This window comes from Thermobia domestica, chromosome 10 (assembly GCF_964235325.1).
Source record: "Thermobia domestica chromosome 10, izTheDome1.hap1.1, whole genome shotgun sequence".
In the NCBI taxonomy this organism is placed as follows: domain Eukaryota; kingdom Metazoa; phylum Arthropoda; class Insecta; order Zygentoma; family Lepismatidae; genus Thermobia; species Thermobia domestica.
Genome location: NC_137463.1, coordinates 27,020,502 through 27,164,680, shown reverse-complemented (window position 1 = coordinate 27,164,680; position 144,179 = coordinate 27,020,502). Strand labels below are relative to the sequence as shown.

General features: G+C 36.1%; 12 non-coding genes across 12 annotated transcripts; all 12 read left to right on the top strand.

Annotated features, from left to right (window-relative positions):
- Positions 1-38,376: 38,376 nt before the first annotated feature.
- TRNAR-ACG (transfer RNA arginine (anticodon ACG)) lies at positions 38,377-38,447 on the top strand. Its single transcript has one exon. It is a non-coding gene; the product is annotated as a tRNA-Arg (tRNA).
- A 4,773-nt stretch (positions 38,448-43,220) lies between these two features.
- On the top strand, positions 43,221-43,292 carry TRNAG-UCC (transfer RNA glycine (anticodon UCC)). The gene has a single exon. It is a non-coding gene; the product is annotated as a tRNA-Gly (tRNA).
- A 2,003-nt stretch (positions 43,293-45,295) lies between these two features.
- On the top strand, positions 45,296-45,368 carry TRNAR-ACG (transfer RNA arginine (anticodon ACG)). The gene has a single exon. It is a non-coding gene; the product is annotated as a tRNA-Arg (tRNA).
- A 15,770-nt stretch (positions 45,369-61,138) lies between these two features.
- TRNAG-UCC (transfer RNA glycine (anticodon UCC)) lies at positions 61,139-61,210 on the top strand. Its single transcript has one exon. It is a non-coding gene; the product is annotated as a tRNA-Gly (tRNA).
- Positions 61,211-73,324: 12,114 nt separating this feature from the next.
- TRNAR-ACG (transfer RNA arginine (anticodon ACG)) lies at positions 73,325-73,397 on the top strand. The gene has a single exon. It is a non-coding gene; the product is annotated as a tRNA-Arg (tRNA).
- Positions 73,398-75,119: 1,722 nt separating this feature from the next.
- TRNAG-UCC (transfer RNA glycine (anticodon UCC)) lies at positions 75,120-75,191 on the top strand. Its single transcript has one exon. It is a non-coding gene; the product is annotated as a tRNA-Gly (tRNA).
- Positions 75,192-120,065: 44,874 nt separating this feature from the next.
- Positions 120,066-120,137, top strand: TRNAG-UCC (transfer RNA glycine (anticodon UCC)). Its single transcript has one exon. It is a non-coding gene; the product is annotated as a tRNA-Gly (tRNA).
- A 2,006-nt stretch (positions 120,138-122,143) lies between these two features.
- On the top strand, positions 122,144-122,216 carry TRNAR-ACG (transfer RNA arginine (anticodon ACG)). The gene has a single exon. It is a non-coding gene; the product is annotated as a tRNA-Arg (tRNA).
- Positions 122,217-123,948: 1,732 nt separating this feature from the next.
- Positions 123,949-124,020, top strand: TRNAG-UCC (transfer RNA glycine (anticodon UCC)). The gene has a single exon. It is a non-coding gene; the product is annotated as a tRNA-Gly (tRNA).
- A 2,003-nt stretch (positions 124,021-126,023) lies between these two features.
- TRNAR-ACG (transfer RNA arginine (anticodon ACG)) lies at positions 126,024-126,096 on the top strand. Its single transcript has one exon. It is a non-coding gene; the product is annotated as a tRNA-Arg (tRNA).
- Positions 126,097-127,828: 1,732 nt separating this feature from the next.
- Positions 127,829-127,900, top strand: TRNAG-UCC (transfer RNA glycine (anticodon UCC)). Its single transcript has one exon. It is a non-coding gene; the product is annotated as a tRNA-Gly (tRNA).
- A 10,908-nt stretch (positions 127,901-138,808) lies between these two features.
- On the top strand, positions 138,809-138,881 carry TRNAR-ACG (transfer RNA arginine (anticodon ACG)). The gene has a single exon. It is a non-coding gene; the product is annotated as a tRNA-Arg (tRNA).
- Positions 138,882-144,179: the final 5,298 nt, after the last annotated feature.

Below are 144,179 nucleotides of genomic sequence, written 5' to 3'. Positions count from 1 at the left end.
TTCGCACCCTGAAAACAAGGGTACCATAATTAACGATATACAGTAAGGGGTTAATATGAATAAACTGTGTTCTGATGAGCAGGCCTACTGTACTACTAGAAAATAGTTTGTTGATGGTATGTAATATTGGAGTTCTTTCAGATCAGTTTGCATATCCTACGCTTCTCTATATTCTGTATTTTTAATTTTACATAACAACATTGTTATTATTATATAATTAGTTTAGCAGAATAATAATAAGCTGCCATTTCTTCTAATGCCTTGGGATGGGCACGAGCTGAGATAAAACGCGACTCGAATTCAAGTCGAGTTTCGAGTCGAATCAAAGGTAATTTTCTCGAATCGAGTTCCGAGACGAGTCAGTTTTTGACGTCGAATTTCGAGTCGAGCCGTTTGATAAATGGCTCGCTCGTTCCGCTCGTTTTAGAAAGACTTCCAGCATTTATACACAGCATACAGTAGGTTGGAAGGTCATTTCTATACCAACTTCATGAATTAAAGGGAACTTGTATTCCTCGAAAGGCATTTGTTTTGTCCTTCAAGGTCAATAGAAGAATGAAAACGCTGATACTAGGAGTATTTTAACACGCGACTCACTACAACGATATAACAGAATGGTGCCTCCGGCTGTTAATAAAAGGCTTAACTAGCTGGAACTCGCTAGTATAGTATCAACGTTCTATGCCAAAACAAATGTGCTGTGTAAGAAATGCTAGGGGTTGTTCTGTCCATGCGAGCCGACTACGTGGGTGCTCCCTGGCTCTAGCACTCACACTAATAATCTTGTTTGGGCGCTGCAGGCAAGGTTTTTAGGTTCATAGAAACATAATAAAATAAATATTTCTCACTTGTCACTATCAAAAAATAAACAATTAAAACATCGAGATGGAAGTTAAAATTTCTAACCTCTAAAGCATAATTGTTTGTTTCAAGTTTGTGCAAAGGCAACCAAGGAACACACTAAGTTAGACACTTTATACTTTATGTCCACAACAAAATCCTTGCAATTTCTTTCTGCAATAACATTAAAAGTATTTTCTTTTATGATGATTTTTTTCATTTTAATTTGTATGAATGTAGTATTTTCTTTTAGTAACGTATTGATAATATCACTGCTTCTTGCACTCATTGTGCATCATGTAAGTTGTTGAAAATATACACTTAATATCACGATTATATATGTTAGGAATATGCATTACAGTAATTAAACTTGATCACGGGTTTAAACCTGTTTCTTTACGTTTAAGTCAGCCGTGTTACCGACTGAGCTAGGACAGCCCCAACTTATCCTTATATTACCGGTATATTTTACTTTATCACAGCACAGCCCTTTATGACAGCGTTCATAAAAGATTTTAACTGGAAAGAAATCAATGAAAAAAATATCGAGACTCCCCTGAAAACATATAACACATCCCGCCATTGATATGCACCCACATACATTTTGGAAAGTCGGCGCCGTTGGTTCTATCTGTTGTGTTTGAAGTCAGTGTTTCTTTCAGAAACTATGTTCCCTGGGGCACATTTCGTATTCCGGGGAGCTCCTCTGTGGCTAAGCGGTTAGCGTTCGCGCCTTTGGCGTGGGAGACCCAGGTCCGATTCCCGGCGGGAGCTCATGTGGTTTGGATTCCATGTTAATCAGTAGGTCCACGTCTCATATAGCCTCGCTGCTGAACGGGACGTTAAACTCAAACACCACCACCACCACTCGTATTCCGGGGGACACTGTTGATATTATTCTATTTATTATTATTATATTATACACGTATTATTTTGGTCTCTTCCGAGGGTACTCTCACAGCTCCGGGCGAGCAGTGCCCCCTAAAAACACTTCTGGAAGAAACACTGTTTGAAATATACCTAATCTAATATAAATAAAATAAAAAGTTTGTTTATGTGTCTGTCTGTCTGTTTGTATGTATCTAGGGATGCGCACGAGACAAGATTTGTGGCTGGCTGGTCTCGAAAGTGTGCTGTAAAAGTGATGTCTCGACTCGAAAAATGTATATTTCACTATTGGAAGAGCCGTGTCTCGACTCGCATTTGGTCAGGAAAATCCTGTCTCCACTCGTCTCGTGCGCATCCCTTTATGTATCTGTGTGCTGCCTGGAGACCAGACGAGAGGACTGAGAGTTACCAAATTTTGATCTTGGGTACCTTGGTCCAGGCCCCAGATCAAGATGAAGCGTTCTTTTTTTTAAAAAAAATCGAACCAGGGGGTTTCAGGAGACATATACAGGGACATGTAAAAGTAGTAGAAAATGACCGATATTAGTGTCGAATTCATAGTTTTGGCGGTCTCTGAGATCAATGGTGAAACTCCGATTGCATTAACTTCCAAATTCACCCCATTTGGTTGCGGGCCGGGGTATCGGAGGGGATACCCTCACATGTAAAAATAATCCAAAATGACCGATATTAATGTCAAATCCATAGTTTTCGCACTCGCTGAAATCAACACTCGCTGATACTACTACAGGCGTTGACTTCCAAATACAGCCACAATGTTTTTTTTCAGATAGTTATTAATAAATGTAAGAAATAAATTATTAATAATAAATGGGAATAGATAGGAATACATTTTGAAACAAAGAAACGAAATTGTAAACATACATAACCATATCTGACTTTGCATAATCTATCCTAAACAACAATCACTAATCTAACAAGAACAAAGTAGACTTTGGTAAATTAACTTCGGTGTCATTTTTCGCGAGGTAGTATTGCACATTTAAAATATGAATATTTAGGGATGCGCACGAATCGACATGTCTATAATTTCGACTGGAATTCGAGTCGAGACACACTTTGTAAAATTCTAGACGTGTCGAGACAAACGTATTTCTCGACTCTAATTTTCGAGTCGAGACACGAGTCGAGTCGAGACTGTTCATAAAAATCTCGACTCGACTCGAATGTCTCGAAAATCTTTCTATAATTTTTAATATTATTTTGAAGAAAGTATTCACTCAGAAACAGCCTTAAAATCAATTCCAGCATTTATTACTTTAGAAAGGTACAGAACGTATAAACTTAATAGTTAAACTTTCGAAATCAAGATTTAATTTTCAGCTCAATTCAGTTAATTAAAACTAATAATTAATGTCGTGATATTTGATTTTAATAATAATAATAATAATAATAATAATAATAATAATAATAATAATAATAATAATAATAATAATAATAATGCTCTGGGGAACATTCACGTGAGCATCCATGTGTCTAGTGGAGCTCGAGCAAGGCACAATGACGGCCGAGGCGTATCGCACACTGCTTGCAGACTACGTACATCCCTTCATGACAACCATGTTTCCCAACGGAAGTGGCATTTTTCAACAAGAAAATGCACCATGTCACAAGGACAGGAGTGTGATGAAGTGGTTCGAGAAATGTTCAACAATGTTCCATATCTGTTGACGGTGTGCGAATTACAAGGGGGATGAGGGAAATCCCCATTGGTAATACTGGATGTTGCTATAACCAAAGATTTCCCTCTATGTCAAAGAACTATGTGCTTTGTAATTAAAATGCTATGAGTAGTTCTATATGTAGTGTGTATGAAATAAATTATTAAGAAATGCAACCTATGTGGCTTTCCGATTCCAAAAATGGCTTTGGTTCGAATAACATCATAAAACAATAAAAAGAAATTAAATTTTATTGTAAAACCAGCATCCTTTCAAACTCAGACAGAAAAAGGCTGACACGTTTGTGTCTTTGTTCGGAACGAGAAAACTCATGAAACAATGGTTAGCCACTGACGAAACTGGCATTAAGAGAACTTGTATTTCTATAAAGGATTTTTATACATACATATAACCACCAGCCCTCGGAATGAAATCTTCTGAAACACTGATCTTGATGCATGGTTTAACATTTTACTTGAATCTGGAACACTATCACAAAATATTTAAACTTGAATCGATTGGAAAATGGAAATGAAAGCTGTTTGTAAGAATCATTTAAAAAAAACTTTAGGTATTCCTTGTTTTTAGGATAGTTTTCATTTGAAATAATAAACGCTGGTATACTTTCGAAGGTAATAATTTATTCCGAATTAATAAATGTTTAAACACTTTCAAAAACTGTGTTTACATTTTTGAGACATGAGACGAGACGAGGCATTTCAAGAGACGTCTCGTCTCGTCTTGGAAACCTAGCCGCCGAACCAGGATATGATCAAGGTAGGGACTAAAGCATAGTTGTCAACTTTATCCAGTGTAAATAAAATAGGATTGAAACCCATTTTATCCAGTGTATACCAGAGCGTCAAGGGAAGGGCGATAATTATTTCATAAGTTCACACACGGCACGATCAAGCGCTGAATCTATTGAAATCTTACTACGTAATAATTATCGAGTGTCTGCACTTTTTCTATTAAAATTCATGGTATATTCTATCATAATATAAATTGTCACTCATGTACTGTATGCTAATGTAACTCATGATAAAAGTGTTTGTTTTAAAACAAAATGAAACGGTTGAGGTGGACTCTGGCGAGTAGAAGACATGCAATTTATTAAATCGCCTCACAACCTACGTGGTCACACACTTAGGTTACACTCTTCATCTTTTTTCCGTGTTATCTAAAGTATCAACTAATCTTAAATTCGCATTGCCAATTCGGATTTTCTAACAATTAATCTGTTGCAACTTAGTTTGGATGCAAAATCCTGACTTAATTAGCATTTAAGAACTTTACAGTGTGCATTAAAATGATGACAAATATAGTGAAATCTCAGTTTCAAATTTCATGTCTACCTTGAATCTAAATACCTTTGCCGTCATTTCCTTCAATGTTGAAAGGAGCCGAAACTTCCAATAGATCTCAATTTTCTGCTTATATAATCTTTAATTCCCACTATTTGCTCATAAAATTTTAAAGAAAAAATCAAATGAATTCTTTAAGTTTTACATCCCACGTTTATGGCGGTTAGGCTAAAGGAGACGGTGATGATGAGAGATGAGTGAAATGGTGGAATGAAGAAAGTGGGAGGAAACGGGAGAACCCCGAGAAAACACACGAGCACGGTGTTTGTCCACCACAAAGTCCACATAGCGCGAGCTGGGATCGAACATGGAACCCCAAGCACCGGAGGTGAACGCTCTACCACTGAGCCACCGCGCTTCCAAAATTTTAAAGAAATATTAGTTACTAACAAGTAACACTTCCGATGTGTAACACTTCGAATTTGATAAAATTTGGCAGGTAGATATTACACATGAAATAAACGAATACGTGTCCCCTATTTTCTGCGGAAAAACAGTTTTAGGGGGCAAAAGCCCCCACGCAAAATTTTGAAATTTGACGGCCCGCAAGGCAAAAAAATTGAACGGAAGTAAACAAAATTTTACACACATATTGCAGACAAAATTAGGGAATACGTACTTCGTATTTTCCTTAAAAAAACGGTTAGGTGGGGCACGGAACCCTCCAAAACTTTCATCACGAAATATTGAAATTGCTAGTAACAGTATGTCAGATGTGTGTAAAGGACATGAAGAATTGCAACGAAACTTTGTGTAAGAACAATACGCAAAAAAATAAAGGAATACGGTTTTTTATATTCTGCGGAAAAACGGTTTTAGGGGGCAAAGCCCCTCCAAATTTTTTTAATTGAGGCCCAAAAGGCCAGAGGAAGTTAACCGAAGTCAATGAAATTGTGCACAGATATTGTAGATATAAAATGAGGGAATACGGGTTCTTTATTTTCTTGAAAAAAAAAGAAAACCGTTTAGGTGGGACACAGCCCCCTCCAAAACTTTGATAATGAAATATCAAAAGTGCAAATAAAAGTGTCAGAAGTGCTTGAAGGACTTGAAAAATTGGAACAACACATTGTGTAGGGACAGTATTATGGAAAAAGTATAGGAATACGGGTTTTCTATTTTCTGCGGAAAAAAGGTTTTAGGGGCAAAAGCTCCCACCCAAAATTTTGAAACTTGAGGCCGAATGGCCAGAGGATGTGAACTGAAGTGAATGAAATTGTGCATAGATACTGTAGACATAAAATTAGGGAATGCGTGTTTCTTATTGTCCTGAAAAAAAAAACAGTTTAGGTGATACACAGACCCCTCCAAAACTTTGATCGTAAAATATCAAAAGTGCTAATAACAGTATGTCGCAAGTGCTTGAAGGACATGAGGAATTGGAACAACTTATTGAGTAGGGACAATACGCAAAAAAAGAAACGAATACGGTTTCTTATTCTGCGGAAAAATGGTTTTCAGGGGGCAAAAGCCACACCCAAAATTTTTAAATTTGAGGTCCAAAAGGCAAGAACTGCACCGAATTGAATTACATTGTGCACAGATATTGTAGACGTAAGATGAGATAATTGGGTTTCGTATTATCCTGGAAAAAAGCGGTTGAGTGAGGCACGGACCTTACAAACCGTTGATTACTAAATATCAAAATTGCAAATAAGCATATGTCGGACGTTCCTAAAGAATATTTCGAATTACAACGAAACTTCTTATATTCCAAAACAATAAATGAACCGTGTTTTATTTTTGCAGGAAAACACTGTTGGGACCTAGGCCCCATCCGAAAAAAAGTAAATATTTCCTTAATAGCGCAGGAAGGAGTGGACCGAAGCAAATGAAATTGTGTGTAGGTTTTATATACACCCTATGTGAAATAAGCCCTTTCGTGTTTCTCAAGTTTCCCTATCCATTGCTTCAAATTTGGCAGATCAAGAGCAAACTGCAAATAAATCGACACGTATTTTTGTTTATGCGCAAAAACATTATAAGGGTTAAAAGTGCCTCCTGAAATACTATAAAAAACGCTATACTGTTTGTGCTTGTAGTTGATCTGAAAAATTTAAAGAAATCGGATGGAGACACGACACATGTGAAACACGAAGGACCATAGTTCACACACTCAATATCTACATACAATTTCATTCGCTTTGGTCCACCCCTCTCGCCTCTCAAAGCCTCGGTCCACTCAACAGTTTTTTGTTTCAGGAAGAATACGAAACATATATTCCCTCATCTTACCTCTGCAATACTTGTGCACATATCATCCATTCATTTCGGTCCATTTCTTCTTGTCTTTCTTGTGTCAACTTTCAATTTTTTTAGTGGGAGCTTTTGACCCCTAAAACCATTTATCCACAGAAAATAAAAAAATGCGTATTCGTTTATTTTTTCCTATTGTTCATACAAAATGTTTCGTTCAAATTTTTCATGTCCTTTACAAATATCTGACATACTGTTACTAGCACTTTTGATATTTCGTGATCAAAGGTCTGGAGGGATCCGTGCCCCACCTAACCGTTTCTTACAGAAAGATACGAAACTCGTATTCCCTCAGTTTATATCTGCAATATGTGTGCAAAATTTCATTCACTTTGGTTCACTTCTTCTTACCTTTCGAGAGTCAACTTTAAAAATTTTGGGGTGGGCTCTTTAGCCACCTAAAACCGTTTTTCCGCAGAAAATAAAGACAACAGTACTCGTTTATTTTTAGCGTTTTGTCCATACACAAAGTTATGTTGCAATTCTTCATGTCCTTCACCCACATCTGACATACTGTTACTAGCACATTCGATATTTCGTGATCAAAGGTTCGGTGCCCCAAACAACCCTTTTTTCCAGGGATACACTTAACCCGTATTCCCTCATTTTATGCCTACAAAATCTGTGCACAACTTCATTCACTTTGGTTCATTCTTTTTGCCTTTCGGGTGTCAACTTTCAACATTTTTGATGGGGAACTTTGCCCCCTAAAACCGATTTTCCGCAGAAAATAATAAACAGTATATGTTTATTTTTTGCGTATTGTCCATACACAAAGTTATGTTGAAATTCTTCATGTCCTTAACACACATCTGAAACATTGTTAATGGCACTTTTGATTTTTCGTGATCAAAGGTTTGGATGGTTCGGTGCCCCACCCAACAGTTTTCTGAAGGAAAATACGAAACACGTATAATCATTTCACGCCTATAATGTCTGTGCAAAATTACATTCACTTTGGTTCACTTCCTCTTAGCATTCAGCATCAACTTTCAAAATTTTTGGTGAATTTTTTTGCAACCTAAAAACCGTTTCTTCGCAGAAAATAAAATAACTATGCGTTTATATTTGGCGTTTTGTCCATACACAATATTATGCTGCAATTCCTCATGTCCTTTACTCACACATCTGACATGCTGTTACTAGTACTTTCGATATTTCGTGATCAAAGGTTTGGAGGGGTCGGTGCACCAAACAACCCTTTTTTTAGGAATATAATAAACCCGTATTCCCTCATTTTATGTCTACAATATCTGAGCACAACTTCTTCACTTTGGTTCATTTTTTCCTGCCTTTCGGGCGTCAACACTCAAAATTTTGGGTAGGGGCTTTTGCCCTCAATACCCGTCTTTTTTCAGGAAATAAAACACAGTATATGTTTATTTTTTGCGTATTGTCCATACACAAAGTTTCGTTGCAAGTCTTCATGTGCTTTATACACATCTTACATACTGTTACTAGCACTTTCGACATTTCGTGATAAAAGGTTTGGAGGGGTCTTTGCCCTACCCAACCCTTTTTTGCAGGAGTATACGGAACCCGCTTTTTGTCATTTTAATCTACAATATCTGTGCACAATTTAATTCACTTTGGCTCACTTGTTTTTGCCTTTCGCGTGTCAAATTTCAAAATTTTGTGTTGGGGATTTTGCCCCCTAAAATGTTTTTTCTGCAGAACATAAAAAGCCCGTATTCGTTTGTTTTTTCGTATTGTCCATACGTAAATTTTCGCTGCAATTCTTTATGTTCTTTACACACATCTGACATACTGTTACCAACACTTTTGATGTTTCGTGATCAAATGTTTGGAGGGACCCATGCCCCACCCAACCGTTTTTTTTTAAATAAAATACGAAACCCGTATTCCTTCATTTTACGTCTGCAATATCTGTGCACAATTGCACTCATTTCGTTTCAATTGTTCTTTCCTTTCGGGTGTCAACTTTTTAAATTTTGATTTGGGCTTTTATATTAAACCTTTGCAATATATATATATATATATATATATATATATATATATATATATATATATATATATATATTTGTAGATTCTTTTTTGGGGGCGAATGAGAGAAATGGTTTCCTCTGATATATGTTTCTTGCCATTCATCTTGTTTGAACTGCTTAAGTAAAAACATTTTGTAACTTTTGATGTCATCCAACTCCGTCACGGTAATAAAATTGTCATTCTTAACAATTTGTTTCATTCTCTTATTTGCAGTTTGCCACACTGATATATTTGTTACAAAATTGAAGTTTAGTCCAACGCCTTTCGAATTCGCAACCAACCGAAGCGCCGAGCTTTTTGGGTTGCCTGCTATTGCAGGAAAAGTAGAATTGCAGGTGGTAATGCACTTTTGGAGTCGTGTATACAATTATATACAACAATTACACTAATTGTAGAAGTTCATGGTAATATGAAATACGAATATACATTGTTCATGTGTATTGCAATTTGGTTACAATAGAATTAATAATTTTCTTTCGATTTTCTCGCGGCACACCGGTTGGGAAACGCTGTTTTAAATCTATTTCAAAGTGACAATCTCTCTACTCTAACTACCCAGCATCCCTCTTTCACTTGATATCCCTGGACTAAACCTCATTAAGATTATGACGGTCATGTTTAGCATCCATCTTTTTCCGCCTACATGACATTATAATGGGAGTTGAGTTGATGTTAGTTTAGCGTCCCTTTCAGCAGCGAGGCTATATGAGACGTGGACCTACTGATTAACGTGGAATCCGAACCACATGAGCTCCCGCCGGGAATACATTATAATGGGAGAAATGAAACACTCTATTTATTTTCACTGTACAAAGAATAGTTATTTACAGACTGGTGAACAAGATTAATTCAAGAGCATAGTCAGAATAAAATGAGTTTCCACCGAGATTTTTTTGGTTTTGTTAATTCATCTACAATGCTTGTGAAACATATGACTGGGAAATTTTACTCGTTCTAATGGTTCTGAGGTTCACCAGTTCATTTAAAATGGGTACGTGGATTAACCCGAGGAAGTAACAAAGGCTGAAACAGAGACTCAAAGACAAAGTCTCTGACTTATTTTGTGCCCCTGAGGATCGCCCTCGCTCTCGCTATACCTCTTTTAGTTAAATAAGGATGAGGACGAAAAAACATTTTGAGTGCTTGTGAATCTGAGAACGAGATTTTTTGTGAGTAGGAGATAACAATATGTTCTGAGTGTGAGGGCGAGTAAAGGTGAGTTTCCCAATTCATTTTGAAGGTGAGTAAACGTGGGAACGACAATATATTCTGAGTGCGAGGGAGAGTAAGAATGACCTTAGCAATTCTTTTTGAGGTCGAGTGAATATGGGGACCACAATATGTTCTGAGGATGAGTAAGTGCGGGGACGATAATATGTTCTGAGTGCGAGAGCGCGTAAGGATGAGTTTAACAATTCATTTTGGAGGCGAGTGAATGTGCGGACTACAATATGTTCTGAGTGCGAGGGCGCGTAAGGATGAGTTTAACAATTCATTTTGAGGATGAGTGAATGTGAGGATACAATATGTTCTGAGTGCAAGGGCGAGTAAAGTTGAGATTACCATTAATTTTGAGGGCTAGTGAGGTTGAGGTCGAGAATCCAAAAATGAAATGAAATCTCTCAGTCCCACGCTTATGCCGGTTAGGCTAAAGGATACGGTGAATAAAATGGTGGAATGAAGAAAGGGGGAGAACCCCGAGGAAACTCACACACACGGTGTTTGTCCACCACAAAAGTCATTTGGTGGAGGCTGGGATGGAACCCAGAACCCCCAGCACCACAGATGAACGCTCTACCACTGAGCCACCGCGGCCGTTTGAGAATCCACTTTGAAGACGATGGCCAGTGAGAGGTAGGAAAAATGATCACCTCTGGGCTGGAAGGTGGTGCTGGCTATAGCTTCGTGAGTGCTGAAGTCAAGAAAGTGTGGAATCTATAGTATGTCCAGAGAAAGAGAATTGGCTTTTATTTTACTTTCGTTTGTGATAAACGAAAGCTTTAGGTAGTTTCTCACGTAAGAAGGCCAAATAGTAAGCGATGGTGTTGTAATGGTTAGCATAGTTGCCTTCCAAGCAGTTGATCCGGGTTCGATTCCCGACCATCGCAATTTTTTCTCCATACTCAACGAGGGAAAGTAAACTATACCATGAATTATTACAAATTAATTATGGAGGAAGATTCTGAAATGCAAAAATTCTGAATTTTTATTTTTATTTTGTACTTCACTACCGAAATCGAATCACAGTAGAGAAGTATCTTCCTAATTTAATTAAAATTGGTTTATTTAAAGTCCATCAGCTCTGTCTACATACTTTTACGTATAGAAAAAACATAATTGATCAGTAGGCTATGGTGGTGTAATGGTTAGAATAATTATCTTCCACACAATTGATCCCGGTTCAACTCCCAGCTATTTATTTTTCCTTCATTTCACACCCAAGTAAATATAAATAAACTAAACGAAGAATTTTTAAAAACTAAATTCTAATGGAAAGATTTATTGGACAATTCTCAATACTTTACTTTTTCTTTATAGTTTATGTATTAAAATTAATATCTAATTACAGTGTTAATATCTTATCACAGTATTTTGTTAATTTAATTAAGATTTGGTTTATTTAAGATTCAGCATTTTTACTTTCCTTTTACATATGCAAGAAATCTAATTCTACAGTAGAAGACCCGGAATCGATCCGCGGCGGGAGCTCATGTGGTTCAGATTCCATGTTAAGCTGTAGGTTCATGTTTCATATGGCTTCGGTACTGAAAGAGACAGTAAACTCCAATCCAATCAGTCTCATATATCTTCGGTGCTGAAAGAAACAATAAACTCCAATCGAACCAATTTCATATGGCTTCGGTACTGAAAGGGACAATAAATCCAATCTAACAATTCAACCTAAGTTCACTCTTTGTATATCATTGCAACTACATTTCGTTGTTTCCGAACAGCCGCGGTTGAATAGAGGTAGAGCGTTTGCTTCTGATACATGGCGTCTTCTTGTTCGATTGCAGCCCCTGCCAAGTGGGCTTTGTGTTAGACAAATCCTGAGTGCATGGTTTCCTTGACATTCTTCCGTTTTCTTCCACTTCCTTAATTCCACGATTATCATTCACTTCATTTCACCGCCTCTCTTAGACTTGCTGCATAAACGTAAGACGTTTTAAAAAAAAAAAAAAAAGTTGCTTGTCAGATTTTCGTAAGCGAAAGTCAGCATGTATGTATTTCTTTAAGATTATTCCGTAGTAAGCGTTATTTTTAGTACCTTATAAAGTTTAAGTACTGAAATTGGCTTATTCCTGTTATTTGAGCTCTGGCTTTTACTGATCCCAAATTTCTTTCCTTCCTTTTTTGGCTGTTTCTGTTTGTCGTTGTTCGCTTCATGAGTTCGGAAGTCACATGTGAGCGTGCGGTTGAGTGGGCTCGAGTTCCAAGTGATGTTGTGAGCGTGATGTGAAGTTCATGATATAAGTGTGAGGTCGAGTGAGCGTGATATCAGGTTCATAATGTGAGCGTGATGTCAAGTTCATGATGTGAGCGTGATATCAGGTTCATGATGTGAGCGTGAGGTCGGAATGTTGTGAGCGTGAGATCGAGTGAGCGTAATGTCGAGATGATACTGTGAGCGTAAGGTCGAGTGAGCGTGATGTCAAGTTGGCGATGTGAATGTGAAGTCGAGTGAGCGGAGGTCGAAATGATAAGTGAGGTTAGTCAAAGGTGGGGACCTTTCCTAAGGACATGATAGCTCAGTGGTAAGCGCTCACCTAGTGTTCAGAGGGTGCTGGTGTGATGGGTCTCTTGTTAAATTCCAGGCCGAGTAATTTGTGGTGGACAACATAATGTCCATTGGTTTTCTCGAAGTTCTCTCATTTCCTCCCACATTTCAATTCCACAAATTATTCCATAGTCATTCATTTTCATTAATCATTTTCAGCTTAAAGCGCGTAACCTTGAGACGTAAAACTACAAATTTTATTTAATTAAAAACAGTAAGAATACAATGCCTTAGATTAAAAACAAACCACTTGGCGTAAGAGCCCTTTGCGGGCCCGAGCCGCTCCAACGTAATCCGTTAGCGACCGGCTGAGCTACGTCCAGCCTAGCGACGAACATGTGGTCAGCGCGCTACGTCGGGCCCTGTCGTTAACACGAGCTATCTAGACGTAGTGGCCCACACGTCCCTTTTCCACGTGACTCCTCAGTTTGCCTCACGACCCTGGGCGGACGCCGAAAATTGGGAAGCACCGGCCGGGAATCGAACCCAGAACTACACAGACGTGAATTTAACGCTTTAACCACTAGACTATGGATCCTCACAATACCCTCAGATGTAGACACGAACACAGACAAAGGATATACGTGTCCTTTGTGGACACGAATATCCTACTTCAATAGTAAACGTGGAATCTTAAGGCTTTGCCAGGGTTACAGGGGCTCACACGTGGTTTGAAAAGTCCCTAGTTCCGTTTCAAATAATAGACTCTGATAGAGGGCTTTCCTGTTTGCTCCACTTCATATCCTTACCATTCAGTTTCACTTTTCATTTAGGTTTAGTCTACTTGAAACATCCGACGAATAAAATAAATAAAAGTTTCATTTTATTGCAGGAATTCACTGTTACATAAAACATACTTTATTCCCTCACTGTTATATACATTTCTGTATAATATCTATATCTTCAATTTATTTTACTAAACGTGTCCTTTTCAAAATATGATTTTTATCTTCCGGCTGATAGAAGTTACGTCGTAGATGTTATAATAGCCGTAACATTTTCGTCTTATTAATTTTCGAAGCCACGACCCACCTTTGAATTATTGTCAAACTAAATCATCTCGAATACTTTAAGCTACTTGTCTGCGCCTTGTTAACAAGTTCAAATCTCCTGTTTGACCTCATTTTGTTGAGCTTATTTTGTATACCTAAGTTTTTTTTTTTTTCCTTCTTCGATGACTTCTGATTCCCAGCAGGCATTTCTCTTTACTTACTTGTCTACATATGAATGCCTTCGAGTGTTAGTATATATACATATACATGTAAGGCTGTGTGCTCATGCCTGCATTTTCACCCGTCACTTATTATTATTTTATTTTCGGCTTTCCCTTTCGTATGTGGAAATCAGCGTGGCCAGTACTTAAAAACAAATTATTACAAATTCCCCTTTTTTCCCTTTCTTTCTTTCTTTCTTTTTTTAAAGTAAGCTTCTTTTAGAAGGGACGAAATGGTATTCAAATTTCAAAATATTTAGGCGCTTTATGCCTCATTGAATGTTTTCTTGTACACAGTTAAAGAAAGTTCAAGATTAAACCTTTATTCCAATTGGGACTAAATTTCAAGTTAAGGTTTTGGTGCATGTGCGTTCAAATTTTTCAAGACTTTTCCACTGAATCTGCGGATACTTGACAACGGGAATCTATATGAAACGGAAATCAACTTCGAAAAATCGAAAGTCATGAGAATAACCCGTGGAAACGCGCCTTTATGGGTCAGAGCAGAACAATGAGAACTTGAAGAGGTCGATAATTTCAAGTATCTGGGAAGTATTTTTGACGAGATACGCTTACTGGAGAAAAGAGATCAAGTCAAGAACTGCTATAGTCAAAGAGGCATTCAATACAAAAAAATCACTCTTAACTAACAGGCTCAATATTGGACGAAGGAAGAAGTTGTCAAGTGCTTTATATGGAGCATTGGAATCTATGGTTCAGAGACTTGGACATTACGGAAGTTAGGAAAGAAATATTTAGAGAACTTTGAAATGTGATGCTTGAGGAAAATGGAGAAGATGGAGAACAGTAACAAACGAAAGTGTTTAAAACGGATAGGAGAGAAGAGGACGCTTTTAACCAGCATCCTTCGTAAGAAGGTCAATTGGATTGGACTAATCTTCGAAGAAATTGTCTTCCTCATACCAGAGGGAAGGAAGGAAGGAAGGAAAGCGAGGAATAGGAAGAAGAATACAACTTATGAATTATTTGAAAAATAGAAAATATTGAGATTTAAAGAGGAAACTGAGGATCGAGAAATATTTCCAGACCCAAATCTAAAACAAAAAGTCCTAGGACCTGCCACCAGACAGAATACTTAATAATAATAATAATAATAATAATAATAATAATAATAATAATAATAATAATAATAATAATAATAATAATAATAATAATAAAGCACGAAGCACACTCCATTAACAGGCTGCAAGCATATTTAGCTTTTAGCATTAATATTTGTGTAACTGCAAGCTAATTAGTGGGCACTAGACCCTATATGTATATCGACGGCTGCAGGGAACAATATGTTTTTTTTTTTTTTTAATGTATATAAATGAATTAAGCATAGCCCCTACAGTTTCTTTCCGATGCACCTTCACCAGCGAGGTACGAAAATAGGACTATAAGAGCAAGCACATCTCAAGACCCAAAACGTCACTTTCGGACTGCGCAGTTCTAAGGAAAACTTCGGGGCCACATTATCTCTGTAGTAGTGGTGGTAGCCATAACCGAGCGTTGAACGGTAGATTGTGGGACGTAATTCATCGTGGATTTGAGTCGCACCGAAGAGCATAGGAATATTTTTTTTAATGTACTCGGCGTTTCGGTATCGTGTCTCTCTCGTTCGTTGAATTGGAGTTTTGCGTCTCTTCCAGCATCAATGATGTGAGAGATGGATCCACGTTGAAATTTTTCAAGGCGCTGGAGAGTTAGAAGGACTCGTGCTCTTGTTGCTTAACCCTTAAACGCATGACATGAATTGTACCTTAGTTTCCATAACATGGGTCTTTATGATGGGTCCATGGGTCCATAACATGGTCCATAAGATTAGTCTGTTCAGAGTATATATTTCTAAAAAAATCCAATTCAAAGTACAAGACTAGTAGTAATAATACTACTACAAATATAATAACATTTTAGTAAAACAAATACTAATTTGTTATAGCAAAGAACTAATCTAATACTACTATAAAGATTAGTATTAGTATTATATACTAATACTAATATATAATAGTAATCTAATACTAAAATATACCGCGGGTCAGAAATGACCCATGTTATGTATACTACGTATAGAAATATATATAATAAAATGTAAAAAATAAATACAAAACCAAAAACTTAAATACATTATTTTTATGTAGTAAACAAACCAATAGAAGATGTCACGGAGAAAAGCTACTGTGCAACAAATATTGCAAACAAAAATCTATACATAAATTACTGCTGGGTCATTTTTGACCCATGTTCTGCGTTCTAGGGTTAAACAAGATGAAAAAATAGAAGAAAACAGTCCCAGAATAAGTTGTCGTAAAATTTTGCAACGCCTGGCTTCAATACTAGAGCTTTCATATCTCTCATTTCTGAACTTTAAAACTTAATATACATTTTTATCCAATAAACGGGCCAAGGAAAAATATATTGTTTATAAAGGGGTCCTCGCAGATTTTTTTAAAAAGGGGATAAAAGAACGACATACAAGTGCAATCGACAATACACACACACCATGTACGGTATTTCATGTTAAACAACAAATATTTACGAAAGTTCATAGCTTTATTAACTACAGTAGATATTCTATTCTATTTAATATAAATGCATTAAATACTGTAGTGTATGAATAAGCAAAACTGTGCTGACATGCACTTCGGGGAACTAAACCCCTTCGAAAGTAAAGACGAGGCAAATTTCCTCTTTGCTTTACCCTGTAGATGACTATGCTTCCGTCCTTCGACGCCACTGCTTGGTAAGGTTCTTGCTTTTTCTTTCTTTCTTTTTCTTTCTTTTTGAAAGAGCTAAACTGCCTACAAATAATCTGGATACTATATTTCTAGAATAGCCCACCTCAAGTATACAACAAGGACGTACCGAAACATCCAACGAATATTTTAGTTTCCGGAAGAGATATTCTTTGTTTTGGTTGGCTGGAGTGAATTTTAGTCCCTTTCAGAACCGAGACTGTATAAGACGTGGACTCACAACTTAACGTGGGATTTGAACCACAGGAATTCTAATCTGGAGTCGAATCCGAGTCTCCCGCGCCAAAGACTCATACGCTGATCATATAGCCACGAGGCAGATCTCCTGGAAATGAAAGTTTTCGCTTAACGGTCCACGATTATGCCATTTAGACCAGCGTTTCCCAACCTTTTTCAACTTGCGGCACACTACGGGTGTTACTTGGATTCTTGCGGCACACTTATAGATATTATTATTTGTAAATATAAAACACAGTGGTACTTTTTCTGTGATTATTGATCTCCTTCTCACAGAGAAGAAAGCTCGAACACTGTTTTTCCCCCGTGGTAAATCATTATGCTTATTTTTCATTCTAATTTAAAAATAGAAAACAATTGCAATGAAATATTGGACTCAAGTTTTTAGAAATAAGCTTTCTTTTTAAAAACAGTATCCAACCTTTTACTAAGAAGGAAGATCACTAAATAACGAACGAACAAACAAATCTATTTTACTTTTAAAACACAAATGTAGGTAATTTGTCGAAAGGATTGAATGATATTTTAAATTTTCAAGTTGCAAAATAGTCTGCAACAAGAAAGAAGCAATAATGGTCATAACAATGACAACAAATACTTTTTTCAACATTAGAAATGTACAGAACAGTAACACGGTATGAAACTTAAAATTGTAGATTCATAGTAGAGGTTCATAGTAATGTGAAATACAAATATACATTTTCCCTACGTTTTACAATTTGATTGCTATAAAATTAATAATTTTGTTTCGATTCCTCGCGGCACACCAGCGGCCCATTCACGGCACACCAGTTGGGAAACGCTGCTTTAGACTAAGGGGAAAAATGAAATGAAATCTTTAAGTTTTACGTCCCACGATTATGCCGGTTAGGCTAAAGGAGACGGTGATGATGAGTGATGAATGAAATGGTGGAATGAAGAAAGTGGGAGGAAACGGGAGAACCCCGAGAAAACCCACGCACACGGTGTTTGTCCACCACAAAGTTCACTTGGCGGGGGCTGGGATCGAACCCGGGACTAGACTAAGGGAGTCGACGATTAAAGCAAGTGAATAATGATGGAAGAATTGGTGGAAACAGAAAGTGGGAGGAAATGGGAGTATCCGAGAAAACCCACGGACACGATGTTGTTCACCACGAACTTATTTGGCCGGGGACCGAACCAGAGACAGGAACCCCACATATCAAAGGTAAGCGCTCTATCACTAGAGCCACCGTGCATACCACAAAAGAATATTTAGTTTGCGGAACACATATCCTTTGATTTTGTTAGTTGGAGTAAATTTTAGCGTCCCTTTCAGAACCGAGGCTCTGTAGGATGTGGACTTACAGTTTAACGTTGGATGTGAACCAGAGGAATTCCCATTAGGAATCGAACCTAGGTCTCCCACGCCAAAGACGCGTACGTAAACCATATAGCCATAAAGCAGATCTTCTTGGTTGGGTTCTGAAGGTACTGGTAGCTATCAGATGGTTAAAATTATAACAGCTATTTTTCTATTTCTTTCTTAATTACATTATTTCTTCTTTTTTTAGACTACCATTTCTCTCTCTCTCTTTTTTTAATAAGTTGAATTTGACAGCTATGATTTCCTAACTACGTCAATTTATTAAAAGAAATATTCCGTTATACATGTAGAGACAGACCTTCAGGAGAAAACATAAAATCCTGCCTGCTTACTTACCCATCTAGCTTCTTCTACCGCTAATAACAAAAAAGCGAAAACGAAAGTCGATGAATTTTTTTGAAAAAATAAAAAAGATCGAAGGAAAGAAAGAAGAAAACATAATGCGGAAGATATTTACTTTCTGTGCTACGTACTACATATATATATGGTCACAGCTTCCCCCTTCTGTGAAATTACGTAACAACAACGTTGAAAGTGTGTAGTCAGTCAGTTGAGCTGGAATTATATACAGTCAAATGCAGCCATCAAACAACAAACCTATACTAATAACGACAAAAGGAAGCATTCAATTGCATTTTTCTTTACTTCTTTTTTTTTTCTTTCTTTAAGTGTTATGTGTCACAAGAAAATCAGTAGTTTTGTTTTAATTAGAAGTTTTGTTGTGGTTAATATTGACCGACAAAAAAGTGCCTACGTGTTCACAGTTAAATTGATAGGAAACATACAATAAATATTCCTCTTTTTTTCTTCAATGTTTGTTCTATTGCAAAATAGTGAAAAGAAATATGCTAAAGGCAAATTGATCACAAGAAGGAGAAATTAATGTGATGTATTGAGTAAAAATTTTGTTGCAAAGCCGGTCGTTTTTGGGTGACAAGGAAAATGAAAGATTTCGAAATAGTTTTTTTGTTTGTTTGTTTTTTTGTTTCGAGAGAAGAAATGGGAAGTGACGAACACCATAATATTTGGGCGTGCTTTTGTACACATGTATGTGTGTCTTTACACACAAAGGAAGAGGAAAGGCCAATAGATTCAAGTACAACAAACAGTGTGGCCAGATTCTTAATATTTTTTGTATTACAATCAAATAATTGAAAATGAAAAAAAAAAAAAAAAACGAAACGAAATCTTTTAAGTTTTATGTCCCTCGGTTATGCCTTCTAGGCTAAAGGAGACGGTGATGATGAGAAATGAATAGAAGCCGTTCAGCAGCGAGACTATAAAACGTGGACCTACTTATTAACGTGGAGTCCGAACCACACAGTGTTTCTTCCAGACATGTCTTTGGGGAGCAGTCCTTCCCCGGAGCTCTGAGAGTGGCACCCGGAGGAGACCAAAATAACACCACTATAATATAATCATTAGAGCAACCCACGTTATGCTTTTAAAATTAGTTTCTTCTGGACTCTTAGACAACCACAACCATGTTGAAGGTACCAACCATACGTGTAAATTGCTGTTATGCTTTTGGGTTGCCCTAATAATCATATATAGAATAGTACCATGTGAGAATATTGTATGACCCTCCGAATACTAAATGTGCCCCCCGGTATATTTTTTTCTGAAACACTGGCACCATATGAGCTTCCGCCGTGAATCGAACCTAGTCCCACGCTAAGGGCGCGTACGCAAAGCTCAATGAATAAACTGGTTGGAAACGGGAGAACTCCGAGAAACCCACAAACAGGGTGTTTGTCCACCCCATTTGGCGCGAGCTGGGATCGAACCAGGGACCCCGCGCACAGAGGCGAATCAAACAATTGAGAAACCATTGACATTAAGAGTACCTAACTTTGGCCTACAAAGCAACAAATACTGTCGAGAGAACCTAATGTGGTGACTACAGTTTATTTAACTAAATGAAGTCTAATAGACTACAAAAGTCTTCGTGGGTTTTAACGACAGCGAATTCCGTTTTTAGTTTTGTTTTCAATACATTTTAGACTTACAAATATAGTTACTATATGACAGTTTTTTCCCCCTAAAGACGTCATTTTTAAATTTCATGTAAAGTATATTACTCATCATATCTCTTGATAGCATACCAAGAAAATATATTGTATGCAACTAAACTTTCATTACAGTAGGGAAGTACTAGGTTTCTTTTGTTTACGCTTACAGATGAATATATAAGCGCCGATTGTATGGGTGCTTCGGGACTGAAACCTCCATTGGAGGTTCTTAATGGCTGCTGAGTTGCGTTTTAACCAATTTCAAAATTACACTTTTATGCCGTGAATTAAAAAAAAAAAAAAAAAAACTATAGTGGATATGAAACCAGGTTAAATTTCAGACAGAGATGCATACAGGGCCGGATTTAGGGAGGTGCACGCGCACCCCCCCCCCGCCTCGTTGTAAATATACACTATCTAAAATGGGAGGCCAGCAGCAACACTTTCAGAAACTTTCTGCCATCATGTTTCCGTTTGGGCTTAAAAGAAAGCAAAGCTTTGCAAAAGCAATAGTTTAAGTCGACTTTCTAAAGCTTGGAAGAAAAGGATTCACCAAGTAAAACAATGAAACATTTGTCAAGTAGGGAAGAACACAGAAGCCAGGAAGAAAGAAGAACATTTTTTTTCCTGTATAACGCTTGCTTCCCTTTTTAAAATGCTTTCCTCCATCCTATGCATCAGTATTATCAGGGGTAAAGAATATTTCACATGTAACTTTGAAGAGTTTCAGTGTGACTGATTATTTTGATAGATATTGATGCAACCCCCCTCCCCCCCAACAATCCTGGATCCGGCCCTGAATGCATATGTCTTGAGTAGTCATTTATCAGTATCTATTTTAGACTCTTCAGGTTTACAGCATATCAAGGACGGAGCGAAATAACTTTATAACGATAATAATAATCCGCATTCAGAAGAGAATGTAAGTTTGCTATAATTATTTCTTTAACGAACTTGGAGTTTGATGTTGTCATTTTGTTTTTTTTAATGTAAAATGCGTTTACATAAATTATAAGACAGTTGAATTATTTTCTATTTTCACTCAAATTATGCTGAAACGTTCTAAAGGTTTGATTGTTATCATTATTACTTTAATAATTTTCTAACTCCTTACTTTGGTCAATATTGTTGAACACATCTGAATTTACAAACGAAAATTTAATGTTTAGGAATTTTGTTGAATATAAAGTTTAGAAAATTATGCTAATATATATATATATATATATATATATATATATATATATATATATATATATATATATATATATATATATATATATATATATATACAAGGGCGGATCTAAGGGGGGGCTAAGGGGCTATAGCCTTCCCCTTGACGCTCAGGTTTACACTAGATAAAATGGGCTTCAATTCTGCTTTACACTGGATAAAACGGCAAATTATGGTTTAGCCCCTCCCTTGATCATATCCTGGATCCGACACTGAATATATATATAAGTTCTGCAATTCAAAAGTAATTTTACGGTTCATTTTACTTCAGCAGCTCTTGATAGTCTTTCTCGCCTCTCAAGAAGAATTTGGGAACCACTGCCCTATTGGATCTACTTTTTTTTTATAAAAAAAAAGAGAATATTATTAATGATAAAAAAAAAGATCAAAAGATTACCATCTTGGCCAATAATTAGTTTTTGGATCAGGGACCACAAAATTTTTGAACGGCCCCTATATCGAGATTTCGTATTTTTTTTACGGAATAAGGACATCATACTGAGTTAAGTGATAGTTTGGGTTTGGCTACGTACTAAAGTACTACTTCAAATTAAGGGATAAAAACCGATCTAGCTCACGCCGATCTGAACTCATACTATTTGTGGTTCTCTAGATATAAGTAAATATAAGGCCTACAAGAAATTTTTTGCCTGAAATAGAATGGATCTTTTGATCCAAAAAGACTGAAGTCAGTGCCGACGCGACGCCTGAGCACCCATTGAGAAACTTAAAAGTCGGCGCCTGTATATATATATATATATATATATATATATATATATATATATATATATATATATATATATATATATATATATATATATATATATAATGAAGTCGGAGCCCGGACCGTTTTCAGGGCACGTAAAGGAGGACATGTCCGGGTAAAAGATGACATCTAGTAACCCTTTTTCCAAATAATGCCATGTATAAATATGGAGAGTTCAATGAAACATCTCTTTATCCATCCGTTCGTCTACTGACAAAAATGGTAATGGTAAGAGACAGCGAGATTAGTATATATATAGTGGCGGATTTAGGATATGCTCAAGGGAGGGGCTAAACCATAGTTTGCAGCTTTATCCAGTGTAAAGCAGGATTGAAGAGCCCATTTTATTCAGTGTATATCTGAGTGTCAAGGGGGGGGGCTATAGCTCCTATAGCCCCCCTTGGATCCACGCCTATATATATATATATACACCTCGAATATATATATTGGATTCAGCGTTCCGAGAACATATTTCATCTTTCCTTTAACCAGTTCAATATTGACTCCTGTAGAGGAAAATCAGTAAGAGACAGCGTCTTATGCAGTAATGTGCCGTACGTCAACGCGTGATTCTACTGTAATCCTTACGTAGTATACGCCATACCTTTTCCCGTGTAAAGTATGCAGACAAGTAAACTATAAATATTTTCTTGTATGAAACAACAACAAAAAATCAACTGAAAAATGATACAAATTGAGAATATGTGTGCATAAGCTCGAAAATTTTAGGGCGAAATACATTATTCTACAGAAGGAAAGAAATTTAAAAATGCAATTTTATTGTTCTTGTTACACGGAATTGAAGTAATATAAGGCATCTGGTTATACAATAACGATAATAGTATCTGCTATAATCTACCACAAGACAATTGAACAGATCACATCAACAGCATATTAGATGAGCTTACCAAACATTCTGTAAGTGATAGTAAAGGAATGAAAAATCCTAACTCGTTGCGGCACTCGTCTATCCTTGCCTCTCTCAGGATCAAACTTTTCCCGGCCTATTACGAAAGTTATTACGTTATGCAAGTTTTTCTAGTAAAATGTAAAGCTACTAATTTAATAAGAGTTCTTAAGCCATCAAGAAACTGTTTCATACGTCTCCTAAAAAGTAATATTATATAGTAGTAATTACATAATGGACCCTGAATGGGTGTTGGAAGATATTTCAGAATTCAGATAAACACAACGAAAAAAATAACGTTAATCAGAAATAGTAAATTACGTTGCCAAAAATCACCGGACACCCGGTACTGTTGGTGCGAAAAGCACCACACGTATAACTAATAGGATGCCGGTCCTCCTTTTGCTTGAATTACAGCGTTTATCTTTCGAGGAATGCTAGCCACTAAGCCCTGGTACAATGTTTGCGTAATTGTGCTCCATTCCTCCTGTACCACAATGAACAGTGCACGTTTGGTTGTTGTTCGAGTGGATCTGACACGCAACCGACGTTCCAATTCATCTCAAAGATGTTCTGTAGGGTTTGGTTCGGGGCTTAGCGCCGGTCATGCAAGCAATTCCACGGGATTATTGTCAGATCACGACTTAATGGTGCGTGCTGTATGAACAGGAGCATTATCTTGTTGATATATAAAGAGGCCTGTCCCAAACTGTTTCCATAGTGACGGCAGCATCTTATTGTCTAAAATATCTTCACACACACTAGAAATCATCCACCCGTCAATTAAAACTAACGGGCACAATTCAAACCAGGAAAAACAGCCCCAAACCATGACAATACCACCACCAAATTTCATTGTTGACACAATACAATTCGGTAAATACCGTCCACCAGGCAAGCGCTAGGTCCATACACGCCGATAGGAGTGCCAAAGCATGTATTAGAGCACTCCACACTACATTCTTCCACTGCTCTAAAGTTCAATTACGGTGCTCTCTGCACCATTACCAAAGTCCCCGCGCATTGGTACGTGTGATTAGGCGTTTCCTGGTGACAGCACGACCATGAAAACCAAGTGCTATCACCTCTCGGCGGACAGTCCTATCACTGGTCTCTGTACCTGACCTGAAACGGAAATCCTCTGCAACCTCTGACAAAGATGTCTGCCGGTTGTTTCGCACAATGCGCTTCAGGGTTCTCCACTCTCGATCATTTAGTTTCTTGGGCATACCAGAGCGAGACCTCGGTTCAGTAGTTCAATGGCGTTTCTACTTGACTATCACATTGCTGTGGAGCCAGGGCACGTTTAGCTGGTGAGAAATCTCTCTGACCATATGTCCAAATTTACTGGCACCTTCAATCATGCCCCTTTCAAATGCATTCAACTCGTTCCGTTGACTCATTGAGACAGGCAACACACGCTTTTCATGCTCCGGCATTTCTGCCTTCATTTATATAGCATCGGTGAGTTGTACTAATGTTATTCTGGGATCGTTGCTTGACAAAAAGGGGTGTCCGGAGTTTTGACAACATGGTGTATGTTACCGGAACATTTATAATTCTTGTGGACGATGTAATGCATAAAATGTCATTACGCTACGTTTGTTCCAATTTTACAGTTTAAAAGAAGTGTCCTTTGTACTGGCCTTTTTAAAAGTAATGCAAGATTTTATCTAAGAATGAAGTATCAGACATTAACATTAACAATAACACTTTCCAGAAGTATCAGCAATCATTTGGCAGTTTGCTACAGACTGATAAGGATTTCTAATATCCAATATGTTGAAAAATAAAAAGTAACATTCTTTCCATGTATTGTATCATTGCAGAATGCAGACATCTGGTCGACTTGACACTATAGACAGTGCTGCTACAGTATTTTTATATTACGACTGTTTCTGCGGGGGTCATACGCATATTAACACGTTATAATGAATCTTTCGCATCACTTTTAGGGAGAAAGAACTTCTAATCTCAATTTCTACCATTACGTAAAACTGTTTTTTTCCTCTTTCCCATCTACTAGTATTTTTATATTATGACGTTTTTGATATGACCTTCTTTCAACCACAAAATCTCAATTTATTTTCCTTTTTTTTTTTTTTTTTTTTTTTTTTTTTTTTTTTTTTTTTTACAATCGTGAGTTGCGAATGATAGAGGCACAATCATATCATTTCCATTTCATAGTTTCTCTGCGTTAGAGGCGACTGCTCCTGGTGTTCGGATATGTTGTTGCATTGCGCAGATAGCCTATTGGTTTCTACACTAGCTAAGGGATGGCGTGCATGCTTGCTTCGAAGCAGCCGAATAGTTTAACCGACCAATCAGGGATGAGCTAGGAGTCAGCGGTAGGAAGTTTGGCGCGTGATCGCTTTGTATCTGATGCAATGACCGAATGTGTAACAAGCATGTCATTGCCTCGCCAATAAAATCCATTTATAGCTACGAAATTAGTTACCATCAAGATGTAATAACAGTATGAAGTTGTTGAATTGGTTTGGTGATGTGGAAGGAGAAAGAGCTGTGGACAAAGATATATATATATAAAAAATATTAGTATATATTGCACTGCTGTCATGAATTCACTATATCACATGTTCTGCATAGTTAGTCACAAGTCGGCCATGTTCGTTTGAAGATAAAATTACTACGAAAGTTTATTCAAAATTGTCCTCAATGCGTAAAAATAATCTGGAATCTACAATAGCATATTATAAGTAATACTTTTTCCATTCTTAAGTTTTGGCCTCCTGGAAGTAACATCCACAACATGGATACGCTCTATTGCATCATGTTGCTGCTTGTATAAGCTTTGTATCACTTCCTCGTGGATTCTTCGTAATTAGAATGATGATTATTGTTTGGAGAATTCCAGGATATTATATTCACCCATGAAATTATTCTCTGTTTTACGGGAAATCTTTCAAGTGTTTCATTAAAGTTAGTGTAATCACTAATATCAGTAACAATAAGTCGTCCTTCAATTGCAAGACATAATTATTTTGTCGTGTATTAGCATTTGTGCAAATTCATTCTTAAGAGGCTTAGTTATTTGTAAAAGTTAATAAGTTAATTTGCCTTAAAATTCTAGTGCATGCATCTCATTTGTTACATGTTGCCTGGTACAAATGTATACTTCTGTTTACAGAAACCTAAAATAAAGTCCTAAAAAGTGAGTCTAGATCTGTCACTGTTCCCTCAGATCTATACAGAAGGAATTGGATTTTCCCTCTGTTCTTTATATAGACACTAGCAGCAAGAAGTATTTATGCCAAGGGTATCCGAGCGCAGTGAGGCACTGAATCTTTGTAAAAATAAATAAATATCGAGGGTTCGAAGCTCGGTCTCAGATGATTTTTAAAATTTTTTAAACATGAAGGTATGATGAAATAATTAAAAGTGTAATATGTGTTAAACATGTACCTACGTATGATACATTTCAAATTTAATGCTTTGATGTTGAAATTGGTGTTTATTTCCTATATTACATTTTTTACTTTTAGTTCCGAAACAAATACTTATATTACTTCTTGGTTTAAAATCTCTAGAATAATCAGTGACACTTGGATGAGTGTGAAATTGGACTCAAATAAATGCAGATAAGCATGTAATTAGAAATTTATACGACAAACTAATTTTATATCTGATAAAATATATTTCTATTGCAAATATATTGGATAACCAATTAATCATACAATACTGACAAATTTATATGTATGTTAGATCAAGTACACTCACTGCAATGAAGGTCACGAATATAGATATCCATTACTTATTGCAAAACGAAGAGTTGTGCTTCCGGTTTTACAAAGAATTTCCATATCCTTGTCATTTCGTAAATAATCGTTCAATATGATTTTTTTAAAGTATTTGGTAATTTGCTAATGAAAAGGAGTACGAAATTTCTGCAAGTAAGAAACAATAGATCTCTGCTGTGGCGTAACATGAGAATGCAAAGTTTGAGACAACTGTTAAGAATATAAACTGATCATCCGACATTCAGTCAGTAATTATCAGCTGTCTTTTCGAAAAGATTGACTGCAAGAAAAAAAGAATCCCTGACCTTTTACATTGAGATTTTCAACTTTCACTCACACTCTCTTAAAAAGAGGTAGAAGAAATAAAGAACTAAAAAAAAAAAGGGAATTGAAATGGGACATATATATTATTAAACCATTCTAGTAAACAACCTTATAAAATCGAAATGTTACTTGTCTGGGCTGGTTATGTGTTAACAAACGGGACAATTAAATTCACTTTTTCGTAAGTTGTAAATATTGTATGATACACGAGCCAGGCAAGCCCGTTTTGAAACAGCTTGTTTCGGAGCAGAGTGAGAACTAATAGTGGAAACTATTGTAAATGTGTTCTTTTGCTATTGTAAATGCAATTATCATAATCATATTCACACAAAGAGTTATCACGACACATTTAATAAATGCCAACTCTGGAGAAATTGGCTGTAAGAATGACTCTGATTCTTGCATCCAGTGTTATAATGTAGAGCCGGATAATCATACAAACATTATTGTACCTTCACACATATTTTACTACAATTATAATTATATCCATTATAGTAAGGTTCGAGATGTAGATATGGAGAAGGATGAAAAAATCAGCTGGAAAGAGAAAATAAGGAATAAAGAAGTTCTAAGAAGAGTGAATGAAGAAAGAAGAGTACTGAGCTTGATAACAATAATTTATTTATTTATTTAGAGAGACGAATACTACAGTTAGAGATACTCATTTATAGTATTCACAAAAACAGAAAAACATATAACAGTAGAATAAACAGACAAGTGATAATTTTAGTGACTGGTTAATCATCGATTCTGGTAATTAAAGAATTTACTACATTTTAAATGTAGTGAAGGACATTCTGAATATATCAATATTTAAATCAACCACACAAAATTTGTTGTAGAGGTCACACATGCTCCAAATAGGTGAGGTTTTCATTATATTGGTTTTTAATGTTCCATAGTGAAATAAGCCAGCTTTTGGAAATCTTCTGCTGTTGGAAATTTAAATTTCAGAAGTAACTGCGAGATTTGGATTTTGTTGTTTAAAATTTTATATAGAATGAATAGTAACCAAACTTTTCTCCGTTTATCGACGGGTACAATGTTTAATTGTTTAATTAAAAACTGATATGTTTCAAATTTAGGATATATGCCTGTTTTCTTGAAAACTAAGTACCTTGCGAACTTTGATTGTATCGAATCTATTTTGCAACTAGATATTTTGCTCATGGTTCCAGATTTCGGCAGCGCATTCTATGAGTTCTCATAGTTTCGATTTAACGATTTCGTTATATATGCTTTTAATGTGTCTTGAAAAGAAATTGGTTAGGACATTGTCTAAGGACGAATTGTCTTACTGTAGGTACTTTGGAACGATTAGTTTCTGGAAGGAGAAAGAAGGGAAGAAGAAAGTTTCAACTCCTGGACGATATGAAACTCAAAAATTCTGATGCCTTAAGAAACAATAAGGCTGAGAATAGAAATGAATGGGAAAAGATTGTTCTGCTGTAAGGACCTGTCATTATGGCAGAACACTGACGATCATAGTAAGGTTATAGTCATGTTCATAATAAAATGCGTAGGATTTGTTGTCTTGATCACGTTACATAGTAACGCTCTTTCTTTGGGTAAAGGAATTAGAATATTTATGCGTTATATTGATATTTTGGGAAAATATACATACGGATATAGTAAAGAATTTTTCCGATTCACAAATTTTGGTTGAACCGATATATGGTACGTATTGGAAATGGCAAATTACTTAAAGATTATTATTTCTATCAGTAGTAGTAGTAGGAGAAGAAGAAGTAGAAAATTAGAAACAATTCTACAATTGCTAGGAAACAATAAAGTTTGTTCTTGATCAGTTACATTTTTGACCCATACTAAGGTGTGCCAAAATTCACTTATGTATTCATCAATTGTTTGCTAAACACGTTACGTTCCCATACAACATGAATCAAGGTTGATACGGCTGACGTCACATTGTAGACGTGTTCTAGTAAGCACAATTATAATTTTTAACTTAGCAAGCAATGGTTTATAATGTTCATGCTTGAGCACACCACAAATTAATTTAATAGCATTTTTGAAGTAATAGCATAGGATTACTGTGATTGCTGTTATCCAAAAATATTAACCCATACGCTAGTATTCTTTTAAAAAATGCAAATACAATTTGTAATTCTTTCGTAATGTGACTTTTAAACATCGTAATAAAGATATTGTCCTTGATAATTTGTTACATACATATTTTATATGAGGTTCCCAAGACAATTTATTATGTAGCATAACACCAACAAATCTTGTATTATTTGCATCTTTGTTAGGGCAATCTTTTAGAGCCTCCTCTTTACTTAGGCGTTCATTTATCCAAATTCTCCTTCGAGATGCTTGAACCGTTCTTAAACAAAATTGACTTGGTAATTCGAGAGCGCGTGCTAAGTGTCGTAAAGAGTTTCATGTCCGATCGGACACACCATTGAGGAATGATCACCAAAAAAAACGAGATATCCATAGACTTAAAATTGGAAAAGCATTTGAAGCGCAAATTCTCATGGTAAACAATGGAAAATATAATTTTCGGCAATAGAAATAGAGCGAAGCCCTTTCGTTTTGTTCTGCGAACACAATTTTTCAAAGCAATTTTGCTTTTCGATGATATGCCCAATTCAACTATTTGCATGTCGTGTTCTTTCACGAAAACAATTGATGCACTAACATCACAGGAACACAGAAATTGTTGTAATCGCAACCAAAATATTTATTTACTAAAGGAAAGAAGGGAAATCTATTTATTTATCATTTTAGTTGGGAATTTGATTTTTCACGTTCCGAAGTAGTTTCTCAATGTTCCGTGATACTCTGAATGTTCCAATGCTCATGATATTTTTTAAGGTGGACATCAGTTATCCATGAAATATTTTCAATTCAGTTTTAGGTTATGTAAGAACTATATTTTCAACAAGCATGTTATAAAATAGAGGATCTGCCCATACAACAAAATCGTGAAGCCATACGACACAGCTTCGCCACACCTACTCTGCGCCACTAAGATCGCAATGTTTCGAGCCAACAATCATGGCGGAAACGACAGTAGCCAATCGGACGTGCCGGCTCAGACGATGCTCGATTTTTTTTTTGGCTTCATTGAGTTCATATGATGAGGTTACGTATGGGCAGATCCTCTATTTTATAACATCCTTGATTTTCAATAAGGGGTCAGGCACACGATTCTCAATGTAAACAATGGAAAATAGAATTTTCTGCATTAGAAATAGGGTGAAGCCCTTTTTGTTTTGTTCTGCGAACACAATTTTTCAGAGCCAAAATTCAGGGCCGTGTGAAAGGGTTCAGTGGGCCAGGACTGGCCCGGATTCCGGCTGTTGCACGTGGTTGGAGCTGTACAAGTTATTTATGTTATATGCTGCTGCAGTACTTTAGCTTCAAACTATAATTGTGGATCCTGTTAATACATAGTAAAAGATTTAGGTGCAAAAGTGAATTTTGTATTAGAAAATGTAGATAATACTTTATTACTTGTAATAAATTTTATACCGATGAGCAAGACCAACTTTTAGGGCAAAGGCCATAAAAAGCTTTCTTGCATTAAAAAACATTAAAATTAACCAACAGACAATTACCACAACGGGGAATAGCCACGGAGCCAGTAAAAGACATCTTATGTTGGATATAAGGACTGTTTCTCTAACAATCATTTCTGAAGTACGTTCTGAATATTGGACAGAAGAAAATATAGTTTTAAAAAAATAACTTAGCATGGTAGTCTCCCCCGCAGAACTCTCTAGGTGACATACACACAGCCACCGAGTGACGTAACTCCACAGACTGCCGACGCTGCTATCCAGTCGACGAACCTACCAAGCAGCTATAATCTACGAGCAGCAGGAGCGACTCATTCACTTTGAATTCGACAACAAAGAAGCAAATAGCGGGCTCCCAATGTGACGGAAGAAGAAGGAGAAGCATGTGCTTCACTGCTTGGTATAACTATCTCTCTTCTGAAAGAAAAGTGGACGAATATTGTAAACAATCTTTATATTGTAATATATTTGGAATTTGTATAAATAAGTATTGGGTCTCACACGGGAGGGTCCTACAAGTTGTCACTAAAATCTGATTGCCACATAACACATCTGATAGAACATAATGAGAAATGAATATTAGCAAAATTTAAGATGCTATGGACCAGAAGGACAGGAGCTAGGGGGCTTCAAAATTTGAATATCCAAAGTATTATATCATGGAATTATGTACGTTTAAAGTAAATATCTCGAAAACCGTTAAAGCAATGAAAACAAAAATTGTGCAAACAATATAATGAGAACAAATTGCCCTATCGAAAACCATAAAGAGCGTTGCCATAGGTGAAATAGTGTTGCCAACTCAGCATAAAATATTTTATTTGAAATAGCACCGTATACAAATGTCCACAGATTTAAAATGCACTATTATCACTAAACATAAGAGTGAAGTGTAGTGGTACAGTGTTATATACTATTGGAGCTACATGTGCTGAAAATGTACAATAGTGAAGTCTGATATGTGGCAGCAAAGGGTAATAAAGGAATGCACTAGAAACAAGTGAGGATTTTGCATTTTACTTCTGTAGCCCCGATGAATAAGCAGACAACTCGAGAAAACAAAATGATACACGAGAGGAAAGAAACACATGTTTTCTATTTCTGCAAACTGGTTCTCGATTATCTTATCAGTATTTGCTGGGATTCTTTTACTTCCTCTCCTACATACCATACGATTATATTTGTCCACTGTAATATTACCATATTCACATTGGAAATATCATTATTTTATTACTAGCTCATTTCGTTTTTAGTCGGCCAGAATAGCCGTGTGGTCTAGAAGGCTAGACAACCGACATATTAGGCATCGCGGGTTCCAATCCCACCTCGGACATGTTTTTGTTGTACTTTTCACCTTGCATTTCATTGTAATCTTCCTCTTTCATAGTGATTCGGATCCCACTTTACACTCCTATGTAGATTCGAAGCTGACACAGGACGTAAAAATGGCATCACTCAATTTCGTTTTTCAAATGCATCAGTATTTTGTGACACTGCTGACATTTTGCTATGTTATACTATCTGTGTTATGCATTTAAACTACATTCATAGTATGAGACCCAGATTCCTTTATTACCCTTTGCTGCCACATATCAGACTTCTTTATTGTACATTTTCAGCACATGTAGCTCCAATAGTGTACAACATTGTACCACTACACTTCACTCTTATGTTTAGTGATAATAGTGCATTTTAAATCTGAGCACATTTGTATATGGTGCTATTTCAAATAAAATATTTTATGTTGAGTTGGCAACACTGCGTCACCTATGGCAACGCTGTTTATGGTTTTCGATAGGACATTTTGTTCTCATTATATTGTGCAATTTTTGTTTTGATTATTTTAATGGTTTTCAAGATATTTACTTTAAACGTACATAATTCCATTATATAATATTCTGGTCCATAGCATCTTAAATTTTGCCAATGTTCATTTCTCATGATGCTCTATCAGATGTGCTATGTGGCAATCAGATTTTGGCGACAACTTGTGGGAACCTCCCGTGTCAGTCAAATAAATATTGTGCTTTTTAATTCAATGATTTTGACTCATCCAGTTAGTATATTGTTATATGGCATTAGTTATTAGCTTTCGTTGCAGGCGGTTTACCTGTGTTTCTGAGCAAGTTACGAGGAAGCGCATTCCTATTGTTTGCTACCTTGCCCGACAACGGGTGAAATTTTTACTTGTTATGAGGGTTTGTTGGTCTCCGAAAAATTTAACTTCGGATGTTACTTTATGATCCTTTTAATTAAATAAACCGGCGCCCACAGTAGGATGTGGTTCTGAATTGACGGTGAATTTAAAAGCATTCAGTTGGTAAACGGGGGTGAAAAGTTGATTGCAAAATTTAACTTGAACAGACTAATAAACAGAAGGTAGTTTATATAAACAATAATAATTGAGTGTAACAGGTAGTAAATTAAACCACAATAATAAGCAATCACAAATAAATAACAGAAAAGAAACAACTTTTTTTTTCGTACTCCCAAAACGTAATCCTCTTTTCTTCGCAAATGAAAGTAATTTAGAACATAATAGGATAACGTAAATGAAAAATAATAAGGTAAATGCAAGTATAGAAAAAAATATGTAATATAGTTTTGTCGTAATTCTCAAGTAAGGGCAGCTGTATATTCTACATATTCCTTCAATTAAAAAAAGTCGTAAGTGGATGAAATTGTAGCCGCTCTATCAACTACAATTAGTATATAATTATAATTATACAATTATGATTATACTCTATCCAGGTTGCACGTGGAATATCTGACATCCAGTAATGTAGTTATCTAGTTTGCAGCTCGAGTTTCTTTCACCGCTTAGTTTGTTTCCTAAACTAAATTTAATTAGTTGGTTTCATTTTATGCATAGAGATTTAATTTTGAAACCGGAAAAAGTAAATGTAAAAACTACCAATTCTAATAGAGGGATAATGTTGGGGATGGTACAGTTTTTTTTTAACATACTCAAACCTTTTCAAAAACAGTTTCTCGCTATCTGTCTATCTGCCTTGCTTTATGGGAATCACAATTGAGACCGGAAGTAGTAATAGATTTCTACCATTGTTGGTATCAACAAAATAAGCGCTGAGATGGGGTCTTTCTTGGGACCTCGAATCTACAATTTAATAAAAGAAAATGGTTTCTCGCTATCTATTGCTGTTCATGCTCTGTTAGAATCAATATTGAAACCGGAAGTGGTAGTTGATTTATATCACTTCCGGTTTTACGAGAGAGAGAGAGAGAGCAGCAAAGAGAGAACCTACTTTCCATGCTATCTGTTACCGTTCTTGCTCTATAGTTATTATTATTGAAACCGGAATTTCATTTCACTGAGGTAAATACATTTTCTCACAGGGTGACAATTTATGAGCTAAAGAAGGATATTTGTCCTTGTCCCCATGTTGCTATTGACAAAATTTTACATCTGTAATTTTCTTAATTTTTACTAGTAGTCAAAAATTACATTTACTTGTTATGGTAATAATAATGCTAGAGGGCAGAAAAAGTTTATGAAATGTCATCTTTCTTCTACTATAACGGACATTATGACTTTGATTTGGTATGTTGTATTCTTTTAATTTCACAATTACTAATTTAATAGTTATTTTTAAAACAATGTTTAGGCCATTTTCCCATGTTTCCAAGACATTTTTTATCTCACATATCTATATTTTTAGGGAATAAACTTCGCCCCCTACTTATTACGCATTTCAGCATTATAAAGAAAAATTTATGACATACCAAGGCGTTACCTAGAAAATGGGTGATTTTACATTAAAAACTTGCTAGAGAGACTTAAAAATGAAATAAAATACAGAAGGACCCGATAACTCAAAGTTGAAGGGAATAGATAAAAAATTGAGTTATCGAGTTTTTCGAGTTATCAAGGTGGCCACAACAAAAATTTGAGATACCAAAGTTCCACGTTCATCATGAAAAATTACTATATAACAACTTCTATAACTCGAAAGTATATTCATTCAACCTCTATAGCTCGAAGTTTTATTCATTCAACCTCTATAACTCGAAGTTTTATTCATTCAACCTCTATAACTCGCAGTTTTATTCATTCAATCTTTATAACTCGAAGTTTTATTCATTCAATCTCTATAACTCGAAGTTTTATTCATTCAACCTCTATAACTCGAAGTTGTGAAAGTTCCTTAAATTAAATAAGATGACTAGTTAAAATAAAATACAAGACATGAGTAAGACACAATTACAGTACACATTAGCGACAATGTCAGGACCAGCAACAATGACAATTACATAAAAGGATACGGCTATTGCTTTGAGCTATCGATGTCACATCAAAAGAAATTCGACTTATAGAAGTAAACTTTGATTCGTAGAGATTCGCAGATACAAAAGTTCGAATTACCGGTTTCTGAATATGATTATGAAACCCTTAAAATTCGATTTATTGAGGTTATAATTTTTAAACATTTAACTTACGAAGGTTGTTTTAAGATTGAGTGTTATGGAGAGTTCAAAGGAATGTAAAAAAATTCGAGTTACTATATTGTCCACTGTAAACTGTTAACATGAGAATTTCAGCACTTTTTCTGACACAGAATAATCTTCAGTTGCGGTCTTGTGCTGTATCCGGTAAGGATACCATAAATTTTAGGTTATTTTATTTTAAAGTATAAGAACTACTTGAAAATTTTAAATGTCCCTTGTTTTACACGGTATTTTAGATGTAATACAAAGAAACTATAAATCTTAGCTTTCGACACTGGAAATGAACATTGCATTTTCGGAAAAGAAGCAAAAGTCCTACCCTTTTCTCAAGATATCATACACTGAGAAAAAAAATTGTAGTTGGCGTACTTAAAAAGATAGGTTACATGCGTAATTCCTGTAGTTTTTAGACTTAACGTACAGCAGACGTATAACTGGAAACGCATGTTTTATAATACTTTCTGTATGTGTTCCATCTATACGTACTTTCCGTATGAAACAATGTAGGCGGTCAGGATCTCACATACAAATGGACGTATATAACATATAGCTGACGAAGGTAACATAAGTATATGCACGTGATATACGGAAAACTGTTAGATGTCAGACACCCTGCAATGGCATGATGTACCATCTAAGGACAGTGCCTATATAGCATAGGGATAACGTATGCTCCGTACTGATTTCTATAGTAAGCAAGAGGATACCATATATTTGAACAATATGCCGCTGTTCGGGGAACGGATTTTTCTCTGTGTAACTTGCTTTTCTCCCCAAATAAGACATTTGCAAGTAGTTAATACTTATGAGCTAATAAAAACAGTTGTTAAAGGTTTCCATAAACAAGTATCTTTATTAGTGAAAATGTGTTACTGTTCTTTACATACGTTCAAATCATCAAGATTATTTTATCTTTTCATAGCCGTTGCACGAGTGCAATGAAATAGCACATATTCAACGTCCGAAGTTGGGAATTATCTGAATACAATCAATAATGTAGGCATAGAAATCTTTCTAGCTTCTAACTCAATTAGCTTCCAGTATTTTATGATAGCAACACTGAAAGTACCATGTACGTCACCAAAAAATAAAGTGAAATTCAATTTGTACTTTTAAGGTTCATAACTCTGCCTTGTAAGCTAAAGGGAACAGATGGTTAATTAGAATGAATGATTATGAAATAATTGGAGCAATGAGAATATGGGAGGAAACGGGAGAACTTCAAGAGAAAATCTATGAACATGATGTCCCGTACCAAACCAGGGACCTCACACAATCGGTGAACGTTCTAGCACCGCCTATATTCCTACCGAAAATTGAATCAAGAACCACTAAAATAAATGCACTAATAATTCAATCAGTATAATGGAGTCAACATCGTCATCCTCGAGTTCTCTCGTGTTTATATAATTAGCATACGAACCTTCGGAGGAGGAGGTTCGGGTTTTGATTCGCAAGATCTTCTATAGTCTATTTCAAAACATAATGTCTGTGCTACCTTGCTTTCTTCTGAAGGGAGCCATACTGCCGTTGGGGATATAATTGTCAGATATTAGTACAACAGTTCTTCAACTAAGGGTCACTCTTCGAATTTTCATATTTTATTCAATGTTAAGATAATGTCGACAAGTAAGCTTTACGAATGTCTCTACTGGTGCTGAGGACGTCATGTTTTGAATTGAACTTTACCTGACAATTTGAATATCTTTACGATTGCCTCATGATAACAGGTTAACATAAAAAAAACACTGCAAATTTAATGAAAGTGGATCACAGTATAGGGGTGCCCAAAAGTAGGTATACAATCCCGTACTGATCGGCTCATGGTATTTTATAACATTTGCTAGTTATGATCCATACAAGTAATGACTTAGTTTCTTCCTTATCTGTTCTTAATTTATTTTCGCTTATACCTTAAACTCGGAACAAACCAAAGCAAATAAATGCATTATCTTAATAAATTAAAATGTCATACTTGATCGATGTTGATCTGTACACCTACTTTTGGGCCACCCTGCATACCTAATCAACCAACCAACGACCCAGTGGCGTAACAGATAACTCATCTGATCACGGATCAGAAGAATCCAGGTTTGAATCCTGGCTGGCTGGTTTACTTTTTACTCTTTATTTTCTAAGCTTGAATATTTAAGATCAATGATGCTAAAAAAAAAAAAAAAAAAGCCTGTGACAAACATCTTGGCATTTCAGCTAAACGAATAAAACGCAAGTTCTGACGCAATGTTGCCGAGTGCTAAGGGGTGTAGCTATCGCTAAGCAGACACACTACAGCGCGATCAGGTGGCAGAGGGTAGACGTGGATGTGTACAAAATAAACATGGCAATACCGCTGGCCTCTCATTAGCTAGCAGCTTTTAAAGGGAAGTTGGAGCACCGCCTTCAAATGCCAAGATGTTTGTCACGCCGTTTAGTTTTTGGATCAAAAGATCTAGTATATTTCAGGCAAAAAAAAAATTCTTGTAGTACTTATATCTGGAGAACTACATATAGTGTACCAAAACCCAAACTATCAGTTAACTCAGTATGATATGCTTATTAAAAAAAAAAAAAAAACTCGATTTAAGAGCCGTTCAAAAATTTTGTGGCCCCTGATCCAAAAACTAATTATTAGCCAGGATCGCAATCTTTTGATCCATTTTTTGGATCATTCCTAAAATTCTTGTTTATAATATACTTCAAAACACAAGGTCCTCGTTACATTATCTTCTGAAGAAAGCTATACTCCCGTTGAGGATATACCCGTAAGATGTTATTTCAACTAGGGTAACTCTTTGAATTTTTGTACTTTATTCAATATTAAGGAAATACCTACAAGTGATTTCCACGAATGTTCGTATTTGTACGGAGGTCATATTTTGAAATGAACTTTATAATTTAAGTATCTTTATGATTGCTTCATGATAATGGGTTAACTAGGAAAAATTCTGTAAAGATAGTGGAAATTGATCACAATATGTGTAGACATTTAGAGGAGGGCCCAGTGGCGCAATGGGTAACGCGTCTGACTACGGATCAGAATATTCCAGGTGAATCCTGGCTGGGTCATTAAACTTTCACTTTTTTTTTTGTAAACTTGAACATTTAAGGTCGATGATGCTAACATTTTCTTCTATAAACTAAGTAGCATTACACGAAGTCTTAAGTTATATTCAAATGTGGTTCAAAAATCACAACTTTGAAGATATCTAATTTTTTCTTAATACAATATTATGTTATGTCCAAACTTTCTAATTTAATTAATTTTAGGAAATTTACCGAGTGAATTGAAAGTTTATTTTGGCTTGTGAGGAAGAGTGAGTGAAAGTGAGGTGAAGAGAAAGTTGAAGTTCAGAACGTGGTTGTTGTTATTGGTTGTTTTAGATTTTGTAAGCGGCACTATATGTGGAGGTGGAAGGGACTATTTGGCGGAGAGATACACTTATGATTTAGTGGCGGGAAAGACAGTGTGGAAATGGCGCGTATATATTCACACGATTGTACACGATTTTCTACTTTACACGCCTAAACGTTTTTCTACTTGAAGTTGGAAAAGTTTACACGCCTCTATTTTGAAGGTCTAACCTAACCTAATATAATCTAATTTAGTACATTTCTTACCTAATACAGTATATTTTGTATTATTTTTTTTTTTCGATTTTTGTGTGATCCATCGATACAGCACTAATGCCCTGTTCTAACATACGCAATGAATTCATTATGACGTCATACTAAGTGTATAGCCATATATTTCTCATCATAATACTAAACGTGATATAAATTCATAAAATTCGTAAAATATTCAATCATAAAATATTTTCATAAAATTCAATAAAATTCAAAATATTTTATAAAATATTTTCAATCTATTCCGTAGCAGTTTTTTAAGTCTCTTCATCCCGGCGAAATTAAAATACCGCTAATTTTACAGGAATTATGTGATATCTTCAAATAGATAAAAGATAATTGAAGTATTGAACAAGAGCGCCCTAGACAATATTATTTTGCGTGAGGTACCGTTATCACAAGTCATCTAGTAGCTTTTCGTTTTCAGTCGTTTAGAAACGCGAAAATAAATGCCGATTTTCAAACTGGCTCGAAATCGAAAGCAGATAAGTGAGTCGTGATAACGGTTTCTCATGTAAAATAATATTGTCTAGGGTACTCTTGTTTTATATTTCAATTATCTTTTATCTATTTGAAGATATCACATAATTCCTGTAAAATTAGCGGTATTTTAATTTCGCCGGGATGAAGACTCTTAATCCGAGAGATCTATTGTTATCAACATATGAAACTACAGAAAATAATAATTAAAAAAATTAATATCTATAATACATTACAATTAATTACACTACTTACAGTACTTACACTGACAATTGACTTCACAACTTCAACAACCTTTGCTAGGGAAAGTACTTACCTGTAAAACAAAGAGAAAATTGTTAAAGTTTGTGTTTGTGCAGTCCGGTTAATTTACAGTGCAATTTGATGTTGAAGATACTAGAATTTTAATACAATTAGTGTTGTTATTTTGCCTATTGCGGAACGAGAAAGGTTCCACTTAGCGCGAGTGGTATCGAACAAGGGACCCTACGCACCAGAGGTAAACGCTCTATTATTGAGCCACAGTGGCCCCTCATGAATGATTAATGTAAGCTAAAAAAAAAAATATGCAGTTTTACATCAAATCAGAATAAAGTAGTGCCATAATTTAGTCTTTTGGCAAAGGCAGTCGGCCGTCTAAATCCACCAGTGAAGTAATATAACCAATTCAGTGAGAATGCGCTTGTCATTACTTTTATGTAAATGTACAAGCAACAATATTGCCGCAGAATCTATTCTTTCGTTTTTACTTTCATTTCCTCACACAAGAGAGATTCAATATGGTGCAAATGTCAGTAATTGTCAGTTTCACCAATTTAACTTTCTTTGATTTTTCTTGAATGTCATTCTTCAACGAATAAATTTTCTTTATTTTATACTACTGCTTGATTTATACACTAAAATATTCTTCTTAGGAGGACTACATTAACTCGAATTCACCGAAAGTAAGCAGATAAGCTACCTTTGTTGGGGTGGCTGGGCGACAACACCGGGCGCTGAAGTAAGGGGGCGCAAAATTAGGAAGGAGAAAAAAAGGAAAGAAAAAGAGAGGAAAAAATACTTGGAATATTTTAGATCAACAGCAGTATTTTTCAATCTAATATTTAAGTTGACTACTATCAGATTTATATTTGAAATGAAATGAAATCTTTAAATATTACGTCCTACGATTATGTCGGTTAGGCTAAAAGAGACGGTGATGACGAGAAATGAATGAAATGATGAAATGAAGAAAGTGGGGCAAGCGGGAGAACCACGGGAAAACCCACGAGCACAGAGTTTGTCCACCACAAAGTCCACACGGTGCGAGCTGGGATCGAACCTGGGACCCCAAGCACCAAAGGTGAACGCTCTGCCAGATTTATATTTGTGCAGTGCACATACATATATATAAAACGGAAGGAAAAAAGTAATAAAATGCTAAAAATCAAACAAAAGCAGGGTTTATTTTTGAACATTTTCTTACGCTTCGCGCCAACCATGGTGCCACTTCACGACTGCTCTGTCGACCTTACTCACATGTGCGGGGGTGCCATCATATATTCTCGCCCCGGGCGATGATTTTCAAAGAGCGATTTTAGTAATTGCCCTGAATAATCAATTAGAATCAGCTTAAAGTTTTGTAAAATCAATTTTTCATATATTATTATCGAAAAGATTGTGCAGTTTTCTGTGCACTAGCTGATTCTGAAGGATCATTTGGTGAAAGAGTAACACCTCCTGGACAATTAATGTACGTTTGTCACTTGAAAACGTTCGGGGTAAAAAAAAAAAAAAAGCCTCTACTTATTTAACGGTGAGTGTATCCACAAAAGGGTGTATTCTCTTCCACAATAGTACACATATTTTTGCTGGGACAAGGAAAAATATGTGCGTATTATGCCAGTGTCCGTAAAGAAGGTTTTACTGCAGCGCCGTAAGGTAGATTTTTTTTCTGGAGGGGCAAGCATTATATTTGGACATTTTCGTAACATTCGAAATTATTTCCCTTGTTTCCATGCTTCCCTTGTTCATTGTGGGCCCCCGGAACCTATGGGCTCTCCTGCACGCCCCTGGTCCCTTCATACATGACAAATTAATTAAGGGTACAATATTGACAAGTCTCAAAGCTATACGAACAAATATTATTTCTAAGACCCCTAGTCATAAACTTTTTTACTGAAATGGGCTCAAGAATCAGTTTTGTTTTATATATCTTTTGTATGCTGTTTTGTTTATGTAAACCTGTTTAATGCTTCATTTATAATTTCATTTTCGTCTCGTATATGGAGCAAGAAAATTTTGTTTTAAAATGGGACCCCTCGAACGGTCGAACTGCGGAAATCTTTCCTGTGGTAGCAGTTGCTCGAGAGATTTATTCTCTTCAATATGTGTTAGGCCCAATGAAATAGAACCTACAACGGCAATTACTCTGAGTCGGACGTAGAAGTGCAGAAGAGTTTTTATTGTCTTTACTTCACTAGCTGGTCCAATGAGTACTGCATAATACGAATGTTCAAATTGTTATCTCAGTAACAATGGAGAATATGTCAAATAAAAACTACTTATTTTCAGATCAGCATTCGTGATGTGAAACTGAGGGAAAGCATCTTAGTGTACAGCTAAACTAGGATGCGTTCCCTATGTGTTACCGTTGGCAGTGAACGCGATCTAGGTGGCTAATTGGTAATATTCTTTTGTCAGAGTTATAAATCATACTGTGAGCCAATTAGGGATTCCAAGTTTTGCTGTCACACCCTTATTCTCATTCATGCCAATCACAGGAAATAACCCTATTGTGTTACATCAATTTTTCTGTGATTAGCTAATTTTTCGGAATTTTCTTGTATTTTTGTGAATTTTCTTTTGTTATAAACGCACATACTTTACAATATCAGAATTTCAATACTCTCCACAAAACATCCTCCAAGCAGCTGTTTGTTGCTAAACTTCCCTTGCCTGGCCACACGTCTTTCCTTTCTTATACCTTCCTTTAGACATGTTTTAGTGATTCTGAAACCTCAGAAAGTCTATTGTTTCGAAACACACCAAATACGCTCGAGCTGACGTATTTTGCTCATTTTTATTGCAGCGCATTGTGATTAGCCATCCTTATTTAAATATATGGTCAACGTATTACAAGCGTACGCGTAAGCCATGAAAACGCGTTACGAACGCGTCGTTATTCGTACACTCACAAGTCCAATCTGGATGGATTATCAAAAAATATGAACTCCAACTTCAGACTTTCTGATTATGGGGTGAGAATAGCAATAGAAATTTATTGGGCAAAGATTTCTACAAAAATAGAATCACAAAGAAAAAAACACGTATTTGATTATCAGTCAGTTTCTCCGAACTTTTGGTTTTGGAAAGTGATTTCGTATAACATAAACCGAACATAAATCACAGAGACACAAATCTGAAGTGTAATGTATTTACCCTGTAGATGCGAACATTCTTTACCTGAATTTCTCTGCATAAAAATGGATATACCCCACTAGAATTTCTAAGCGCTTCAAATAATCGAGTTACATTTTCTTAAAATTATGACATTGAAGTAATAATCTTTAGAAATCACGATTTTTTTCTCTAACCAACTTCTTACAATTTATGAACATCTATGTTGCTTTTAATTTATCATCAGGTAGAGATAATGGTGGTCTGTGATTCGCTAGCAGTAGGTGTCGGAATATATTGGCGTCAGGCAAGACATCAACATATGTTCTACATAAGGCAATAGATTTACAATACATCGCGATGGTGGTGTAATGGTTAGCATAGTTGCCTTCCAAGCAGTTGATCCGGGTTCGATTCCCGGCCATCGCAGTGTACATTTTTAATATGTACCTCTTCAATTCTGTCCATGGGAATATGCTAAGTTACTAGTGGCAAATATGTTTTTCTCAAAGAATGGTTTCAAAGAGCGCTTTTAGTAATTGCCCTGAATAATCAATTAGAATCGGTTTAAAGTTCTGTAAAATCATTTTTTTATACTGTATATTATTATCGAAAAGATAGTGCAGTTTTCTGTGCAATAGCGGATTGAGAAGGATCATTTGGTGAAGGAGTAACATCTCCTGGTCAATTAATGTACGTTTGTCACTTGAAAACGTTCTGGGTAAAAAAAAAAAAAAACTGTATCTATTTGACCGTGAGTGTATCCACAAAAGTGTGTATTCTTTTCCACAATAATACACATATTTTTGCTGGGACAAGGAAAACTATGTGCGTATTATGCCAGTGTCCGTAAAGAAGGTTTTACTGCAGCGCCGTAATGTATTTTTTTCTGTTGGGGCAAGTATTATATTTGGGCTCTTTCGTAACATTCGAAAATATGTCCCTTCTTTCCATGCTTCCCTTGTTCAGTGTGGGCCCCGGAACCTATGGGCTCTCCTGCACGCCCCTGGTCCCTTCATACATGACAAATTAATTAAGGGTACAATATTGACAAGTCTCAAAGCTATACGAATAAATATTATTTCTAAGACCCCTAGTCGTAAACTGTTTTACTGAAATGGGCTCAAGAATCAATTTTATTTTATATATCTTTTGTATGCTGTTTTGTTTATGTAAACCTGTTTAATGCTTCATTTATAATTTCATTTTCGTCTCGTATATGGAGCAAGAAAATTTTGTTTTAAAATGGGACCCCTCGAACGGTCGAACTGCGGAAATCTTTCCTGTGGTAGCAGTTGCTCTCTGCCTTCTAGAAGTTACGGCCTTGTTTTACCTAGGCGACATCGAAGTAACACATTATGACATGTTGAGTATATGTTAACTAGAACAATCAATACACGCATAAGCACATTGTGATGGTAGTGTCATTTCAACATGATTACTTCCTAAGCAATTGATGACAATTTGATTCTCATCTACTATATACGGAAGACTCATCAGTATATTTCTCGCTACATGATAAACTGCCATCATAAAGTTTTTGCAAGAATGTTTTAGAAATCTCATATCATTAAAGTAGCTCTAAGTAAACAAAAATTAATAAAATATTGTTAGATCACTTGCTTAAATCTACAAAAAATCACAATTATGTAATCCATCTTCGCAAATAAGAAGGACATTTTGTCAGATATTATTACAATTCGTAATATACAAACAAAAATATTCAATTTTTAAAGATTTTTTTCATTTTTCGCTTCCCATCTGTTCTGATACAGAAACCCTTTAATAGTTGACCAAAACTGTTTAATTGGTCGAAGGTCTGTAGCAAAAGGTGGATTATCTTGTTTACAAAAGTTATATTTTCATTGTTATATATGATACCACTGATTTCGCATAGTGAGATGAAGCAAGCTCTGGCCAAAAGACATAATTATAGGAATGGTACTTTCGGTATACAGAATAAGTCGTTTCTTAATGTACTTCTGTAAGTACTATCTGTGAAACAAATAAATGCATATTTATCGTGTGATAGTATCGTCTGCCTCTGGAGGCAGAATTAAGACGTCTCTTCTGAAACAGAGACAGCACCACTCAGTTCTATAATATCAAATAAAATACAATTTAAAACAAATTTCATTAGTAGGTCTATTAAATAATCTAAGTAATCAAAAATAAAGAAATAACTTAAAACTATATTGCAAGCTTAAGTTATCAGTGTAATATCCACACAAATCGAAAAAAGTTGGATTTGCTATATTTTAAATACAATGTGCATGGCTTATTAATAACCCGCACATGGCTATAACTTGCAAGACAACACACTTTTCTATTTTATAATTTAACTTCCGATTACCTGTTGATAAGGAGTGAATGTGGAAAATTCTGTAAAGTAGATGAGAATGGAATGAAGCACTTCTAATGTGTTAAACAACGGCCCAGTGGCGCAACGGATAACGCGTCTGACTACGGATCAGAAGATTCCAGGTTCGAATCCTGGCTGGGTCGTGTTTTTCACTGATTCTCGAAAGTCTAATAACTAACCGGTAAAGTCGATGGTGCTGTATAACAACAAATACATATCATTAAATGAAATCATAACTAATACTCAATTCTGCTCCAAGAATCACTCCGAATGTAATTTGGAAGACTTCTATTTCTCTCTTCAAAGAATGTTATTGCTTGTGCATTTACATACTTTTGCTAACATCAGTGTTGTTCACTGTTCTAACGTACACAGTTTTTCATTACGACGTCATACTACATTTATAGGCATGTATTTTTCACCCGAATATTAAAAACGCCATTCCATAGAATATTTTCAACTATTTCGTACAATTTCCTTAATTCGAGAGATTTATTCTCTTCAATATTTGTTAGGCCCAATGAAATAGAACCTACAACGGCAATTACTCTGAGTCGGACGTCGAAGTGCAGAAGAGTTTTTATTGTCTTTACTTCACTAGCTGGTCCAATGTGTAACGTTCCTCTTTGAGCGTTACATTTTCTCAAAGAGAATATTTGCGGAAATGTTCAATTAGCTCTCAGCTAATATTATTTTTTATTATATTCTCTCAATTCTCGACTTTCATGAAGGATTCAAGATGGTTGACAATTGGACTAGTGCGTGTAGATGTAGTATGCTAGTTTCCTTTGTATGTCTATGGTTTGCGTTGAGCGGCTTTTGAGAGTAGCTCGGATCGTTTGAAATAATTTAAATTTTTGTGTTTCATGTAAAACGGAAGGATTATTATGAATCTGCATATATAAATGCTCGTTTATATAATTTTTATTCTCCTTTAGTTATATTTGTTTTGTTATAAAATCTGTTATTTCCATTCTACGCTTTGATGCGTAGTATGGAATGACCAATCCGGAAGTGAGAGGGCTGCGGAGAGCCCCCTCTGGTTCACCTTTTTTTTGTACTACGAACTGCGAATATGGCCGTGGTGTGGTGAGAAGCACGATTGTCCATTTTTGGATACTAATTTACAGTGAACTATGCAGTGAGTGGCTGTTCTTTAATATAAATATTTAAAGAAGCTGTTTAGTCGAACGGTATGCTAGGCTAGCGGGTATAAACAAGAATCACAAGAGAACTTACTCAAATATTCGACCTGTGCGTTTTGAAGCACGGCAGAGATTGGTTGGATATTCCCTAACTGTTAATGTGATGAGAGCTGAAGTTCAGAAATCCCTTTTGTGCTGTCTCCAGGACTGAACTCGATTGATGTATGGCCTCCTTCTCTTGACGTGGTGAATTTCCGTCCACCCTTACTACATTTTCTTGGCAAGGGACTTCGTCCTATATTACTTGTTGTCAGCTCAGCCTGCCTCTCCGGAATTTAATGTGTCTAATTGTGGTCGCTGTTGTGAGGATGAACATTGCAGCAGCTTTGCAGTGATTGTTTGTCTACCTGGTGGAGATAGTAGCGGAACGTATGCTTTTGCTATTAACCCAGGAGGGGTCGTCGTGTGATCAATCCACGCCGAGGTTATGGCTGTACACATGGTGAGATGTTGGAGGAGTCATCAGGACCGGTCGCCACCCTGGAGTGCTGTTTCACAGTGTTTCCACAGTGTCCCTATTCGTAAAGTGAAACCACGGTCGGGTGAGCTTTGGTAACTGTCTACTAGGTAAATATGTCTATTTCTTTTTATTCCGTCTTGTGAAGAAACTGGTATCATCCGGGAAGTTGCGGAAGAAATTGTCCACCATTTATAGTTGTCCAAATTGTTTTAAATATATCTAACGTCATATCAATGTCTTCGTGTGTTCATTATCTTACTACAGATTACTTATGAACAAACAGTAAATATACGTTCAATAATTCTCAGTTTTCTTGTGTATACATATATATATATTATCCGAGTCAGTTTACAATGTCCGTAATATTGTCCGAAATGAGTTTTGTCCGTAATATGTCCGAGTAAACGAGAGTGAGTCTCTATCCAGTAAGTTGAATCATACGCCAGCGGGGTAGTCTGATATCAAAGCCGTTTCTCTCTTGCTCTGAATAAGATCATCTCTTAGAGTTGTCTAGATGTATAATATATTACTAGCTGCCATCTAGCACATGTATGTTAGCAACAGGTATTCCGTATTGTCTATTCTCTCAGGCATTCTATTTGATAAATTAAAGATTGATTAGCGATGGCTAGTTTATGTCTGTCTAGCAGCGGGCATTCCGTATTGTTTATCAATAACTATATACATATGTATATCTATATAATCTACAATCTAAGCATTAAGTCGCCGCACCCAAAGTTTGCATTCTCGAGTTGTTCTGTTACGTTCGATTGTGATGTTGCTCACTAGATCAGTGAGGCACGTTAAGACGGTGGGTGTACGATACCACTCGTACTTCAATGCGGGAGTGTCAGAAGTCGAGTCTAATTCCACTGGCTGGTTTTGTGTTCCCCATAATGTGCTACAGAGTTTAATGTTATTACCGCCGCTGCTAATAGTAAATGTCGAGGGAAATGCCCTCTTAGCGGTTGGATGCGGGTGAAGTGGAGAAGTTATGTGCTAAAAGGGGGAAGGTTAATCGACGCAGCCGTAGGTCTCTCTCTCTCCCTTTGCAATGAGATGTTCACGAGTGGTAATGTAATTGGTAAATTTCCTTTGGTGAAGTAGCCTACCAAGGATTTTGTGCTATTGTCTAGAAATGTAAACAACTCTCTTACTGTTAGTACAGTGTGGCTTAATTCATATTGTTATTTACCTTTGAGTGGTGTTGGCGTTAAAAGGTTTGAGGAACTTAACGGAATATAAAGATTTTTTTTCCTGAATCTAGCTATCCACGATCATAAATGTCAATGAGAGTCTTTTGTTATGCGTTTATTACAAGGAAAGTTAAATAAACAGAGATGCAAGATATATGGTGTTATCCTAAATGATTTTTTCTTTTTTCTTTCTTTTCCTCGTCTTTTCCTTAGCATTGACAACGCAAGTAGTGTACAAGAATCTGGAGTAAGTAGCGTTGTGTTTACTGGTCTATAAATTATAGTGTAAGAAGGAATAACGGCGACCCAATGTTTTTTTTCTTTCTTTTCCTTCGTTTCCTTAATGTCAGCTACGGATACAAATTCAAGGTAATATAAGACGCAAGGTAGCGCTTTTCAAGATGGCGTACGCAGCCAGAATTCTAATTATCGAAAGTGTTACTTTTCAAGATGGCGACCCAGCCAGGATTATTTTATTGTCTAAAATGTTACACTATTTTTGTCGTGCCATGCGGGAAGAAACGAGTGATACGGACTGTTGCGTTGGTGTGTGTTGAGATATACTGGATAGAGCTCACATATGTTTATGTTTATTAGACTTATAAGTCAGTAAGTAAGAATGTCGGCTGAGTCGAGGAATCTTCCTCCTAATGGAGATGATATTATTTGTGTTTGTTGTAGTGAACTTCTTGCTGCCGCGGAACAAATTGATTCTGATAAGAAACGTGCTATATCTTGTGACAGGTGTCACGAATGGTCACATTTTGTTTGTGTTAAGTTAAAAGATACTTCTAGTGTTTTTGAAGCTGTTAGCTCAGATTCTTTTGTTTGGGTTTGTCCTAAATGCGACGTGCATGTTTCTCCTGAAGTGACGGAGCGTGAGAATGAATCACCTCCCAAGCATTTTTCTTCGCCTAAGTCCCCGCAAGGTAGCGAAAAAGGGACAGAGCAGGTGAGTGAACTCGCTGAAATGTTTGCTCTTGTATTGAGTAAGATAGAAAGCAAGATAGAAGAAAGTAATGCTAATATTAATAGTAAAATAGAAAGTAAGATAGCAGAAAGTAACGCTGATATCAATAATAAAATAAAAGAAAGTAACGAAGCTAATAATGCTAGAATTCAAGAATGCATTGTTGAAAATGTACATAGCCTCTCCACTACTATGCATAAGATTGATGAAAGAATAGGTAGTGTAGAAAACCTTTGTAGTTCGCTAACTGTTAACCAAAAGGATTTGCAAGTGCAGTTAGATAACATTAAGGTAGAAGTTGACAGTAATAAGTCATGTATTGAAAATAATAAGTCATGTATTGAGTCTGTGAAAACGGAAGTTGAAAGTAATAAGTTGTGTATTGACTCCGTGGAATCTCGTGTTGATTCTATAGAAAATGAGGCTGAATCTCATCATAAAGCATTAAAGGTGTTTTTGATAAAATTAAGAAACTTGAAAATGAAAATGAGGAAGTGAAAATTGAACTAGAAGGGTGCAATAATAGTCAATCTAACAAGGGACATCACCCAATTGTCCGGCTCCGATTTCAATGAATTTTTTATTGCTGATAGAGGATATGTATTCATTACTTGTGATGACAGAAATTTTTGCCATGGTGCATGTTTTCTATTTTTTAATAATTTTTAAAGGTTGTGATGTGGTTAATAGAGATTACTGCAGAAGTCCCTCACTACCCTTTGTAAAGGAAGTGTTAATGAAAGAACAACCATGTAGATACGTATAGGGCATAGGAGGAAGTCGTATGGTACGTATGACCTTGACGGCAGCCATCTTGAAATCCGCCATTTTGAATTAAGGTCAAGTTTTTTAAATGGAAATAGGGTAATATGATACATAATTTCGGGCTAGAATTTAATCAGGAAGACAATGGTGAAGTTAGTTTTAAGATGCGCCCATTTGGGGAAAAGTTACAGGCATATTAATTGTTTATACTTACTATGTGCGTAAGTCCCTTACCTCCGCTTCTAACCCGCGTATTAATGATAATAAGTGGATAAAGGTTTCGGTAATACATATTATGGCTAGAGGAAAGTAATACGATAAGGGTATCATTGACGGCAGCCATCTTGAAATCCGCCATTTTGAATTAAAGTGAAGTTTTGAAAAATGAAAACCATAGCATGTGGCACCTAATTTTAATAGTAAATTTTCCCCAAAAGCCAATGGTATGCTTATTTTTGTTCTATAGTTAACTAGCATGAATTTATGACTCTTCTAATGAGCATGAAACGTCCATTATTCGATATTTCAAATTGGCAACACTCCTAATTTTCACCGCATGTTTTAAGATTCCGATTGACACATTGCAATTGTTGCTATGGCTCATGTTTTCTAAATTTATTACATTTCTTAAGAATTGCGATTTGTCAGTTCATGAATAGTGTTGGGATAAGCATCCAGCAATCTTTCTGAATTTTGAAGACTTGCCATGTAATTATTAATTTCAGTGTAATCATTTATTTTAACCCAGAGTACATGAGGAACCTATGGACCTATGTGACGTAAAGAAATACAAATAAAATTATAACAAATTGGTGTTACACGAACTCAAAATTATCATGAAATGTGGGCTTCATGTTGCGCAAACGATAAACAGTATTTTTAAAATAAAAACAACTTTACAACTTTAAAGGAACAGCAGCAATGATAGAAAATATCAAAGAGACATTATATGACGGTTCCCCAACACACTGTTCGTACCATGAACAAAATATGAAAACAGGTAACTTGTTTATAAAGAGGTGTAACTTAATCGAGTTCCCGATCAATACCGATTATAAATCTTACAAACATGAACCATCGACAACAATCGCTAGAAAACGAATGACTTTTTTCTCTGACTAGCTAAAATATTGCCATAGAAAATAAATAAATATACAATAAACAAATAAATATAAAACAAAACAAAAGACCATTGATTTACACAAAAATCATATTTCGTTTTCTTTTTTGAAGTGAATTTTCACTTGATTTCTCGTCTCATCTACTATCCATTACAAGCTACATCTTCGGTATTACCTGAATGCAAAGTTGAAGTTCTTTCGTTGTGTGATGATTCATGTCAGTAAACGAGTTGTTGAAGGGCAGGAATAGGAAATAAATAATTACATTGTCTAGGAAATTAATAATCACATGGCAAGTCTTCAAAATTCAGAAAGATTGCTGGATGCTTATCCCAACACTATTCATGAACTGACAAATTGCAACTCTTAAAAAAATGTAATAAATTTAGAAAACATGAGCCATGGCAACAATTGCAATGTGTCAATCGGAATCTTAAAACATGCGGTGATAATTAGGAGTGTTGCCAATTTGAAATATCGAATAATGGACGTTTCATGCTCATTAGAAGAGTCATAAATTCATGCTAGTTAACTATAGAACAAAAATAAGCATACCATTGGCTTTTGGGGAAAATTTACTATTAAAATTAGGTGCCACATTCTATGGTTTTCATTTTTCAAAACTTCACTTTAATTCAAAATGGCGGATTTCAAGATGGCTGCCGTCAATGATACCCTTATCGTATCACTTCCCTCTAGCCATAATATGTATTACCGAAACCTTTATCCACTTATTATCATTAATACGCGGGTTAGAAGCGGAGGTAAGGGACTTACGCACATAGTAAGTATAAACAATTAATATGCCTGTAACTTTTCCCCAAATGGGCGCACCTTAAAACTAACTTCACCATTGTCTTCCTGATTAAATTCTAGCCCGAAATTATGTATCATATTACCCTATTTCCATTTAAAAAACTTGACCTTAATTCAAAATGGCGGATTTCAAGATGGCTGCCGTCAAGGTCATACGTACCATACGACTTCCTCCTATGCCCTATACGTATCTACATGGTTGTTCTTTCATTAACACTTCCTTTACAAAGGGTAGTGAGGGACTTCTGCAGTAATCTCTATTAACCACATCACAACCTTTAAAAATTATTAAAAAATAGAAAACATGCACCATGGCAAAAATTTCTGTCATCACAAGTAATGAATACATGTCCTCTATCAGCAATAAAAATTTCATTGAAATCGGAGCCGGACAATTGGGTGATGTCCCTTGTAAGCTTTTCTCTGAAGTGTTAACCCTAACTAATAAAGTGGATAAATTCCAGAAACCTAAATTTACGTCAGTTGAGTGTGGGAGCCTGAGTAAAGAAGGTGTTCCCTGTAAACGTCCTTGTACTAGTGAAAATTCTGTAGTGTTGTTTTCTGAGTCAAGGGATAATTTGCCTGTCAATACTATTGTTAGTACGCCTGCTGAACGTAATGCGTCTGTTACTAGTTCTGATAGTTATCTGAGTAAACCTGTGTTTGTGCAATCAGAACCAGATATTAAATACGAGTTTCCAGCTAGTCCTAGTGAAACCAAAGTAATTGCTAGTGCTTTAAATGTTTTTCCCAATGTTAATTCTTCTGTTTATTACAGCAATAATGTAAGTAATAGCACTCGTACTACTGACACTGTCACATGGTCAATGTCGAGAGGGATCACTTCTCATGTTGGGAATAGCCCACCAGTGTTTAATACTAGCTATTTAAAGCCTAGTTATGATCCTAGTGTTTTTCACACTGCTATTGTGCCGAATAATCCGGTATCGCGAAACAGTGTTGCCACCTTTAGTGGTATAGCACCGCATCCATTGCCTTTTGCGATTAAGCAGAAAGATTTACAATCTTTTCCTTCGTATTCTGGGGATATCAAACCTGGAGCCCCAAGGAAGTTTTTGAGGGATCTTGAGAAATGTTTAAGTATGTATTCACTTACTGATGGAGACAAACTACGGGTCGTAGAACATTGTATGGTGCGAGCCGCGTTTGCTTGGTATAGCTCAGTAGCTCCTGAAATTAAAACTTATCAAGATTTTGTGCGTCTTTTTAAGAATCAGTATTGTTCGCCTCAGATAGAGCGTGCACAGAAGAAGTCGTTGCAATCTTTGCGCTATGATAAGACGAAGTTTGCTTCATTGTTAGATTATGTTTGGTTTGTAGTCGAAAGTTACTACAATATATGCGAAACCCCGAGTACTTCGGAACTTGTGAAATTAATTTTGAATTGTTTACCGCCTAGGGACATGCGTTTGCTGTCCGTTCAGCAGTATAATAGTGTTGATGAATTAATGAGTAAAGTAGCGTTATTATCTGGGATTGAGGATACTTCTATGCATGAAGTTAGGCCTCCAACAAAGAAAGTATTCGCTAAGCAAGCTAAAATCATTAATCGTAATTCAGAACATGTTGACAGTAGCTGTCAAACTGAATTTTTAAGCTATGCTCAGACTGAAAATAGGAATAACAATAACAGTAACAATAATGGTAATAATTATTAGTATAATAATCGATATCGAGGAAATGGTAGAAATCGTTATCGTGGAAGAAATCGAGGACGTAACGGAAGATATCAAAATAATGATAGGAGACGAGATGAAGCATCTTCCAATCCAAGGGAAGATCAACCTTCATCTACTTCGGAAAACTGAGGTTGCAGTCTTTTCCGAACACGGGGGGAAACGACTGCTGTATTTCTCCAGTCCCCGTAGATAATGATTCAGAAACTAACGTCAAAACTTATAATGTTTTGGTGGAGTCATTATCTGGAGATGTAAATAATAACGAGAGTAATAATGTTATATCATTTAACGTAAACTTTGTAGTTGAGGAGGATGAAGAAAAAGAAAAGCCCGACTATTATTTTTCTTCTTCCCCTGTTGTCAAAGGAAACATTGGCGGAGTCCAATTAACCTGTACTATTGACTGTGGATCAGATTTATGCCTTTTGGACTGGAATATTTGGAAGCAGTTAAAATTAAAATTTTCATCTGCTAAATTGCGACCATATACTGGTTTGTCGTTAGGTGCCTTTGCTGGTACAGAGAAGTTTTCGGTTCAAGGTGTCCAGATATTTAGTTTAAATATTCAAGGTCATTTATTTGATATTCCATTGTTTGTTATAAAATATCTTCGAACAGATCTTATTTTGGGTTGTACATTTTTAGACAAATTCAAAGCTGATATCGACAGGGAGAGGAAAGAAATCCGATTGCGTGATAATGCTGGTAGTCATGTCGTAATTTCGACTAATCAACCTAGTATTCTTATAGTAGCTTTGTCTTCGAACAAGGTTGAGATCGGGAGGATTGAATGGCCATCCGATGAGCAGGAATCGCTTCCTTCCGAACTTTTGTGTTCTGATGTCAACATTTTAGAGGTTCCTCCATCAGTAGAAAATCCAGTTACCTTTTCTGTGTCAGATGTGCATATAGTTTCTGAATCTAACCTTTCAGATACTGAAATTCAGAATTATATCTCATCTCGAGAAGATTTAGATACTAACGCTAAGCAATGTTTATATAATTTGTTACTCCGATATCGTAATATTTTCTGCGAGTATCCTCGTAGGATACGAACGCCTTTGTACAAGATAGAATTAACTGACGAAGAACCTGTCGTAGGACCGTGTTATTCTGTGCCAAAATCCATGGAAATGGAATTTGAGGCAGAATTACAAAAATGGATTGAATTAGGCTTAGCCCGTGAACAGACCTCACCGTACCGGAACCCCATGCATTGTGTTCGCAAGGCGTCTGGTGCTGTTAGACCTGTAATTGATTTTCGCCTACTGAACCACCGTGTCCGAGCTCCTAAGGCTCAGGTGGAACCAATAGGTGATATATTCAACCGTGTAGCGAAAGCGCAATACTTTTCAAAGTTTGACTGTTCGTCAGGATATTATGGCGTAGGTCTCCATCCTTCGTCATACCCCTGTACGAGTTTTGTTTATAAAGGGCGACAATACGTAATGATGGTCTTACCTCAAGGAATAAAGAGTGCGCCCGCTATTTTCCAGAGCGTCATGCATAGTTACTTCGATCAAAGTACTAAAGATTTTGTCACTTTGTTTCTGGACGATATTTTAATATCTAGCACTTCTCTAGACGAACACTTCGCCCATCTGGAGCGTGTGTTCGAAATTTTTGAACGTGGGAATTTTTCCCTAAATTTCCGGAAGTGTTGCTTCCTTCTGACGGAAGTGAACTTCTTGGGACATATTATTAGTGGTCAGACTGTTAAAGTTGACCCACGTCATAATGAGCCAATCCGTTGCTATCCCATCCCGAAAGCCAAGAAAAAGATGCGTCAATTTCTAGGATTATTGGGATGGCGACAGCGGTTCATTCCCAATTATTCGACTCTTACTTCTCCGTTGTACGATCTTATTAAGAAGGATGTTAAGTACAAACTCACTCCTGAAGTTTTGGATCTCTTTTATAAATTGCGGGAAATCGTCAGTAATCCACCTGCGTTGGGACAACCAGATTTCAATTTGCCATTTCACATCCATTCGGATGCTTGTTCTGAGAATTTGGCTGGTTTTCTGGCACAGTACCCTGATGGGTCCGATCATCCAAATGTCATCGCCTACGCTAGTCGTAGAGTTAAACCTCACGAACTTTCGTTGTCTTCTTTTCAGTTGGAATTGCTCTCTGTTTTATTTTTGTGTGAACGTTTTTCACAATATATTCTTGGAAGAACTGTGTATATCCATACGGATAATGCTGCAGTCACTCATTCTTTTTCTATGAAGAACTTAGATACTAGGACGACTCGTATGCTTCTTAAATTACAAAGGTTTGACCTTGTCTTCGAGCATTGTCCTGGGAGTCTGAATTTTGTCGCGGATACATTGAGTAAAAATCCACCGGAAGTGCCTTCGAAGTTAGAAGAGTATCATGTCAATTTCTTGTCTGTTCAAGATTCGTCTCTTTTCAACCTGGAGAAAGTCAGGGAAAAGCAGAAGTATGACGACTTCTGTATTAAGTTAAGGTCTTTATTGGATAGTTCCTCAGAACATGCCACTTGTTATCAAGGTTTGCTATATTTCAAGCATAGGAATTCGAACCAATGGCTTTTGGTTATTCCTCAAGAGTTAATAAAAGAAATAATTGGAATAGTCCATTCACGTGGTCATTTTGGAGCTAGGAAATGTATGTCTTTATGTCGTTCTTTATTTTATTGGAAGAAACAAAGACTGTCAATTCGACAGTATATTAGAGATTGTCTTGATTGTGCTGAGACAAAGTTCGCCAATCAGGTAATACTTAAAGAAGAAATTCATATAGAAGCTAGTCGACCTCACGACCGCCTAGCGGTAGATCTCGTTGGGAGGCTCCCAGTTAGTAATGGTTATTATTATATTTTATCTATTATTGATGTTTATTCTAGGTTTGTTTGTTTCTTTCCTTTAAAGACTGCTCATGTTAAAGGTATAATTTCAGTGTTGGAAAAAAATTATTTTTATTTGTTCCCTTATCCTAATGCCATTGTCTCGGATAAAGGTTCACAGTTTATTTCGCGCCTCTGGCAGGACTATTGTAAGGAGCATAATATGAAATCCGTATTAACGTCTAGTTATTCCCCGTCTTCGAATGGTTTGGCAGAAAGGAGCCATAAAGAACTCAACCGAATTATTCGTTTAGAGTGTCATAGTAATCATTCTAAGTGTAGTACTGTACTGAAGCGATGTCAGGAACTCCTAAATTATTCATTATGTAGTAGTATTGATTGTACGCCTGCAGAGCTATTTTTATCTTATTCTGCTATTGAAGCATTTAAAAAGAATCTTCCTTGGCCTGGTGTTCTAGAGAAGACACCTACCCAAGATCGTCATATTACATTGTATCCTAAAGTTACTAATAAAACTAAGAAATCTTTAAAACGAACAGGAAGGGAGGTTAAGTTAGAAGAAGGAGACCTAGTAATGGTTAAACTTCACCATCTTTCCTCTTCAGTTAAAGGAGAATTTGCTAAATATATGAAATGTTTCTCGGGCCCTTTCTTGGCTAGAAGGGTTTTGAAAAACTCAGTGATTTTGCATACCCTCGCTGGGGAAAGTGTGGGAACGCAGAATTTTCATAATTTGAAGAAATTCAACTGTTCCAAAGAACGAAGAGATGAACTTCTTCGAAATTATCCATATAAATAACTTCTAATAATAATATATAAGGTAAAAAAAAAGAGAGAGAAATTTTTTTTTCTTTTTTTTTTCCTTGTCCTCTGGGTGGATGTAACGTTCCTCTTTGAGCGTTACATTTTCTCAAAGAGAATATTTGCGGAAATGTTCAATTAGCTCTCAGCTAATATTATTTCTTATTATATTCTCTCAATTCTCGACTTTCATGAAGGATTCAAGATGGTTGACAATTGGACTAGTGCGTGTAGATGTAGTATGCTAGTTTCCTTTGTATGTCTATGGTTTGCGTTGAGCGGCTTTTGAGAGTAGCTCGGATCGTTTGAAATAATTTAAATTTTTGTGTTTCATGTAAAACGGAAGGATTATTATGAATCTGCATATATAAATGCTCGTTTATATAATTTTTATTCTCCTTTAGTTATATTTGTTTTGTTATAAAATCTGTTATTTCCATTCTACGCTTTGATGCGTAGTATGGAATGACCAATCCGGAAGTGAGAGGGCTGCGGAGAGCCCCCTCTGGTTCACCTTTTTTTTTGTACTACGAACTGCGTATATGGCCGTGGTGTGGTGAGAAGCACGATTGTCCATTTTTGGATACTAATTTACAGTGAACTATGCAGTGAGTGGCTGTTCTTTAATATAAATATTTAAAGAAGCTGTTTAGTCGAACGGTATGCTAGGCTAGCGGGTATAAACAAGAATCACAAGAGAACTTACTCAAATATTCGACCTGTGCGTTTTGAAGCACGGCAGAGATTGGTTGGATATTCCCTAACTGTTAATGTGATGAGAGCTGAAGTTCAGAAATCCCTTTTGTGCTGTCTCCAGGACTGAACTCGATTGATGTATGGCCTCCTTCTCTTGACGTGGTGAATTTCCGTCCACCCTTACTACATTTTCTTGGCAAGGGACTTCGTCCTATATTACTTGTTGTCAGCTCAGCCTGCCTCTCCGGAATTTAATGTGTCTAATTGTGGTCGCTGTTGTGAGGATGAACATTGCAGCAGCTTTGCAGTGATTGTTTGTCTACCTGGTGGAGATAGTAGCGGAACGTATGCTTTTGCTATTAACCCAGGAGGGGTCGTCGTGTGATCAATCCACGCCGAGGTTATGGCTGTACACATGGTGAGATGTTGGAGGAGTCATCAGGACCGGTCGCCACCCTGGAGTGCTGTTTCACAGTGTTTCCACAGTGTCCCTATTCGTAAAGTGAAACCACGGTCGGGTGAGCTTTGGTAACTGTCTACTAGGTAAATATGTCTATTTCTTTTTATTCCGTCTTGTGAAGAAACTGGTATCATCCGGGAAGTTGCGGAAGAAATTGTCCACCATTTATAGTTGTCCAAATTGTTTTAAATATATCTAACGTCACATCAATGTCTTCGTGTGTTCATTATCTTACTACAGATTACTTATGAACAAACAGTAAATATACGTTCAATAATTCTCAGTTTTCTTGGTGTATACATATATATATATTATCCGAGTCAGTTTACAATGTCCGTAATATTGTCCGAAATGAGTTTTGTCCGTAATATGTCCGAGTAAACGAGAGTGAGTCTCTATCCAGTAAGTTGAATCATACGCCAGCGGGGTAGTCTGATATCAAAGCCGTTTCTCTCTTGCTCTGAATAAGATCATCTCTTAGAGTTGTCTAGATGTATAATATATTACTAGCTGCCATCTAGCACATGTATGTTAGCAACAGGTATTCCGTATTGTCTATTCTCTCAGGCATTCTATTTGATAAATTAAAGATTGATTAGCGATGGCTAGTTTATGTCTGTCTAGCAGCGGGCATTCCGTATTGTTTATCAATAACTATATACATATGTATATCTATATAATCTACAATCTAAGCATTAAGTCGCCGCACCCAAAGTTTGCATTCTCGAGTTGTTCTGTTACGTTCGATTGTGATGTTGCTCACTAGATCAGTGAGGCACGTTAAGACGGTGGGTGTACGATACCACTCGTACTTCAATGCGGGAGTGTCAGAAGTCGAGTCTAATTCCACTGGCTGGTTTTGTGTTCCCCATAATGTGCTACAGAGTTTAATGTTATTACCGCCGCTGCTAATAGTAAATGTCGAGGGAAATGCCCTCTTAGCGGTTGGATGCGGGTGAAGTGGAGAAGTTATGTGCTAAAAGGGGGAAGGTTAATCGACGCAGCCGTAGGTCTCTCTCTCTCCCTTTGCAATGAGATGTTCACGAGTGGTAATGTAATTGGTAAATTTCCTTTGGTGAAGTAGCCTACCAAGGATTTTGTGCTATTGTCTAGAAATGTAAACAACTCTCTTACTGTTAGTACAGTGTGGCTTAATTCATATTGTTATTTACCTTTGAGTGGTGTTGGCGTTAAAAGGTTTGAGGAACTTAACGGAATATAAAGATTTTTTTTCCTGAATCTAGCTATCCACGATCATAAATGTCAAAGAGAGTCTTTTGTTATGCGTTTATTACAAGGAAAGTTAAATAAACAGAGATGCAAGATATATGGTGTTATCCTAAATGATTTTTTTTCTTTTTTCTTTCTTTTCCTCGTCTTTTCCTTAGCATTGACAACGCAAGTAGTGTACAAGAATCTGGAGTAAGTAGCGTTGTGTTTACTGGTCTATAAATTATAGTGTAAGAAGGAATAACGGCGACCCAATGTTTTTTTTCTTTCTTTTCCTTCGTTTCCTTAATGTCAGCTACGGATACAAATTCAAGGTAATATAAGACGCAAGGTAGCGCTTTTCAAGATGGCGTACGCAGCCAGAATTCTAATTATCGAAAGTGTTACTTTTCAAATGAGTACTGCATAATACGAATGTTCAAATTGTTATCTCAGTAACAATGGAGAATGTGTCAAATAAAAACTACTTATTTTCAGATCAGCATTCGTGATGTGAAACTGAGGGAAAGCATCTTAGTGTACAGCTAAACTAGGATGCGTTTCCCATGTGTTACCGTTGGCAGTGAACGCGATCTAGGTGGCTAATTGGTAATATTCTTTTGTCAGAGTTATAAATCATACTGTGAGCCAATTAGGGGTTCCAAGTTTTGCTGTCACACCCTTATTCTCATTCATGCCAATCACGGGAAATAACCCTATTGTGTTACATCAATTTTTCTGTGATTAGCTAATTTTTCGGAATTTTCTTGTATTTTTGTGAATTTTCTTTTGTTATAAACGCACATACTTTACAATATCAGAATTTCAATACTCTCCACAAAACATCCTCCAAGCAGCTGTTTGTTGCTAAACTTCCCTTGCCTGGCCACACGTCTTTCCTTTCTTATACCTTCCTTTAGACATCTTTTAGTGATTCTGAAACCTCAGAAAGTCTATTGTTTCGAAACACACCAAATACGCTCGAGCTGACGTATTTTGCTCATTTTTATTGCAGCGCATTGTGATTAGCCATCCTTATTTAAATATATGGTCAACGTATTACAAGCGTACGCGTAAGCCATGAAAACGCGTTACGAACGCGTCGTTATTCGTACACTTACAAGTCCAATCTGGGTGGATTATCAAAAAAATATCAACTCCAACTTCAGACTTTCTGATTAAGGGGTGAGAATAGCAATAGAAATTTATTGGGCAAAGATTTCTACAAAAATAGAATCAATAAGAAAAAAACACGTATTTGATTATCAGTCAGTTTCTCCGAACTTTTGGTTTTGGAAAGTGATTTCGTATAACATAAACCGAACATAAATCACAGAGACACAAATCTGAAGTGTAATGTATTTACCCTGTAGATGCGAACATTTTTTACCTGAATTTCTCTGCATAAAAATGGATATACCCCACTAGAATTTCTAAACGCTTCAAATAATCGAGTTACATTTTCTTAAAATTATGACATTGAAGTAATAATCTTTAGAAATCACGATTTTTTTCTCTAACCAACTTCTTACAATTTATGAACATCTATGTTGCTTTTAATTTATCATCAGGTAGAGATAATGGTGGTCTGTGATTCGCTAGCAGTAGGTGTCGGAATATATTGGCGTCAGGCAAGACAACAACATATGTTCTACATAAGGCAAGAGATTTACAATACATCGCGATGGTGGTGTAATGGTTAGCATAGTTGCCTTCCAAGCAGTTGATCCGGGTTCGATTCCCGGCCATCGCAGTGTACATTTTTAATATGTACCTCTTCAATTCTGTCCATGGGAATATGCTAAGTTACTAGTGGCAAATATGTTTTTCTCAAAGAATGGTTTCAAAGAGCGCTTTTAGTAATTGCCCTGAATAATCAATTAGAATCGGTTTAAAGTTCTGTAAAATCATTTTTTTATACTGTATATTATTATCGAAAAGATAGTGCAGTTTTCTGTGCAATAGCGGATTGAGAAGGATCATTTGGTGAAGGAGTAACATCTCCTGGTCAATTAATGTACACCTTGTCTCAAAAAGGTTGAGCGCATTCTTTATTGCTGTTTCGAGGCAAAAATTTTCTAAGTCAAACTTCGGGTATCTTCGGGAAAAAGTAAACCAGGTTCGAACCTCAAAGCCAACCTTTGCAATCGGGAAAAATCTTGCAGATGTGTTTTTCTTCTTTTAAATATAATAAGACTTGTTACCAATTATATGTAAAAAGCAACATTGATTGAAATACTTAATCATACAATATTTCGAAATTTTGTATTATGTCAGCACATGCTTGTTTGTCATTTTGCTCTCCATACTTAATGGAACATTTAGATACGTAAACGAATCTTTCCATATGTAAAAGAATGGTGAAAGTTAAGATATAGAACATTATTCTCTCCTGAGTACTAAAATAAAAGTTAAAGTAGAACAAAAACAGCATTTGCAGTGGATATGAATGTAATTATTATCTTAAATATCCCTATATACCGCTAGAACTATTTTTCAAAAAGCGCTTGTGTTAGCTCAGTGGTACGCCGATGGATTATAAATCGTAATGCTAAGGGTTCTATTCCCATGTGGGCCAATGCTTCTTTTTATGAAATTCTATTTTCTGCAATGCATGAAAAATTATATAAAATAATTACATTAAAATACGTCAGTTGTATATATATAACATATAATCATTGCAGAACATAGTGATTATTATGTTTAAAATATAACAGGTGTTCACAGTACGTTGGTATTCTATGATATATGTGAATGTTAAATACAAATTAAGAAAATAATATCATCGCAATGAATAAATTATGTAGTGTATTTATTTGCTGCTATTTGTCATCGGAAGTTACTTCTGAATTTTCTCTTTACAGCAAGTGATCTACGCTTTCTGAAAGGTAAAGAGACTATTCGGGTATAAACAGAAATTATTATACAAACTCCAATCTTCGTTACAGACACAAAACTCCCGATCCCCAAACCATGTAAACAGGAAATTTACGAACATGAAGTCATGTCTAAGAGACTTATTTATACTCGAGAAAGAAGGCAGAATAGGATTTCTTTCCAAAGGATTTCAGTTCAATAATCTGCAAGGCTTTTGTATACGGATGTGGTCCCTGTCTCCGTATATATATAAAGTAAAAGCGATCGATATTAGTGTCGAATCCATAGTTCTCGTTGTTGCAGAAATTAATAATTACAACTCCAAAAGCAACTTACAGTCCAAATTTAACTCTCATCGTAAAGCTCCTTTGTGGTTAAGCGTATAGCGCACACGCTTTCGGTGTGGGAGACCCAGATTCGGCCCCCAGCGAGAGCTCATGCTCGGATTCTACGTTAATTAGTAGGTCTACGTCTCATATAGCCTCACTGCTGACGGGACGTTAAACTCAAAATCAATTCAATCGATTCAACACCCATTATTATGGCGGACGATAAAGGATGAAAAATAAAATGTCTCTAGTGTCAAATCCATAGTTTGAGTTCGTGACACTATTACAAACACAATGTTATTGAATGCCACGTTTTGGTATGAGCGACTATGCCACCTGGATTTTGAATTTACAGGAGCAACATCGAAAGCATTGCTCACACAGCTCCAAATGTTTTGATGTATGTATACGTGTATATTCCAGCGAAACTCCGGAATGTTTGGAGCAACTTTTACCTAACATGGGAGACATATTACTTTCAATCTAAGAAAAAAAATATTGTGGAATTCAGATACCTCAAGGGATGGAAGTTGGGAGGAGTGACATGTAAAAATAGTGTAAAATGACTGATTGTAGAGTGTTATCCATTGTTTTCTGGGTCGTTGAGATGAGTAGTGAGGCACTCAATGGCGTTATATCCAAAGTCATCCCCATCTTCACAGGATGAGGGGCTTGGAGATATGATTAATAAAATGTAAAATCTTACTTAAATATTTGTCGAAGTAATAGTTTTCTGGGGTCGCGAAAGCGTTTCTAATAACTTTGGAATGTAGTTTGTAACCACTTCAAGATGGGCTCTTTAATCATATCAATTTCTCACCTTAAGAAGAAATTACCATCTCAACTCGTATATTTTTATCAAGGCTATTCGCAATCGAGAAAAAAATGTGTAGATGTATGTTTCGTCTTTTAAATGATATACTAAATGTAAAATCAGAGATTGAGTTGGTCGGTGGGTCAAATGGGTCAAGATTTGTGAGTGGGTCAGTGGATCGTAGATCAACAAGGTGTGACCCACTGCGAAACACCATCACTGTGACTCACACTAACCCATTGACCCACCAACCCATTCTGCTCAGTGCCTTCTAGATAGCATTTTCTGAACACTGGCAAGTTTGTCTGCGTTTTACTTTCAAGATCTCTATTTTTCTTCTTTTTTTTCATTTGGTTATAATGAAGAAAGAAGTTCAGGCTCTTTCGGATTTTCATATTTCCAGTTGTAACAATGGCAATAGGATTTACTACTTGGCTTTTGAGATGCAAGCTATGAGTTTTTAGAGGAGCTAACTACTGGAAAAAATTGGTTTAGTACAAATATAACCTCTTAAGTCAGTAAAGAGGATGGTGTGGATAATGGATCAAATTTAATGACGATGCATTTTAGTGGGTCGGAGTTCGTCACAATGGTTCAGAGTTTTTTATAGTTGGTGGTTTGTTCAGAGTGGGTCATGGTGGGTGAATGGTTCACGTTGGGTGTTGAGTCATTGTGGGTTACGATGTGTGCTGGGTCAGTATGTTGTGGATCAAGGCTTCATTGACCCACACCATCTCTGGTCAATATTGCACTCAAGAGGAGAGTTTTCGAAGGTGCGCGTCGGCGATTTTCTCAAATTTTGCACATAGATAGTACCCCACCAGAAAGCAATAAATCTCGAAACGGTTCACAGTACCATCTCACAGAACTCAAGATAGAGGGATTTGTTTGATTGGCTAAATTAAGACCTCAACAATTTATTCTTCTACAAGCGAGATTTTCTTCATCGTTTCCGTGGCGAAGTCAGAAGAATATGCGGCAAGTAAACTTAAGATTGAAGGTTCGCGCCCACCTTGGGATACTTGCTTTTTCCCCTAGTGTTTTTTGCACTCACCTGAATATAAACAAATCAAGCATATGGGCGATTTAACATATTTTGGGGGAGGAATTTTGTGGTTCGTTGGCGTTTCGTCGAGTCTCTGCCGCTGGTGGTATAATTTTTAAAACCGAAGTGGGGCCACCACGGATCGTAGCTGCGGGATCCAACTTTTGGCGAAAGGCCGCTAGTTGCGCATCAGTGGTCCACTGACGCTTACGGCATGGGGGCTTGTATCTGAAAACTAAGAGAATAAAGAAGCATGGTATCCATGAAGTCCGTTAACACTAATAAAAGTCTGAAACGATGAAACAGATTTTAACACCGGAAAACATGTATTTTATAATTTGAAAGGTACCCCGTGTCGAGGAAAAAGATTTGCCCCAAGGTTCCCCGGAGGGTCTCAGGAGGGGTGCAACTCAAAATTTGAAAATGGCAAGGGGAATCAAGTAGTATGTCATTTAAGAGTATTACTAATTTTTTTTTAAATGGTAGGAGTCTCGAGTCTTTATGCTAACTTGTGCAAAATAGCGAGCGTTCAAGATGGTAATAAATCCTTCATTGAAAACTCCGTGACCACCTCTACAAATGTGAAACTGTGAAACTACCCAGAAGAGGTAAAAACTTGTCTTACCATTGCAAAAGTATAATGCACCAAGGTAAAACAAGAAGCGATCCATTATGGGTTTATTACATTACTAATATTAAATTCTACGTTCCACGATTGTGTCTTTAAGCTAAAGGACAGGGTGATTTCGAATTATGAAATTAATGGTAGAATACAGAATGGACCCACCACCAACTATGAACAACTCTGAACCATTGTGACCAACTCCGACCCACCAACATAATCAACTCTGACCCATGATCCACGTCCTTCTCCCCATTGACTAAAGAGGTTACACTTGAAATAAAACAAGACTGTGAAATTTTCACTTATCGGAGTTTGAATTCCTACCGTCAATCGCTCAAGCACCGCTCTGTTACAATACCGGTGAATCTGACCTTTACGATATACAATGGTAAAGTGTTACTCATCTTTCAAATTAAGATGAATTTAAATTTATCATATATAATTATTTCTTTCTTGGCTTACATATACATTTCAGTAGAAAACAGGATGAAATTTGAAAGTATCAAATCAAGATAAAATAGACCAACGTAAGAAAAAAAGAAAGAAAAACTAGTTTTCCATATAATTAAGCATGCCGTACTAATTTAAAATGCCCATGAAATTAGGCTTGGAATACAAATGTTATGTCAATTTTTCTCACAACTTTAGGTTTGATTGCCTTATGCTCTGAACGATCCATATATTAAACACCAGCTTCAGCAATTATTATAATAGAAAGCAGTGGGTATAAAATGCAAAGGACTGTAGTTTTCATTCCTCAATTAGTTCCTCAACTAATATCAATCGTTTTCGATAATTTTTACAACAAATCAACCCACTACCAATTTCCAATATATAGAAAATCCCCCCCCCCCCTTCGCTCATAAAACACATTTTTAAAAATGCCAGGACACGTTCTGTTTATTTTTATTAAAGAGTTATATACTGAATTTCAGCTCTTTAAGTTGAACGGCTTGTAAGATACTCAGTTTCTCGCAAAAATTCGGACACCTACTCCCTACTAAGTATATGTGTTATAATGAAAGTGATACGCGTATGATAACTTCCCAGTTGGGATTGGGGCCTGATTATATACCAAATGTCGTTTCATTTGACTTTGCAATTTGACCGTGATAATCACGCAGACATAGTTACTTTCAGTTTTTTATACTAGGTATAATAATTCATATATTACAGGTGATTCAATTTTTTTCCAGCAGTTAGCTCCTCTAAAAGCTCACAAGCTGTATCTCAAAATTGAACTCCTATTGCTATTGCCACTCTTACAATTGCAAATATCAAAATCCAAAAATGCCTGAGCTTTTTTCATTAGAAACAAATGAAAAAAGAAGAAAAATGGAGATCTTGAAAGTAAAATGTAGACAAGCTCACCAGTGTTCAGAAGATGCTGTCTACAATGCGCTGAACAGAATGGGGCGGTGGGTAGTTGGGGGTCGTTTCGTCCAAAGGATTTTCGTCCAGAGACATTTAGTCCACACACTTTTGGTCCAGGGACATTTGGTCCAAAGGTCAATTTGTCCAAAGAACATTTTGTCCAAAAGACAATTGGTCCAAAGGACATTTCGTCCAAAAGAAAATTGATCCAAAGGACATTTGGTCCAAAAGACATTTCGTCCAAAGGACATTTCGTCCAAAACACAATTGGTTCAAAGAACATTTCGCCCAAAAGACATTTCGTCCAAAGGACATTTCGTCCAAAAGATAATCGGTCCAAAGGACATTTCGTCCAAAACACAATTGGTCCAAAAGACAATTGGTCCAAAGGACATTTCATCCAAAACACAATTGGTCCAAAAGATATTTGGTCCAAAGGACATTTCGTCCAAAAGATATTTGGTCCAAAGGACATTTCGTCCAAAAGACAATTGATCCAAGGGACATTGCGTCCAGGGATGTTTAGTTCAAAGCACATTTCGTCCAAAGAACATTTAGTCCGGTAACGCTTGGGGGTCAAGGGTTTGCTTCTCTTAGAAGAGTAAAAGTGATGCATATAACATTATGAATCACAAGTAATACCTCCCAAGTGTAACACTCCAATTTTGAAAAAAATAGGCAGGTAGATACTACACATAAAATAAACCAATACGTGTTTTTCTGCGGAAAAATGGTTTTAGGGGGGGCAAAAACCCCTACTCAAAATTTTGAAAGTTGACGCCCGAAAGGCAAGAAGAAGTGGACCGAAGTGAACGAAATTGTGCACAGATATTGCAGACATAAAATGAGGGAATACGTGTTTCGTATTTTCCTGGAAAAAATGGTTACGTGGGGCACAGACCCCTCCCAACCTTTGATCACGAAATATCAAAAGTACTTATAATTGTATGTCAGATGTGTGTAAAGAACATGAAGAATTGCAACGAAACTTTGAGTAGGGACAATACGCAATAAATAAATAAATACGTTTTTTATTTTCTGTGGAAGAACGGTTTTAGGGGGCGAAAGCCCCCATCCAAAAGTTTGAAACTTGAGGCCCGAAAGGTCACAAGAAATGAACCAAAGTGAATGAAATTGTGCAGAGATATTGTAGACATAAAATAAGGGAATACTGGTTTCGTATTTTCCTGAAAAAAGAAAAAGGTTTGGGTGGGACACAGACCCCTACAAAACTTTGATCGTGAAATATCAAAAGTGCTAATAACAGTATGTCAGAAGTGCTTAAAGGACATGAAGAATTGGAACGACACATTGGAACGACATTACGCAAAAAATAAACGAATGCGAGTTTATTTTCTGAGGAAAAACGGTTTTAAGGACAAAATCCCCCACCCAAAATTTTGAAATTTGAGGCCTAAAAGGCAAGAAGTGTACAGAGTTGAATGGAACTGTGAACAGATATTGTAGACGTAAATTAAGGTAATTGGGTTTCGTATTTTCCTTTAAAAAAAAAAAAAAAAAAAAAAAGCGGTTGCGTATATCACGGACCTTTTAAACTGTTGATTACGAAATGTCAAAAGTGCAAATAATTATACGTCAGAGGTTCTTAGAGTATGGAGAATTGCAACGAAACCTCGTATAGGGACAATTCGCAAAACAATAAACGAAACGTGTTTTAATTTGTGCGGAAAACACTGTTGGGGCCTAGGCCTCCTCCGAAAAAAAAATAAATATTACCGTAATAGCGCAGGAAGTAGTGGACCAAAGCAAATGAAATTGTGGGTAGACATTTTAGAGACCCTATGTAAAGTAAGGTCTTTCGTGTAAGAATATATTTCACACATGTGTATTTTTCTATTCTCAGTATTTCTTCAAAGATACTTGACACATAATTTTTCACTTTTCTAACACAAGGGTTTGAATAACTAATATTTAGCTTACTCAAATTTAAACTCCATTAATTTTAGTTACCGGTACTTATTTTAGAACTATTTCATTCACAACATGAAAATTTTAGATGTCATGTTAGCAGTTATTACAGCAACATACTTCACACTGCAACCTTTCCCTCACTCCTGTTGTTCGGCCATATTGTTTTCAGGCGTTTACATTTTTCTGAATATCTCAGCATTATTTGTTCTATCGAAATGAAAATTGCGGAATAAATCTCTATTTCAAATTTCCTTTAGAAATAAGAAGCTACTGAGTCATAATGTTATATGAATCACTTTTACTCTTCTAATAGAAAAAAACCCTTGACCCCAAAGCGTTACCGGACCAAATGTTCTTTGGACGAAATGTGCTTTCAACTAAACATCCCTGGACGAAATGTCCTTTGGACCAATTGTCTTTTGGACGAAATGTCCTTTGGACCAATTGTATTTTGGACGAAATGCAATTTGAACCAATTCTCCTTTGGACGAAATGTCCTTTAGACCAATTGTCTTTTGGACGAAATGTCATTTGGACGAATTGTCTTTTGGACCAAATGTCTTTGGATTAAATGTCTCTGGACGAAATGTTCTTTGGACGAAATATTTTTGGACTAAAAGGGTGGCCACCTGGTGCGCCCGTGTGAGTCACGGTGAGTGTGTTTCGCAGAAGGTCACGTCCTTTTGACCCGCGATCCACTGACCCACTCACAAATCTTGACCCATTTCACCCACTTACCAACCGACCCACTGACCCACTCCATCTTTGATTTTAACATGTCTTGTTTCATTTAAAAGACGAGACTCGGGTTCGATTCCCGGCGGGAGCTCATGTGGTTCAGATTCCACGTTAATCAGTAGGTCCACGTCTCATATAGCCTCGCTGCTGAACGGGACACTAAACTAAAATCAACTCAACAACTCAACTCTCCTTATTAGATGTGCTGGGGAATCTCACTCCTACTGGAAGTTGAACTTAAACTTAAAGGTCATCAGAACTGCTCCCAATGAACTTGGCGGCCACGAAAGATATGGGTTGTACTGTATACTAACATTGGTCATTTTCAATTATTTCTACATGTCGCAAATTTCACAAACTCCTTCATTGTGTTAATGAGGGCTTAACTTACATGGCATCTGAAGTGCCACTCTTTATGTAAGAGACCCCCAAAATTATAGATTCGACACTAATGTAGGTCTTTTTTTATAATTTTGATGTCAGCCTCTTTCATTCCTCCTAGGACAGCAAACGGATACCGCCACCGCTAGGACTAAATTTGGTCTTAAATCGCATTAAAATTTCTACCAATTAATTTAGCGAACAGTGCTGCATTTAGAAGCTCGGCGTGCCTACGCACTTTTGCTCTCGGCGCCCCCAATAACTACATATTTCTCCGCCCCTTGATCCCTAACTTACAAATAAAACTTAATTCGAATATGCTTAATTAGTGAATTTATTGCAGTTAAATACCACTCACTAGATGCTACAGTTACAACTACGTAACAAAAAATAAATGGGAAATATGTTCTGATTTTTTTTCAGATTTCTTACGCTATCATTAAATATATTAGAATAGTAAAAGAGGATTGCTCATGAAATAGTATATTTGCTCTCGATTTTTAAAACTTTTTCATACGAAAAAAAAAAATAAAATTTTAAACTTTGCGCTCTTCAAATATGTTGCCCTCTAGGCACTGGCCTAGTTGGACTAATGGGAAATGCGGCACTGAAAACTTACCCTTCGACTCTAAAATCGGTTGATTTCGATATATATATATATTTTTTTGTCGCTATGTAACCAGCCTGGATGCTAATGGGAGCTTAATTGGACTTGAATTGAAAGTAGAACTGTTTACCTAAGCGACCACGAAACTATGGATTCGATACTAATATCGATCCTTTTCTAGCATTTTTAATATGTATCCCGACAGTATTCTTTTCCAGATTGTAAGAAATATGGTTAAAATTGCTCTAGACATATCAGAATTATGTCGAAACACACACATACATCCACTTTCATATATATAAATACAGAGTGAGCGAGCGAGAAAGTGAGAGAGAGTGACCAAAGGCATCACCACTTTCCCATTGCAAAAGCATATCTCAGGTATTGAAGTGAAAATCTATGTAAAGACTTTCTGCTGTGGCATGCTTCATAAGGACAATTCCAGTCTGCTCACGTGACCTTTGGGGTTCATGAATTTCTTGCGAGCGTTCCGACTTTGGATTCTCTGTTTATACCCTCTTTTTATGCCTCGGATAATTTTTCAAGAATATCAATGACATGCTGTAATACGAAAGTTGAGAAGTAACCTCTATATGACAAATACCTGCAAATAAATACACTACATAATTTATTCATTGCGATGATATTATTTTCTTAATTTGTATTTAACATTCACATATATCATAGAATACCAACGTACTGTGAACACCTGTTATATTTTAAATAATAATCACTATGTTCTGCAATGATTATATGTTATATATATACAACTGACGTATTTTAATGTAATTATTTTATATAATTTTTCATGCATTGCAGAAAATAGAATTTCATAAAAAGAAGCATTGGCCCACATGGGAATCGAACCCTTAGCCTTACGATTTATAATCCATCGGCGTACCACTGAGCTAACACAAGCGCTTTTTGAAAAATAGTTCTAGCGGTATATAGGCATATTTAAGATAATAATTACATTCATATCCACTGCAAATGCTGTTTTTGTTCTACTTTAACTTTTATTTTAGTACTCAGGAGAGAATAATGTTCTATATCTTAACTTTCACCATTCTTTTACATATGGAAAGATTCGTTTACGTATCTAAATGTTCCATTAAGTATGGAGAGCAAAATGACGAACAAGCATGTGCTGACATAATACAAAATTTCGAAATATTGTATGATTAAGTATTTCAATCAATGTTGCTTTTTACATATAATTGGTAACAAGTCTTATTATATTTAAAAGAAGAAAAACACATCTGCAAGATTTTTCCCGATTGCAAAGGTTGGCTTTGAGGTTCGAACCTGGTTTACTTTTTCCCGAAGATACCCGAAGTTTGACTTAGAAAATTTTTGCCTCGAAACAGCAATAAAGAATGCGCTCAACCTTTTTGAGACAAGGTGTACGTTTGTCACTTGAAAACGTTCGGGGTAAAAAAAAAACTGTACGTATTTGACCGTGAGTGTATCCACAAAAGTGTGTATTCTCTTCCACAATAATACACATATTTTTGCTGGGACAAGGAAAACTATGTGCGTATTATGCCAGTGTCCGTAAAGAAGGTTTTACTGCAGCGCCGTAATGTAATTTTTTTTTCTGGAGGGGCAAGTATTATATTTGAGCTCTTTCGTAACATTCGAAAATATGTCCCTTCTTTCCATGCTTCCCTTGTTCAGTGTGGGCCCCGGAACCTATGGGCTCTCCTGCACGCCCCTGGTCCCTTCATACATGACAAATTAATTAAGGGTACAATATTGACAAGTCTCAAAGCTATACGAATAAATATTATCTCTAAGACCCCTAGTCGTAAACTTTTTTACTGAAATGGGCTCAAGAATCAATTTTATTTTATATATCTTTTGTATGCTGTTTTGTTTATGTAAACCTGTTTAATGCTTCATTTATAATTTCATTTTCGTCTCGTATATGGAGCAAGAAAATTTTGTTTTAAAATGGGACCCCTCGAACGGTCGAACTGCGGAAATCTTTCCTGTGGTAGCAGTTGCTCTCTGCCTTCTAGAAGTTACGGCCTTGTTTTACCTAGGCGACATCGAAGTAACACATTATGACATGTTGAGTATATGTTAACTAGAACAATCAATACACGCATAAGCACATTGTGATGGTAGTGTCATTTCAACATGATTACTTCCTAAGCAATTGATGACAATTTGATTCTCATCTACTATATACGGAAGACTCATCAGTATATTTCTCGCTACATGATAAACTGCCATCATAAAGTTTTTGCAAGAATGTTTTAGAAATCTCATATCATTAAAGTAGCTCTAAGTAAACAAAAATTAATAAAATATTGTTAGATCACTTGCTTAAATCTACAAAAAATCACAATTATGTAATCCATCTTCGCAAATAAGAAGGACATTTTGTCAGATATTATTACAATTCGTAATATACAAACAAAAATATTCAATTTTTAAAGATTTTTTTCATTTTTCGCTTCCCATCTGTTCTGATACAGAAACCCTTTAATAGTTGACCAAAACTGTTTAATTGGTCGAAGGTCTGTAGCAAAAGGTGGATTATCTTGTTTACAAAAGTTATATTTTCATTGTTATATATGATACCACTGATTTCGCATAGTGAGATGAAGCAAGCTCTGGCCAAAAGACATAATTATAGGAATGGTACTTTCGGTATACAGAATAAGTCGTTTCTTAATGTATCATACTTCTGTAAGTACTATCTGTGAAACAAATAAATGCATATTTATCGTGTGATAGTATCGTCTGCCTCTGGAGGCAGAATTAAGACGTCTCTTCTGAAACAGAGACAGCACCACTCAGTTCTATAATATCAAATAAAATACAATTTAAAACAAATTTCATTAGTAGGTCTATTAAATAATCTAAGTAATCAAAAATAAAGAAATAACTTAAAACTATATTGCAAGCTTAAGTTATCAGTGTAATATCCACACAAATCGAAAAAAGTTGGATTTGATATATTTTAAATACAATGTGCTTGGCTTATTAATAACCCGCACATGGCTATAACTTGCAAGACAACACACTTTTCTATTTTATAATTTAACTTCCGATTACCTGTTGATAAGGAGTGAATGTGGAAAATTCTGTAAAGTAGATGAGAATGGAATGAAGCACTTCTAATGTGTTAAGCAACGGCCCAGTGGCGCAACGGATAACGCGTCTGACTACGGATCAGAAGATTCCAGGTTCGAATCCTGGCTGGGTCGTGTTTTTTCACTGATTCTCGAAAGTTTAATAACTAACCGGTAAAGTCGATGGTGCTGTATAACAACAAATACATATCATTAAATGAAATCATAACTAATACTCAATTCTGCTCCAAGAATCACTCCGAATGTAATTTGGAAGACTTCTATTTCTCTCTTCAAAGAATGTTATTGCTTGTGCATTTACATACTTTTGGTAACATCAGTGTTGTTCACTGTTCTAACATACACAGTTTTTCATTACGACGTCATACTACATTTATAGGCATGTATTTTTCACCCGAATATTAAAAACGCCATTCCATAGAATATTTTCAACTATTTCGTACAATTTCCTTAATTCGAGAGATTTATTCTCTTCAATATGTGTTAGGCCCAATGAAATAGAACCTACAACGGCAATTACTCTGAGTCGGACGTCGAAGTGCAGAAGAGTTTTTATTGTCTTTACTTCACTAGCTGGTCCAATGCGAATGTTCAAATTGTTATCTCAGTAACAATGGAGAATGTGTCAAATAAAAACTACTTATTTTCAGATCAGCATTCGTGATGTGAAACTGAGGGAAAGCATCTTAGTGTACAGCTAAACTAGGATGCGTTTCCCATGTGTTACCGTTGGCAGTGAACGCGATCTAGGTGGCTAATTGGTAATATTCTTTTGTCAGAGTTATAAATCATACTGTGAGGCAATTAGGGATTCCAAGTTTTGCTGTCACACCCTTATTCTCATTCATGCCAATCACGGGAAATAACCCTATTGTGTTACATCAATTTTTCTGTGATTAGCTAATTTTTCGAAATTTTCTTGTATTTTTGTGAATTTTCTTTTGTTATAAACGCATATACTTTACAATATCAGAATTTCAATATTCTCCACAAAACATCCTCCAAGCAGCTGTTTGTTGCTAAACTTCCCTTGCCTGGCCACACGTCTTTCCTTTCTTATACCTTCCTTTAGACATCTTTTAGTGACTTTGAAACCTCAGAAAGTCTATTGTTTCGAAACACACCAAATACGTTCGAGCTGACGTATTTTGCTCATTTTTATTGCAGCGCATTGTGATTAGCCATCCTTATTTAAATATATGGTCAACGTATTACAAGCGTACGCGTAAGCCATGAAAACGCGTTACGAACGCGTCGTTATTCGTACACTTACAAGTCTAATCTGGGTGGATTATCAAAAAATATGAACTCCAACTTCAGACTTTCTGATTATGGGGTGAGAATAGCAATAGAAATTTATTGGGCTAAGATTTCTACAAACATAGAATCAAAAAGAAAAAAAAAAACACTTATTTGATTATCAGTCAGTTTCTCCGAACTTTTGGTTTTCGAAAGTGATTTCGTATTACATAAACCGAACATAAATCACAGAAACACAAATTTGAAGTGTAATGTATTTACTCTGTAGATGCGACCATTCATTACCTCAATTTCTCTGCATAAAAATGGATATACCCCACTAGAATTTCTAAACGCTTCAAATAATCGAGTTACATTTCCCTAAAATTATGACATTGAAGTAATAATCTTTAGAAATCACGATTTTTTTCTCTAACCAACTTCTTACAATTTATGAACATCTATGTTGCTTTTAATTTATCATCAGGTAGAGATAATGGTGGTCTGTGATTCGCTAGCAGTAGGTGTCGGAATATATTGGCGTCAGGCAAGACAACAATATACGTTCTACATAAGGCAAGAGATTTACAATACATCGCGATGATGGTGTAATGGTTAGCATAGTTGCCTTCCAAGCAGTTGATCCGGGTTCGATTCCCGGCCATCGCAGTGTACATTTTTTAATATGTACCTCTTCAATTCTGTCCATGGGAATATGCTAAGTTACTAGTGGCAAATATGTATTTCTCAAAGAATGGTTTCAAAGAGCGCTTTTAGTAATTGCCCTGAATAATCAATTAGAATCGGTTTAAAGTTCTGTAAAATGATTTTTTTATACTGCATATTATTATCGAAAAGATAGTGCAGTTTTCTGTGCAATAGCGGATTGAGAAGGATCATTTGGTGAAGGAGTAACACCTCCTGGACAATTAATGTACGTTTGTCACTTGAAAACGTTCGGGGTAAAAAAAAAAAAAAAGAAAACTGTAAATATTTGACCGTGAGTGCATCCACAAAAAGGTGTATTCTCTTCCACAATAATACACATATTTTTGCTGGGACAAGGAAAACTATGTGCGTATTATGCCAGTGTCCGTAAAGAAGGTTTTACTGCAGCGCCGTAATGTAATTTTTTTCTGGAGGGGCAAGTATTATATTTGGGCTCTTTCGTAACATTCGAAAATATGTCCCTTCTTTCCATGCTTGACTTGTTCAGTGTGGGCCCCGGAACCTATGGGCTCTCCTGGACGCCCCTGGTCCCTTTGAAAGAAAACGTAAAAAAAAAGTAGTAGTAAACGAAGAAAAGAGCAATGTAGAGGAGAGGAGTCGCTAAAATTAATTCTCTTTAACGAGGACGATTACGAAACATCACCTACTGATTGAAATCCAGATTATTTCCCAATAAAGTAAATTCCAATAAACTTTCTTGTTATTGTTAATTATTCCATATCGGACTCCCAAAGAAAACTCATCGAAACAACTTATTGACCGTGCCAATAGCGACTACTCTCAGTCATGACTCCGTTTTCTTTCATTCAGAAATAGAAAAGAAAGAGAAGAAAGTAGAAGGGTAAAAGAAGGAGGTAGAAAAAGAAGAAAGAAAAAGACAGAGGGTATTTTAATAAGAAACAGATTACTGGATAATTCCGGAAATATAGTAAAAGGTCGGGAAAGTCGTTGAAAGATGAATCATTCTAAATGTTATTAACGACTAATCAATTTTGGAATGCTTCGGAATAGACACATGTTCCCTCATACCACCCAGACCTAGCTCCAGGCACCACGATCGTGGGGTTGCCCAGACCTAGACCTGGAAACGAGAAAAGTGAAATCATTCTTTGTACTGTTATTCCAACCGGTGATTGATAACCATCCAGCATCTGAACTTTGTTCTCTAGGATCGACCACACATATGAATTAGCCAAGAAAGAAAAAAAAATCAAACTTATGAACTCAATATAAATTTATGTATCGTATCAATAAGAGTCTCAACTTCATGCATTCACACGCTCACTCACTTAGGACAGTGTATATATGTTTAAAGGAAAATCAACTAGCTACAAGGGTACAAATAGTTTATTACCTTCATAGTGAAAAGAAAAGACAAAACAAATAATTATGAAGAAAATATTAAAAGCACAAATTCTTGGTTATATATTAATAGAGTACATAGTGTTATATTTTAGTAAATTTTTGTATATTCAATCATATTGACAAATGGAAAGAAAAGAAAAAAAATATAATTACATGTATCATATCTTAGGCATGCTAAAGCAAAATTATGATTTGCGACATACGCAAAAAAGACACTTATTTCACTTAAAAAAAATTGGACAAAGAGGAAAGAAAAGAGAGAAAAAAAAACTTTTAGATGTATTAGAACTTATATGAGTCTCTACCTCACATTGAGCAATAAAATATTAATAATTTTGAGCGTTAAAATCACAAATCACGCACTAGTCGTAGTGTCCAAAACATTTCGCTCCATTTAACTTAGTTTGTATATATATATATATATATATATATATATATATATATATATATATAATTAGTGGTTTACAAAAACCATTCATCGACTATATTTGGTTTGTAGCTCTTAACTGTTTATATCTGCAATCGCACACTGCTACGTTTATACCCATCTAGGGATTTCGAAAAAATCACTTACACCAGAGGATGTTTCTCCTCTTAGACGGTCTATTTCCAAACTTATTAATTGAATAATTTCAAGTTATTTATCCAACACTGGGACACGTCATGAGACCTTTCCTTTAGATCACTTTTGTATATATGTATACATGGTTCGGATTTAAAAAAAAAACGATCTTTCACAGGTGTACGGAGTATGATGGTTCAAATTGAGGATGGAAAAAAACTGGTCAAGTCACAGGATACATATGCAGGTGAGAAGGATTCAAGGTGCACTTTCCACAATGATTTTAGGTTAGTTGTTCAGGGATAATATTCGTTATGATGTGGGTTACGTTTAGACCTGCCGTTACTTTTCAATACATGCCATTACATAATTACAGAGGTTATCATTTACATTGATTCAGAAGAAAAGGAAAATTACTTGAGTGCACGGCGGTATTCTTGACAAAATCTACATTCTTAAATTCGTCGGAAAACTCACTGGTAAACTATAGCAACCAATACACGTTTAGGGGGACAGACACGAGCGCTCTTACATATATTCATAATACATTTAATATCATACTTTTACTTTAAAATCATATTCACATACTAATTACATATACATTTCGACGTATTCATTTCTCTATATATATATATATTTATAATAAATGCGCACACATTTAAATTAATCACCCCAACAATAATTTTTGAAAAGGTTGCAACATTGTCCAAGAAAACAAATGACTTCCAACATTACATTTGAAAAGAATTGAATTTTTTTATCTGATACCGCGCGTCTATAAATTTTAGCTTTTATATAATCAATTCGTGCTTAAATAATGAAAAAAAAACTTTGTGAGGCAGGCACGTAACACAGAGCATTCCTAAAGATATAACTAGATAACCTAAAATACAATTTCTGGGCCCACGTCAACTACAAGGTAAACAAAAACCAAAAGAGAAAGGAAAGTAACCAACGGATTAAAAAAAACTTAAGGGGACGACGGTGAAAGAACGTAATTGAAGTGTCGTCAAATATGAAGTCTTTGTTCATTTCGGCGATAGGTCAAAATGTGATGGAGGACCCAATCATTATCTACTCTATCCATGAATTGTGTATTGCAACATCTCAGCTGGTAATTTCAGATCAGAGTTGTACGTTAAATAAATCGTAAGCAACAAGTTCAAAAATCGGGGGGGGGGGCGCCAAAGACTTAAGTGAGAAATAACTAACGCTACAAAGATAGAAGTCGAATTTCACTCTCAACAAATCCATAGCCAAAATATTCTTAACATGCCAAAAGGGTGGTCTACTCAAATACGTAGACTCAAGGGGGCGCCCTGCTGCCAAGGATGCAAGTTCTGTGTCCATCAGATCCCAATCCCACAAGAGTTTGGTTGTAAGATTGAAATCCGAGCCCCGTATCCGGCCCAGACCAGCAGGATAAAAGGAGAGTGGGAAGGGACCAGGTAACTGCGTCCCCAATTTTGAAATCTCTAAGTAAGAAAAAAAAATATTCGACCCCTCAGAAGAACTAAGAAGGTTCAAGGACAGTAATGAAACTAGAGTAAAAGTATTAGCTAAGATATCCCTAATTAATGATTTGCCAAAATAAAAAAAATATTAAATAAACTGGATTTTGGATCTGTGATTTCTATTGCCAAACTTCACCGATAGCTCCCCTTCGCAGAATGCGCTAAATTCTGAGGCATCGATTAATTTCCATCACTATCTAGTTTGGAAACTAAGAAAAGAAAACGAAAATATTCAAGGGGGGAGGGGTCGATGCCCGGGTACGGTATAATAAATTGCAATAATTAATTGTTTTGATTCTGTAACCCTATCAGAGCTGTCGCCTCCATGAACATTGTAAGCTAACCCGAGTAGGTGACGTGAAGAAAAAAATCTCACGGAGCAGGATATTCTATTTTAAAACCGACCAGAAAATATAATTCACTACAGCCCTGTTGTATAACTATTACTGTCTTTTCATAATTTATTATTCAATATGTCTAGTCAGCGATTATATGATGCTACCAATGCTATCAGATGGTATTACTATGGTTGATTATTATTATAACACATTAAACTACAAAGTATTACCATAGTCCGACTATATATCGCCCTCCGGTCCTCGTGATATTATGGTGCAGGGGTCAGAACCCGAGATGTTTGTAGCTACACGTATCTATTCAATATATATATATATCCACACGTGGCGAAGTATTCACTGGGCTACTATATATATTTAACTATATGGGTGTCCTATCTTCTATATTCATTTACTACAATATTCATATACTTTCATATTCATATTCATATTAATATTCATATAATATTCATATCATCATTCTTTTCATTTATTTCGACGCTATATTTTACAAACACCCTGTTTCCTCTATCTACGCCCAGCTCATATACACATTTCATCATAACACTTTAAAATCTATAATCACTACAAACATTTCCCATTCCGATCACCGCACGACAACCTCACTCGAACTCAAGACTCTTTCACCACACACACAATACTATGTAATACCTGGTAGCTTTATTAAGAACGAAAAAAAATCCTACCTATATTCACTGAAAATAGAATTATCTGCGATAATATTTAATGGTTATGAAATTCTGCAGCAACAATGAAATTATTCTGCAGCCACAAAGAAAAAATAAACATTTAATATAATTTCAAAGCGAAGAACTAGCATCATATCGCCCGACTTCTGTTAAGAAATTACGTATTGTTTATTTACTTAAATATTTCGATTTCTAGACTAAGCAGAATGTTGTAATTTTCAGAAAATATTAATTTTGGGTCACTTAACCTAACTGTACATCCATATGGGCTGTGAATTATACCTTCTAGGTTTTATTTCGAAAAGAAAGGTCAATTTCATGGAAACTAAATCACTAAGAACATCGACATACGAATGGCGGTTAGTACTGACTTTTGACACTAGGGGCTAGCGACGATATAATCAACCCTTGAACAACTGAATGTGACCTTGTACACGGAATTATTGTACTATATTAAGTTCACTTTTAAATATTGTGTATGAGTTCACTTAATGACGGAATAATAAAAAAAATTATCGCATAGCAAATACTACACTGTCCATATTTAATTATCTCACACACTCTTTCATCACTTAACTACCACTACCACTGATACTACATTACAAATATACACATACTACTTAAACTACAAGACACATCATGCCAATACACACCAATCATCACTATCATTAATACATGTTATACTAATAAATATACACAGACAACATTCAGATTTTACCATTTTAAATCGGCTCGAAAGGAAAGGGAAAGAAAGGAACAGGGCCAACTGTCCCTTGTATTTACTAAATCACATTCTTAAAATCAACCTGTTTAATCAATGCCCCGAGGGGACATATCGAAGTGTTGACTAACAATAGGACCCCTGCCCTGAAGGGGCAGGAACCCGGAACAAACTACATGTTCAACTCATCCCGCTGGAAGCCGTACTCCCAATTCGGGAGTCAGATAGGAGCCCTTACTGTAAATTTACACGTGCATTGTGATTACTATTCTAACTACAACAAAATTAAATGCCGCCATGTATGTAAAAAAAATCACTCGCTACCTACATAAACAAATCTATAATGGACAGGTCTTGTAACCCTCAATTAGCAGGAAAATTGGAAGGTGAAAATATCAGGGGAAACACTAATCTTCAGAACCGGTTTTAGGAAAAGAAAACGGAAATCACACTACTTCGGAATCCTGTCCATAGCGATCGGTGGATGCAATCATGGCGTCACTATATTGCACTTACTATTTCAGTTTTTTAGTCCAGTTTTACTATGAAATTTAATAGTTCATGGCTCCTCAAGACTTCCAGTGATTGTACATGTTAATAAAATCCCAAATATTACCTTGTTTGCAGCTTTTCTAGCTCCTTTTCGACTTTTTAAGCTAGACGATCAGAATCTAGTGTCTTCAGTAACACTTCCCGGCATGGAATGGAAATAATTGCGCCCTAATATCATAGCGTGGGTTTATCATCCAATCAAAACAAAGCATTTTTGGCGGTGGGGCTTTGAAACAAATAAAATTTGGTAAAATCTGGATTAAACTAGTTTTTAGAGGGACCTAGGTATCTAAAGAGAGGTGAAGGGTGGTCCTGAAAATTCTGTCGAATTTTAGATTGGTTATTTAATCTGAAAGTTCCGTCCAATAGTGGACCTATGTTTTCAAATAGCACTGACACCGTAAGAATTGTAATAATCCATTTACACATCCATATACAAGACTTATAACTAATTTAAAATATAAATAAAGATATTGATTCCCAAAACTATAATCCGTAATGAATTTTTTTACAGTTTTCCATGTTAATTTGAAATAGAATAACGAACAATATTATGAATTATATGAACAGCCAGAATTTTTTTGTTGAACGTCAAGTACAGTCGGTGCAAAAATTTCGGGCACCCTCCTATTAAAAACATAATCTCATTAGACTGTAATGGCATATTACAGTTCCCCGGCGTCGTTAAAAAAATTTTTGTTTGAATAACAAAATTTTGTTGAATAGAATTAACATGTATTAATACTAATAAACTAACTACTCACTTATACTCTCATGCACTCAAATGAGACAGTGTAACATTCACTTTGGGTATTGAGATAGAAGTTCCCGTTTTTTGTCCTCGGTACAGTTGAAAAGCTTAAGATTCTGGAAATTGTGAGTTCCGATACTTTCACCTTTTAGATTGTGTAATACGGCGCAATTTTTCAATAATTTAACTGCTAAAAACGTTCACAAAGGAACAGGACGGACAGGAGTTCCAGCTGAGATATTGAAAGAGACAACTCATAGGGTTTCACTCGCAAACTGGCATATCCAATGACATTAAGATCTAGTTTCTCGACTATCACTCCCTTCATTTGTTAGAATTCCATTTCCGCCATTAGTTTGTATTTGCGAAGGGGCAGAATTCTGAGATCTACTTGCACAGTTATTAGTAACATTACCGCCTTGACCATTACCGTTTTCTCTTCTCCGGTACGCCCCGTTAAAGTTCCTCCTATTATCGTCCCTATTTGGGTTCGATTCCCCCATTGTGCGGTCATAGGGGCGATAACCCCGGCGATTGTTAAACATCGGTCGGTTACGGTACAGACGTCGACCATTATATTGATTGCTTTCCGAGCCACACCCACTCGGATAACGAGATCCAGCTTGGGTGTAACTCAGAAAGTCCGTTTGGCAACTAGCCGTTGCCTTGCTTTTCACGGGTTTCACAACTTTCGCTTGTCGGGCGAAATACCTCTTTGGTGGGCCTCCAGTTTCTTTCCCACACAGGGCAGCTAGGCGTGACGTAACTTCTCGCACCGTTTGGCACAAGTGGGAAGCAATAGCCCGCGACTCATCTGGTGGAAGAGCGTTTACTATGATGTCTACTAGTTCGGCTTGCGATGGATTTTCTGCGATCTGGTAATACAATTCTATGATCTTCCAAGCATAGTCCAAAAGGGACCCATACTTGGCTCGATCATATCTTAAAGATTGGAGGTTGCGTTTCTGAAGCCTCTCTATATGTTCATTGCAGTATTCTTCCTTAAAAAGGATCAGGAAATCGTCAAACGTATGGATTCTATATTTAATGGAAGCAAACCACGCGCCTGATGCTGCAATTAAAAGTTTCTCGACTATTTGCAAACGTTCTCTATCGGTCAGCTGATACATTTCTAAGCACTGCTGCAATCTACGCAGGAAAACACGAGGCTGTCCATTAGTGATATTCCCATCAAACGTGGGAAACGTTCGATGTCCCTCAGTGAAACCTTGGAACCCATACTAACATAAGCAGGGGAATAGTTACTGGGAATTAACATATTATCCTGTACAATCGGGGTCGTCACCGGATTTACCACCGACGACGTCGTAGCGGTGTTATAATTACCCATATAATTAAAAGGGATTCTGTTGGTCGTATTAAATATGTTGGGCTCCATCCCCGGACCAATCGCACTCGTGAACAACGACTCAGAATGGCACCCATCTCCTCTTCCCGGCAACACGCTATGTGATTGTATACCTCCATGTAAGGAGGGAGCACTCACGCTAGTGACCGTAGTCGTCACAACACTCGACTGATTCGGCACACTATTGGAATTAAACCATGACTTTGGTTCTGACCGATGCATGGGGTAGTGCGTCGCAATATCCCGTGCATCAACTGACATTAAATTTTCTTTTCCTGCGCTACAGGTAGTTGTTATAGCAGGTAATATTTCTGAGGAATCGCTACCGGGGAAAGGATAGGTTACCTCTGATTTTCCGCGACTAGGTTTTGTTATTTCTTTTTGAATATTTACTATGTCGTTCTGAATTTTCGAAATTTTTTGATCAGTTTCTTCCAGTTTGGTTTCCAATGATAAATCTGACAAGGTTGACTTTAAACTATCAATTTCGGCCTGCTGTGTTTCTAATTTATTGTTGATTTTATGCAATTTGGTATCTATTTGTTCAATTTCAGAATTTACATGATCTAATTTACCCTCAGTCTCCTGCTGAAGTTGCTTTAGGGAATGCTGAGCCTCGCATCTGACCAAATCAATTTCAGTAGACGTTTGCTCCCTCAATGTAGTTATTGAGGAAGCAAAGTCCGAACATATGTTGTCGATTTTCTTGGTTAGTACCTCAAATCTAGATTCGGTTTCTCGTTTCGAGGTGTCAAATTTCTCATTTATTTCACGTCTCATCTCTCGGCTATTCTCATCTATTTTTTCATTTATTTCGCGTCTCATTTCCCGACTATTTTCATTCATTTCATACCTCATCTGTTGATTATCCCGATCAATTTTCTGTAACATCTGTTGCAATGAAAGGAGGAGAGCGTCATTATTAGATGACACAGTCTTCCTTTGCTCTTCTTTGGTTTTATCACCACTTGAATCCCCATCTTTTTCATCATCATCGAGGTCAGATATCTCCACTGGAGATATTTGGCCTCGGTTCTTCGGGTTACTATACCCTCGCTCACCGTCTGAATCGGGATGTTCATTTTCTTTCTCAGAGGATAAACTCATGGGTTCACGCGACTGGTGGAGCTTCCCCTCACATTCTTTACAATATTTAACTATCTCACCAGCCCGGACCTTTTCTGCATTTTCAGCAGTATCCTCTAAATTAATACAACTGAAATGAATCCATTTCAGCCCACACTCGTGACACCTCACTAGCCTACGGGAGACGCGAGCTCTTTTCTCTTTACTTTCTAATGTACATTGTGTACATGAGACTTCCGCGTTCTCGTGTGATACAACGTCTCTATTGGTTGCCATAGTTTCCATACAAAAAGACACAATATAAACACATGCAATTATATACTTATAGACTAACAATACTTATTATTCAGGTACTGTTCATAAATTAAAGGACTCCTATCTAATTCCCTCCTTGGGTCAACTTCCAGCATTTTCAAATTTTAGAATTCACTTTGACAAATTCCTTCATTTCCCCCTTTCTACAGAGAGAGACAAAGATAGCAGAACAGCCAATGACTATGATTATTTAATCTCATTGTGACTTTTTAATTATTCACCTTTTATGGCCAAGTCAATATGTGCTCGATCCTAAACAGTGTTTAATAAATAATTTCAGATTCGTTACCAGGGAAAACAATTGTTTCCATGGTAACTATCCGATGTCAACGGTCGCCAATTGAAAGAAAACGTAAAAAAAAGTAGTAGTAAACGAAGAAAAGAGCAATGTAGAGGAGAGGAGTCGCTAAAATTAATTCTCTTTAACGAGGGCGATTACGAAACATCACCTACTGATTGAAATCCAGATTATTTCCCAATAAAGTAAATTCCAATAAACTTTCTTGTTATTGTTAATTATTCCATATCGGACTCCCGAAGAAAACTCATCGAAACAACTTATTGACCGTGCCAATAGCGACTACTCTCAGTCATGACTCCGTTTTCTTTCATTCAGAAATAGAAAAGAAAGAGAAGAAAGTAGAAGGGTAAAAGAAGGAGGTAGAAAAAGAAGAAAGAAAAAGACAGAGGGTATTTTAATAAGAAACAGATTACTGGATAATTCCGGAAATATAGTAAAAGGTCGGGAAAGTCGTTGAAAGATGAATCATTCTAAATGTTATTAACGACTAATCAATTTTGGAATGCTTCGGAATAGACACATGTTCCCTCATACCACCCAGACCTAGCTCCAGGCACCACGATCGTGGGGTTGCCCAGACCTAGACCTGGAAACGAGAAAAGTGAAATCATTCTTTGTACTGTTATTCCAACCGGTGATTGATAACCATCCAGCATCTGAACTTTGTTCTCTAGGATCGACCACACATATGAATTAGCCAAGAAAGAAAAAAAAATCAAACTTATGAACTCAATATAAATTTATGTATCGTATCAATAAGAGTCTCAACTTCCTGGAAGAAAGATGTCGTATTTAGGCTCATCCTGCTATTTTTGTTTCACTCCTAGAGCCGATTTAAACCATTAGTAGCGGTCCTTCATGACCTAGGATATTTACCTTAACACATCTATTAAAACATGACACATATATTACAGATGTTAATATGACAAATGATATCACTAAAATTACTTAAATTAAATCTATCATGCATTCACACGCTCACTCACTCAGGACAGTGTATATATGTTTAAAGGAAAATCAACTAGCTACAAGGGTACAAATAGTTTATTACCTTCATAGTGAAAAGAAAAGACAAAACAAATAATTATGAAGAAAATATTAAAAGCACAAATTCTTGGTTATATATTAATAGAGTACATAGTGTTATATTTTAGTAATTTTTTGTATATTCAATCATATTGACAAATGGAAAGAAAAGAAAAAAAATATAATTACATGTATCATATCTTAGGCATGCTAAAGCAAAATTATGATTTGCGACATACGCAAAAAAGACACTTATTTCACTTAAAAAAAATTGGACAAAGAGGAAAGAAAAGAGAGAAAAAAAACTTTTAGATGTATTAGAACTTATATGAGTCTCTACCTCACATTGAGCAATAAAATATTAATAATTTTGAGCGTTCAAATCACAAATCACGCACTAGTCGTAGTGTCCAAAACATTTCGCTCCATTTAACTTAGTTTGTGTATATATATATATATATATATATATATATATATATATATATATATATATATATATATATATATATATAACTAGTGGTTTACAAAAACCATTCATCGACTATATTTGGTTTGTAGCTCTTAACTGTTTATATCTGCAATCGCACACTGCTACGTTTATACCCATCTAGGGATTTCGAAAAAATCACTTACACCAGAGGATGTTTCTCCTCTTAGACGGTCTATTTCCAAACTTATTAATTGAATAATTTCAAGTTATTTATCCAACACTGGGACACGTCATGAGACCTTTCCTTTAGATCACTTTTGTATATATGTATACATGGTTCGGATTTAAAAAAAAAAACGATCTTCCACAGGTGTACGGAGTACGATGGTTCAAATTGAGGATGGAAAAAAACTGGTCAAGTCACAGGATACATATGCAGGTGAGAAGGATTCAAGGTGCACTTTCCACAATGATTTTAGGTTAGTTGTTCAGGGATAATATTCGTTATGATGTGGGTTACGTTTAGACCTGCCGTTACTTTTCAATACATGCCATTACATAATTACAGAGGTTATCATTTACATTGATTCAGAAGAAAAGGAAAATTACTTGAGTGCACGGCGGTATTCTTGACAAAATCTACATTCTTAAATTCGTCGGAAAACTCACTGGTAAACTATAGCAACCAATACACGTTTAGGGGGACAGACACGAGCGCTCTTACATATATTCATAATACATTTAATATCATACTTTTACTTTAAAATCATATTCACATACTAATTACATATACATTTCGACGTATTCATTTCTCTATATATATATATATTTATAATAAATGCGCACACATTTAAATTAATCACCCCAACAATAATTTTTGAAAAGGTTGCAACATTGTCCAAGAAAACAAATGACTTCCAACATTACATTTGAAAAGAATTGAATTTTTTATCTGATACCGCGCGTCTATAAATTTTAGCTTTTATATAATCAATTCGTGCTTAAATAATGAAAAAAAAACTTTGTGAGGCAGGCACGTAACACAGAGCATTCCTAAAGATATAACTAGATAACCTAAAATACAATTTCTGGGCCCAGGTCAACTACAAGGTAAACAAAAACCAAAAGAGAAAGGAAAGTAACCAACGGATTAAAAAAAACTTAAGGGGACGACGGTGAAAGAACGTAATTGAAGTGTCGTCAAATATGAAGTCTTTGTTCATTTCGGCGATAGGTCAAAATGTGATGGAGGACCCAATCATTATCTACTCTATCCATGAATTGTGTATTGCAACATCTCAGCTGGTAATTTCAGATCAGAGTTGTACGTTAAATAAATCGTAAGCAACAAGTTCAAAAATCGGGGGGGGAAGGTTGAAATTAAAAAAAACTCGAAGAAATGAAGACAGAGAGAGAGATAGAGAAGAAGGAAGACGAAGAATATTGGCGCCAAAGACTTAAGTGAGAAATAACTAACGCTACAAAGATAGAAGTCGAATTTCACTCTCAACAAATCCATAGCCAAAATATTCTTAACATGCCAAAAGGGTGGTCTACTCAAATACGTAGACTCAAGGGGGCGCCCTGCTGCCAAGGATGCAAGTTCTGTGTCCATCAGATCCCAATCCCACAAGAGTTTGGTTGTAAGATTGAAATCCGAGCCCCGTATCCGGCCCAGACCAGCAGGATAAAAGGAGAGGGGGAAGGGACCAGGTAACTGCGTCCCCAATTTTGAAATCTCTAAGTAAGAAAAAATATTCGACCCCTCAGAAGAACTAAGAAGGTTCAAGGACAGTAATGAAACTAGAGTAAAAGTATTAGCTAAGATATCCCTAATTAATGATTTGCCAAAATAAAAAAATATTAAATAAACTGGATTTTGGATCGGTGATTTCTATTGCCAAACTTCACCGATAGCTCCCCTTCGCAGAATGCGCTAAATTCTGAGGCATCGATTAATTTCCATCACTATCTAGTTTGGAAACTAAGAAAAGAAAACGAAAATATTCAAGGGGGGAGGGGTCGATGCCCGGGTACGGTATAATAAATTGCAATAATTAATTGTTTTGATTCTGTAACCCTATCAGAGCTGTCGCCTCCATGAACATTGTAAGCTAGCCCGAGTAGGTGACGTGAAGAAAAAAAAATCTCACGGAGCAGGATATTCTATTTTAAAACCGACCAGAAAATATAATTCACTACAGCCCTGTTGTATAACTATTACTGTCTTTTCATAATTTATTATTCAATATGTCTAGTCAGCGATTATATGATGCTACCCATGCTATCAGATGGTATTACTATGGTTGATTATTATTATAACACATTAAACTACAAAGTATTACCATAGTCCGACTATATATCGCCCTCCGGTCCGCGTGATATTATGGTGCAGGGGTCAGAACCCGAGATGTTTGTAGCTACACGTATCTATTCAATATATATATATATCCACACGTGGCGAAGTATTCACTGGGCTACTATATATATTTAACTATATGGGTGTCCTATCTTCTATATTCATTTACTACAATATTCATATACTTTCATATTCATATTCATATTAATATTCATATAATATTCATATCATCATTCTTTTCATTTATTACGACGCTATTTTTACAAACACCCTATCTCCTCTATCTACGCCCAGCTCATATACACATTTCATCATAACACTTTAAAATCTATAATCACTACAAACATTTCCCATTCCGATCACCGCACGACAACCTCACTCGAACTCAAGACTCTTTCATCACACACACAATACTATGTAATACCTGGTAGCTTTATTAAGAACGAAAAAAAATCCTACGTATGTTCACTGAAAATAGAATTATCTGCGATAATATTTAATGGTTATGAAATTCTGCAGCAACAATGAAATTATTCTGCAGCCACAAAGAAAAAATGAACATTTAATATAATTTCAAAGCGAAGAACTAGCATCATATCGCCCGACTTCTGTTAAGAAATTACGTATTGTTTATTTACTTAAATATTTCGATTTCTAGACTAAGCAGAATGTTGTAATTTTCAGAAAATATTAATTTTGGGTCACTTAACCTAACTGTACATCCATATGGGCTGTGAATTATACCTTCTAGGTTTTATTTCGAAAAGAAAGGTCAATTTCATGGAAACTAAATCACTAAGAACATCGACATACGAATGGCGGTTAGTACTGACTTTTGACACTAGGGGCTAGCGACGATATAATCAACCCTTGAACAACTGAATGTGACCTTGTACACGGAATTATTGTACTATATTACGTTCACTTTTAAATATTGTGTATGAGTTCACTTAATGACGGAATAATAAAAAAAATTATCGCATAGCAAATACTACACTGTCCATATTTAATTATCTCACACACTCTTTCATCACTTAACTACCACTACCACTGATACTACATTACAAATATACACATACTACTTAAACTACAAGACACATCATGCCAATACACACCAATCATCACTATCATTAATACATGTTATACTAATAAATATACACAGACAACATTCAGATTTTACCATTTTAAATCGGCTCGAAAGGAAAGGGAAAGAAAGGAACAGGGCCAACTGTCCCTTGTATTTACTAAATCACATTCTTAAAATCAACCTGTTTAATCAATGCCCCGAGGGGACATATCGAAGTGTTGACTAACAATAGGACCCCTGCCCTGAAGGGGCAGGAACCCGGAACAAACTACATGTTCAACTCATCCCGCTGGAAGCCGTACTCCCAATTCGGGAGTCAGATAGGAGCCCTTACTGTAAATTTACACGTGCATTGTGATTACTATTCTAACTACAACAAAATTAAATGCCGCCATGTATGTAAAAAAAATCACTCGCTACCTACATAAACAAATCTATAATGGACAGGTCTTGTAACCCTCAATTAGCAGGAAAATTGGAAGGTGAAAATATCAGGGGAAACACTAATCTTCAGAACCGGTTTTAGGAAAAGAAAACGGAAATCACACTACTTCGGAATCCTGTCCATAGCGATCGGTGGATGCAATCATGGCGTCACTATATTGCACTTACTATTTCAGTTTTTTAGTCCAGTTTTACTATGAAATTTAATAGTTCATGGCTCCTCAAGACTTCCAGTGATTGTACATGTTAATAAAATCCCAAATATTACCTTGTTTGCAGCTTTTCTAGCTCCTTTTCGACTTTTTAAGCTAGACGATCAGAATCTAGTGTCTTCAGTAACACTTCCCGGCATGGAATGGAAATAATTGCGCCTAATATCATAGCGTGGGTTTATCATCCAATCAAAACAAAGCATTTTTGGCGGTGGGGCTTTGAAACAAATAAAATTTGGTAAAATCTGGATTAAACTAGTTTTTAGAGGGACCTAGGTATCTAAAGAGAGGTGAAGGGTGGTCCTGAAAATTCTGTCGAATTTTAGATTGGTTATTTAATCTGAAAGTTCCGTCCAATAGTGGACCTATGTTTTCAAATAGCACTGACACCGTAAGAATTGTAATAATCCATTTACACATCCATATACAAGACTTATAACTAATTTAAAATATAAATAAAGATATTGATTCCCAAAACTATAATCCGTAATGAATTTTTTTACAGTTTTCCATGTTAATTTGAAATAGAATAACGAACAATATTATGAATTATATGAACAGCCAGAATTTTTTTGTTGAACGTCAAGTACAGTCGGTGCAAAAATTTCGGGCACCCTCCTATTAAAAACATAATCTCATTAGACTGTAATGGCATATTACAGTTCCCCGACGTCGTTAAAAAAATTTTTGTTTGAATAACAAAATTTTGTTGAATAGAATTAACATGTATTAATACTAATAAACTAACTACTCACTTATACTCTCATGCACTCAAATGAGACAGTGTAACATTCACTTTGGGTATTGAGATAGAAGTTCCCGTTTTTTGTCCTCGGTACAGTTGAAAAGCTTAAGATTCTGGAAATTGTGAGTTCCGATACTTTCACCTTTTAGATTGTGTAATACGGCGCAATTTTTCAATAATTTAACTGCTAAAAACGTTCACAAAGGAACAGGACGGACAGGAGTTCCAGCTGAGATATTGAAAGATACAACTCATAGGGTTTCACTCGCAAACTGGCATATCCAATGACATTAAGATCTAGTTTCTCGACTATCACTCCCTTCATTTGTTAGAATTCCATTTCCGCCATTAGTTTGTATTTGCGAAGGGGCAGAATTCTGAGATCTACTTGCACAGTTATTAGTAACATTACCGCCTTGACCATTACCGTTTTCTCTTCTCCGGTACGCCCCGTTAAAGTTCCTCCTATTATCGTCCCTATTTGGGTTCGATTCCCCCATTGTGCGGTCATAGGGGCGATAACCCCGGCGATTGTTAAACATCGGTCGGTTACGGTACAGACGTCGACCATTATATTGATTGCTTTCCGAGCCACACCCACTCGGATAACGAGATCCAGCTTGGGTGTAACTCAGAAAGTCCGTTTGGCAACTAGCCGTTGCCTTGCTTTTCACGGGTTTCACAACTTTCGCTTGTCGGGCGAAATACCTCTTTGGTGGGCCTCCAGTTTCTTTCCCACACAGGGCAGCTAGGCGTGACGTAACTTCTCGCACCGTTTGGCACAAGTGGGAAGCAATAGCCCGCGACTCATCTGGTGGAAGAGCGTTTACTATGATGTCTACTAGTTCGGCTTGCGATGGATTTTCTGCGATCTGGTAATACAATGCTATGATCTTCCAAGCATAGTCCAAAAGGGACCCATACTTGGCTCGATCATATCTTAAAGATTGGAGGTTGCGTTTCTGAAGCCTCTCTATATGTTCATTGCAGTATTCTTCCTTAAAAAGGATCAGGAAATCGTCAAACGTATGGATTCTATATTTAATGGAAGCAAACCACGCGCCTGATGCTGCAATTAAAAGTTTCTCGACTATTTGCAAACGTTCTCTATCGGTCAGCTGATACATTTCTAAGCACTGCTGCAATCTACGCAGGAAAACACGAGGCTGTCCATTAGTGATATTCCCATCAAACGTGGGAAACGTTCGATGTCCCTCAGTGAAACCTTGGAACCCATACTAACATAAGCAGGGGAATAGTTACTGGGAATTAACATATTATCCTGTACAATCGGGGTCGTCACCGGATTTACCACCGACGACGTCGTAGCGGTGTTATAATTACCCATATAATTAAAAGGGATTCTGTTGGTCGTATTAAATATGTTGGGCTCCATCCCCGGACCAATCGCACTCGTGAACAACGACTCAGAATGGCACCCATCTCCTCTTCCCGGCAACACGCTATGTGATTGTATACCTCCATGTAAGGAGGGAGCACTCACGCTAGTGACCGTAGTCGTCACAACACTCGACTGATTCGGCACACTATTGGAATTAAACCATGACTTTGGTTCTGACCGATGCATGGGGTAGTGCGTCGCAATATCCCGTGCATCAACTGACATTAAATTTTCTTTTCCTGCGCTACAGGTAGTTGTTATAGCAGGTAATATTTCTGAGGAATCGCTACCGGGGAAAGGATAGGTTACCTCTGATTTTCCGCGACTAGGTTTTGTTATTTCTTTTTGAATATTTACTATGTCGTTCTGAATTTTCGAAATTTTTTGATCAGTTTCTTCCAGTTTGGTTTCCAATGATAAATCTGACAAGGTTGACTTTAAACTATCAATTTCGGCCTGCTGTGTTTCTAATTTATTGTTGATTTTATGCAATTTGGTATCTATTTGTTCAATTTCAGAATTTACATGATCTAATTTACCCTCAGTCTCCTGCTGAAGTTGCTTTAGGGAATGCTGAGCCTCGCATCTGACCAAATCAATTTCAGTAGACGTTTGCTCCCTCAATGTAGTTATTGAGGAAGCAAAGTCCGAACATATGTTGTCGATTTTCTTGGTTAGTACCTCAAATCTAGATTCGGTTTCTCGTTTCGAGGTGTCAAATTTCTCATTTATTTCACGTCTCATCTCTCGGCTATTCTCATCTATTTTTTTCATTTATTTCGCGTCTCATTTCCCGACTATTTTCATTCATTTCATACCTCATCTGTTGATTATCCCGATCAATTTTCTGTAACATCTGTTGCAATGAAAGGAGGAGAGCGTCATTATTAGATGACACAGTCTTCCTTTGCTCTTCTTTGGTTTTATCACCACTTGAATCCCCATCTTTTTCATCATCATCGAGGTCAGATATCTCCACTGGAGATATTTGGCCTCGGTTCTTCGGGTTACTATACCCTCGCTCACCGTCTGAATCGGGATGTTCATTTTCTTTCTCAGAGGATAAACTCATGGGTTCACGCGACTGGTGGAGCTTCCCCTCACATTCTTTACAATATTTAACTATCTCACCAGCCCGGACCTTTTCTGCATTTTCAGCAGTATCCTCTAAATTAATACAACTGAAATGAATCCATTTCAGCCCACACTCGTGACACCTCACTAGCCTACGGGAGACGCGAGCTCTTTTCTCTTTACTTTCTAATGTACATTGTGTACATGAGACTTCCGCGTTCTCGTGTGATACAACGTCTCTATTGGTTGCCATAGTTTCCATACAAAAAGACACAATATAAACACATGCAATTATATACTTATAGACTAACAATACTTATTATTCAGGTACTGTTCATAAATTAAAGGACTCCTATCTAATTCCCTCCTTGGGTCAACTTCCAGCATTTTCAAATTTTAGAATTCACTTTGACAAATTCCTTCATTTCCCCCTTTCTACAGAGAGAGACAAAGATAGCAGAACAGCCAATGACTATGATTATTTAATCTCATTGTGACTTTTTAATTATTCACCTTTTATGGCCAAGTCAATATGTGCTCGATCCTAAACAGTGTTTAATAAATAATTTCAGATTCGTTACCAGGGAAAACAATTGTTTCCATGGTAACTATCCGATGTCAACGGTCGCCAATTGAAAGAAAACGTAAAAAAAGTAGTAGTAAACGAAGAAAAGAGCAATGTAGAGGAGAGGAGTCGCTAAAATTAATTCTCTTTAACGAGGACGATTACGAAACATCACCTACTGATTGAAATCCAGATTATTTCCCAATAAAGTAAATTCCAATAAACTTTCTTGTTATTGTTAATTATTCCATATCGGACTCCCGAAGAAAACTCATCGAAACAACTTATTGACCGTGCCAATAGCGACTACTCTCAGTCATGACTCCGTTTTCTTTCATTCAGAAATAGAAAAGAAAGAGAAGAAAGTAGAAGGGTAAAAGAAGGAGGTAGAAAAAGAAGAAAGAAAAAGACAGAGGGTATTTTAATAAGAAACAGATTACTGGATAATTCCGGAAATATAGTAAAAGGTCGGGAAAGTCGTTGAAAGATGAATCATTCTAAATGTTATTAACGACTAATCAATTTTGGAATGCTTCGGAATAGACACATGTTCCCTCATACCACCCAGACCTAGCTCCAGGCACCACGATCGTGGGGTTGCCCAGGCCTAGACCTGGAAACGAGAAAAGTGAAATCATTCTTTGTACTGTTATTCCAACCGGTGATTGATAACCATCCAGCATCTGAACTTTGTTCTCTAGGATCGACCACACATATGAATTAGCCAAGAAAGAAAAAAAAATCAAACTTATGAACTCAATATAAATTTATGTATCGTATCAATAAGAGTCTCAACTTCCTGGAAGAAAGATGTCGTATTTAGGCTCATCCTGCTATTTTTGTTTCACTCCTAGAGCCGATTTAAACCATTAGTAGCGGTCCTTCATGACCTAGGATATTTACCTTAACACATCTATTAAAACATGACACATATATTACAGATGTTAATATGACAAATGATATCACTAAAATTACTTAAATTAAATCTATCATGCATTCACACGCTCACTCACTCAGGACAGTGTATATATGTTTAAAGGAAAATCAACTAGCTACAAGGGTACAAATAGTTTATTACCTTCATAGTGAAAAGAAAAGACAAAACAAATAATTATGAAGAAAATATTAAAAGCACAAATTCTTGGTTATATATTAATAGAGTACATAGTGTTATATTTTAGTAAATTTTTGTATATTCAATCATATTGACAAATGGAAAGAAAAGAAAAAAAATATAATTACATGTATCATATCTTAGGCATGCTAAAGCAAAATTATGATTTGCGACATACGCAAAAAAGACACTTATTTCACTTAAAAAAAATTGGACAAAGAGGAAAGAAAAGAGAGAAAAAAAACTTTTAGATGTATTAGAACTTATATGAGTCTCTACCTCACATTGAGCAATAAAATATTAATAATTTTGAGCGTTAAAATCACAAATCACGCACTAGTCGTAGTGTCCAAAACATTTCGCTCCATTTAACTTAGTTTGTATATATATATATATATATATATATATATATATATATATATATATATATATATATATATATATATATATATAACTAGTGGTTTACAAAAACCATTCATCGACTATATTTGGTTTGTAGCTCTTAACTGTTTATATCTGCAATCGCACACTGCTACGTTTATACCCATCTAGGGATTTCGAAAAAATCACTTACACCAGAGGATGTTTCTCCTCTTAGACGGTCTATTTCCAAACTTATTAATTGAATAATTTCAAGTTATTTATCCAACACTGGGACACGTCATGAGACCTTTCCTTTAGATCACTTTTGTATATATGTATACATGGTTCGGATTTAAAAAAAAAACGATCTTCCACAGGTGTACGGAGTATGATGGTTCAAATTGAGGATGGAAAAAAACTGGTCAAGTAACAGGATACATATGCAGGTGAGAAGGATTCAAGGTGCACTTTCCACAATGATTTTAGGTTAGTTGTTCAGGGATAATATTCGTTATGATGTGGGTTACGTTTAGACCTGCCGTTACTTTTCAATACATGCCATTACATAATTACAGAGGTTATCATTTACATTGATTCAGAAGAAAAGGAAAATTACTTGAGTGCACGGCGGTATTCTTGACAAAATCTACATTCTTAAATTCGTCGGAAAACTCACTGGTAAACTATAGCAACCAATACACGTTTAGGGGGACAGACACGAGCGCTCTTACATATATTCATAATACATTTAATATCATACTTTTACTTTAAAATCATATTCACATACTAATTACATATACATTTCGACGTATTCATTTCTCTATATATATATATATTTATAATAAATGCGCACACATTTAAATTAATCACCCCAACAATAATTTTTGAAAAGGTTGCAACATTGTCCAAGAAAACAAATGACTTCCAACATTACATTTGAAAAGAATTGAATTTTTTATCTGATACCGCGCGTCTATAAATTTTAGCTTTTATATAATCAATTCGTGCTTAAATAATGAAAAAAAACTTTGTGAGGCAGGCACGTAACACAGAGCATTCCTAAAGATATAACTAGATAACCTAAAATACAATTTCTGGGCCCAGGTCAACTACAAGGTAAACAAAAACCAAAAGAGAAAGGAAAGTAACCAACGGATTAAAAAAAAACTTAAGGGGACGACGGTGAAAGAACGTAATTGAAGTGTCGTCAAATATGAAGTCTTTGTTCATTTCGGCGATAGGTCAAAATGTGATGGAGGACCCAATCATTATCTACTCTATCCATGAATTGTGTATTGCAACATCTCAGCTGGTAATTTCAGATCAGAGTTGTACGTTAAATAAATCGTAAGCAACAAGTTCAAAAATCGGGGGGGAAGGTTGAAATTAAAAAAAACTCGAAGAAATGAAGACAGAGAGAGAGATAGAGAAGAAGGAAGACGAAGAATAGGGGCGCCAAAAACTTAAGTGAGAAATAACTAACGCTACAAAGATAGAAGTCGAATTTCACTCTCAACAAATCCATAGCCAAAATATTCTTAACATGCCAAAAGGGTGGTCTACTCAAATACGTAGACTCAAGGGGGCGCCCTGCTGCCAAGGATGCAAGTTCTGTGTCCATTAGATCCCAATCCCACAAGAGTTTGGTTGTAAGATTGAAATCCGAGCCCCGTATCCGGCCCAGACCAGCAGGATAAAAGGAGAGGGGGAAGGGACCAGGTAACTGCGTCCCCAATTTTGAAATCTCTAAGTAAGAAAAAAATATTCGACCCCTCAGAAGAACTAAGAAGGTTCAAGGACAGTAATGAAACTAGAGTAAAAGTATTAGCTAAGATATCCCTAATTAATGATTTGCCAAAATAAAAAAATATTAAATAAACTGGATTTTGGATCGGTGATTTCTATTGCCAAACTTCACCGATAGCTCCCCTTCGCAGAATGCGCTAAATTCTGAGGCATCGATTAATTTCCATCACTATCTAGTTTGGAAACTAAGAAAAGAAAACGAAAATATTCAAGGGGGAGGGGTCGATGCCCGGGTACGGTATAATAAATTGCAATAATTAATTGTTTTGATTCTGTAACCCTATCAGAGCTGTCGCCTCCATGAACATTGTAAGCTAGCCCGAGTAGGTGACGTGAAGAAAAAAAATCTCACGGAGCAGGATATTCTATTTTAAAACCGACCAGAAAATATAATTCACTACAGCCCTGTTGTATAACTATTACTGTCTTTTCATAATTTATTATTCAATATGTCTAGTCAGCGATTATATGATGCTACCCATGCTATCAGATGGTATTACTATGGTTGATTATTATTATAACACATTAAACTACAAAGTATTACCATAGTCCGACTATATATCGCCCTCCGGTCCGCGTGATATTATGGTGCAGGGGTCAGAACCCGAGATGTTTGTAGCTACACGTATCTATTCAATATATATATATATCCACACGTGGCGAAGTATTCACTGGGCTACTATATATATTTAACTATATGGGTGTCCTATCTTCTATATTCATTTACTACAATATTCATATACTTTCATATTCATATTCATATTAATATTCATATAATATTCATATCATCATTCTTTTCATTTATTACGACGCTATTTTTACAAACACCCTATCTCCTCTATCTACGCCCAGCTCATATACACATTTCATCATAACACTTTAAAATCTATAATCACTACAAACATTTCCCATTCCGATCACCGCACGACAACCTCACTCGAACTCAAGACTCTTTCATCACACACACAATACTATGTAATACCTGGTAGCTTTATTAAGAACGAAAAAAAATCCTACGTATGTTCACTGAAAATAGAATTATCTGCGATAATATTTAATGGTTATGAAATTCTGCAGCAACAATGAAATTATTCTGCAGCCACAAAGAAAAAATGAACATTTAATATAATTTCAAAGCGAAGAACTAGCATCATATCGCCCGACTTCTGTTAAGAAATTACGTATTGTTTATTTACTTAAATATTTCGATTTCTAGACTAAGCAGAATGTTGTAATTTTCAGAAAATATTAATTTTGGGTCACTTAACCTAACTGTACATCCATATGGGCTGTGAATTATACCTTCTAGGTTTTATTTCGAAAAGAAAGGTCAATTTCATGGAAACTAAATCACTAAGAACATCGACATACGAATGGCGGTTAGTACTGACTTTTGACACTAGGGGCTAGCGACGATATAATCAACCCTTGAACAACTGAATGTGACCTTGTACACGGAATTATTGTACTATATTACGTTCACTTTTAAATATTGTGTATGAGTTCACTTAATGACGGAATAATAAAAAAAATTATCGCATAGCAAATACTACACTGTCCATATTTAATTATCTCACACACTCTTTCATCACTTAACTACCACTACCACTGATACTACATTACAAATATACACATACTACTTAAACTACAAGACACATCATGCCAATACACACCAATCATCACTATCATTAATACATGTTATACTAATAAATATACACAGACAACATTCAGATTTTACCATTTTAAATCGGCTCGAAAGGAAAGGGAAAGAAAGGAACAGGGCCAACTGTCCCTTGTATTTACTAAATCACATTCTTAAAATCAACCTGTTTAATCAATGCCCCGAGGGGACATATCGAAGTGTTGACTAACAATAGGACCCCTGCCCTGAAGGGGCAGGAACCCGGAACAAACTACATGTTCAACTCATCCCGCTGGAAGCCGTACTCCCAATTCGGGAGTCAGATAGGAGCCCTTACTGTAAATTTACACGTGCATTGTGATTACTATTCTAACTACAACAAAATTAAATGCCGCCATGTATGTAAAAAAAAATCACTCGCTACCTACATAAACAAATCTATAATGGACAGGTCTTGTAACCCTCAATTAGCAGGAAAATTGGAAGGTGAAAATATCAAGGGAAACACTAATCTTCAGAACCGGTTTTAGGAAAAGAAAACGGAAATCACACTACTTCGGAATCCTGTCCATAGCGATCGGTGGATGCAATCATGGCGTCACTATATTGCACTTACTATTTCAGTTTTTTAGTCCAGTTTTACTATGAAATTTAATAGTTCATGGCTCCTCAAGACTTCCAGTGATTGTACATGTTAATAAAATCCCAAATATTACCTTGTTTGCAGCTTTTCTAGCTCCTTTTCGACTTTTTAAGCTAGACGATCAGAATCTAGTGTCTTCAGTAACACTTCCCGGCATGGAATGGAAATAATTGCGCCCTAATATCATAGCGTGGGTTTATCATCCAATCAAAACAAAGCATTTTTGGCGGTGGGGCTTTGAAACAAATAAAATTTGGTAAAATCTGGATTAAACTAGTTTTTAGAGGGACCTAGGTATCTAAAGAGAGGTGAAGGGTGGTCCTGAAAATTCTGTCGAATTTTAGATTGGTTATTTAATCTGAAAGTTCCGTCCAATAGTGGACCTATGTTTTCAAATAGCACTGACACCGTAAGAATTGTAATAATCCATTTACACATCCATATACAAGACTTATAACTAATTTAAAATATAAATAAAGATATTGATTCCCAAAACTATAATCCGTAATGAATTTTTTTACAGTTTTCCATGTTAATTTGAAATAGAATAACGAACAATATTATGAATTATATGAACAGCCAGAATTTTTTTGTTGAACGTCAAGTACAGTCGGTGCAAAAATTTCGGGCACCCTCCTATTAAAAACATAATCTCATTAGACTGTAATGGCATATTACAGTTCCCCGGCGTCGTTAAAAAAATTTTTGTTTGAATAACAAAATTTTGTTGAATAGAATTAACATGTATTAATACTAATAAACTAACTACTCACTTATACTCTCATGCACTCAAATGAGACAGTGTAACATTCACTTTGGGTATTGAGATAGAAGTTCCCGTTTTTTGTCCTCGGTACAGTTGAAAAGCTTAAGATTCTGGAAATTGTGAGTTCCGATACTTTCACCTTTTAGATTGTGTAATACGGCGCAATTTTTCAATAATTTAACTGCTAAAAACGTTCACAAAGGAACAGGACGGACAGGAGTTCCAGCTGAGATATTGAAAGAGACAACTCATAGGGTTTCACTCGCAAACTGGCATATCCAATGACATTAAGATCTAGTTTCTCGACTATCACTCCCTTCATTTGTTAGAATTCCATTTCCGCCATTAGTTTGTATTTGCGAAGGGGCAGAATTCTGAGATCTACTTGCACAGTTATTAGTAACATTACCGCCTTGACCATTACCGTTTTCTCTTCTCCGGTACGCCCCGTTAAAGTTCCTCCTATTATCGTCCCTATTTGGGTTCGATTCCCCCATTGTGCGGTCATAGGGGCGATAACCCCGGCGATTGTTAAACATCGGTCGGTTACGGTACAGACGTCGACCATTATATTGATTGCTTTCCGAGCCACACCCACTCGGATAACGAGATCCAGCTTGGGTGTAACTCAGAAAGTCCGTTTGGCAACTAGCCGTTGCCTTGCTTTTCACGGGTTTCACAACTTTCGCTTGTCGGGCGAAATACCTCTTTGGTGGGCCTCCAGTTTCTTTCCCACACAGGGCAGCTAGGCGTGACGTAACTTCTCGCACCGTTTGGCACAAGTGGGAAGCAATAGCCCGCGACTCATCTGGTGGAAGAGCGTTTACTATGATGTCTACTAGTTCGGCTTGCGATGGATTTTCTGCGATCTGGTAATACAATTCTATGATCTTCCAAGCATAGTCCAAAAGGGACCCATACTTGGCTCGATCATATCTTAAAGATTGGAGGTTGCGTTTCTGAAGCCTCTCTATATGTTCATTGCAGTATTCTTCCTTAAAAAGGATCAGGAAATCGTCAAACGTATGGATTCTATATTTAATGGAAGCAAACCACGCGCCTGATGCTGCAATTAAAAGTTTCTCGACTATTTGCAAACGTTCTCTATCGGTCAGCTGATACATTTCTAAGCACTGCTGCAATCTACGCAGGAAAACACGAGGCTGTCCATTAGTGATATTCCCATCAAACGTGGGAAACGTTCGATGTCCCTCAGTGAAACCTTGGAACCCATACTAACATAAGCAGGGGAATAGTTACTGGGAATTAACATATTATCCTGTACAATCGGGGTCGTCACCGGATTTACCACCGACGACGTCGTAGCGGTGTTATAATTACCCATATAATTAAAAGGGATTCTGTTGGTCGTATTAAATATGTTGGGCTCCATCCCCGGACCAATCGCACTCGTGAACAACGACTCAGAATGGCACCCATCTCCTCTTCCCGGCAACACGCTATGTGATTGTATACCTCCATGTAAGGAGGGAGCACTCACGCTAGTGACCGTAGTCGTCACAACACTCGACTGATTCGGCACACTATTGGAATTAAACCATGACTTTGGTTCTGACCGATGCATGGGGTAGTGCGTCGCAATATCCCGTGCATCAACTGACATTAAATTTTCTTTTCCTGCGCTACAGGTAGTTGTTATAGCAGGTAATATTTCTGAGGAATCGCTACCGGGGAAAGGATAGGTTACCTCTGATTTTCCGCGACTAGGTTTTGTTATTTCTTTTTGAATATTTACTATGTCGTTCTGAATTTTCGAAATTTTTTGATCAGTTTCTTCCAGTTTGGTTTCCAATGATAAATCTGACAAGGTTGACTTTAAACTATCAATTTCGGCCTGCTGTGTTTCTAATTTATTGTTGATTTTATGCAATTTGGTATCTATTTGTTCAATTTCAGAATTTACATGATCTAATTTACCCTCAGTCTCCTGCTGAAGTTGCTTTAGGGAATGCTGAGCCTCGCATCTGACCAAATCAATTTCAGTAGACGTTTGCTCCCTCAATGTAGTTATTGAGGAAGCAAAGTCCGAACATATGTTGTCGATTTTCTTGGTTAGTACCTCAAATCTAGATTCGGTTTCTCGTTTCGAGGTGTCAAATTTCTCATTTATTTCACGTCTCATCTCTCGGCTATTCTCATCTATTTTTTCATTTATTTCGCGTCTCATTTCCCGACTATTTTCATTCATTTCATACCTCATCTGTTGATTATCCCGATCAATTTTCTGTAACATCTGTTGCAATGAAAGGAGGAGAGCGTCATTATTAGATGACACAGTCTTCCTTTGCTCTTCTTTGGTTTTATCACCACTTGAATCCCCATCTTTTTCATCATCATCGAGGTCAGATATCTCCACTGGAGATATTTGGCCTCGGTTCTTCGGGTTACTATACCCTCGCTCACCGTCTGAATCGGGATGTTCATTTTCTTTCTCAGAGGATAAACTCATGGGTTCACGCGACTGGTGGAGCTTCCCCTCACATTCTTTACAATATTTAACTATCTCACCAGCCCGGACCTTTTCTGCATTTTCAGCAGTATCCTCTAAATTAATACAACTGAAATGAATCCATTTCAGCCCACACTCGTGACACCTCACTAGCCTACGGGAGACGCGAGCTCTTTTCTCTTTACTTTCTAATGTACATTGTGTACATGAGACTTCCGCGTTCTCGTGTGATACAACGTCTCTATTGGTTGCCATAGTTTCCATACAAAAAGACACAATATAAACACATGCAATTATATACTTATAGACTAACAATACTTATTATTCAGGTACTGTTCATAAATTAAAGGACTCCTATCTAATTCCCTCCTTGGGTCAACTTCCAGCATTTTCAAATTTTAGAATTCACTTTGACAAATTCCTTCATTTCCCCCTTTCTACAGAGAGAGACAAAGATAGCAGAACAGCCAATGACTATGATTATTTAATCTCATTGTGACTTTTTAATTATTCACCTTTTATGGCCAAGTCAATATGTGCTCGATCCTAAACAGTGTTTAATAAATAATTTCAGATTCGTTACCAGGGAAAACAATTGTTTCCATGGTAACTATCCGACGTCAACGGTCGCCAATTGAAAGAAAACGTAAAAAAAAGTAGTAGTAAACGAAGAAAAGAGCAATGTAGAGGAGAGGAGTCGCTAAAATTACTTCTCTTTAACGAGGACGATTACGAAACATCACCTACTGATTGAAATCCAGATTATTTCCCAATAAAGTAAATTCCAATAAACTTTCTTGTTATTGTTAATTATTCCATATCGGACTCCCGAAGAAAACTCATCGAAACAACTTATTGACCGTGCCAATAGCGACTACTCTCAGTCATGACTCCGTTTTCTTTCATTCAGAAATAGAAAAGAAAGAGAAGAAAGTAGAAGGGTAAAAGAAGGAGGTAGAAAAAGAAGAAAGAAAAAGACAGAGGGTATTTTAATAAGAAACAGATTACTGGATAATTCCGGAAATATAGTAAAAGGTCGGGAAAGTCGTTGAAAGATGAATCATTCTAAATGTTATTAACGACTAATCAATTTTGGAATGCTTCGGAATAGACACATGTTCCCTCATACCACCCAGACCTAGCTCCAGGCACCACGATCGTGGGGTTGCCCAGACCTAGACCTGGAAACGAGAAAAGTGAAATCATTCTTTGTACTGTTATTCCAACCGGTGATTGATAACCATCCAGCATCTGAACTTTGTTCTCTAGGATCGACCACACATATGAATTAGCCAAGAAAGAAAAAAAAATCAAACTTATGAACTCAATATAAATTTATGTATCGTATCAATAAGAGTCTCAACTTCCTGGAAGAAAGATGTCGTATTTAGGCTCATCCTGCTATTTTTGTTTCACTCCTAGAGCCGATTTAAACCATTAGTAGCGGTCCTTCATGACCTAGGATATTTACCTTAACACATCTATTAAAACATGACACATATATTACAGATGTTAATATGACAAATGATATCACTAAAATTACTTAAATTAAATCTATCATGCATTCACACGCTCACTCACTCAGGACAGTGTATATATGTTTAAAGGAAAATCAACTAGCTACAAGGGTACAAATAGTTTATTACCTTCATAGTGAAAAGAAAAGACAAAACAAATAATTATGAAGAAAATATTAAAAGCACAAATTCTTGGTTATATATTAATAGAGTACATAGTGTTATATTTTAGTAAATTTTTGTATATTCAATCATATTGACAAATGGAAAGAAAAGAAAAAAAATATAATTACATGTATCATATCTTAGGCATGCTAAAGCAAAATTATGATTTGCGACATACGCAAAAAAGACACTTATTTCACTTAAAAAAAATTGGACAAAGAGGAAAGAAAAGAGAGAAAAAAAACTTTTAGATGTATTAGAACTTATATGAGTCTCTACCTCACATTGAGCAATAAAATATTAATAATTTTGAGCGTTAAAATCACAAATCACGCACTAGTCGTAGTGTCCAAAACATTTCGCTCCATTTAACTTAGTTTGTATATATATATATATATATATATATATATATATATATATATATATATATATATATATAATTAGTGGTTTACAAAAACCATTCATCGACTATATTTGGTTTGTAGCTCTTAACTGTTTATATCTGCAATCGCACACTGCTACGTTTATACCCATCTAGGGATTTCGAAAAAATCACTTACACCAGAGGATGTTTCTCCTCTTAGACGGTCTATTTCCAAACTTATTAATTGAATAATTTCAAGTTATTTATCCAACACTGGGACACGTCATGAGACCTTTCCTTTAGATCACTTTTGTATATATGTATACATGGTTCGGATTTAAAAAAAAAACGATCTTCCACAGGTGTACGGAGTATGATGGTTCAAATTGAGGATGGAAAAAAACTGGTCAAGTCACAGGATACATATGCAGGTGAGAAGGATTCAAGGTGCACTTTCCACAATGATTTTAGGTTAGTTGTTCAGGGATAATATTCGTTATGATGTGGGTTACGTTTAGACCTGCCGTTACTTTTCAATACATGCCATTACATAATTACAGAGGTTATCATTTACATTGATTCAGAAGAAAAGGAAAATTACTTGAGTGCACGGCGGTATTCTTGACAAAATCTACATTCTTAAATTCGTCGGAAAACTCACTGGTAAACTATAGCAACCAATACACGTTTAGGGGGACAGACACGAGCGCTCTTACATATATTCATAATACATTTAATATCATACTTTTACTTTAAAATCATATTCACATACTAATTACATATACATTTCGACGTATTCATTTCTCTATATATATATATATTTATAATAAATGCGCACACATTTAAATTAATCACCCCAACAATAATTTTTGAAAAGGTTGCAACATTGTCCAAGAAAACAAATGACTTCCAACATTACATTTGAAAAGAATTGAATTTTTTATCTGATACCGCGCGTCTATAAATTTTAGCTTTTATATAATCAATTCGTGCTTAAATAATGAAAAAAACTTTGTGAGGCAGGCACGTAACACAGAGCATTCCTAAAGATATAACTAGATAACCTAAAATACAATTTCTGGGCCCAGGTCAACTACAAGGTAAACAAAAACCAAAAGAGAAAGGAAAGTAACCAACGGATTTAAAAAAAACTTAAGGGGACGACGGTGAAAGAACGTAATTGAAGTGTCGTCAAATATGAAGTCTTTGTTCATTTCGGCGATAGGTCAAAATGTGATGGAGGACCCAATCATTATCTACTCTATCCATGAATTGTGTATTGCAACATCTCAGCTGGTAATTTCAGATCAGAGTTGTACGTTAAATAAATCGTAAGCAACAAGTTCAAAAATCGGGGGGGGAAGGTTGAAATTAAAAAAAAACTCGAAGAAATGAAGACAGAGAGAGAGATAGAGAAGAAGGAAGACGAAGAATAGGGGCGCCAAAGACTTAAGTGAGAAATAACTAACGCTACAAAGATAGAAGTCGAATTTCACTCTCAACAAATCCATAGCCAAAATATTCTTAACATGCCAAAAGGGTGGTCTACTCAAATACGTAGACTCAAGGGGGCGCCCTGCTGCCAAGGATGCAAGTTCTGTGTCCATCAGATCCCAATCCCACAAGAGTTTGGTTGTAAGATTGAAATCCGAGCCCCGTATCCGGCCCAGACCAGCAGGATAAAAGGAGAGGGGGAAGGGACCAGGTAACTGCGTCCCCAATTTTGAAATCTCTAAGTAAGAAAAAAATATTCGACCCCTCAGAAGAACTAAGAAGGTTCAAGGACAGTAATGAAACTAGAGTAAAAGTATTAGCTAAGATATCCCTAATTAATGATTTGCCAAAATAAAAAAATATTAAATAAACTGGATTTTGGATCGGTGATTTCTATTGCCAAACTTCACCGATAGCTCCCCTTCGCAGAATGCGCTAAATTCTGAGGCATCGATTAATTTCCATCACTATCTAGTTTGGAAACTAAGAAAAGAAAACGAAAATATTCAAGGGGGGAGGGGTCGATGCCCGGGTACGGTATAATAAATTGCAATAATTAATTGTTTTGATTCTGTAACCCTATCAAAGCTGTCGCCTCCATGAACATTGTAAGCTAGCCCGAGTAGGTGACGTGAAGAAAAAAAAATCTCACGGAGCAGGATATTCTATTTTAAAACCGACCAGAAAATATAATTCACTACAGCCCTGTTGTATAACTATTACTGTCTTTTCATAATTTATTATTCAATATGTCTAGTCAGCGATTATATGATGCTACCCATGCTATCAGATGGTATTACTATGGTTGATTATTATTATAACACATTAAACTACAAAGTATTACCATAGTCCGACTATATATCGCCCTCCGGTCCGCGTGATATTATGGTGCAGGGGTCAGAACCCGAGATGTTTGTAGCTACACGTATCTATTCAATATATATATATACCCACACGTGGCGAAGTATTCACTGGGCTACTATATATATTTAACTATATGGGTGTCCTATCTTCTATATTCATTTACTACAATATTCATATACTTTCATATTCATATTCATATTCATATTCATATAATATTCATATCATCATTCTTTTCATTTATTACGACGCTATTTTTACAAACACCCTATCTCCTCTATCTACGCCCAGCTCATATACACATTTCATCATAACACTTTAAAATCTATAATCACTACAAACATTTCCCATTCCGATCACCGCACGACAACCTCACTCGAACTCAAGACTCTTTCATCACACACACAATACTATGTAATACCTGGTAGCTTTATTAAGAACGAAAAAAAATCCTACGTATGTTCACTGAAAATAGAATTATCTGCGATAATATTTAATGGTTATGAAATTCTGCAGCAACAATGAAATTATTCTGCAGCCACAAAGAAAAAATGAACATTTAATATAATTTCAAAGCGAAGAACTAGCATCATATCGCCCGACTTCTGTTAAGAAATTACGTATTGTTTATTTACTTAAATATTTCGATTTCTAGACTAAGCAGAATGTTGTAATTTTCAGAAAATATTAATTTTGGGTCACTTAACCTAACTGTACATCCATATGGGCTGTGAATTATACCTTCTAGGTTTTATTTCGAAAAGAAAGGTCAATTTCATGGAAACTAAATCACTAAGAACATCGACATACGAATGGCGGTTAGTACTGACTTTTGACACTAGGGGCTAGCGACGATATAATCAACCCTTGAACAACTGAATGTGACCTTGTACACGGAATTATTGTACTATATTACGTTCACTTTTAAATATTGTGTATGAGTTCACTTAATGACGGAATAATAAAAAAAATATCGCATAGCAAATACTACACTGTCCATATTTAATTATCTCACACACTCTTTCATCACTTAACTACCACTACCACTGATACTACATTACAAATATACACATACTACTTAAACTACAAGACACATCATGCCAATACACACCAATCATCACTATCGTTAATACATGTTATACTAATAAATATACACAGACAACATTCAGATTTTACCATTTTAAATCGGCTCGAAAGGAAAGGGAAAGAAAGGAACAGGGCCAACTGTCCCTTGTATTTACTAAATCACATTCTTAAAATCAACCTGTTTAATCAATGCCCCGAGGGGACATATCGAAGTGTTGACTAACAATAGGACCCCTGCCCTGAAGGGGCAGGAACCCGGAACAAACTACATGTTCAACTCATCCCGCTGGAAGCCGTACTCCCAATTCGGGAGTCAGATAGGAGCCCTTACTGTAAATTTACACGTGCATTGTGATTACTATTCTAACTACAACAAAATTAAATGCCGCCATGTATGTAAAAAAAAATCACTCGCTACCTACATAAACAAATCTATAATGGACAGGTCTTGTAACCCTCAATTAGCAGGAAAATTGGAAGGTGAAAATATCAGGGGAAACACTAATCTTCAGAACCGGTTTTAGGAAAAGAAAACGGAAATCACACTACTTCGGAATCCTGTCCATAGCGATCGGTGGATGCAATCATGGCGTCACTATATTGCACTTACTATTTCAGTTTTTTAGTCCAGTTTTACTATGAAATTTAATAGTTCATGGCTCCTCAAGACTTCCAGTGATTGTACATGTTAATAAAATCCCAAATATTACCTTGTTTGCAGCTTTTCTAGCTCCTTTTCGACTTTTTAAGCTAGACGATCAGAATCTAGTGTCTTCAGTAACACTTCCCGGCATGGAATGGAAATAATTGCGCCCTAATATCATAGCGTGGGTTTATCATCCAATCAAAACAAAGCATTTTTGGCGGTGGGGCTTTGAAACAAATAAAATTTGGTAAAATCTGGATTAAACTAGTTTTTAGAGGGACCTAGGTATCTAAAGAGAGGTGAAGGGTGGTCCTGAAAATTCTGTCGAATTTTAGATTGGTTATTTAATCTGAAAGTTCCGTCCAATAGTGGACCTATGTTTTCAAATAGCACTGACACCGTAAGAATTGTAATAATCCATTTACACATCCATATACAAGACTTATAACTAATTTAAAATATAAATAAAGATATTGATTCCCAAAACTATAATCCGTAATGAATTTTTTTACAGTTTTCCATGTTAATTTGAAATAGAATAACGAACAATATTATGAATTATATGAACAGCCAGAATTTTTTTGTTGAACGTCAAGTACAGTCGGTGCAAAAATTTCGGGCACCCTCCTATTAAAAACATAATCTCATTAGACTGTAATGGCATATTACAGTTCCCCGGCGTCGTTAAAAAAATTTTTGTTTGAATAACAAAATTTTGTTGAATAGAATTAACATGTATTAATACTAATAAACTAACTACTCACTTATACTCTCATGCACTCAAATGAGACAGTGTAACATTCACTTTGGGTATTGAGATAGAAGTTCCCGTTTTTTGTCCTCGGTACAGTTGAAAAGCTTAAGATTCTGGAAATTGTGAGTTCCGATACTTTCACCTTTTAGATTGTGTAATACGGCGCAATTTTTCAATAATTTAACTGCTAAAAACGTTCACAAAGGAACAGGACGGACAGGAGTTCCAGCTGAGATATTGAAAGAGACAACTCATAGGGTTTCACTCGCAAACTGGCATATCCAATGACATTAAGATCTAGTTTCTCGACTATCACTCCCTTCATTTGTTAGAATTCCATTTCCGCCATTAGTTTGTATTTGCGAAGGGGCAGAATTCTGAGATCTACTTGCACAGTTATTAGTAACATTACCGCCTTGACCATTACCGTTTTCTCTTCTCCGGTACGCCCCGTTAAAGTTCCTCCTATTATCGTCCCTATTTGGGTTCGATTCCCCCATTGTGCGGTCATAGGGGCGATAACCCCGGCGATTGTTAAACATCGGTCGGTTACGGTACAGACGTCGACCATTATATTGATTGCTTTCCGAGCCACACCCACTCGGATAACGAGATCCAGCTTGGGTGTAACTCAGAAAGTCCGTTTGGCAACTAGCCGTTGCCTTGCTTTTCACGGGTTTCACAACTTTCGCTTGTCGGGCGAAATTCCTCTTTGGTGGGCCTCCAGTTTCTTTCCCACACAGGGCAGCTAGGCGTGACGTAACTTCTCGCACCGTTTGGCACAAGTGGGAAGCAATAGCCCGCGACTCATCTGGTGGAAGAGCGTTTACTATGATGTCTACTAGTTCGGCTTGCGATGGATTTTCTGCGATCTGGTAATACAATGCTATGATCTTCCAAGCATAGTCCAAAAGGGACCCATACTTGGCTCGATCATATCTTAAAGATTGGAGGTTGCGTTTCTGAAGCCTCTCTATATGTTCATTGCAGTATTCTTCCTTAAAAAGGATCAGGAAATCGTCAAACGTATGGATTCTATATTTAATGGAAGCAAACCACGCGCCTGATGCTGCAATTAAAAGTTTCTCGACTATTTGCAAACGTTCTCTATCGGTCAGCTGATACATTTCTAAGCACTGCTGCAATCTACGCAGGAAAACACGAGGCTGTCCATTAGTGATATTCCCATCAAACGTGGGAAACGTTCGATGTCCCTCAGTGAAACCTTGGAACCCATACTAACATAAGCAGGGGAATAGTTACTGGGAATTAACATATTATCCTGTACAATCGGGGTCGTCACCGGATTTACCACCGACGACGTCGTAGCGGTGTTATAATTACCCATATAATTAAAAGGGATTCTGTTGGTCGTATTAAATATGTTGGGCTCCATCCCCGGACCAATCGCACTCGTGAACAACGACTCAGAATGGCACCCATCTCCTCTTCCCGGCAACACGCTATGTGATTGTATACCTCCATGTAAGGAGGGAGCACTCACGCTAGTGACCGTAGTCGTCACAACACTCGACTGATTCGGCACACTATTGGAATTAAACCATGACTTTGGTTCTGACCGATGCATGGGGTAGTGCGTCGCAATATCCCGTGCATCAACTGACATTAAATTTTCTTTTCCTGCGCTACAGGTAGTTGTTATAGCAGGTAATATTTCTGAGGAATCGCTACCGGGGAAAGGATAGGTTACCTCTGATTTTCCGCGACTAGGTTTTGTTATTTCTTTTTGAATATTTACTATGTCGTTCTGAATTTTCGAAATTTTTTGATCAGTTTCTTCCAGTTTGGTTTCCAATGATAAATCTGACAAGGTTGACTTTAAACTATCAATTTCGGCCTGCTGTGTTTCTAATTTATTGTTGATTTTATGCAATTTGGTATCTATTTGTTCAATTTCAGAATTTACATGATCTAATTTACCCTCAGTCTCCTGCTGAAGTTGCTTTAGGGAATGCTGAGCCTCGCATCTGACCAAATCAATTTCAGTAGACGTTTGCTCCCTCAATGTAGTTATTGAGGAAGCAAAGTCCGAACATATGTTGTCGATTTTCTTGGTTAGTACCTCAAATCTAGATTCGGTTTCTCGTTTCGAGGTGTCAAATTTCTCATTTATTTCACGTCTCATCTCTCGGCTATTCTCATCTATTTTTTCATTTATTTCGCGTCTCATTTCCCGACTATTTTCATTCATTTCATACCTCATCTGTTGATTATCCCGATCAATTTTCTGTAACATCTGTTGCAATGAAAGGAGGAGAGCGTCATTATTAGATGACACAGTCTTCCTTTGCTCTTCTTTGGTTTTATCACCACTTGAATCCCCATCTTTTTCATCATCATCGAGGTCAGATATCTCCACTGGAGATATTTGGCCTCGGTTCTTCGGGTTACTATACCCTCGCTCACCGTCTGAATCGGGATGTTCATTTTCTTTCTCAGAGGATAAACTCATGGGTTCACGCGACTGGTGGAGCTTCCCCTCACATTCTTTACAATATTTAACTATCTCACCAGCCCGGACCTTTTCTGCATTTTCAGCAGTATCCTCTAAATTAATACAACTGAAATGAATCCATTTCAGCCCACACTCGTGACACCTCACTAGCCTACGGGAGACGCGAGCTCTTTTCTCTTTACTTTCTAATGTACATTGTGTACATGAGACTTCCGCGTTCTCGTGTGATACAACGTCTCTATTGGTTGCCATAGTTTCCATACAAAAAGACACAATATAAACACATGCAATTATATACTTATAGACTAACAATACTTATTATTCAGGTACTGTTCATAAATTAAAGGACTCCTATCTAATTCCCTCCTTGGGTCAACTTCCAGCATTTTCAAATTTTAGAATTCACTTTGACAAATTCCTTCATTTCCCCCTTTCTACAGAGAGAGACAAAGATAGCAGAACAGCCAATGACTATGATTATTTAATCTCATTGTGACTTTTTAATTATTCACCTTTTATGGCCAAGTCAATATGTGCTCGATCCTAAACAGTGTTTAATAAATAATTTCAGATTCGTTACCAGGGAAAACAATTGTTTCCATGGTAACTATCCGACGTCAACGGTCGCCAATTGAAAGAAAACGTAAAAAAAAGTAGTAGTAAACGAAGAAAAGAGCAATGTAGAGGAGAGGAGTCGCTAAAATTAATTCTCTTTAACGAGGACGATTACGAAACATCACCTACTGATTGAAATCCAGATTATTTCCCAATAAAGTAAATTCCAATAAACTTTCTTGTTATTGTTAATTATTCCATATCGGACTCCCGAAGAAAACTCATCGAAACAACTTATTGACCGTGCCAATAGCGACTACTCTCAGTCATGACTCCGTTTTCTTTCATTCAGAAATAGAAAAGAAAGAGAAGAAAGTAGAAGGGTAAAAGAAGGAGGTAGAAAAAGAAGAAAGAAAAAGACAGAGGGTATTTTAATAAGAAACAGATTACTGGATAATTCCGGAAATATAGTAAAAGGTCGGGAAAGTCGTTGAAAGATGAATCATTCTAAATGTTATTAACGACTAATCAATTTTGGAATGCTTCGGAATAGACACATGTTCCCTCATACCACCCAGACCTAGCTCCAGGCACCACGATCGTGGGGTTGCCCAGACCTAGACCTGGAAACGAGAAAAGTGAAATCATTCTTTGTACTGTTATTCCAACCGGTGATTGATAACCATCCAGCATCTGAACTTTGTTCTCTAGGATCGACCACACATATGAATTAGCCAAGAAAGAAAAAAAAATCAAACTTATGAACTCAATATAAATTTATGTATCGTATCAATAAGAGTCTCAACTTCCTGGAAGAAAGATGTCGTATTTAGGCTCATCCTGCTATTTTTGTTTCACTCCTAGAGCCGATTTAAACCATTAGTAGCGGTCCTTCATGACCTAGGATATTTACCTTAACACATCTATTAAAACATGACACATATATTACAGATGTTAATATGACAAATGATATCACTAAAATTACTTAAATTAAATCTATCATGCATTCACACGCTCACTCACTCAGGACAGTGTATATATGTTTAAAGGAAAATCAACTAGCTACAAGGGTACAAATAGTTTATTACCTTCATAGTGAAAAGAAAAGACAAAACAAATAATTATGAAGAAAATATTAAAAGCACAAATTCTTGGTTATATATTAATAGAGTACATAGTGTTATATTTTAGTAAATTTTTGTATATTCAATCATATTGACAAATGGAAAGAAAAGAAAAAAAAATATAATTACATGTATCATATCTTAGGCATGCTAAAGCAAAATTATGATTTGCGACATACGCAAAAAAGACACTTATTTCACTTAAAAAAATTGGACAAAGAGGAAAGAAAAGAGAGAAAAAAAACTTTTAGATGTATTAGAACTTATATGAGTCTCTACCTCACATTGAGCAATAAAATATTAATAATTTTGAGCGTTCAAATCACAAATCACGCACTAGTCGTAGTGTCCAAAACATTTCGCTCCATTTAACTTAGTTTGTATATATATATATATATATATATATATATATATATATATATATATATATATATATATATATATATATATATATAACTAGTGGTTTACAAAAACCATTCATCGACTATATTTGGTTTGTAGCTCTTAACTGTTTATATCTGCAATCGCACACTGCTACGTTTATACCCATCTAGGGATTTCGAAAAAATCACTTACACCAGAGGATGTTTCTCCTCTTAGACGGTCTATTTCCAAACTTATTAATTGAATAATTTCAAGTTATTTATCCAACACTGGGACACGTCATGAGACCTTTCCTTTAGATCACTTTTGTATATATGTATACATGGTTCGGATTTAAAAAAAAAACGATCTTCCACAGGTGTACGGAGTATGATGGTTCAAATTGAGGATGGAAAAAAACTGGTCAAGTCACAGGATACATATGCAGGTGAGAAGGATTCAAGGTGCACTTTCCACAATGATTTTAGGTTAGTTGTTCAGGGATAATATTCGTTATGATGTGGGTTACGTTTAGACCTGCCGTTACTTTTCAATACATGCCATTACATAATTACAGAGGTTATCATTTACATTGATTCAGAAGAAAAGGAAAATTACTTGAGTGCACGGCGGTATTCTTGACAAAATCTACATTCTTAAATTCGTCGGAAAACTCACTGGTAAACTATAGCAACCAATACACGTTTAGGGGGACAGACACGAGCGCTCTTACATATATTCATAATACATTTAATATCATACTTTTACTTTAAAATCATATTCACATACTAATTACATATACATTTCGACGTATTCATTTCTCTATATATATATATATTTATAATAAATGCGCACACATTTAAATTAATCACCCCAACAATAATTTTTGAAAAGGTTGCAACATTGTCCAAGAAAACAAATGACTTCCAACATTACATTTGAAAAGAATTGAATTTTTTATCTGATACCGCGCGTCTATAAATTTTAGCTTTTATATAATCAATTCGTGCTTAAATAATGAAAAAAAAACTTTGTGAGGCAGGCACGTAACACAGAGCATTCCTAAAGATATAACTAGATAACCTAAAATACAATTTCTGGGCCCAGGTCAACTACAAGGTAAACAAAAACCAAAAGAGAAAGGAAAGTAACCAACGGATTAAAAAAAACTTAAGGGGACGACGGTGAAAGAACGTAATTGAAGTGTCGTCAAATATGAAGTCTTTGTTCATTTCGGCGATAGGTCAAAATGTGATGGAGGACCCAATCATTATCTACTCTATCCATGAATTGTGTATTGCAACATCTCAGCTGGTAATTTCAGATCAGAGTTGTACGTTAAATAAATCGTAAGCAACAAGTTCAAAAATCGGGGGGGGAAGGTTGAAATTAAAAAAAAACTCGAAGAAATGAAGACAGAGAGAGAGATAGAGAAGAAGGAAGACGAAGAATAGGGGCGCCAAAGACTTAAGTGAGAAATAACTAACGCTACAAAGATAGAAGTCGAATTTCACTCTCAACAAATCCATAGCCAAAATATTCTTAACATGCCAAAAGAGTGGTCTACTCAAATACGTAGACTCAAGGGGGCGCCCTGCTGCCAAGGATGCAAGTTCTGTGTCCATCAGATCCCAATCCCACAAGAGTTTGGTTGTAAGATTGAAATCCGAGCCCCGTATCCGGCCCAGACCAGCAGGATAAAAGGAGAGGGGGAAGGGACCAGGTAACTGCGTCCCCAATTTTGAAATCTCTAAGTAAGAAAAAAATATTCGACCCCTCAGAAGAACTAAGAAGGTTCAAGGACAGTAATGAAACTAGAGTAAAAGTATTAGCTAAGATATCACTAATTAATGATTTGCCAAAATAAAAAAATATTAAATAAACTGGATTTTGGATCGGTGATTTCTATTGCCAAACTTCACCGATAGCTCCCCTTCGCAGAATGCGCTAAATTCTGAGGCATCGATTAATTTCCATCACTATCTAGTTTGGAAACTAAGAAAAGAAAACGAAAATATTCAAGGGAGGAGGGGTCGATGCCCGGGTACGGTATAATAAATTGCAATAATTAATTGTTTTGATTCTGTAACCCTATCAGAGCTGTCGCCTCCATGAACATTGTAAGCTAGCCCGAGTAGGTGACGTGAAGAAAAAAAAATCTCACGGAGCAGGATATTCTATTTTAAAACCGACCAGAAAATATAATTCACTACAGCCCTGTTGTATAACTATTACTGTCTTTTCATAATTTATTATTCAATATGTCTAGTCAGCGATTATATGATGTTACCCATGCTATCAGATGGTATTACTATGTTTGATTATTATTATAACACATTAAACTACAAAGTATTACCATAGTCCGACTATATATCGCCCTCCGGTCCGCGTGATATTATGGTGCAGGGGTCAGAACCCGAGATGTTTGTAGCTACACGTATCTATCTATATTATAAAAGAGAACCTACAAATCCTTTGTTCCCTCATCACGCTAAGACGGCTGAATCAATTTCTTTTATTTTTGGGGGGTTATTAGGATTTGGACCCTAGATGGTTTTTATCATATCACTTTAATTTTTAATTACCAGTGTCTTGAGATAATTGACCATTCAAGTGTCCATAACGTACAAATCCTTTGTCAGTTCATCATAGGTATAAAAATAAACGTATTTATATGCAACCCGCATGACCGTGTCACTCGGCGGGTTAACATAAATGACAGGCGCTATAATGTTAACATTTACTGCAATTTGAAAGCGAAAAAGTAAAAATTATCTAAGTAACAAAGTTTATTGCGTTCCGGGGTGACCGCAGCGAAGCGGGGCGGGTTAACATAAATGACAGGCGATATAATGTTAGCATTTACTGCAATCTTCTATGGTTTTTATCATATCACTTGAAAGCGAAAAAGTAAAAATTATCTAAGTAACAACGTTTATTGCGTTCCGGGGTGACCGCAGCGAAGCGGGGTGAACGCTGCTAGTTCAATATATATATATATATCCACACGTGGCGAAGTATTCACTGGGCTACTATATATATTTGACTATATGGGTGTCCTATCTTCTATATTCATTTACTACAATATTCATATACTTTCATATTCATATTCATATTAATATTCATATAATATTCATATCATCATTCTTTTCATCTATTACGACGCTATTTTTACAAACACCCTGTCTCCTCTATCTACGCCCAGCTCATATACACATTTCATCATAACACTTTAAAATCTATAATCACTACAAACATTTCCCATTCCGATCACCGCACGACAACCTCACTCGAACTCAAGACTCTTTCACCACACACACAATACTATGTAATACCTGGTAGCTTTATTAAGAACGAAAAAAAATCCTACGTATGTTCACTGAAAATAGAATTATCTGCGATAATATTTAATGGTTATGAAATTCTGCAGCAACAATGAAATTATTCTGCAGCCACAAAGAAAAAATGAACATTTAATATAATTTCAAAGCGAAGAACTAGCATCATATCGTACGACTTCTGTTAAGAAATTACGTATTGTTTATTTACTTAAATATTTCGATTTCTAGACTAAGCAGAATGTTGTAATTTTCAGAAAATATTAATTTTGGGTCACTTAACCTAACTGTACATCCATATGGGCAGTGAATTATACCTTCTAGGTTTTATTTCGAAAAGAAAGGTCAATTTCATGGAAACTAAATCACTAAGAACATCGACATACGAATGGCGGTTAGTACTGACTTTTGACACTAGGGGCTAGCGACGATATAATCAACCCTTGAACAACTGAATGTGACCTTGTACACGGAATTATTGTACTATATTACGTTCACTTTTAAATATTGTGTATGAGTTCACTTAATGACGGAATAATAAAAAAAATTATCGCATAGCAAATACTACACTGTCCATATTTAATTATCTCACACACTCTTTCATCACTTAACTACCACTACCACTGATACTACATTACAAATATACACATACTACTTAAACTACAAGACACATCATGCCAATACACACCAATCATCACTATCATTAATACATGTTATACTAATAAATATACACAGACAACATTCAGATTTTACCATTTTAAATCGGCTCGAAAGGAAAGGGAAAGAAAGGAACGGGCCAACTGTCCCTTGTATTTACTAAATCACATTCTTAAAATCAACCTGTTTAATCAATGCCCCGAGGGGACATATCGAAGTGTTGACTAACAATAGGACCCCTGCCCTGAAGGGGCAGGAACCCGGAACAAACTACATGTTCAACTCATCCCGCTGGAAGCCGTACTCCCAATTCGGGAGTCAGATAGGAGCCCTTACTGTAAATTTACACGTGCATTGTGATTACTATTCTAACTACAACAAAATTAAATGCCGCCATGTATGTAAAAAAAAATCACTCGCTACCTACATAAACAAATCTATAATGGACAGGTCTTGTAACCCTCAATTAGCAGGAAAATTGGAAGGTGAAAATACCAGGGGAAACACTAATCTTCAGAACCGGTTTTAGGAAAAGAAAACGGAAATCACACTACTTCGGAATCCTGTCCATAGCGATCGGTGGATGCAATCATGGCGTCACTATATTGCACTTACTATTTCAGTTTTTTAGTCCAGTTTTACTATGAAATTTAATAGTTCATGGCTCCTCAAGACTTCCAGTGATTGTACATGTTAATAAAATCCCAAATATTACCTTGTTTGCAGCTTTTCTAGCTCCTTTTCGACTTTTTAAGCTAGACGATCAGAATCTAGTGTCTTCAGTAACACTTCCCGGCATGGAATGGAAATAATTGCGCCCTAATATCATAGCGTGGGTTTATCATCCAATCAAAACAAAGCATTTTTGGCGGTGGGGCTTTGAAACAAATAAAATTTGGTAAAATCTGGATTAAACTAGTTTTTAGAGGGACCTAGGTATCTAAAGAGAGGTGAAGGGTGGTCCTGAAAATTCTGTCGAATTTTAGATTGGTTATTTAATCTGAAAGTTCCGTCCAATAGTGGACCTATGTTTTCAAATAGCACTGACACCGTAAGAATTGTAATAATCCATTTACACATCCATATACAAGACTTATAACTAATTTAAAATATAAATAAAGATATTGATTCCCAAAACTATAATCCGTAATGAATTTTTTTACAGTTTTCCATGTTAATTTGAAATAGAATAACGAACAATATTATGAATTATATGAACAGCCAGAATTTTTTTGTTGAACGTCAAGTACAGTCGGTGCAAAAATTTCGGGCACCCTCCTATTAAAAACATAATCTCATTAGACTGTAATGGCATATTACACCTTCATACACGACAAATTAATTAAGGGTACAATATTGACAAGTCTCAAAGCTATACGAATAAATATTATTTCTAAGAACCCTAGTCGTAAACTTTTTTACTGAAATGGGCTCAAGAATCAATTTTGTTTTTTATATTTTTGGATGCTGTTTTGTTTATGTAAACCTGTTTAATGCTTCATTTATAATTTCATTTTCGTCTCGCATATGGAGCAAGAAAATTTTGTTTTAAAATGGGACCCCTCGAACGGTCGAACTGCGGAAATCTTTTCTGTGGTAGCAGTTGCTCTCGGTGTCGGAATATATTGGCGTCAGGCAAGACAACAATATACGTTCTACATAAGGCAAGAGATTTACAACACATCGCGATGGTGGTGTGATGGTTAGCATAGTTGCCTTCCAAGCAGTTGATCCGGGTTCGATTCTCGGCCATCGCAGAGTAATTTTTAATATGTACCTCTTCAATTCTGTCCATGGGAATATGCTAAGTTACTAGTGGCAAATATGTATTTCTCAAAGAATGGTTTCAAAGAGCGCTTTTAGTAATTGCCCTGAATAATCAATTAGAATCGGTTTAAAGTTCTGTAAAATGATTTTTTTATACTGCATATTATTATCGAAAAGATAGTACACTTTTCTGTGCAATAGCGGATTGAGAAGGATCATTTGGTGAAGGGGTAACACCTCCTGGTCAATTAATGTACGTTTGTCACTTGAAAACGTTCGAGGTAAAAAAAAAAAAAAAAAACTACCTATTTGACCGTGAGTGTATCCACAAAAAAGTGTATTCTCTTCCACAATAATACACATATTTTTGCTGGGACAAGGAAAACTATGTGCGTATTATGCCAGTGTCCGTAAAGAAGATTTTACTGCAGCGCCGTAATGTAATTTTTTTTTCTGGAGGGGCAAGTATTATATTTTGGCTCTTTCGTAACATTCGAAAATATGTCCCTTCTTTCCATGCTTCACTTGTTCAGTGTGGGCCCCGGAACCTATGGGCTCTCCTGCACTCCCCTGGTCCCTTCATACATGACAATTTAATTAAAGGTACAATATTGACAAGTCTCAAAGCTATACGAATAAATATTATTTCTAAGACACCTAGTCGTAAACTATTTTACTGAAATGGGCTCAAGAATCAGTTTTGTTTCATATATATTTTGTATGCTGTTTTGTTTATGTAAACCTGTTTGATGCTTCATTTATAATTTCATTTTCGTCTCGTATATGGAGCAAGAAAATTTTGTTTTAAAATGGGACCCCTCGAACGGTCGAACTGCGGAAATCTTTTCTGTGGTAGCAGTTGCTCTCTGCCTTCTAGAAGTTACGGCCTTGTTTTACCTGGGCGAAATCGAAGTAACACATTATGAGATGTTGAGTATATGTTAACTAGAACAATCAATACACGCATAAGCACATTGTGATGGTAGTGTCATTTCAACATGATTACTTCCTAAGCAATTGATGACAATTTGATTCTCATCTACTATATACGGAAGACTCATCAGTATATTTCTCGCTACATGTTAAACTGCCATCATAAAGTTTTTGCAAGAATGTTTTAAAAATCTCATATCATTAAAGTAGCTCTAAGTAAACAAAAATTAATAAAATATTGTTAGATCACTTGCTTAAAATCTACAAAAAATCACAATTATGTAATCCATCTTCGCAAATAAGAAGGACATTTTGTCAGATATTATTACAATTCGTAATATACAAACAAAAATATTCAATTTTTAAAGATTTTTTTCATTTTTCGCTTCCCATCTGTTCTGATACAGAAACCCTTTAAGAGTTGACCAAAACTGTTCAATTGGTCGAAGGTCTGTAGCAAAAGGTGGATTATCTTGTTTACAAAAGATATATTTTCATTGTTATATATGATACCACTTATTTCGCATAGTGAGATGAAGCAAGCTCTGGCCAAAAGACATAATTATAGGAATGGTACTTTCGATATACAGAATAAGTCGTTTCTTAATGTACTTCTGTAAGTACTATCTGTGAAACAATTAAATGCATATTTATCGTGTGATAGTATCGTCTGCTTCCGAAGGAAAAATTAAGACGTCTCTTCTGAAACAGAGACTGCACCACTCAGTTCTATAATATCAAATAAAATACAATTTAAAACAAATTTCATTAGTAGGTATATTAAATAATCTAAGTAATCAAAAATAAAGAAATAACTTAAAACTATATGCAAGCTTAAGTTATCAGTGTAATATCCACACACATCGAAAAAAGTTGGATTTGATATATTTTAAATACAATGTGCTTGGCTTATTAATAACCTGCACATGGCTATAACTTGCAAGACAACACACTTCTCTATTTTAAAATTTAACTTCCGATTACCTGTTGATAATGAGTGAATGTGGAAAATTCTGTAAAGTTGATGGGAATGGAATGAAGCACTTCTAATGTGTTAAGCAACGGCCCAGTGGCGCAACGGATAACGCGTCTGACTACGGATCAGAAGATTCCAGGTTCGAATCCTGGCTGGGTCGTGTTTTTTCACTGATTCTCGAAAGTCTAATAACTAACCGGTAAAGTCGATGGTGCTGTATAACAACAAATACATATCATTAAATGAAATCATAACTAATACTCAATTCTGCTCCAAGAATCACTCCGAATGTAATTTGGAAGACTTCTATTTCTCTCTTCAAAGAATGTTATTGCTTGTGCATTTACATACTTTTGGTAACATCAGTGTTGTTCACTGTTCTAACATACACAGTTTTTCATTACGACGTCATACTACACTCATAGGCATGTATTTTTCACCCGAATATTAAAAATGCCATTTCATAGAATATTTTCAACTATTTCGTAGAATTTCCTTAATTCGAGAGATTTATTCTCTTGAATATGTGTTAGGCCCAATGAAATAGAACCTACAACGGCAATTACTCTGAGTCGGACGTCGAAGTGCAGAAGAGTTTTTATTGTCTTTACTTCACTAGCTGGTCCAATGAGTACTGCATAATACGAATGTTCAAATTGTTATCTCAGTAACAATGGAGAATGTGTCAAATAAAAACTACTTATTTTCAGATCAGCATTCGTGATGTGAAACTAAGGGAAAGCATCTTAGTGTACAGCTATACTAGGATGCGTTTCCCATGTGTTACCGTTGGCAGTGAACGCGATCTAGGTGGCTAATTGGTAATATTCTTTTGTCAGAGTTATAAATCATACTGTGAGCCAATTAGGGATTCCAAGTTTTGCTGTCACACCCTTATTCTCATTCATGCCAATCACGGGAAATAATCCTATTGTGTTACATAAATTTTTCTGTGATTAGCTAATTTTTCGGAATTTTCTTGTATTTTTGTGAATTTTCTTTTGTTATAAACGCACATACTTTACAATATCAGAATTTCAATACTCCCCACAAAACATCCTCCAAGCAGCTGTTTGTTGCTAAACTCCCATTGCCTGGCCACACAACTTTCCTTTCTTATACCTTCCTTTAGACATCTTTTAGTGATTCTGAAACCTCAGAAAGTCTATTGTTTCGAAACACACCAAATACGCTCGAGCTGACGTATTTTGCTCATTTTTATTGCAGCGCATTGTGATTAGCCATCCTTATTTAAATATATGGTCAACGTATTACAAGCGTACGCGTAAGCCATGAAAACGCGTTACGAACGCGTCGTTATTCGTACACTTACAAGTCCAATCTGGGTGGATTATCAAAAAATATCAACTCCAACTTCAGACTTTCTGATTATGGGGTGAGAATAGCAATAGAAATTTATTGGGCAAAGATTTCTACAAAAATAGAATCAAAAAGAAAAAAACACGTATTTGATTATCAGTCAGTTTCTCCGAACTTTTGGTTTTGGAAAGTGATTTCGTATAACTTAAACCGAACATAAATCACAAAAACACAAATATGAAGTGTAATGTATTTACCCTGTAGATGCGAACATTCTTTACCTCAATTTCTCTGCATAAAAATGGATATACCCCACTAGAATTTTTAAACGCTTCAAATAATCGAGTTACATTTCCCTAAAATTATGACATTGAAGTAATAATCTTTAGAAAACACGATTTTTTTCTCTAACCAACTTCTTACAATTTATGAACATCTATGTTGCTTTTAATTTATCATCAGGTAGAGATAATGGTGGTCTGTGATTCGCTAGCAGTAGGTGTCGGAATATATTGGCGTCAGGCAAGACAACAATATACGTTCTACATAAGGCAAGAGAGCTACAATACATCGCGATGGTGGTGTAATGGTTAGCATAGTTGCCTTCCAAGCAGTTGATCCGGGTTCGATTCCCGGCCATCGCAGTGTACATTTTTAATATGTACCTCTTCAATTCTGTCCATGGGAATATGCTAAGTTACTAGTGGCAAATATGTTTTTCTCAAAGAATGGTTTCAAAGAGCGCTTTTAGTAAGCGCCCTGAATAATCAATTAGAATCGGTTTAAAGTTCTGTAAAATCATTTTCTTATACTGTATATTATTATCGAAAAGATAGTACAGTTTTCTGTGCGATAGCGGATTGAGAAGGATCATTTTGTGAAGGAGTAACACCTCCTTTTCAATTAATGTACGTTTGAAACTTGGAAACGTTCGGGGTAAAAAAAAAAAATCTGTACGTATTTGACCGTGAGTGTATCCACAAAAGGGTGTATTCTCTTCCACAATAATACACATATTTTTGCTGGGACAAGGAAAACTATGTGCTTATTATGCCAGTGTCCGTAAAGAAGGTTTTACTGCAGCGCCGTAATGTAATTTTTTTTTCTGGAGGGGCAAGTATTATATTTGGGCTCTTTCGTAACATTCGAAAATATGTCCCTTCTTTCCATGCTTCCCTTGTTCAGTGTGGGCCCCGGAACCTATGGGCTCTCCTGCACGCCCCTGGTCCCTTCATACATGACAAATTAATTAAGGGTACAATATTGACAAGTCTCAAAGCTATACGAATAAATATTATTTCTAAGACCCCTAGTCGTAAACTTTTTTACAGAAATGGGCTCAAGAATCAATTTAGTTTTTTATATCTTTTGTATGCTGTTTTGTTTATGTAAACCTGTTTAATGCTTCATTTATAATTTCATTTTCGTCTCGTATATGGAGCAAGAAAATTTTGTTTTAAAATGGGACCCCTCGAACGGTCGAACTGCGGAAATCTTTCCTGTGGTAGCAGTTGCTCTCTGCCTTCTAGAAGTTACGGCCTTGTTTTAGCTAGGCGACATCGAAGTAACACATTATGACATGTTGAGTATATGTTAACTAGAACAATCAATACACGCATAAGCACATTGTGATGGTAGTGTCATTTCAACATGATTACTTCCTAAGCAATTGATGACAATTTGATTCTCATCTACTATATACGGAAGACTCATCAGTATATTTCTCGCTACATGATAAACTGCCAGCCTAAAGATTTGCAAGAATGTTTTAGAAATCTCATATCATTAAAGTAGCTCTAAGTAAACAAAAATTAATAAAATATTGTTAGATCACTTGCTTAAATCTACAAAAAATCACAATTATGTAATTCATCTTCGCAAATAAGAAGGACATTTTGTTAGATATTATTACAATTCGTAATATACAAACAAAAATATTCAATTTTTAAAGATTTTTTTCATTTCTCGCTTCCCATCTGTTCTGATACAGAAACCCTTTAATAGTTGACCAAAACTGTTCAATTGGTCGAAGGTCTGTAGCAAAAGGTGGATTATCTTGTTTACAAAAGTTACATTTTCATTGTTATATATGATACCACTTATTTCGCATAGTGAGATGAAGCAAGCTCTGGCCAAAAGACATAATTATAGGAATGGTACTTTCGATATAAAGAATAAGTCGTTTCTTAATGTACTTCTGTAAGTACTATCTGTGAAACAATTAAATGCATATTTATCGTGTGATAGTATCGTCTGCCTCTGGAGGCAGAATTAAGACGTCTCTTCTGAAACAGAGACAGCACCACTCAGTTCTATAATATCAAATAAAATACAATTTAAAACAAATTTCATTAGTAGGTCTATTAAATAATCTAAGTAAGCAAAAATAAAGAAATAACTTAAAACTATATTGCAAGCTTAAGTTATCAGTGTAATATCCACACAAATCGAAAAAAGTTGGATTTGCTATATTTTAAATACAATGTGCTTGGCTTATTAATAACCCGCACATGGCTATAACTTGCAAGACAACACACTTCTCTATTTTATAATTTAACTTCCGATTACCTGTTGATAATGAGTGAATGTGGAAAATTCTGTAAAGTTGATGAGAATGGAATGAAGCACTTCTAATGTGTTAACGAACGGCCCAGTGGCGCAACGGATAACGCGTCTGACTACGGATCAGAAGATTCCAGGTTCGAATCCTGGCTGGGTCGTGTTTTTTCACTGATTCTCGAAAGTCTAATAACTAACCGGTAAAGTCGATGGTGCTGTATAACAACAAATACATATCATTAAATGAAATCATAACTAATACTCAATTCTGCTCCAAGAATCACTCCGAATGTAATTTGGAAAACTTCTATTTCTCTCTTCAAAGAATGTTATTGCTTGTGCATTTACATACTTTTGGTAACATCAGTGTTGTTCACTGTTTTAACATACACAGTTTTTCATTACGACGTCATACTACACTCATAGGCATGTATTTTTCACCCGAATATTAAAAACGCCATTCCATAGAATATTTTCAACTATTTCGTACAATTTCCTTAATTCGAGAGATTTATTCTCTTCAATATGTGTTAGGCCCAATGAAATAGAACCTACAACGGCAATTACTCTGAGTCGGACGTCGAAGTGCAGAAGAGTTTTTATTGTCTTTACTTCACTAGCTGGTCCAATGAGTACTGCATAATACAAATGTTCAAATTGTTATCTCAGTAACAATGGAGAATGTGTCAAATAAAAACTACTTATTTTCAGATCAGCATTCGTGATGTGAAACTGAGGGAAAGCATCTTAGTGTACAGCTATACTAGGATGCGTTTCCCATGTGTTACCGTTGGCAGTGAACGCGATTTAGGTGGCTAAATGGTAATATTCTTTTGTCAGAGTTATAAATCATACTGTGAGCCAATTAGGGATTCCAAGTTTTGCTGTCACACCCTTATTCTCATTCATGCCAATCACGGGAAATAATCCTATTGTGTTACATAAATTTTTCTGTGATTAGCTAATTTTTCGGAATTTTCTTGTATTTTTGTGAATTTTCTTTTGTTATAAACGCACATACTTTACAATATCAGAATTTCAATACTCTCCACAAAACATCCTCCAAGCAGCTGTTTGTTGCTAAACTTCCCTTGCCTGGCCACACGTCTTTCCTTTCTTATACCTTCCTTTAGACATGTTTTAGTGATTCTGAAACCTCAGAAAGTCTATTGTTTCGAAACACACCAAATACGCTCGAGCTGACGTATTTTGCTCATTTTTATTGCAGCGCATTGTGATTAGCCATCCTTATTTAAATATATGGTCAACGTATTACAAGCGTACGCGTAAGCCATGAAAACGCGTTACGAACGCGTCGTTATTCGTACACTCACAAGTCCAATCTGGATGGATTATCAAAAAATATGAACTCCAACTTCAGACTTTCTGATTATGGGGTGAGAATAGCAATAGAAATTTATTGGGCAAAGATTTCTACAAAAATAGAATCACAAAGAAAAAAACACGTATTTGATTATCAGTCAGTTTCTCCGAACTTTTGGTTTTGGAAAGTGATTTCGTATAACTTAAACCGAACATAAATCACAAAAACACAAATATGAAGTGTAATGTATTTACCCTGTAGATGCGAACATTCTTTACCTCAATTTCTCTGCATAAAAATGGATATACCCCACTAGAATTTTTAAACGCTTCAAATAATCGAGTTACATTTCCCTAAAATTATGACATTGAAGTAATAATCTTTAGAAAACACGATTTTTTTCTCTAACCAACTTCTTACAATTTATGAACATCTATGTTGCTTTTAATTTATCATCAGGTAGAGATAATGGTGGTCTGTGATTCGCTAGCAGTAGGTGTCGGAATATATTGGCGTCAGGCAAGACAACAATATACGTTCTACATAAGGCAAGAGAGCTACAATACATCGCGATGGTGGTGTAATGGTTAGCATAGTTGCCTTCCAAGCAGTTGATCCGGGTTCGATTCCCGGCCATCGCAGTGTACATTTTTAATATGTACCTCTTCAATTCTGTCCATGGGAATATGCTAAGTTACTAGTGGCAAATATGTTTTTCTCAAAGAATGGTTTCAAAGAGCGCTTTTAGTAAGCGCCCTGAATAATCAATTAGAATCGGTTTAAAGTTCTGTAAAATCATTTTCTTATACTGTATATTATTATCGAAAAGATAGTACAGTTTTCTGTGCGATAGCGGATTGAGAAGGATCATTTTGTGAAGGAGTAACACCTCCTTTTCAATTAATGTACGTTTGAAACTTGGAAACGTTCGGGGTAAAAAAAAAAAATCTGTACGTATTTGACCGTGAGTGTATCCACAAAAGGGTGTATTCTCTTCCACAATAATACACATATTTTTGCTGGGACAAGGAAAACTATGTGCTTATTATGCCAGTGTCCGTAAAGAAGGTTTTACTGCAGCGCCGTAATGTAATTTTTTTTTTCTGGAGGGGCAAGTATTATATTTGGGCTCTTTCGTAACATTCGAAAATATGTCCCTTCTTTCCATGCTTCCCTTGTTCAGTGTGGGCCCCGGAACCTATGGGCTCTCCTGCACGCCCCTGGTCCCTTCATACATGACAAATTAATTAAGGGTACAATATTGACAAGTCTCAAAGCTATACGAATAAATATTATTTCTAAGACCCCTAGTCGTAAACTTTTTTACAGAAATGGGCTCAAGAATCAATTTAGTTTTTTATATCTTTTGTATGCTGTTTTGTTTATGTAAACCTGTTTAATGCTTCATTTATAATTTCATTTTCGTCTCGTATATGGAGCAAGAAAATTTTGTTTTAAAATGGGACCCCTCGAACGGTCGAACTGCGGAAATCTTTCCTGTGGTAGCAGTTGCTCTCTGCCTTCTAGAAGTTACGGCCTTGTTTTAGCTAGGCGACATCGAAGTAACACATTATGAGATGTTGAGTATATGTTAACTAGAACAATCAATACACGCATAAGCACATTGTGATGGTAGTGTCATTTCAACATGATTACTTCCTAAGCAATTGATGACAATTTGATTCTCATCTACTATATACGGAAGACTCATCAGTATATTTCTCGCTACATGATAAACTGCCAGCCTAAAGATTTGCAAGAATGTTTTAGAAATCTCATATCATTAAAGTAGCTCTAAGTAAACAAAAATTAATAAAATATTGTTAGATCACTTGCTTAAATCTACAAAAAATCACAATTATGTAATTCATCTTCGCAAATAAGAAGGACATTTTGTCAGATATTATTACAATTCGTAATATACAAACAAAAATATTCAATTTTTAAAGATTTTTTTCATTTCTCGCTTCCCATCTGTTCTGATACAGAAACCCTTTAATAGTTGACCAAAACTGTTCAATTGGTCGAAGGTCTGTAGCAAAAGGTGGATTATCTTGTTTACAAAAGTTACATTTTCATTGTTAGATATGATTCAACTGTCAGCGATCCGGGGGTCACACTAAACCGTAGTTGGGTTTTTTAATTGAGCGCCAGCGCCTAGCCCTATTGAGGGTAGCGAGTGCGAGTCCCAATGAAATAACTAAGTGCAAGCCAAACCTGAGCCCCAATGTGATTGGTGAGCATGAGCCCGAGTGAGCGGGAGCCTCGACGTAATTGAGCAAGGGTCGAATGAAAAAGGGCCATTTATGGCCTACAGCATTTATTTTAATAGATCCAAATAGTAATGTTATTCGACAAATAACAAACAAACGAATGTCATTATTTTGAAGATAATATTTTAGTTCTACTCCTTGGTCTAGTCGAACGGTCTAAAGCTTTCGGCAGATGGTCATAAAGCGAAACGCATGTTGAGCTCGAATTCCATTGAAGAGCATAGGCGTTTTTACCGTTCTTGATAAGCCTCGATTTTACTGTTTAGCCTTGTCTATTTATGGAAAGGTAAAACTCTGTAATGAAGAAATCGAAACAGAGCCACTAGTTACTCGTCTTTCTCTCTTCCAAGATACAGTTTTGCACCAGAAACGCTAAAAACGAAATTCAATTTTTTAATATATATTTTTAGAAGAAACTAATTTTATTCATTTTCAGATCAGAACATATTTACTAGTATTTCGTCATTCGCCTGATGGGCCAAAAGCGTTTAAAAACCCAGACTTAATGAATTGTGCCGAAATATGAGGGACATCCAGAAAATAAAGACCGTTCAGTTATACAAAGGGGAAAACTCAATAGTTATTGGAAAAACAATTCTGTTACATATCTGAAGCATCCTTCACTTCTCTACATAATCACCACCTTCATTTAAACGTTTGTCATATCTGTTCATGAGCTCGAGAATTCAGCCATTATGCTTTTTTGCCGCAAGCTCATTAAGCCACGTGGTCATTGCATTCAATTTGGATGGGAAATTTTTGATCAACCACCCAATAGTCTGGACCTTGCTCTAGCAATTTTGCACCTTTTCCCTAAGCCGAAAGAATTTCTGGGCGGTAAATGTTTTGGAAGTGATTAAGAGTTGGACAATGCAGTGACCACTTGACTTAATGAACTGTTGGTAAAAGAGTATAATATGGGAAATCTGAAGCTCGTGACCATATACGGTAAATGTTTAATTATAGGAGATGATTAGTCTATGTAGACAAGTGAAGGAAGCTTCAAGTATGCAACAGATTTTTTTTTTAAAAATATAAATATTGTTTTTCATTTTGTATCTGTCTTTACTTTCTGCATGACCCTCGTATAAACTCTAGACTCCCTGATTACGAGATGAGAATACTAATAGAGGAACATTGGGCTAGCTGTGTTCATAGTTTAAGCATTTCTACAAAACAACATAACTTATTTGGGTATCGCTCACACAGTTCCCCTACCATTTTGATTCTACAAATTAAGTTCATATATAAAAGAGCTTAATATACACAAGTAAATAAATAAATAAATAAATAAATAAAACATACAAACTTGTAGTGTTGTATTTGTTGTATGAATGTGAACTATCTGAAACATCAATTTATCTGCATAAAGATGGACACTTTAACTCCAAACTCGTGAATTATTCGAATTATGTTTTTTTCTACTTGACGTAAAGCAATAACATTTAGAAATCATGATTTGTTCTTCAAGTAATTTGTTATGAGTTTAAAAAAAAGTCTATGTTACATGCAATTTATCCTATCAAATAGACAACGCTAATGATGGTATGTGATTCCTGGCAGCGAAAGTCTCGGAAGGTATTGCCTTTTTTTTTTTTTTTTTTTTTACTTGTTTATTGTTAATAATTCATATTACATATCAGCGCAAAATTCAGAAAAAAATAAGACTACACATTGGTACAGTTTGTAGTTACAAAGTGAATATATATAGTAGAACAAATAACAAGAACTTTACATGTCAATTATAGTGCATACCCATACAAGAGGTAATTCAGGTAATGCGCAAAGAGCTTTTTCTTTCTTGGTGGTGGTAATTTACCGTATCGTAAACACAGGAAATCTTTGTAGGTGTGATGTGCTTGGGGAGAACTAGGGGACAGAATAAATTCAATGGTATTAGCAGTGAGCCATACAACAGAGTTTTGCTTCTCATTAGGAAAAAAACTTAAAATCAGGAAACAAAAGCATGTGAACAGTAATGGAATCCATGCTTATTTTACACAAATATTGAACCATTTCTCTATAGGTTTTCCAAACTGAGATCGATCCGTTGCAGGTGGTGAGACGGTGTTCTAAAGTATCAACTTGTCCACAAAGAGAACACTGGTTGTCATCTGTAATATGAAGGTGATGTCGTTTAGCCTTAGTATCTATAATGTTATTAACAGTTCTGTACCATAAGGAGCGGGCTGAGGTTGACACAACAGTAGATGAAATTGTTCTCCAAATACGTTGCCAATGCGCAGATGGGAATTTTGTAACTATGTGAGGACATTGGCTTCGTTGTTCTTGTAGAAACAAGTTATAGAGAAGTTTCACTCTGTGAGGTAAGGTTTGAAGGCCACGGGCAGACAGGTAGAAATAATTACATATTACATCTTTAAAATACCAAAAGTCGGGAGGAATTTGAGATAAGTTCACAGGTAGTACTCCATCATTGGTAGCTACGAGAGACGAAAGAACGGTCGTGCTGAGTTGATCTCCAATACCTTGAATGTTTTGGAATCCTCGGTAGGAGAATAAAGCTTTCGTTTTACTTGCAACATGGATCAAGTTGAGCCCTCCTGCACCATATGGTAAACATGGAGTTGGATATCGTACTCGAAAAATCATACCTGTCCACACAAACCAGTTACCAATGCTCGTAAACTTCTGAATGTAAGATGTAGGCATAGGCAAAATTTGACAGACGTACCACAACTTGGAAAATGCATATGTATTCACAAAGTAGACACGAGATATCAACGACAGGTGACGAGATGTATGTTGATGTAAAACAGAGCGAACCTTCAGAAAAACATCTTCAAAATTTTTTGCTATACTCTCATTCAAGTTGCAGGAAAAATAAATACCAAGTACTTTCATAATCTTTACTACCTGAGGAAAATTGGTATATTCATTCGTAGAACCATTTCCTAATGGCATAAGTTTAGATTTCAAGCGATTAAGACGTGCTCCTGACTGTTCAGAGTACTTGTGAACGCAATCTTCAACTACTTCTAAATCCTGGGGATCACGAAGGAAAACATGTACGTCATCAGCAAAACTATACACCTTAACAGGAACATTGCAGATAGTAAGGCCTTGGATACGTTGCGCAATGCTGTGTAGGAAAGGACAGATGGAAATTATAAAAAGAGTCATGCTTAATGGACATCCTTGCCTAACGCTGCGTTTGAGTTTAAGAGGTGTAGTCAGGAACCCATTGATTTTTAATTTCGATTGAGCGTCACCATACAGGACGCGAATCCAACGGACAAATAAGTCTCCAACGCCCATATGGTTCAATACTGACCACAAATAATTGTGATCTACACGATCAAAGGCTTGGTTAAAATCTAAAGATAGCAAAGCATGACTAGTAGTGTTAGTCTGAAAATTTGCAATAACATCTCGAACAGTTTGAAGTACGTGATATATTTTTTTCACTCCGACTCGTGCATATTGAAATGGTCCAGCGAGAATATCAATATAGTGGGAGAGTCTGTTGTTCAAACAACGAGCAAGCAACTTGTAATCACAATTCAGGAGAGTGATGGGTCGATAATGAGTAACACTTGTAGGGTGTGCTTGCTTAGGTATAAATACTGTGACACCAGGACTTCTATACAGTCTCTGTGGTTTGTTACTGAAATATTCATTAACGAGACAGGTCAGTGTTTCACCAATTAGAGGGAAAAACTTAACATACCATTCTGCAGATATGCCATCTAGTCCTGGAGATTTACCTTTCGGAGCTGCGAGAACAGCGTGATGTACATCTTCAATACTAAAAGCTCGAACAAGAGATTGCTGCGCTGCATCATCAAGAATACCAGAAAGTGAAGCAGATAATTCCCCAGACGTTGTAGTAGTGTCTGCAATACTATAAAGTTCTGAGTAGTGCATCCAAAACACATGTTTGATGGAAGCAGCATTCTGATGAAGATGTCCGTCGTCATCTATGATTTGATGGATCCATTTTCCTTGGCCTCGTTTGATTTCTTTGAGGATATGATGTAATGATGGTTCTTCATCAGCATCTATTATGGGAACTTTGCTTCTGACCTTGATGCCAGCTACACGGCGGCGATGCAAATTGAGAAGCAAAGCTTGATAGCGCTTAACCTGAGAGAACATAGATAAGTCAGAAACAGCAGCACAGCGAGCTTCTCGCAAACACCTGGTATAAAAGTAATGCAGATTACGAAGATCTCTGGATTTTTCAGATGAGTACCACCGACAGAAACTTGCAAACCGTGGTTTGAAATAAGTATTCCACCAGTCGCCTATTGTGGGAAAGTATTGACGTTGCCTAAGCCAGTAACGCCATTTGGACTGAAACTCAGCACAGAATTGATCGTCTTCCAATAACGATGTGTTGAATTGCCAATAACCCCTACCTCGTTCAACTCGAAGATCAGGAAAGCTGAAAGATACGATATAGGCTGAGTGAACAGAAAAGGAGGTGGGGGCAATTTCAACGTGCTTAATGCATGGTACCAACACAGGAGATACATATATGCGATCAAGGCGAGAGGCACTCTGGTGTGATAAATAAGTGTAATCCTGTGCTTGTGGCTTCAGACAGATCCATGTGTCTCGTAAATGAAGTCCATTGATTAACTCGTGGAGGGTATGGCAGTAGTTAAATCCCGGCGTTTGATCTTCAGGCCTTAAAACGCAATTATAATCTCCAGCCAAAATTAACCTTTCAACATTGGGTCCAAGCGACAGAGCAACGTCCTGAGAAAAGAAAGCATTTCGCCTGGTTCGAGCTTGTGAACCACTCGGAGAATAAATATTGACAAGATTGATGTCTCCTAGATTACCTCGTATTATTCGAGCAGAGGGATGGAACACAGGTGAAGAAAAATTTGTTGAATGTCGGTAAGCAATAGCTGTACCTGTGCCACTATTGTCAAAGTTATTTTCTATAGCATAGGATGGACTAAGATTTAATTCAGAAATACCAACCTCTTGTAAAAGGGCAACGTCAATGCCCTCTATGCGCAAAAAGTCACAAAGAGCAAACTGCTTGGCGGAACTTTGCAAATTATTAATGTTAATCGTAGCAATTTTAAGCATCATCACACTGGTAAGCACAGAAAACCACCGACACAAAAGAATGAGCAGAGAAAGTAAATATAGCGGCATAATTTCTGACAAGAGAAACAATAAAAGAAAGCTTAAAACATCTAAATGACATACATATCAATCTAACGTATTATAGAAGAAGAGACTAACGTGCTGTAAGATACTTAAACTGAATTCATTAAAATATAGCACATGTACTGTATTAAGAACCATATTACGACATAATGTCAGTATTTGGAGACAGAATAGACGCATTCGTGTCATTTTCAGACTTTTTAAATAGCTTTTGACTCAATTCATTACGTTTCGTACGCTTGCGTCGATTTCGATTGTCGTCAGTAACTGTACTTACTTCCATGATAGGAGAAGCGACCTCCGACTCACTAGACTGAGATGGGGGGGAGGAGCATGAAACCTTTCTTCAGGAGAACCACACTTTGCTTGGGAGCCAGGCGAGCAGCTCTCATTACGATTAACTGTCGTAGAAATCGGGGCAGTAGAGAGATCTTCTCCCCCAGGAACTGTTTCGAGATCAGAAACAGAATTAGATGAAGGTGCATCAGATGGGAATAGTAACGGCTGTGAACCATCTTGTTTTTCAGTGGAACAACTAAAACACGCACTTGCGGACGATTCTGAGGAAACACTCTTAGCACTGTTCGGCTCGCAGGAAACATTCGTACTTGGTAGTTCCGGAAATTGAGAAGCGTCTATTGTAGGTACATTTGCGTCAGATGAGCACGGTACACTAGTGGTGGGTTTGTTCCAGTGTCGGGAAGGAATGGGCAAACTGTCAAATTTAGGCATAAGACGCTCTGCAGGATCGTTATTGCGAAATATAGGAGCTACCTTCCCTGCATAACTGTTCGGATCACTGGGAATTCGAAGGGGACAATTGGAGTACATATGAGCCCCATTGCACCTGAGACAGGTTCGGATCTGGTTGGGGTACGTGACACAAAACTTTTGTCCTTGGATGACAACAAAAGATGGAATAGGCCTTTTTACTTCCATACGTATTAATTTACGCCCGGTTCGTATAGGGTAAACATGATCAACGGAATATAGTTCATCAGAAATTTTCGAGATGATCCCATAGTCCCCAAGAACTTTCTTAATTTCAAAATCGTCAAGTTCCATTGGTGTACAAAGCAATTTAACTGTTATAATTTGCACATCAGCCCACAAAACTGGTACCGCATGTTGACCATCTGTATCACTATAGTACACAGTTCCGTCAGAAGCACGCAAAACGTTTTCACAAAGTTCTTCGGTACGTAGTTTCACATACAACAATTTACGATAAACATCCATTTCAATACTCAACACATCATCAACAGAAAACTTGAAAGAATCACTGAGCCACTGATGCAAACTCAAGGTACTTGGTCGCTGTGAAACACCACCAAAATCATATTTTAATGTATTGACCCTTTTTAACGACATGGTTCATTCAACGAATTCACTCACAAAAATTACAGAGGAAAAAAAACGAAAAAAAGAACAACAGCAAAACGAATGTTAAGGAAAGCACCGTTGAAGGTAAACACGTCAGAGCTTGTTGCACAGAGCGAAGACACGTCTACTCACTTCAACAACCAAACACAGTATGCCTTTAGACAAGATGATGACACAAATTCTACAGTAAACCAAAGAGTTTACTACGCGTTGCGAATGATAGTGAAATGATTAGCCTAATTGCTTTGCGAGTAGTTGATCCGGGTTCGTTTTCCAAATATCACAGGGTAAAGTTTCAACACAGTGTTGCCAGATCTGAAAATGAAAAAAAGTAGCGAGGTTGTGCTTGATAAAGTAACGGATTTGAAGCATTTGTAGTCCAAGCTAAAAATGAATTATTTTTCACCTATACACTTTTACTTATATACTAAATTGATTCGGATGTCTGAGTTGGCAACTGTCAGGCGGCGACTGTAGTTTCGGAGTGTGTTGGTGATGTGTTAGGGCAAACTTCATACTACATCAGAAACAGTAGAACTGGATTGCGCAATGAACTGACCAGACAATGATAGTAGAAAATGAGCGACCTTTCTAATTTCCAGAAAGAGTTGAGTTGATTTTAGTTTAGCGTCCCTTTCAGCAGCGAGGCTATATGAGACGTGGACCTACTGATTAACGTGGAATCCGAACCACATGAGCTCCCGCCGGGAATCGAACCCGGGTATCCCACGCCAAAGACGCGTACGCTAACCGCTTAGCCACGGATGAGCTCTAATTTCCAGAAAGACTGCTAATGCGCAAGCCAAGCTAATTTTGGTAGCGAAGACATTTAAAAAAATCATTGTAGCCCAATCTGACAACACTGTTTTAACAATACTCTCCCTTTTTTTTTTTTTACCTCGAATATATTAACTATGTGGTCCATCTGAATATATTAAAGTACTAGTAAATGTTTCTTTCTTCAAAAAACATTTTTTAAAAAAATATTGTTATTAATTAAACTAAATGATAAATTAAGACTAGTTAAAGTGTTGTAAAATCCACATCTAAATTTCACTGCAGAAAAGATAGCGTATCCTTCTGCGGAAAACTAAAAGAAACTTGTGAATATCTTTAAATGTAAAATCTAGACGTCTGGTAGTCATTCCCTCCATGCTCCATATCACAAACCACATAATTTCCCCTCGTATATCTCCTTTCTGAAAAAAAAAAAAAAATACTTTTTAAAATTACAGTCGAAGATGTAAGACGGAGAAGATGGAAAAAGAAACTTTAGCATATTCTCCTCCTCCTCCTGAATATCCACATGAAGTGTTCCCACCTTACATTTTGTTTTGGAAAGATGGCAGCCCTAGAGGCCCCATCACTAAGAAATTAAAATACCGCTAATTTTACAGTAATTACGTGATATCTTCAAATAGATAAAAAAAAAATAATAATCGAAATGTGGAACAAGAGCGCCCTAGACAATATTATTTTACGTGAGATACCATTATCACGACTCACTTATTTGCTTTCGATTTCTAGCCATTTAGGAAATCGGCATTTATTTTCGCATTTCTTAATGACTGCAAACCGAAAGCTACTAGGTGACTGGTAATAACGGTACCTCATTGAAAATAATATTGTCTAACGCGCTGTTGTTCCAAATTTCGATTATCTTTTATCTATTTGAAGATATCACATAATTACTGTAAAATTAGCGGTATTTTAATTTCGCAGTGATTAGGCTTCTTAATGAACGCGAAATCGAACTAGTGTGAAGTGTGAGTGACATAGAGGGAGCCATGCGACTGAGTTAAAGTGAGTCTCAAAGAGATTACTTACGAGCATGAGAACCATTTAAGGATGGTGAACCTGAAGCTGAATAAGCACAATTACAAAATGGCCATCTCTGATACAGAAGTATATATATATATATATATATATATATATATATATATATATATATATATATATATATATATATATATATATATATATATATATATATATATATATATATATATATATATATATATATATATATAAAGAAATACTTGTTTAGTTTCTCCCCAAAATTACTTGCTTGTGACTCTGGCTCACTTGTACTAATTTCGGTTTCTTTTTTAGGTTAGGTGTTAACTTCGATTCCGAGTAATCGTTTACAACAGCTCACTATAAGTCTTACAGTTAGTACTGGCTCTGGAGCCGTCAGTAAATTTGGGGGAATAATAAATGACATCCAAACAAGAATTGACCTGTTTACATATTCAGCTTTTTTCTTTTTTTCTTTTTTTTTTACCATTTTTATGTATATAAAATAAAGAGATCTGTTACCACCTTTGTCAATTAAGTTCCAAGCAATACTTTCAGTAGAGGCAGAAAGAAATACAATAAGAAATCTTTTTTTTCAAACAAGAACAGCACAATACAGTTGTGTTATATTTCAAGTAAAAGACCATTTAAAACAAAAGTTTATTAGCATGTATTAACAAATTAAAGAATTAAAAAAAATACAAAAGAACTATTTAAAACTGGTTTGCAAGCTTCAGTTATCAGTATAATATGCACTCAAACCGAAAAAAAATATGGATTGATATTCAAATACAATGTGCTTGGCTTATTAACAAACCACAAATGTAGACAACACAGTTCTCTACTTGTTAATTTAAGTAACTTCATTTCTCCATGATAGTTCCGCATGGAAAATTCTGCAAAGTCAATGAGAGTATATTCACCACACCTAGTGTATGCAGCAAGGGCCCAGTGGCGCAACGGATAACGCGTCTGACTACGGATCAGAAGATTCCAGGTTCGAATCCTGGCTGGGTCGGACTCTTTTTACTCTCCCTTAAGAATTTAATAACTAAAGTTGATGATGTTTCTTCTTTTCCTATATCATAACAGCAAATATGTATCACTACACAAAATAGTAAAAATATCCAAATGTGAATGGAGGAACACTTCGAATGCTTCTCTTTATTATTCAACCAATATTTTACAGTAGTAGTGCATACACTATATGTTTCTAATGTTAACAGTTTTAAGATAGGTAATAAATTTGCTTATGATGACGTCAACCAAACTATTTAGGTGTAACACATTTTTCATCCTAATACTCCAAACGCCATTCCACATCATATTTTCAATCTATCCCTTAGCGATTTCTTAGTTGGAGAGATTTATTGTCTCCAACGCGTGTTCGGCCAATGAAGAGGACCTGCAATGGAAAATGCTTTGTGTCGAAGCAGGTGCGTGATTTAGGGGGACAGGAGGGGGCAATTCCCTCCCCTCCCAAGAGTTTTAGGAATACATATAGAATATTTTAATCGATTCTTTACTACGGTGCTCAAGCGAAGTCTGAAATGACGCTCCTGTGCCGAAGTGCAAAATATATTTTCTTCATTGCTTCACAAAACGGCACGATAAATTCTGCAGAAAAACAGGCTAGTGTATGTGTGAGATGATTACACCATACTCTGATGAAAATATCGGTATTTATTCCGAAGTTGGTCATCTGCCTGGTTTTCGACCCCCCCCCCCAAAAAAAAAACGTAATAACAGCTACGAAAGTTGAAAAATTATCAATTTTTAGGACAATAGAGTAGGGTAGGGTAGATTAGAGCAAGGTAGAGATAAATAGAGTAGGATTAACTTAGAGTTAGCTTTGGATTAGAGAAGTTTTGACTTATTTTGTTAAAATTAATGGACTGTATTTTCTCGTCTCTGCGTAAGGATACCAACTTTAGCGTTTTTGTACACCTGCAGCCATGTTCAGATCAGAATACAAATGCTTTCCCACAATCCAAGTATGCGGTAACCTTGCGGGAAGTAGTTCCTTCCGCTTTGCAAATAGTTCCATGTTTATAACCGCTTATATATATATATATATATATATATATATATATATATATATATATATATATATATATATATATATATATATATATATATATATATATATATATATATATATAACACAACTTCCTCTTTCTTTACATATTATCAAGCACACAAACGAGCAAATTATCCATTTCTTCTCAGAAAATTTTCAAAAATTTGCTAGAACGGACGAAAAACTTTAGAACTTAACCAGAAATATCCACTACGAGCGAATAAAACACGATTTTACGTCACTATCCCAATAATAATAATAATAATAATAATAATAATAATAATAATAATAATAATAATAATAATAATAATAATAATATCTTTTGAACTTAACGACCCGCTCGGGAGAGTAATGCTCCTGGAAGTACGATTTTTTGCGCGCTACTCTAGCCAGCTATTTTACGCGCTATTCTAGCCAGCTGTTGTAAGTTGGTCACAAAGAAAATTTATATAATGGGGGTCAGCCCTGCGGGGCTTCTAAGCCGTTCCTACTACTACTCCTACTTCTACTGCTCCTACTACTCCCCATAACAGAACATGCCGCGATCTGCAATGTGATCACAGAAATTTTGCCGTTCCCTTGCAGAAAAATGGTCAGAGGAAAAAGAAAATAGCTAAGAGAAAAGTTCATTAATGGACCAACCCATCAGTTCAAAAATTCTGAAATCTGGTATTTAGAAAAAAAAACGCTGATAACATGTCTAATATAACATGACTAAATACCACACGTTTTTAAAGAATATAAACAGTTTAAAATTCTTTTCTGAAACAATTTAAAGTTTGTACACATGAGTCTGACGCTGACGCAAGCTTCTTGAAACATAATATCTAGATCAGAATTCTTGTTTAATTTGGATATTTTAACTTTTCCAAGAAGTAATGTTTCTGTTGAGCAAACAGAGAAGAACTTTTTGTCTCCTTCAAACTTCTTTGAGTTTGTACGTACATTCCCATTTCAGGTTTTGATAAATATAGATTAGGATAGATTATTTTTGAATACAAGCTTTTCATTAAATCTATGGAGGACTTAGTAACCAGCTCAAAAAATGAAGGAAAGTTTTTTGAATTAGACTCTCTTTAAAGTTGCAGTAACAGATTTCCGAGACAAGTACTCTATTGCAGTAAAGCTAATGATGTTTTGTTTGGGTATACCATTGTCTGAAGCCATATGTGAAAGCTGCCTGGGGTTCAGTGTTTACTAATATGATCGAGGAAAGGTCAGCAGGAAAGGATGGGCTTAGTGATGATATTGGAACAACAGACCAGCGTACATACATTATCCTAAATGGACTCTCATCAGGATATTTATATATATATATATCAAAATTCCTTAAAGCTGCTCTCATTACAAAATACGGTGTATCGTATCATAAATATTTTAAATCTGCTTCTTTTAGCAAAACTCTTTCAAAAAATGTGACTTTACAGGTTGTAACTCGAACTTCAGATACGCTGAAAACTGTTTACCATACTTCATGTAACGCTGTAATAAAAATATGATAGTATCATCTTGATGTTTTTTTTTTTTTTTTTTTTTTTTTTTTAATTTTGGAATTCCTGCATAAAATGTTTGATTTACAAAAGCTCATCGCAGAAAGACGAAGAAAGTTCTGCCATCGGGCTACTATTACTACTCCTACTCTTCCTACTCCTCCTCCTCCTTCTACTACTACTACTACTACTACTACTACTACTTATCTGCACAAAAGTAAGTAAATAACTTTTTTGAGTATAATTTGATCTTATTTTAGTAAAGAACTGTTATGAAAATTTAAAAAAAAAAAAAAAAACTAAAACTAAAACTTTCCTTGAGCCGGGCTTGAACAGACGCCAAATGCGATATTTGATACTACCACATAGCGCTAGTGCGCTCGGTCATGAAGGCCAACAGCAGTAAACGTTTGATTTCTGGTATTTGAATGCTACATGGTAAGAAATGGATAACGCCAACCAATCACAACTGTGTATTTCGTTCGTACTTCCTTGAACTTAGCTCTTGGGATCAGTCAAAATCAATTTCAGTTTGGCGTCAGTTTCGGATCAGTCGATAAAAATTTGGATCGATTGGCAAGAAGTGGTTCTCTCGTTGTAATGCAATGTACTAACTGCAATAAGTCCTTTGAATAACAGTGTTTCGTTGTTTGGAGATAAACACTATTTTGAGATCAGAACATCTATTAGCATTTGCCTGGTGGGACTGAGGGAAAACATTTTCAAAATCCAGTCTGGAAGGACTTTCCCGATATATGAATTCTTTACCTCCTTATTACAAGATGAGAAATATTAATCGGCCAACGTTGAACTAATTGTGTTGACAGTATAAAACAATTTTCTATAAAACAATACTTATTTGAGAATGGCTCACACAGTTTCTCCGTCCTTCTGTTTCTCAGAAGTAATTTCGAATTTCTAATCACCAAGCTAAGCAAACCATTAAGTAGATAAAACGTATAAATTTCAAGGTAATTTACTTGTGTTATGGATTGGAAGTTTCTTTACTATAAATTTTTCTGTATTAAAAAGTGAATACTCCACTTAAATTCCGTAACTTTTGGATTATTGATTAAACATTTGTCATAAATTCGACCTTAAAACAATAGTCTTTGGATATCACAAATTGCTCTTCAGCAATTTGTCATGATTAAGGGGTACCTATGTTGCATACAATTTATCCTCTCCGGTAACGACAATAATGGTATGCAGTTGCTTATTTACGATTTTGTTTCGGGGGGCTTTGCTAACTTTCGGGGGGGAGCTTGTCTGAAAATGAGAAAATTCTGCAAGATATTTCATATACTTTACTATAGCAAGTAAGATTTCGGGGGAGCTTAAGCCCGGAAGCCCCCCTAAATACGCCACTGAGGATATGTAATTCGCTAGCAGTGAGTCTAGTAAGAAATTGGCTTGAGGTGCAGCACAAACTCTACAGCAAACCTACTACTTCGTAGCAGATGGCGATGGTGGTGTAATGGTTAGCATAGTTGCCTTCCAAGGAGTTGATTCGGGTTCGATTCCCGGCCATCGCATTGCTAGTTTTTAACACATGCTCTTTCTTTCTAATTTGACGGATTTTATACAGATTTTCGGGATTTCTTTTCAGGTAGTTTTTCTGTTCTAAATGATTCGACTATTTTTCTCAATCCACTTCAGAAATTTCAGTGCCTATCTCATGTCAAGTTTAGTCTCTTTTGTGGTCGCCTTTAGGCCAGGATGTAACATTCTAGCCTTCTGTTAGGGTATTTGTTTGCTTGGATTTTTTTCAGCTGTCTATTTTGTGGAACGAGATTGTTATGGCAGTGCTGGCGTAATGACATACTGGCCAATGTTTCGCTCCTGATTGAACATATCTGGGATATCCTTGGATGTCCTATTGCAACCCAGCTCTATATGACACCGGACGGCTGGTTGTGCAAGAGTAGGATACATTACCATCGGAACTGTTGAATGGCCTCATCCACAGTATAACATGTTATGCAATCCGTATAGCCATTCAGGATAATCATAATCAATTTCTGAGCATTTCTGGCGACGTCAAGTGGGACCGAGGTGCAATCGACAGGATTAACCCAAGAGATGGAGCGAGCCACGAATTTTGTCATTCTTAAGCCGAATGACCCGGAAACAGTCAGACCCACTAGCCCAGATAAACCCGAAATCCAAACAGTTTCAGTGTGACCAGGGAATGACGAAATATCGTCATACAGATCGAGAGTATGTAAGTATAAGGCACTAATTCTACGAAAGGCTTCTCTGTCTCCGTGTGCGTCTCTGTGTGTCATAGCACTGCACTGAAAGATAACTACAAGATCCATCAGAGAATGAACGAGAAAGAAATAGAAAAGTAGAGGTACATTTGTTTCTTATGAGGGATCTGAAAATGCAATCGCCGAACCCAAACAGTGTTTTGTTAAAAAAAAAAAAAACTGTATAGTTTATGTTCAAAGCCACTGCACTATTTTCAGTATGGAATAAAATTATGTTTGAAATAATCAAAATATGGTACCTTCATTAAGAAATGCCACACCGGAAACACGTGAATATTCGCGTTCGAGTAGTAGCCACCATTAATCCACTATAAAATTCGTCAGTAATGCGGCGGAGCTGATAGTCAAGCTGGTAGTAGGTCATGTAGTCAGTTTGAATTGCCAGTCTTTCTGGGTTAGTTTGGATTACTGGTTCAGAGAATTGAAGCAGAGATCCGGATGACCTGGACGAAAGTCATGAGCCAAGTGACCCG